Below are 144,179 nucleotides of genomic sequence, written 5' to 3'. Positions count from 1 at the left end.
GAACTTTTTTGTGGAGCCTCTATGCACCGCTATACGTTTTTTGTACAGCAAGGTACTAATAAACCCTCTTAATCCAATCAATGAATAGAGGTGGCAATGGTGCTAGCCATCTGCACGACACCTCTTGCCTTGCCCTAAGTAGCGTTTCAGTGAGAAAGGTACGAAGCAGAGAGACTATATCATCGTCCTGTATCACACCTAGAACACTTAAAATCGGGTCACTGACTGTTGGACACCCCATCTTGTCATGCAGAAATTTGGCTATCTGGTGCCAGTATCCCGATACAACAGGACAGTCCCATATAAGGTGCATAAATGTGGGAGCAGGGAGTTTACACTTAAGACACTCATTCACAGCTGTGGATTTGCATTTAGTTAGTTGGGCCAGGGTAAGATATGCCTGGTGTAGTATGTATAGCTGTGTAATCTTTTCTCAAGCACAGGGAGATACTTTCTTAACTACCTCCATTGTATCCTCGCAGTCCTCATCACCAATATGTAGTCCGGCTGTTTCCCATTTACTGCGTGAAGACAGGGTGACATCAAGAGCTTTATGCTGTAATTATGTTTTGTAAGCTTCCCCTATGTCATAGGGCCTATGAGATGTCAAACTGGGCCTTCTTGCATCAGAGTTAATATTGGGGAGTTGTGTGTCTGGATAGGTAGCTGAGTAAATTGTCTGCTAAAGGCATGTTTGACTTGCAGGTACCGAAAACTAGATGTAGGTGATATATTATGTTTAGACGCTAATTCTTGGAAGCTGATTAACTGACCAGATGCAACTATGTGACACATGAATACTACTCCTTTACTATTAATAAAGAAATGGGGGTCAGGAATAGTCTTGAATTCTGAGAGATGGCTGTGTCACAGGAGCCCTAGTGGCTGACCGCACTTAGCCTTCTAAACGGTGCCAGCGCACAGATCGTGCGAACTCTGGTCGCAGTCAATGCGCAGGAACCGTTAAGAATTAGCCGCAGACAACTCAGAAGGGAGCCTGTGAGACACGGGTAATTACAACTTCACCCACTGGTTCAGGGTACTGCCACCACCGCGGTTACCATGGGACCGTGGAGCCCATTAACTGACTGACTAATCCTGCGAATAAAACGGTTAAACACACGTTATTCTGTCTAGCCAACAACAAACAAACAGTAGCGTATCTTCAGAGACCCGGGATCAGTTCTGTGTGTGCTGATAAGCAGGGTGGCAGACAGTGAATGACTTGGAGAAAGTCGTTTATTCACGCAATATAAATAATTAATATATACAGACAATTATTAAAATCAACAATTATTAAAACAGTAATAGCCAGTATAAAAAATAAAAGAAGGGAGAAAAATACTTAGTTCCTGGAAAGATGTCCTTTTTGTGGGAAAACAGAGTTCTGGGTTTCAATTTGAGTTCAGAGTTCAGACCAGGTGGATGCCAGCATATCCTCAAGCTGGCATCTGATGAGCTCAAGATGTTTCAGTGTGGAGGACACTGAGTTTGGGTCCTCTGCCATTCTTATGCCCCTGCTTCAGTAGGAGGGAGTGAGGGCGGGGAGCCATACACCCCCTTAGAAGATGAGATGAGCCCTCCCCTTATCCTGGGGCTAGAAATCATATCTACCCATATATGGGCTCTATCTCACAGAACCGTACAGGTCAGGGCAGATTTATTAACATTTTCAGGTCTGTCTTGATTTACCCAGCGCCCTGATACCAGACATGAGGGGTGGGACCCCTGTGGTATCATCAGGCACTTTCAAACTGCCTAACTGGCAGTCCTTACCTCAGAATGTTCTGAAACTTCCTCAGAACCAGCACCGGGGCTCATGCTACACATCCCCCACGTTTGGCGAAGCTGCCATCTCAGGAACCCCAGAAATATGACAGATCTGGGAAGTTATGGATTTGCTATGAGACTCAGGTTATTCCCAGGCAAAGGCTCTTTGAAGTTTGGAGCAGCCAGCGAGGTGTCGCCTCCCCTGCTGGGAATGAGCCAGTGGGTCTGGCTTTTAGCCCAACTAGATTGCTTCTGCCATGGCGCTTGTCACCTTATACCTGATGGATGGGCCATCAGCACAGCTTGAAGCCAGGGGCTCTCTGGGCCCAGGCTCATTAGCATATCAAAAGAGCCATCCAGCCTTTAGGATGGTGCTCTCTTTGCTAAGAAAAGGACTTCAGCTGTCCCTACACACTCAACCCAGACTGTACCGATTTGAAGCGCAATCGATGCAGGGAATCGAGTGCGATTGCTTTTTCTTCACGGGCGGTTCCAGGACGCGCCTGCGGCCCCGCAACCGTCCGTGACAGCCCTCCCTGGGGAGAAGGCAGATAGACATTCATCAGCAAGATGTGTGTCGTTGCCGCTAACCTGCGAGATCTGATCTAGTTCCCCGTTGGCGTTCTGGGGTCGGCTGCCCGCTGCGTGTCGGCCAACCTGGCTGACGGGTCTCGGGTTGCCGGTGCGGCGGGAAAACCTATTGGAGCCTGTGGCTCGGTTCCCCTGGACCGGGCGCGGTCTGCTACCGTCAGGGTTGACCCGACATGGACCATTCTGGACAGGGCGTTTGCGCCACTGCAGTCGGACGTGGTGTCTGCCGGGACTGCTGACAACGGGCAGTGGGTTGGTTAGGTCAACAGCCAGCCCACGCGGGGTTCCCCTGCTAAGTGGCTGTGGACCTAAGGGAACCCCGCGGGAATCCCTGGACCTTCCCAGCTCCTGACAGACGGCACATGCCCTGCAGTAGTTTGCTACATCCCTGTTCATCCGGGGCCAATAAAACTGTTTCCGAATACCGGCAAGTGTCTTGCGGACCCCTGAGTGCCCTGTCAGAGGAGTACCATGTGCGGATTTCAGCACATGTCCCCTGAACGCACTCGGGACCACAAGCCATTTGGTATTCGCGTGGGATCTACCTGTAGGGGGCTGTACAGACTCACTGTACAGTCTCCCACCTTCCCAGTACACCTTGAAAGCGGCCCCGTCTGCGAGGGGCTCAGCGGCTTGCTGCCTGAGCACTTCCAGGCTTGGGTCACGTTGTAGTGCGGCTGAGAATACGGCGCTGTCAGTTTCAGCCAACTGGCTCATGTCACACAAGGCCAGCGGCTGAAAGGTCTCATCCCTGCGGTCAGAGGAGGGGGAGGAGGCTGGAACCCCCTCCACCTGTTCTGAGCACGGGTTCTGAGCAGTGCAGCTGCGCGGTACTGCTACCACAGGTACACTGTCAGAATGGCACAGACGGACATTACTCAGATCATCATTGCATGCAGTAATGACATTGACAGGTATAGACATTTTTTCATTACAGACAGGTTGTACAGTAAACTCAGGTACAGTTACAGCATCATCACAACAGACAGTCTGTACATCAAACTCAGGTGCCTTTGAAGCAGGCACTATTGAACCTGGTACCCTTGAACTGGGCACATTCAACCCACCTCCCCCTGGTGCTCCCCCAAGTGTATAAAGTACCTGGTGGTGGGTGGAGAGTCCGTCTCCTTCCGTGAGCGACAAGGCGGTCGTGGCAGGTTCATAGTAGGACACAAGCTTGCCCAAATCAGTCCCCAGCAACACAGGGACTGGGAGATCCTTCATAACCCCAACAACCCTTTCTTGGATTCCTCCCACTCCCCAATCCAGCTTCACTGTCGCGTGGGCTATGTGAAAAAGGGTGCCCTCTACTCCAGTAAGGGCAAGGGATCGGCTGGAGCTGATGCTCTCCTTTGGCACAAGATGTGAGTGAACTAACGTGATGTCAGCTCCGGTGTCTCGAAATCCGGTGACAACTTTGCCGTTCACTCTAACAAGTTGCTGCTGGTCAGTTCGGTCGCGGATTTCCTGTCCGCGTGCAAACAGGACAAAATCTGATGATCCAGGCTGTGGTTCGCTGGCGGGTTGCCTCTGCTGTGGGTGAGGTGCAGGTGATGCAGATGATCCAGGTGCTGGTGGTGTCTGTCTCCGCTCTGGACAGTCGAATTTCATGTGTCCGGGCTGGCGGCAGTAGTGACAGGTGACCTCTCCAGGCGCTGCAGGCCTGGGTGCAGCAGCTGCGCTGGGTGGCCTCTGTGGCGGACGGCTCACAGGGGCAGGAGGGTCTGCCGAGGTATTGGGCTGACCTCCTCTCCAGCTGGATGGGACAGTTCTGCGGGTATCAGCCACCCGGGTAGTTGCAAAAGTCTCAGCAAGGTCTGCAGCGACCGTGGCTGAAGCCGGCCTGCGTTCTAACACAAACTGTCGTACATCAGCAGGGCAAATGTTCAGAAATTGTTCCAGGACTATCAAGTCCTCCAGGACATCATAAGACCCTTTGGTGAGGCCTAGTGTCCACTGGCGGAGTGTGGTGAGCAAGCTGCTGGCCACATCTCGGTACGAATCAGAAGGCTTTTTCTGCCAGGCCCTGAACTTTTTCCGATAGGCTTCTGGCGTCAGCTGGTACTTAGTAATGATAGCGTCTTTTATAGCAGCATAATCATTATCCTTCTCCGCAGGCAATTCTGCGAAGGCATCAAGCGCTTTGTAGCGCAGCAAAGGTGTCAGATGTCTGGCCCACTGGTCTTGGGACAGACGATACTGACGGCATGCTTTTTCAAAAGACCGCAAAAACAAGTCAATGTCTGTGTCTTTTTCAATATTAGCAAATTTAAATTTTGCACTTACGGGTGGTGCAGCTCCTTCAGCAGGGAGGCTGGGCGGTGAACTCCGGCTGGCCTGTTGAACCTTTGCCATGTTGAGCTCATGCTGTCGTCTCTCCCGCGCCTCTGCAGATTGGCGCTCCCGTTCTCGCTCAGCGGCATCCCTCTCTGCGTGGCGTTCAGCAGCAGCAGCAGCAGCAGCTTGCCGCTCCCGTTCCTCCCGCATTTGGCGCTCTGTCCGCGCTTCTGCAGATTGGCGCTCCTCACGCATGTACTGCAGGTACTTGTCCAGGTCAGTGTCCATCAGCTTTTGTAATGCCTGCTGCATTAGCGGATCAGTACAAACGGACAGTCCAGTACTGGCCGGTTCCAGGCGAGTACTTTCAGAAACTCGGGGATTGGGGTCCACACTGACATTCTCCTGCGTAACTGTTGATGCAGGGCCCTCAGGATGCACAACCTCTGTACGGTCAGGAGTCTCAGTCTCTGGTTCCCCTTGCCTTGAGTCAGATGGGTCAGCGTCTACCTCAGCAGACACATCCAGCTCCTGCAGTTGCTGGGTATCCCATTGAAACAATTCCGTTACCAGGTCCCCTTGTTTCTTGCGGCCGACATCAATGCCTCTCTCTTGACAAAGATTTTGCAGGTCCGCCAGGCACATTTTCTTGTAGTTCCCGGACATTTCCACGCCAAATAAAATAAAACTTTTGTGGAGGGGTACTGGCTACACAGTCTCTCTGTATATATAAAAAATATATTGCCTTCCAGCTACACCAACGAATTAGTTCGTTTCTCGATAGCGCTAGCGCTATCGCAGATACTTTCAGCACAACACAGGTCCCAACCGCTGCCTAACACTGTCACAGGAGCCCTAGTGGCTGACCGCACTTAGCCTTCTAAACGGTGCCAGCGCACAGATCGTGCGAACTCTGGTCGCAGTCAATGCGCAGGAACCGTTAAGAATTAGCCGCAGACAACTCAGAAGGGAGCCTGTGAGACACGGGTAATTACAACTTCACCCACTGGTTCAGGGTACTGCCACCACCGCGGTTACTATGGGACCGTGGAGCCCATTAACTGACTGACTAATCCTGCGAATAAAACGGTTAAACACACGTTATTCTGTCTAGCCAACAACAAACAAACAGTAGCGTATCTTCAGAGACCCGGGATCAGTTCTGTGTGTGCTGATAAGCAGGGTAGCAGACAGTGAATGACTTGGAGAAAGTCGTTTATTCACGCAATATAAATAATTAATATATACAGACAATTATTAAAATCAACAATTATTAAAACAGTAATAGCCAGTATAAAAAATAAAAGAAGGGAGAAAAATACTTAGTTCCTGGAAAGATGTCCTTTTTGTGGGAAAACAGAGTTCTGGGTTTCAATTTGAGTTCAGAGTTCAGACCAGGTGGATGCCAGCATATCCTCAAGCTGGCATCTGATGAGCTCAAGATGTTTCAGTGTGGAGGACACTGAGTTTGGGTCCTCTGCCATTCTTATGCCCCTGCTTCAGTAGGAGGGAGTGAGGGCGGGGAGCCATACACCCCCTTACATAGGCGGACTGGCCTGGGGGGACAGGGGGCGATTGCCCCCCGGGCCGCCTCCTGCACCTTTCATCAGGGCCGCTAGGATGTTTTCCTACACTTTTTCATAGAAGCCTCTCTCTCCTCCGGCCCAATGCAGTGCGTGTTGGTGAATCTCGAGGTGCTGCTAGGCAACAGAGGTCCTGCCCCCTGCCTGTAGTAGCAGCCAGCCAGTGAAGAGAGAGCAGAGGTGGCTCTCTAGCGCGTCATTTGAAGTGGCCAGGCTACCGGAGGATTTCAGTGCTGCCTGGTGAAATGAACGCAGAAGTTTCAATCCCAGATTCCCAGCGTCCTGCCCCTTGAAGCTGGAAGAGACAGGGCACAGATCACTGCAGCCAGACATCAGCGGCTGACCAGACAATGTTCTTTGTAAGCGGACACCTCTCCTCTTCATTTGTTTACTTTGTTTTGAACTGGCCAGCTCTGTGTACATGTAACCCTTTCACTGCTGCCTGCTAGTTGTAGCTTTTTGCAGCACTGGCTCTTTGGATGCATATTTATATATTCTTCTAGTTTGACTGCACACTGATATACTGTACTATATCACTAACACTTACTACTTTACTTAAAGGACTTCCGATGCACAATAAAAAAAAAATCTCTTTTTTAAATCACACTTCTCCTGGCCACAAGCAGCAGTCGCAGTCCCTTGCCGCAGCCCTGGTCCTCTTCAGTGTCCCTGCTGGCCGTCCGCAATGATGTCTACCTGCTGGTAGGGTCGGCTCTTCTGCGCCTGAGTCCGCGTCATCTGGCGCATACTGCTCCTGAGCATTAGTTTTGCACACGCCCAGTATGCGCCAGATGTATACGTGCAGGCACAGAAGACCAGACCACCTGGCGGGTAGCCATCATTGTGGACGGCCAGCAGGGACATTGAAGAGGACCAGGGCTGCGGCAAGGAACTGTGACTGCTGCTCGGGGCCAAAAGAAGCCCTAGGTGATTAAAAAATAGATTTTTTTACTTTGCATTGGAAGTCCTTTAAAAGAAACCTTAAAGTGTACCTGAGTTGTGTACTGGTGTATTTATACTTACCTGGGGCATCCTCCAGCCCCATGAGGTGCTCCCTCGCTGGCCGCTTTGTTGTCTTGTAATATTACACAACCCCCTCCTGGTAATCTAGCCAGTCATGCACTTCTGCACATGCCTGTTTCCCCACCATTCCCTCTCCCTGCTGTCCTTCTTGTTCCTCTCTGATATCCATTCAGCAGCTGTTCCCTCTGAAAGTTGCATGTGCCTCCTGAATTGTGCTCCCACAGCCGGGAGCATTCTGCGTTTGCGAAGTTGCTAAAAATTGGTACTGCGCACGCTGCAAACATTTCCAACTATGGAAGTGTGATCAGGGAGGCGTGTGGCCATGCCTGGTTCCTCACCCTCTGCAGGGGCATTAGGCTGAGCTGTCCCTGTGCTCCACAGCCCCCCTTAAGAGTAGTACTCACATGTCCTCGATACAATGGCAAATCTCTCTGCTCTCCTCAAGCTGAGAGTAACTATGGTGACTTTCCTGTCACTTAGCCTCCAGGTACCATGGTTACTCCCTGCACGGCCGGTTCCATGATAAGCATTCTCCTATCTTCCTCACTGGTACCCCCTACTGCTGGATTATATTGGTCACATCATTACGCGACACCGGCATTAGGAGGGAGCAGGCAGAGGAGGACGCTTATCATGCAGGCACCCAGGAGTAGGTGAGTAGACTGCTGCTCTTCCCGCTGCGGGGAGTGGGGAACCAAAGGAGCCACAGTGGGGGGAACACAGGAGCCATGGGGGTGGGGCACAGGGGGAACAAGAGTGACACAGGGAAAAAAAGGAACAAGAGACATGAGGTGACACAGAGGGAGACAAAAGAGACAGAGGGGGACAAAAAAGGCACAGGGGGAATAGGTGACATAGAGGGGGACAGAAGAGGCACAGAAATGAGTGTTCTGATAGATTTAGATTAAGAACACACCTACATTCCCTATTTCCTTCATTAACCAAGGACTACCTGTATTTCACAAGCCACTTTATTAGGTACAGTATGTCTTGCTAGTACTGAATATATTCTTTTTTTTGCCATCAGAAATGCCTTAATTTTAATTCTTTATGGCATTCCTCTGAGATTTTTGGTCCATACTGACATGTCATGCAGTTGACTCCACCCACAGCATGACATGGTCACGCCCATTTTTGTCATCTGTCGTTACCCCCCCCCCCTTCAAGGGCCTCTGGGTTGCATTTTCCCCCCAGGCCAAAAGGTCCCAGTCCTCCCCTGCCCCCTTAGAAGATGAGATGAGCCCTCCCCTTATCCTGGGGCTAGAAATCATATCTACCCATATATGGGCTCTATCTCACAGAACCGTACAGGTCAGGGCAGATTTATTAACATTTTCAGGTCTGTCTTGATTTACCCAGCGCCCTGATACCAGACATGAGGGGTGGGACCCCTGTGGTATCATCAGGCACTTTCAAACTGCCTAACTGGCAGTCCTTACCTCAGAATGTTCTGAAACTTCCTCAGAACCAGCACCGGGGCTCATGCTACACATCCCCCACGTTTGGCGAAGCTGCCATCTCAGGAACCCCAGAAATATGACAGATCTGGGAAGTTATGGATTTGCTATGAGACTCAGGTTATTCCCAGGCAAAGGCTCTTTGAAGTTTGGAGCAGCCAGCGAGGTGTCGCCTCCCCTGCTGGGAATGAGCCAGTGGGTCTGGCTTTTAGCCCAACTAGATTGCTTCTGCCATGGCGCTTGTCACCTTATACCTGATGGATGGGCCATCAGCACAGCTTGAAGCCAGGGGCTCTCTGGGCCCAGGCTCATTAGCATATCAAAAGAGCCATCCAGCCTTTAGGATGGTGCTCTCTTTGCTAAGAAAAGGACTTCAGCTGTCCCTACACACTCAACCCAGACTGTACCGATTTGAAGCGCAATCGATGCAGGGAATCGAGTGCGATTGCTTTTTCTTCACGGGCGGTTCCAGGACGCGCCTGCGGCCCCGCAACCGTCCGTGACAGGCTGAAACGAGTTTAAATCGAGTGACCAATGTTCATGTCAAATATGTACGGCATATGATCCAAGTTCAAACACCAAAACTGCATTTCACATTCATTATAAGGAGTGTTCTTGTTTATTAAAAACTGATAAGGCGGGTGCCAAAATCAGTAACAAACATAGTATTTAAGAGTCTTCACTTTAAAGCTAACCCCAACATCCCCAAACATGCATTGGAAGTCATGAGTCTTGGGAAAGGGACCTCCCATCCCCTCTTTCCCATTCTCTTCTCCCCTTTACCTTTCCCCTTCTCCCCCCCCCCCTTTCTGACACCCTTAAATTGGCCCTAAACCGTGATGGACATATAACTATGGTAGGGATTAGATTGTGAGCCCCTCTGAGGGACAGTTAAGTGACATGACTAATGTGTTCTGTAATGCATTGCAGAACATGTCAGCGTTATAAAAATAATCATAATAACAATAATTTATACTATAACTTTTATATGATTATTTGTAGTTATCTTTGCATTTGAAGGACCCACCTGTTTGGTACTTGTACAAGCTGTTCATTTTCCTATTTAGTTTTTGAAACTTGTTATTTAATACAGCTTTTAATTTTGCACTGTCTAACATAAGTGGAACGTCTCCAAAATTCCTTTTTTTAAATTCCCATTTCTCAAGGCTCACATTTTCTAATAGATGTTAGCCTTGAATGACTGTGCTGACTTAGGCATAGACAGGAAATTGGCTGATATAACTGACTTAGGCCTGGAACTCAATAAAAAGCGCAAATCGCTATAGCAATCACTAGCGATTTGTGATAGTGTTTTGCAAGCGATTTAGGGAGTGTTTTCCCTGCTCCTATACAATTCATTAGAATGAAAATGCTCCCAAAATGCTGCATGTCCTGCGATTGCAATTTCCTTAATCGCTCTAGTGGAATCTGTCCCATCCATTCACATTGGCAGAGCGTTTAGGGAAATCGCTACTGATTGAAAGTTCTCCCAAAAAATATGCTCTAGTGGGTTCCAGGCCTTAGGATGCGTTCACACATAAGAGGTGCCCATTTCCGATCAAGTTCTGTACGTATGTGATGTGTTCACACTTGAGAGGTGTACATTTCCAGTCCAGTCAGGTAAAACTGATAGAAAACTGATGCAAAACTGACAGGACAGTACTGAACCAGACTGGAAATGTGCAGATTTATGTGTGAACCAAGCAGGATTACGATGAAAAACTTTTTTTGTTTTTCATTTTTCCCACTGGCTTATGGTTTGACAAACTTCAATTCCATTGCAGCACCTAGACATATTTGCATTCATTATTACTGTTGTCATTGTTTTCAATATATCATGATCTGATCTGACTGTCTGGACAACTGTACATTGTCAACTTTGCTAAATATTTAGCCACCTAATTTGAAAAATGACTGTGACAACACATGTTTGCGATTCGCTCCAAACCAGGCCAAATATTTGTAATTCCTGTGCCAGTGCTCCAGGGGAAAATATCAACAACAACATTAAATTATTATGTTCTCACCATGTTTGTTTCCTGAGAAATCCCTTGGTGCAGCTGTTTCCCATTTCCTATGTGAAATTCCCATCCTAACCAATCCATACACTCAATGAATACTGCAGACTAGAGTATGTTTTATTTATAGTTACCAATGAATGCCACAATAACAAACTAAATGATTGAAATGGATTTATGTAATAGGGGTATGACCAAAATCATAACTGGTCTGCATATCAATTGCATGTGTTTTTATGCGCATTTGCTATAAGAATGTCATGATGCATCATAAAATGATCTTCCAAGATACTGTATATCAATTATTATACTTATTTTTATACTGTATATCTTTTCCCTTGCATTTAATTTTCTTGGAATGATCTGTCCTGCTTGGCTACAGATTGTGGATCTGATATACAAAGCGCACTCTGATTCATAAACTGTCAAAACACATAACCTTAAAGCAAACCTAATCTGAAAATAAACTAGTAAAATAATTATTGACAATATCAAACAGAGGATACGGGATATCAACCCACTAGGCTCGTCTGACCTATATAAAATTATGGACCATCAAAAAGCAGCATATGGGGAGCGTAAAGCTGGTATAAAAATATGAACTTTAATAAGGTAATTCACACATGACAAATGGCCATCTAAAGGACAACAGACATTACATACAGTATACCCTCCCCTAAAAACACTGAGGGACCAGCTAAGATCTAGGGCAACAACGTCCTAATTGGAGTGCACTCCTGTTGAAAGAATGTATGCATACTTAATTCTTTAGGCCCAGAGAAAGCACAAAACTGTCCCAAGTTAATTCAGAAGAGGTCTCATGTAGTACAAAAGCATCATCCCGTGTGTATAGAACCACAATACACGCCTCTGCATCAAAGTGCATACACCCTCATTACAGACACTTGATATGTGTCAAACCTCTACCACTGTATTGCTAACGCATGAATCTAGTATCACTCACATGACCGGTCTCAGCCATGGATCTATCAGTAAGCGGATTCACTCTGCTGCATAGCACTGGTTGACCATGTGTCCATACTTACGCAACTACTGGAAGCCGATATGAGATACATCTGCAGGCCGGAGCCGCCAGTTAGAAGCGGCGCAGAGTGAATCCGCTTACTGATAGATCCATGGCTGAGAACGGTCACATGAGTGATACTAGATGCATGTGTTAGCAATGGCCACTGATCGGGAATCAGGCACTGTGATTGGTTCGAGGAAGCCTTGCTTCCCTTCCCCAATCGCCAATACAGAAATGCCGCTGAATCCGAGCGCATGCTCCACCACTTACACATTGGACGCAGATAATTACGCATCCAGTTAGACTTGAGCGGCGCCTATCTGGACTAGTATACTTGTCCAGATAGGCTGAAGAGGTTAAAGCTCATTGTACAGTAAATCAACAATGTTACAATCATTGCATCTGACAAGCAGCATTAAAAATTGAGATAAGTCAACCCATGATGGGGCTACTTGCAATACCCCCTCCCCCTAAATGTATGGATTTTTGGGGTAAACCTGCACAGCAAAGTCAAGCTGCCCTAGGGTTTCAGAAATAATTCTTCATATGCTTCTATGTACATTGTTTGGTTTTACTGACCTGGAAGCACACATCTTAAACAATTGATTTGTATCTTTTTTGATAGCATATTATAGTTCCTTTGCCACTAAGCCTATCCCTTGGAGTGACATTCACTCCTCTAGAGCTCGCTTCCTCTGTATACAGAAGGGAGGATGTGGAAGGAGGAGTAATAGCAACATTGCCCTGGTATTTGAGAAAGTCACTCTGCTGCTCACTTGATAAAGCTCTTTGTCATGTTATGAATCCCAGCTGCCTGCTCTGCTGACAACTGGCTGCTGTTCAAAAGTCAAGATAGGAAAAAATGTTTCACACTTTGGCTGGCAACAAGCTTCTGCTGGGCAGGGGAGGACTGGGACCTTTTGGCCTGGGGGGAAAACAAAACCTAGTGGCCCTTTTACGCTATCCCCAGCCCAAATGCATACCCCGGTCCAAATAAATATCTATTTTGTTTGCAAATGTATGTAGTGTACATTTTAATGTTACATTAACTACATTAACTAGCTCCTGCAAAAAGGATGTTTGAAAACTATTTTGAAGGAGGAAGGATGGGAATACAAAACACCCGTGGGTGCTGTGGCAAAGGGGGGGGGGGGGTAGCTGCCAATGAGTGGTTCAGGAAGCATGGATTCATCCTGGCTACTGGTAGTGGTGTGATGGAGTGGTGGATATATTCTTACCACAGTCTAGGCTCCTTAGTACCACCTGGCCAATGTTTAAATGCCACAGCCTACCTAAATGTTGTTGCTGACCATGCCCATCCCTTCATGACCAAAGTGTACCTGATTCCTCCTCAGTCAAGCCAGCACCATCTGTAGTATTTAAAGCTCTTTATTTCTTTGAAAAAAGCATGACAAGCTTTTCACAGCTTGGGTGCTTTCTTTACACTGATTGATGTCAAAGTGTACCTGATGGCTTCTGAAGGCTACCAGCAGGATAATGCACCATGTCACAAAGCTCAGATCATCTAAAACTGGTTTCTTGGACATAATGAGTTGAGTGTACTTCTTTGGCCTCCATAGTCATAAGCCAATAAAGGAGTTTTGGAATGTGGTGCAACGGGAGATACACATCCCGAATGTGCAGCAACTGGGCGATGTTATCATGTCAATATAGACCAAAATCTCTGAGGAATGCCATGAAGACTTAAGGTAGTCTGGAGGCAAAAGTGGGTCCAATTCGGTACTAGCAAAATGTATAACTATGAGATACATCAATTTCTTCTATTATTGTGTTTCTTTTGGGTCATGTATTAGACTTCCATTCAGTGACTATTTGATTATGAGCCCCTCAATGGCAAATGCAGAAACAATTACTCCAAAATATCAAATGCAACAGTCATCCTCACTTACATAAAAGAATAATAAATACAGAAATGCAACAAGCATTACCCCACATAAGAAATGCTAACTTTTGCAACATATGAAAGCAGCAGTCATTAATCCACATATAAAAGCAGCAGTCATTACCCCACATATGAAAGCAGCAGTCATTACCCCATGTATGAAACAGCAGTCATTACTCCACATATGAAAGAACAGTGCACTCACTGTAGTGCACAAAAGCAATAACAATCCTCTTAGATTTAAAGACAGAAAAAAAGAGACGATTTAAAACATGCCACTGCCACACCTCCAGCCACGTCCCAAATAAGTGTGTGGCCCGCAAAGCCATGTTGAAAAAGAGATTGTGGTCATAAAAGGTTTTGAGCAATGCTCATGAGAGGAATAACATGTACATAAATCTATCAGCAGTGGCCCCCCTCTCCCTGAACAGAAAATAAGGCCCTAAATACAATATAAACAGACAGATGCAATGTAACAAAAAATAAATCTACTCTACAGTAAACAGTTCTTACGTAATATTCAAGAAAAAATATCTCCTACACCATAATTATGTAGCATGTTCCCTCAACAACAAAAATATTTTTTTTTTCTGCAGTGTGGGCATCAGACAACTTAACTTGCAGCATTCCTCCCAACAATATAATTAGGAAGCACTAGGTATTAAACAATATGTACCTAGATAGAAAGTGAAAAATAAAGCATAATTAGGCAGCACGTTCCCCAAACATAATTGCGGGCATTTCAAGTCAATGAGCAGGGATTCTCCCAAACTTGCTTGGCAGGGCTGGATTTACCATAAGGCACTGTAGGCATGTGCCCTGAGCGCCTCCCTCCCTGTGCAGAGTCTGAGAGGTTCCTCACCCTGCTCTCTGCATTCCATTGATGAATTCTCCCTTTAGTCAGTGGCACCACTAGCTCCTCTTGCTACCTAATGCTAATGGACACCTCTAGCTACTTAATATTGAGGGTACCTCTAGCTACCTAATACTAAGGGGAACCGGTAGCTACCTATGATGGACAAGGGAACCAAGGGAGAAGTGACAACTGGGACAGCTAGCGCACTTGTGGTGCAGTTTGGTGGAGGTTTGGAGGGTTTATGGAGGGTGAAGTCTAGGGTGTCAGGACATCCGTGCCTATAAGCTCTTGTGATGTAAATCTGGGCCTGTTGCTTGGTCACTTGCCCAGGCTGCCCGAATGATACCTCTGGCCCTGGTGTTAGGTGTAGCAGTGGGAAAGTTAGTGTTAGAAGAAGCGGTAGTGAGTAGCAGCAGTACAAGAGTCAGTGTTAGAAATAATGGCAGCGAGTAGTGGTAGTAGGAGGGTTACTGTTAGGTGTAGCAGCAGTGAGACTAGGTGCAGCGGCAGTGAGGCTGGTATTAGGTGTAGCAGCTGAGAGGTTAGTGGTAGGTGTAGCGGCGGTAAGGTTGGTGTTAAGTGTGGCGGTGGTGAGTTTTGGTGACAGAGGTTAGTGCTAGGTGAGGCGGCAGTGAAGTTAGAGTTTTGTGCGGCGGCAGTGAGGTTTATGTTAGGTGCAGCATCAGCGAGGTGTGTTGGCAGTGAGGTTAGCATTGGGTGCAGCGGCAGTTAGGTTGGTTTTAGGTATGGTGCCACGAAGTGTGGTGGCAGTGAAGTTAGTACTAGGTGAGGTGGCCGTGAGGTTAGTGCTAGGTGCGTCAATGGTGAGGTTAGCGCTATGTGAGGTGGCAGTGATATAAGCGCTAGGTGCTGCAGCAGTGAGGTTGGTGTTAGGTGCGGTGCCATTGAGGTGTGGCAGCAGTGAGATAAGTGCTGGGTAAGGCGGCAGTGAAGTTACTGCTAGGTGCAGAAGCGGTGAGGTTAGTGGAAGGTGTGGCAGCAGTGAGGTTATTGTTAGGTGCGGTGGCAGCGAGGTGTGTAACGGCAGTGAGGTTAGCGCTAGGTGAGGCGGCAGTGAGGTTAACCTTAGGTGTGGCAGCAGTGAAGTTGGGTTAGGTGCGCTGTTGGTGAGGTTAGCGTTAGGTGCTGCAGTGAGATTAGCATTATATGCGGCAGCGAGATTATCGTTCGGTTCGGGGAGGTTAAGTGTGGCGGTGAGATTAACGATGAGATTAGTGTTCGGTGAAAATTTGAAATTACCAATAGGTGCGGAGGTAAAATCACCATTAGGTGCGGAGGTAAAATTACCATTAGGTGCTGTAGCGGTGAGGTTAGCATGAGGTGTGGCAGTAAGGTTAGAGTTAGGTGTGGTGGTGGTGAGGTTAGCATATGGTGCAGCGGTGAGGTTAGCGTCAGGTGCAGTGGTGAGGTTAGCGTCAGGTGCAGCGGTGAGGTTAGCATCAGGTGTGGCAGTAAGATTAAAATTAGGTGCGGTGGTGGTGATGTTAGCGTCAGGTGCAGCGGTGAGGTTAGCGTCAGGTGCAGCGGTGAGGTTAGCGTCAGGTGCAGCGGTGAGGTTAGCGTCAGGTGCAGCGGTGGGGTTAGCGTCAGGTGCAGTGGTGAGGTAAGCGTCAGGTGCAGCGGTGAGGTTAGCGTCAGGTATAGCGGTGAGGTAAGCGCCAGGTGCAGCGGTGAGGTTAGCGTCAGGTGCAGTGGTGGGGTTAGCGTCAGGTGCTGCGGTGAGGTTAGCGTCAGGTGCAGCAGTGAGGTTAGCGTCAGGTGCTGCGGTGGGGTTAGCGTCAGGTGCAGCGGTGAGGTTAGCGTCAGGTGCAGCGGTGAGGTAAGCGTCAGGTGCAGCGGTGAGGTTAGCGTCAGGTGCTGCGGTGAGGTTAGCGTCAGGTATAGCGGTGAGGTAAGCGCCAGGTGCAGCGGTAAGGTTAGCGTCAGGTGCTGCGGTGAGGTTAGCGTCAGGTGCAGCGGTGAGGTTAGCCTTAGCGTCAGGTGCTGCGGTGAGGTTAGCGTCAGGTGCAGCGGTGAGGTTAGCGTCAGGTGCAGCGGTGGGGTTAGCGTCAGGTGCAGCGGTGAGGTTAGCGTCAGGTGCTGCGGTGAGGTTAGCGTCAGGTGCAGCGGTGAGGTTAGCGTCAGGTGCAGCGGTGAGGTTAGCGTCAGGTGCAGCGGTGGGGTTAGCGTCAGGTGCAGCGGTGGGGTTAGCGTCAGGTGCAGCGGTGAGGTTAGCGTCAGGTGCAGCGGTGAGGTTAGCGTCAGGTGCAGCGGTGAGGTTAGCGTCAGGTGCAGCGGTGAGGTTAGCGTCAGGTGCAGCGGTGGGGTTAGCGTCAGGTGCAGCGGTGGGGTTAGCGTCAGGTGCAGCGGTGGGGTTAGCGTCAGGTGCAGCGGTGAGGTTAGCGTCAGGTGCAGCGGTGAGGTTAGCGTCAGGTGCAGCGGTGAGGTTAGCGTCAGGTGCAGCGGTGAGGTTAGCGTCAGGTGCAGCGGTGGGGTTAGCGTCAGGTGCAGCGGTGGGGTTAGCGTCAGGTGCAGCGGTGGGGTTAGCGTCAGGTGCAGCGGTGGGGTTAGCGTCAGGTGCAGCGGTGAGGTTAGCGTCAGGTGCTGCGGTGAGGTTAGCGTCAGGTGCAGCGGTGAGGTTAGCGTCAGGTGCAGCGGTGAGGTTAGCGTCAGGTGCAGCAAGGGGTTAGCGTCAGGTGCAGCGGTGAGGTTAGCGTCAGGTGCAGCGGTGAGGTTAGCGTCAGGTGCAGCGGTGAGGTTAGCGTCAGGTGCAGCGGTGGGGTTAGCGTCAGGTGCAGCGGTGAGGTAAGCGTCAGGTGCAGCGGTGAGGTTAGCGTCAGGTGCTGCGGTGAGGTTAGCGTCAGGTGCAGCGGTGAGGTAAGCGTCAGGTGCAGCGGTGAGGTTAGCGTCAGGTGCAGCGGTGAGGTTAGCGTCAGGTGCTGCGGTGAGGTTAGCGTCAGGTGCTGCGGTGGGGTTAGCGTCAGGTGCGGCGGTGGGGTTAGCGTCAGGTGCGGCGGTGAGGTTAGCGTCAGGTGCGGCGGTGGGGTTAGCGTCAGGTGCGGCGGTGAGGTTAGCGTCAGGTGCGGCGGTGGGGTTAGCGTCAGGTGCGGCGGTGGGGTTAGCGTCAGGTGCGGCGGTGAGGTTAGCGCTAGGTGTGGCGGTAAGATTAGCGATAGATGCGATGGTGGTGAGGTTAGCTTTAGGTGTGGTGGCAGGTAGCAGTGAAGTTAGCCCCCCAGTATAGGCAGCCATAGAACTTGATATAGGAAGACAGGGAAATCCCACGGCATAAGTACCAAAGAGCCCCCCACAGTAAGCCAGGGAGCCTCCTGCCAGTTTATGCAGTGATAAAGAAGGAGACAGGAGCCAGGGAGCCCCCCAATGCAGTTTGTAGGGGAGAGGAGGGTGATAAAGCTCACTCACCATTCCAGACTTCTGCATTTGCAGGAAAGAATTCCAAAGTTTGGGGGTGGAGCTTCGCGGCAATTTGGGGGCGGAGCTTCACGGCAATTTGGGGGCGGAGCTTTACCGTGATTTTGGCGGTGGTTCCTGGGTTCCCTGCAATTCCCCCAGCACAGTGTGCATCTTCGCACTGGGGGTGGAGTTTAGAAGCCAGTGAAGCTAGCTAATCACCAAACTCAGGGCAGGCTGGGGGAGGAGCAGGAGCTCTCTCACCCGATGCCCTGGACTGTAGCCCGACATGAATGAAGAGCTACTGCTGGGGGCGGGGCTTTAGATCGAGCGGCCACAGCATTGCAGAAGTAAATTATGACAGCACAAACAGTGCTGCGCAGCCGGCCCTGGATGCCTGAGGAGGTGGCGGCCCGGGGGGAATCCGCCCCCCGTCCTCCCGGGCCAGTCCGCCTGTGAAATACTGAAGCAGCTTGCCTCGAGACAGTAAATAATTTTAACCCAAGCACAGTCTAAATTTTGGATTTGTGAAATCAGAAAATGAAAATACAGCATTGCCCTAATTTTTTAAACAAGCAGTTTTACACATATCATGACTTCAATCGCTAGCCCAACAACAACAAAAAAGTATGACTCCTTATTAAAGTGTGCCTAAGGCGACATGTGACATGGTGAAATAAACATGTGTATGTACAGCGCAAAACATTACTTGTTTTATTTTGTTGCATGAAAGAATTAAGGTTTAAGCATGGAAGTTACAGCTTCTGTCTTGATAGCTTTTTGAGGAATAAAGTAAACATCACTGTACGCAAATTACAGCCATATAACATTTCCTGGCAGAATACAACTTCTGAGAGCAGCGTGAGATAGAAAAAGGTCAATAGTTCATGTATTTTCATTTAGGGACACTTAATAGGCAGCCACTGAGCAGAGACTACAAAACATCCAATCTTCTTTGTAAATGTTTAAATATAAAATGAAACCATGGAATACCTTAAAAATGTCATTTTCAGGAGTAGGAGGATACATACAATTGTTTATTTCATCAGTTTATTTTCACATCGGGTACCCTTTTAGGTTTATATAATTTATTTACACTTAGTGATCGCTGTACAGGAACACCATTACACATACCTAAGCCCTGTACACACCTTAGATGATTCTTGGCTGAGGCAGCCATTTGTGGCTGTCTATGCCAAGATTAGAATGTGTGTACAGCTCTTAGCTTGCAATAAAGGTGTGCTTCCATCACATGGCTTTAATGTCACCTTCTGTAAAAAGAGAAGTCATAGTGACCCCATTATAACAAGTACTGCCAAACTGTGCCCATCCCACAACAAGTGCAGCCAGCATCTACCCCTATAGCAATTGCCCCTATTTTGTTCTCTTGTTTATAAAATATCCTCATTATATCCTCCTATATTACAGTTGACTTCTTTATGTCTCCCACAAAGTAGAAGAGGCTTCCATTCTGTCCTCGTGGATGTTTCAGCCTTCTAGAGAGAGAGGCCTGGTGCACACCAGAGAAGTTTTTTCTGAGCGGTTTGAGTTTTTGAAACCTCCTGTTAATGTTATCCTATGTGTCTATGAACACTGGAGCAATGAGGTTTTGTAAAAAAAAACCCATAGCATTACATTGGGAAGAGCTTTTGAAATCTCTAGCATTTGGGGAGCTTTTCTGGTGTGTCTCAGCCCAGAGAGACACAAGGGGAGACAAGGAGTCTCTATGGTGTAGTAATATTAAATCCTACCTAATAAAAGGCAAGTGTCGCTGCGTCCCTCCGTGTGTCAGTGATTTTTAGCACTGCGCATGTGCAGGGACAGACGCAGAGACACTGCAGAGAGGCGGGGGAAGACGGGGCCAGAAGGGGCCAGCGTGTGTGTGCGTGGCATGCGTGTGGGCGGCGGGCGTGCGCGTTACATGCAAAGTAATGACAGACCTAGCCCGTTTTTAAACAGGCTAACGTCACTAGTTAGTAATAATTGAGGAGTGAGAAAGTACTGTAACAAGGGTACTCACAACAAGGGTACTTGTAAAATTAGCAACCTTTTGAAAGCGCCTTCGGGGTAGTCCCATACCCGCTCAGATATAGGCTATTCAGTGGTGGTGGTCGCACTGCCAAAGTGATTTATTGCACCAAAAGGATACAAGTAAACTTGTAATTAAAAAAAACAAACAAAGCAAAAGTTAGATACTTACCTAGAGTAATCCGGAGCTTCTCATGTCCCCCTCGAGACAACCAATCCAGCACTGGGACTCTCTGGAAGTCTGGGGCCACGCTCCTGTTCGTGAACGAGCTTTGCCACACTGGGCAGGTATAGGACGTTTTGCACCTGCTCAGCAGCCTGGAGTCTATTGGGCTTGGTCGAAAAATCGGAGACAATAAACTCCGTGCAGCCACGCTCATTCATTAACAGGAGTGCGGCACATGCACACTCTTCGACAAGCCCTTGCTGAAAAGGTGAGGACTGAGGAGTGTCCCAATGCTGGATTGGTGAAGGCAAGGGGGGGGGGGGGCAAGGCTCTGGATTATCCAGAGCCACTGAGGTAGTAGTGGAGCCACTGAGGTGAGTACCCATCTGGAACACTTTCTTTTCTTTAGGTACACTTTAAAAACAGCCTAGTTCACACTTGGAAAGCAAATAGCCATCGCAACCGTGATCGCAATTTTGTGCCACAATTTTGATGCAATTTGCATTGTGATTCCTGTTCCACAGAACAAGAATCACATCACAATCGCCCCCAAATGCTTGTGCCAGTGGCAGGGCTCTGCCTCTGTCACAGGAGGCAAGGGTTTGAATTGGATATTACTATTGAATCCATGGTGGCCTGGAGGGGGAATAGTAATTAACACCGCAGGGAAATTTGCTATAGCAGGGTTAGACGGTTTTTGGCTTCAGCCTGCACTCAAATTTCCTGGCACCCTTCTTTGCATTTATGCGTGGGTTCATACCTGCCAAAAGCAACACAATTGGTTAAAAGCAGACACAGGTAACCAAGTCTCAAAGATGGATGTGGGGAGCAAAAGACAAGCTTCACTTGTTCTATCTCACAGAATGGCTACTATAGCACAAACTACTGATCAACTTAACAGAAGGGTGTATGGCAGCTTTTACTACATTGGTAGCCCTAGACTAGGCAAAGGAACTCATTGACAATGACACAGAAGAATATTTTTTTAGAGCCACATTAATCCATGCAATGCACTGATGAGGATCAACCAGTCTGAAACAGTCTGTATGCAATTTGGATTATTGTGGCTCTGTACCATTAGCAAGCTGACACATCATTGCATTCCAGCACATCTAGAGGTGTGTTTAGCTTACAGGGACAACAAAGGATGATTTGCATATTTAGCAGTGATGCATCGTGGGAGATATCATATGCTCACTCCAACCTGAATTATCGCAAATACCTTCTGCTTTAAAAGGCAAACTTTTGCATTAAATTTGTAAGTAAGGAAAAAATTATTACCATCTGATTGCCCATCTCTCTATTAAGAACTTGTTTTTCATGTATTTGACTGATCAGTTTATGCATCTATTTACTTTTACCAGGAACCATTTTTTACCTTACTTAACTCCAAGCGCTTAGGCCCCGTTCACACTTGCGTTTTGGCATGCAAACGGACCGGGTCCGGATCCGGATCGGATCCGGTCCATTTGCATCAGGCATGCATCAGGCTGCCATCCGGATCCGTGGGGTTAAAAATAAACAAAATTACCATAAAATTGTTGGGGTCTGCAAAAGGTGCACCTGGTGCACCTGTAGAATCAGGTCCTCCGCTGTAGGCCTCACCTCCACCTCCGACATACTGCCAAACAGCTCCAGTACGTGTGTCACTGCTGCTCCACTCCAGATATGCTGTGTCCCCATCCGAAATGGCCGCTATAAATACGCATAGGAAGTGGGGTAGAACGTCCGGTGTTTGTCTCCAGTGTGTTCTGTGCTTTTCGTTCCCCATTGGTTTCTATATCCGGATGGTGCAGTCAGGATCCGGTCCGGGTGCGTGGGCTGGATGATCCGGACCCAAAAAATAACGCATGTTGGAAAAGCCTCCGGAGTCCGGATCCAATCCGGCTCCGTTCTATACGCATGTGAACGTCCGCATAGACTTTGCATTGCTATGCGGAACGTACGTTCTGTTTGTACAGTATATGGTCCGGATCCGATCAGGCGGATCCGGACAGGGAACGCTAATGTGAACCAGGCCCAAATCCTGTGTGATTTTTATTAAAGAGATGCAAGTTCTTGTGCATAGAAAAGAAATAAATAAGACTAAGGGCCTGTTTACATGACCTGCAGATTCACGGTGTTTCCCTGCATGCAAGCTGCATGGGGAAGCGCTGCCTATCTGTAGCATGGCTTGCTGTCCAGATTGCACTTCAGCCTGGTACACACTTACAATTATCACTAGCAAAAACTGACCAATTTTACCACCTTCATGTAGTATGAGGGTTTACCTACACAGTATTCAATATCTGTTGTTCCTCATACATCATGGAGGTGGTAAAATTGGTCAGTGATTGGCCAATCATAATTGAATGTGTGCACCAGGCTTTACTCTAGATTTCTGTATGGGTTTAAATGGAAAACCTACATGTGGAGCTGTCATCCATTAAAGAGAACCCGAGGTGGGATTTTATTATGCTAGTGGGGCACAGAGGCTGGTTGTGCACACTAACACCAGCCTCTGTTGCCCCATGGTGTGCCTCAAAGACCCCCTTGCGTGCCGCTATACCCCCGCAGTGCTGGCGACAATGTTTACCTAAGCTCTGTCTGTCAGCGCCGCTCCCCCGCTACCTCCGTATCGGCGCTACCCGCCGCGTCACTTCCCTCCAATCAGCGGGAGGGAAGGGACACAGGCGGGTAGCACCGATACGGAGGAGGCGGGGGAGAGGCGCTGACAGACAGAGCTTAGGTAAACATTGTCGCCAGCACTGCGAGGGTATAGCGGCGCGCAGGGGGGTCTTTGAGGCACACCATGGGGCAACAGAGGCTGGTGTTAGTGTGCACAACCAGCCTCTGTGCCCCACTAGCATAATAAAATCCCACCTCGGGTTCTCTTTAAAGAGATGGGAATGATAACTTCAGCTGCCATATGTGTATGCATAGTAGCAGAAAGGTATTAGGCAGCACCCAACCATCCAAGAGCGATGTGTTATGGTCGTTGTCCCTTTGTCCCAGGAACAGCAGTAAAGATTCAAAGAGAAGAAACCCAGCACCATCTTCAATAATTCAAGCTCTTTTATTAAGGCATCAGGATACAGAAAATAGGGCAAATAGCGACGACATTTCCAGAGAAGCTCCTCTCTTTATCAAATCAGCACTGGTAGTTCGTAGTGGTAGCTCCACAAAGGAGTCAATCCAAAATGACCAGGGCGCACTGCTGCCGAGCAATCCCTTTAAAATCACAAAATCACTCCCGCTTGCAGAGAGGACCTGATGGGAAACGGCACCTACTCAGATGCTCCAATCCCCATTAAGTAGTGGCCAAAACGCCGACCAATGGCGATAGAGGGACAGCCCAATGTAAAAAACGTCAGATGCATGACATACGCGTAAATATGCCAAGAAATACGCATGCGGCAAAATAGTATGCGTAAACGCATACAAATGTATGGGTAAAGAACCCAGAAGCGCCAGTCGTTGCCTATCAGGCGTATCGATAGACACACCAATCCGATAGCACCAAACAAGACATAACTCAAAACATGGGCTGATCCCCCTCGGCATACATCTTAGGCAGAGTACAACACAATGGCTATTTTAAGTGGACCTAAATTCAGAACTTCCTCTCTGCTCTAAAATATAAGCAACATCATAATAACCTTTAAAGATAAACATTTCTTTACAACTTAGCTGTATAGAACCCCAACAGCTATCCTGCAGTGTTTACTTCCTAGTATCCTGTGAGCACAGAAAGGGTTAACCTCCTGTATTTACATATTAGCCCAGAACCTCGGCACAGTTCAGACACTGCTGACAACCATGATTTACACTTGCTGATAACTTGCAGATATGGGAGAATTAGACAGACTGTAAACACACATAATGAATTTCTCGGTGTTTTCCTTGTTTGCTGTGCAAGGGTTTAGGTCCGCTTAACTACTTTAGGACCGCAGTGATTGAAATCTATGCCCTGTTCAGGGGTAAACCCAGGATTTTCAAGAGGGGGATTCCTGAAAGGTCTCCCCCAGCCACACACAGTACAGTATGATAATATGGTAAGACATCATGCTGGGTACACATAATGCAATATCCCGTCTGACTGACAGGATCTAACAATTATTTCCTAAATGTCCGATTTGCTCCAGATCGACAACGGGATCGATCAGGAGTAGTTTGGATTCAGATAATAATGAGTACAGCCGACATTGCTAATGAAGGGGAAAGTGAAGCATTCACACAGCAGGGCACAGGGCTGTGTTCATACCTGACTCTGTTAAGTTACCCAGAGCTGCTCCAACCACTGTACATACACTGCTGCTCCATCCAAAGTCAAGTGGCCCTGGTCTGAGGGAGGATTCTGGGCAGCTGTAATCCTCCCCCTGCGTTTGCCTATGCTGTTTTGGTGGTTACCTGGCTGGCAGGGCGTTTTCGTTGCTCCCGTCGATCTCGCCGCTGAATTCCCGCTGTGTCCTGTCGCAAGTCACTTGCTCTTCCTGTCTCTATTACTTCAGAGCCCTGTGAGGGGGTCAGGAGCTGATTTCATTGGCTCCTGGCCCTGTCTTTCAATGTAAGCAACTCCCATTGGCTTCCATTGAAACATAGGGTCAGGACCAAAGAAAGCGGCTCCTAACCGGCTCACAGGAACTCTGCCGTCATAGAGAAGGCAGAGTGGGTGGCCCAGGTTCCCTACGTGCAGCGGTGATGGCGGTTGCGGCGGGTATGTGCAGCGATTCATCGTTATCTGTTGGGATTCCCCCGTGTCTGTACCAGTGGTCTCTGGTCCTTAAGGGGGCAGAGTCCGCTGGTACTTAAGTGGTTAAAGTATGTTTAGCTTTACATAAAGCAAATAAGTAAGTGACATGAAATACTTTGTGTACTTTGTAAAGTGTTGCAGAAGATGTTAGCACAATAAAAATGAATAATTAATAATAAATAAGTTCAAGTTATAGAATACAGTGTGTTCGATGGCTGTCAAAGCTAAAAATACTGAATGCTGTAAATAAAAAATAAAAAAACTTAAAACAAAACAAAAGGACTTGTGACTTTTGCTAATGAATATTGATTCACAACTTTTACATTATCATTAACAACTTTCATATTACATTAGCAGCTAATAAATGAAAAGAGATACCTTCCCTAAGTAAGTCTTTTTACAGAAAATGATGCATGCATTGAATCCGATATTTAATTGCAGGAAGGCAATTTGTACTCCTGTTGTATCTTATTTAATTAAACACATGGGCCTCAATTCACTAAGCTTTATCAAACACTTTATCAAACATTTGATAATTTACCTCATGAGTAAAATCTAATTTTGAATTCGCTAAGGTGTTATAGGTTTATTGAACATTATATCCATAAAACATTTGATAAATCTATAACACCTTAGTGAATTCAAAATTAGATTTTACTCATGAGGTAAATTATCAAACGTTTGATAAAGTGTTCGATAAAGCTTAGTGAATTGAGGCCCATGTATTGTAGTGATATAAAAGTGGCATTGCCTTTTATTGTGTGCACATTATGCATGTGTTGGCTCCGCTTTCCTTGCCAATATTAGTTTGTATGGAGGATTATGGCTTAATAAGGCTTGTTGTGAGAGACAGCCTGGTTCACACATAAATCTGAACATTTCCGGTCCGGTCCAGTACTGTCCTGTCCTGTCATTTATGTATTAGTTTTACCTGATTGAACCGGAAATGTACATCTTTTATGTGTGAACACAGCCATAGAAACACGTACAAAACTGATACAAAACTGACAGGACTGGACACCTTTTTATTTGTGAACCAAGCCGAAGTCACACTGAAAAAAAAGGTACATTGTTTTTCTAGGTCCCACTGTCAAAAAGGGGATTAACATGGACTGCACTTACAAGTTGCCACACATTTCTTTAATAGCAGGGATGAGTGAATTTGCTGAAAACAGATTTACGAAACTTTTTGCAAAACTTCCACATGTTCTCAAAGCTTTCAAAGCTTTGTGGATCTGTAAGCGAATATGTAACCATCTTTTTTCCACAAAACTACGTATGCATGACGCAGGAGAGGGAAAAAGGCACAATGTCAGTGTAATGAATAGCGGAGATGCCGCCACGCGGTCTGGCGGCGGGGCGGCTGTCTCCGCGTTCAGACCGGCGGTTTCCGCACAGCACCATGCGTCTGGTTTGCCTGGGCCTTCTAGTGCACACAGATGGAGAGCTACGCGCGCGCGCTAGAAGGCAGGACATTTATGCCAGCAGGAGAAGTATCAGCTGATACCAGCAGAACTCCTGATTGGCTGAGTGGCTGGGGGCGGCGCTGAGGAGCGCTGGAGTATATATACATCTTGCCTGTCAGTTGCTGGTTGTCTGCCGTTGCGAATACTTACGTGTGAGCACTCAGACCTCAGTCAGATCCCACAGTGTGTTTGAACCAGGTGGACTTGGGAATTCACACTTAGCCAAATTACGCTCTTGTTATTACTGTGTTATACTTTAGACCAGTTCCAGGGTGTTGAGACCAAGGACCTCACACCCAAGCTTAGGATGACTATGTCATTGCTGTGTTATACCCTAAACCAGTTCCAGGGTGTTGAGACCAAGGACCTCACACCCAAGCATAAGATACTGTGTTATTCCTTAGACTAGTTCCAGAGTGTCGAGACCAAGGACCTCACACCCCAGACTAGGATTGTGCTTTATATCTGTTATGACCATTTGCTCTGTCAACCTCTCTCTTGCTTTCTGATTCGGTACCTCTGCCTATCTGTCTACCAGTTGCCAAACCTTGCCTGTACCCGGTTACCGAATCAGCCTTCTGTCTTTGTACCTTATCTGCTCGTGTGTTGCTGACCTGGCTTGCCCGACCCTCCTGGCTGTCACTTCCTCAGAGTGTTCAGTCTGTCTGTACTACCCGTGACACTATTCCACCAAGTGTCGGTTAGCTGCAAGGACTCTTGCTCCTCAGAGAGTCCTACCTGCAGTGCAGCCAGTGGCCTCTACACCATAGGAGACCCCTGGCTGCAGTACAGTCTGATTACCAGTTTACCAGGGAATCACTGGCTGCCAGATTATCTCTATCCCCTCTATTAGGAGATAGTCCCTGCATAGCCGAGGGCCACCTGCTCCTCAGGTGGTCTCTGGCCAAAGTAATCTGTGTCTCCCGCCTCTCGGGAGATAGCCTACAGTTGCACCAAACACTTACACTTCATTAGGTGTCCAGAGGTTAGTCATACTTGTATTATTGGTGATTCTGCAGATCATCCATAATCAGGTATACATCTGTATTGTTAATGATTCTGCAGATCATCAATAAACAGATTCTCTCTGTGTGCTGACACCAATCGATACAGAACAGCAGACCTGAAAGACAAAATGGATGCACTCAACAGCCGTCTTGATGGACTAACCACCTCGGTGGAGACTTTCATCAGGGTGTTGGACGGCCAACAGACCCAGATTACTGCTTTGTCTGGGTCCATACAAGTCCTTCAAATGGCTGTGAATGCAGTGCGATCTCCTCCAGTTACAGACTTGCATATGTCTGTACCCGAAAGGTTTTCTGGTCATAGATCTGACTTTCAGAATTTTAGAAATCGAGTATTGTCTTATTTTGAGTTAAGACCCAATTTATCGGGAACTGAGGCACAGAGAATTACGTTTATTAAGACCCTTTTGTCAGGGGACTCACAAACATTAGCATATAGCCTCCAGGCAGGGTATGAGGCTTTGTCATCAGTTGAGGAATTTTTTAAGGCTATGGCCATAATTTACGATGATCCGGACATTGCTTCTACCGCTGAGCGGAAGCTTAAAACTTTACGTCAGGGTAAGGATCCGGTAGAAGTCTACGCAGCTGAGTTGAGGAAGTGGGTTGGGTCAGCTAGGTGGGGGACATTTGCTTTGTTAGACTGTTTCCTATCAGGATTATCAGATGCAGTTTCTGATCTGATGCTGGGACACCCTGAACCAAAATCAATTGATGAGGCAATCTCTTTAGCAGTACGGGTTGATCGCCGCTTGCGCTATCAGAAACAAACCCGGGGTAGAAATACTGTAAGATATGTCTCCTACGCCTCTCCTCCACCTGTTTCACCTCCATCAGAGCCAATGCAAATTGGACAATCAAAATTGACACGGGTGGAAAAGAATTGCAGGAAAACAGAACAACTCTGTTTGTACTGTGCAGAGGAGGGTCATAAGGTACAGAATTGTCCTAAAAAGTCGGGAAACGCTGCCGCCTAGGTGTAGTCAGAGGTAATACCCTAGGCGCGCAGTTATTACCTCTAAACAATAATCGTCTGCTCCTTCCCTGTTCTGTCACATGGGAGGGTCAGACTGTTCCTACTGAAGCTTTTCTAGACTCTGGTTCAGCGGCTAACTTTATAGATTACGAGTTTACAAACAATTTGGGGATTCCCCTACTCCCGTTAGACCAACAACTTTTGGTCACTGCGGTAGATGACTCTCCTCTGCAAAGTAGACACCCCCTTTCTCGGACCCCTGAGTTGATGTTCAGTGTTGGGGTGCTACACAAAGAGAGTCTGCAGTTTCTGGTCCTGCGTATGGCCACCTCCACCATTATTCTTGGCATGCCATGGTTACAACTTCACTCCCCTCAGATTGACTGGGCTTCAGGTCAGCTAACGAGCTGGTCTACCCATTGTCATCATCACTGTTTAGCGAAAGTAACCGTAGGAAACACCAAGATTCAGGTTAAAGGTGTGCCAACTCAGTACGCAGAGTTTGCTGACGTATTCTGTCCCAAATCAGCAGATATACATCCCCCTCACCGTACCTTCGACTGTCCCATCGATTTAAGATCTGGTTGTAATCCTCCTAGAGGCCACCTCTATAATCTATCTGGCCCTGAGAAACTGGCAATGCAGGAATATATCAAAGAGAACTTGGCCAAGGGTTTCATCCGCCCCTCTCATTCACCAGCAGGGGCAGGATTCTTTTTTGTAAAAAAAAAGATGGAGGCCTTCGTCCCTGCATTGATTATCGAGGCTTGAACAAGATTACAGTGAAAAATCGTTACCCATTACCCTTGATTGATGATTTATTCACTCAGGTTACCAACGCCAAGATTTTCTCTAAACTAGATTTGAGAGGCGCATACAACCTAGTTCGACTTAGGGATGGTGACGAATGGAAGACGGCCTTCAACACACCTGATGGGCACTACGAGTATCTGGTGATGCCCTTCGGGTTATGTAACGCCGTCTTCCAGGAGTTGATTAATGAGGTGTTCAGAGAGGTGTTGGGGAAGTTCGTCTTAGTATATCTGGACGATATACTGATCTTCTCGTCCAATCTCTTGGAACATCCAAAACATGTTAAGTTTGTATTAGGGAAGTTAAGACAGAATCTGCTTTACGCTAAATTAGAAACATGTCTCTTCGAAGTCACCTCCGTTACCTTCCTGGGGTACATTATCTCTACGTCTGGCCTCTTCATGGATCCTAGGAAAGTCTCTGCTGTTTTGGAGTGGCCTCAGCCTGTGGGATTGAAGGCACTCCAAAGATTTTTGGGCTTTGCCAACTATTACAGGAGATTTATAAAGGGATACTCCTCAGTGGTCTCGCCTCTCACCAGTCTCACCAAGAAGGGTGCTGATACTTACCACTGGTCAGCAGAGGCACATTCTGCTTTCTCTACACTGAAAAAACTGTTCTGTTCTGCACCCATCTTAAGACATGTGGATGTCACCTTCCCCTTTATCGTGGAGGTTGATGCCTCAGAGGTTGGGGTGGGGGCTGTATTGTCTCAGCGCTCGGGTTTGCAGGGAAAACTCCACCCATGCGCCTACTTCTCTTGTAGATTTTCACCCGCAGAGAAAAACTACGATATAGGCAACCGGGAGCTTTTAGCTATTAAATTAGCTTTTGAAGAGTGGCGACATTGGCTAGAAGGTGCAGAACATACTATCACAGTTTATACAGATCATAAAAATCTGGAGTACATAGAGGGCGCCAAGAGACTTAGCCCTCATCAGGCCCGGTGGTCTTTGTTCTTTTCAAGATTCAGATTTGTAATAACGTATACCCCTGGAAGTAAAAACATCAAGGCCGACGCCTTGTCCAGGTGTTTCGAACCCGAGACAGTACAGCCTTCAGCCCCTGAGACCATTCTTCCTCAGAGGGTAGTCCTGGCAGCCACTGAGACCTGGAAGGATTGGACAGTCAGTCTGAGTCCCAACCAACAGGATGTTCCAGAGGGGAAGCCCGAGGGGGTGATGTTTGTACCACTGCCTTTTCGTCTGCAACTCCTACATCTGTTTCATTCCCACAAAAATGCTGGACATCCCGGGGCCACCAGAACTCAGGATTTACTGGCCAGATGTGCTTGGTGGCCTACGTTAGCAACAGATTGTAAGGAGTTTGTGAGGGAATGTGCAGTGTGTGCCAGAAATAAGCCTTCTCGCCAGGCACCTTTGGGTACTTTACAATCCTTACCAGTGCCAAGTGAACCATGGACTCATCTGTCCATGGATTTTGTAGGAGAACTCCCCAGGTCTGAGGGCAAGACAGTCATTTGGGTGGTAGTAGACAGATTCAGTAAGATGGCTCATTTTGTTCCATTAAAAGGACTCCCCTCGGCCCAGGAATTGGCTGATCTCTTCATCCAGCACGTTTTCCGGTTACATGGTATTCCGGAAAATGTAGTGTCAGATCGGGGAGTCCAATTTGTATCAAAGTTTTGGAAAGCTTTCTGCCATCAGCTGGATATGGACCTTGCATTCTCATCAAGCTACCACCCACAGACCAATGGCCAGACCGAGAGAGTTAACCAGTCCCTGGAGCAATTTCTCAGATGTTATGTCGCAGATGTTCAGTCCGATTGGGTAAAATTTTTGCCATTTGCGGAATTTGCGCACAACAACCTGAAAAGTTCCTCTTCTGGATTTTCCCCATTCCAGGTAGTGTCGGGAAGATCACCCAAGTTTGCCCCGTTACCTGTGGCGTCTACACCATTCCCAGCCTTGGAGGATTGGCAGAGGGATTTGAGGCAGGTTTGGGGAATGGTTAAGAGGAACTTGGGGAAAGCTTTCCAGACTCAGAAAAAACAGGCAGACAAAAGGCGGTCTGTAGAATGGAAGTTTTCTCTGGGAGACATGGTATGGGTATCCACTCGGCATTTGGCCCTGAAGCAACTGTCACCCAAACTGGGTCCTAGATTCATAGGACCATTCCCAGTGACCAGAAAGATTAATAATGTCACTTATGCGATTGATCTCCCAGCCAGCATGAGAGGTGTGAAATCATTCCATGTGTCTCAGTTGAAGCCGGCAGTGCGCGTGGATTCCTCTCCCCCCCCCCCCCCTCCCCGTGTTGGTTGATGATCAACCTGAATATGAGATTGAAAAGATTCTGGACTCTCGCTTAGTGCAAAAATCTGTGCAGTATCTGGTCCACTGGAAAGGATATGGTGTGGAGGAAAGAACTTGGGTGCCAGATTGTTGCATGCATGCGGAAGAATTAAAGAAAGAATTTCATGACTCACATCCTGGGAAGCCGGGTGGGAAGTGTCCGGAGTCCATTCCTCAGGGGGGGGGGGGGGGGGGTACTGTAATGAATAGCGGAGATGCCGCCGCGCGGTCTGGCGGCGGGGCGGCTGTCTCCGCGTTCAGACCAGCGGTTTCCGCACAGCAGCATGCGTCTGGTTTGCCTTGGCCTTCTAGTGCACACAGATGGAGAGCTACGCGCGTGCGCGCTAGAAGGCAGGACATTTATGCCAGCAGGAGAGGTATCAGCTGATCAGGACGATCAGCTGATTCCAGCGGAACTCCTGATTGGCTGAGTGGCTGGGGGCGGCACTGAGGAGCGCTGGAGTATATATACATCTTGCCTGTCAGTTGCAGGTTGTCTGCCGTTGCGAATACTTACGTGTGAGCACTCAGACCTCAGTCAGACCACACAGTGTGTTTGAACAAGGTGGACCTGGGAATTCACACTTAGCCAGATTACGCTCTTGTTATTACTGTGTTATACTTTAGACCAGTTCCAGGGTGTTGAGACCAAGGACCTCACACCCAAGCTTAGGACTACTGTGTCATTGCTGTGTTATACTTTAGACCAGTCCCAGGGTGTTGAGACCAAGGACCTCACACCCAAGCTTAGGATTACTGTGTCATTGCTGTGTTATACCCTAAACCAGTTCCAGGGTGTTGAGACCAAGGACCTCACACCCAAGCATAAGATACTGTGTTATTCCTTAGACTAGTTCCAGAGTGTCGAGACCAAGGACCTCACACCCCAGACTAGGATTGTGCTTTATATCTGTTATGACCATTTGCTCTGTCGACCTCTCTCTTGCTTTCTGATTCGGTACCTCTGCCTATCTGTCTACCAGTTGCCAAACCTTGCCTGTACCCGGTTACCGAATCATCCTTCTGTCTTTGTACCTTATCTGCTCGTGTGTTGCCGACCTGGCTTGCCCGACCCTCCTGGCTGTCACTTCCTCAGAGTGTTCAGTCTGTCTGTACTACCCGTGACACTATTCCACCAAGTGTCGGTTAGCTGCAAGGACTCTTGCTCCTCAGAGAGTCCTACCTGCAGTGCAGCCAGTGGCCTCTACCCCATAGGAGACCCCTGGCTGCAGTACAGTCTGATTACCAGTTTACCAGGGAATCACTGGCTGCCAGATTATCTCTATCCCCTCTATTAGGAAATAGTCCCTGCATAGCCGAGTGCCACCTGCTCCTCAGGTGGTCTCTGGCCAAAGTAATCTGTGTCTCCTGCCTCTCAGGAGATAGCCTACAGTTGCACCAACACTTACACTTCATTAGGTGTCCAGAGGTTAGTCATACTTGTATTATTGGTGATTCTGCAGATCATCCATAATCAGGTATATATCTGTATTGTTGATGATTCTGCAGATCATTAATAATCAGATTATCTCTCTGTGATGACACCAATCGTTACAGTCAGCCTTTACAATAACAGGAACATACAGTTATGTTCAATTATGTACAATATTAACCTGTATAAGCAGGGCGGGATTTGTACCTTTTGCCACCCAAGGCCCACTATAACCACCCGCCCCCTGACCAACATCATAGGTAGACAGGTTTAATTCCCCTCATCATAGGTATCCTGGTTTAATAACCCCCCTCCAGCATAGGTAGCCAGGTTTAATACCCCCATTGCCGCCTCCACCACAGGAGCTATGATTAAGGAGCCACTTTTGCTCCGATAAGCGTGAGCTTTTATCTGTACGCTGTGATGCTGTGATTTTATAAAGATTTTTCTATTTTTCATCATACAACATTGGTGCAGCGGGATTTCCTTTGTGCATTGCTGATTTTGGTCAAGACTCCTTGCTCCCTTTGTGAGTGTAGCAGCCTTTCTTTGGAATTAATAGCCAGGTTTAATACCGCCACCCCCCTTCAGCATAGGTAGCCAGGTTTAACTCTCCCTTCCCCCCTCCAGCATAGGTAGCCAGGCTTGCCCCCACTTCTCCACTCCAGCATACTGTAAGTAGCCAGGTTTACCCCACCTTCCCCTCTCCAGCATATGTAACCAGGTGTGCCCACCTTCCCCCCTCCGGTATATGTAACCAGGTTTGCCCCCTTCCATCCCCTCCAGCATAGGTAGCCAGGTTTACCCCCCCCCCCATCCGCCTCCAGCATAGGTAGTCAGGTTTACTCCCCCTCTTCAGCATAGGTAGACAGGTTTGCCCCCCTTCCCCCCTCCAGCTTAGGTAGCCAGGTTTAATTTAACACCACCCCCCATCAGCAGTGACTCACTCACCCCTATGTTGCCGGTCCACCCATCTGCCCGCATCCACGGACAAGGTGATCCTGCAGTGTGTCTCTTGTCTCTGCTGTCCCGGTGGCATGTCCAGAGAGAGACTTCAGATCAGCAGGTTTTGAGGCTCAAAGTACTGTTCTAGAGTCAGTGGTGCATGGTGACATCGCTGTACAGGAAGTGACATCACTACTGACTTCCTGTACAACAATGTCATCGTCCACCGCCGACTATATCACTTTGGGTCCTGGTACCTCTTGATCTGAGGTCTCTCTCTCTTTACATGCTACCGGGAAAAACAGCAAGCGGGTTGGGAGTGGCTAACAGCAGGGAGCTGCATCTCATCCACGATACCTCTTTCATCACAGTGGTGACTGAGCGAGTAATCCCCAATGATGACGCCATATAATTCAAATGCAGGAAGTGAGCAGCAGCGATGTCACTTCCTGTATATGGCGCCAGCATTGGGGATCAATCGCTCGCTCTCTCACCTCTGTGATGAGAGAGGCTGAGCTGATGAGATGCAGCTCTGTGTACCCTCTGTGTCTGCCCTGGGCAGCGCAGCCAGTCAGGGGAACTTAGTACGGAGGAGGTCTGTATTTTACATTGTGCCAGAGGGCGGGCAGGAGCGAGCAAGGAGACACAAACAGCTGATGTGCCAGTTGCAATGGCGCCCCCAGCCATCTTTGTGTCCTAGGCCATGGCCTTTTTGGCCTGCCCACAAATCTGGCCATGTGTATGATAACAGTTATAATGCACAATCGGGTAGAAATGTGCACCTCAGAAATATGTACTAACGTGCACAATATTAAACTTTATCAAACAGGAAAAGGTGTCCGCACACTGGCCTATCAAGAGTGTACTAGGGCTAGAAACATATGTACACGCAGGTAAGAACAGAAAGCTCAAGAAACAGCACCACTCAATTAATTAATTGCTAATGCAATACCTTATGAAAACACAATACAATTAAAACACATACAAAAACTATAGGACCCAGAGTCTTCCCTCTCCTTAGGTAAGTTTCTTTGTTTTCTTTTAACAACAGTTCTCATCGATTTTAATTGCTAAATTAACAGTAATATACCCTCATGACATACATATTAAAAAGTCCATAAGGTAACTATTTATGATTTATGGTGTCATTTCTTTTTTTTTTTTACAAGTGTATTATTTTGGTAACTATAGGGTACGGGTGTAAGGTATTAAAATGTAGTAAAAAATTATGTATTTCTATATATAAAGTGTATGAATGTGTATGTTTGGGTGCATTTTACTTTTTGGCCACAAACAGTACTCAGTAGTTAGTGTATCTGTTTATGTTTGTTTTATGGATAAAATGCCGGCGTCAGCGTGATTCCAGCTTTTCATACATCGCGGGCACTGTGATTGGGTTTGGGAACAAGCTGTTCCAATTCCCCAAACACTCAATGGCGGGATTGCGGCGGAAACGAACAACAGCGGCTCAGCGATCAGGAGCATCCAGGTAAACAAAGCGGGTATGTGTAATTACACCCCTGGTCGGGAAGCGTTGTGCAGGGTGGTGTAAATACATGTACGTGCAGTCGTGTAGAGGTTAAAGTGCCAGAATCTAATCAGCTAATTAATCCAAAACACCTGCAAAGGGTTCCTATTTCATATATTAGTTTCACCTTTTAAAGAGAAACTCCGACCAAGAATTGAACTTTATCCCAATCAGTAGCTGATACCACCTTTTACATGAGAAATCTATTCCTTTTCACAAACAGACCATCAGGGGGTACTGTATGACTGATATTGTGGTGAAACTCTGAGGACCGTGGTACTCCTGGCAGTTTCCTGTCTGAGAACCTTGCTGCATTGTGGGAAATAGCTGTTTACAGCTGTTTCCAACTGCCAAAAAAAGCATGCAGCAGCTACATCACCTGCCAACAGTAAAATGGCACCATGTAATAAATGTCAGAATGTAAATCAGGGATTTAAAGTATTTTACAATGGGCAAACACTGACTAAATCATGTATACATAATTATTGTAAAAATGAAGCGCTTTTGTTTAATACATTATTTTCACTGGAGTTCCTCTTTAAGTTGAATTATTGAAATAAATGTACTTTTGCAAGGTATTCTAATTTTTCATGTTTCACCTGTATCGCCACATTCACAGTGACCGCTGTGTTCCCTGGGACAGCAGGACCACAACGCAACAGATCGGGAAAGCAGCACTGTACAATACCTGTGCGTTGTGTCACATACAGTGAAGCATACAGTCTATGAAAATCATGCTTCACTCTAAGAGTTACGAGGTCAAGTGCAGCATTTTGACATATCATGCAGCCCTTTTTTGCACCGCAACTCACCCGCTGCACCGTGAATGTCGCATAGGTGGTGCATTACAGTGCGAAAAGTCATGTTACAGAGCTGCCGTTTGCCCGTTGCATCACCAACGTTGCCTTAGTCTAAGGCTCAACACACACCATACAATCTTGGTTGTTCAATCTTACCACTTTCATGTAGTATAAGAGCTTATCCAGTCAATCATTCAAGGTATTTTCAATCTGTTGGCCCTTATACTACATAGATTTCATTTGGTAAATCTGTACAACCAAGATTGTATGGTGTGTGTTGAGCTTAAGTGTCCATCCTTACAGGTTTTGCCACCATTAAACAACAATGGTAGAGTAGCTAGGCAGTATTATTGTACTTTCTATTTATCTGTAGGTGCAATATGGTGGACGCTTTTATTTTTAGTTTGGTTCCTCTTTCGTATGTGATTTCCCATGGAGAGAGGCAGCACTGCTATTCTGCAGCTCCTGAATGTGAATTTGCCGTTGCTGCAGCAACAAGAGGAGAGAGGAGGAAAGGATGGTTCCCAACTCCCTCCTCGCAGCTCATTGTCAAGTCAGGCATCCTCTGCTCACTACCAAAGCGACGTCAGCAGCACACCGAGAGAAAGCTAGCAGTCCGCACGCTGCTATTGGCTCCCTGCAGCTGTCTGTCAATAGGGGGGCGGGGAAATGGTTCTGAATCTGTTCTGCTGCTTCCCTAAGCTTCATTAGCGCTGCAGAGACTGTCACTAAGTAACTCTTTACATACCATTGTCTGGCTGGACGGGGACACGGTACACCGACTGATAGAATGGTGAGTGTTCCATGACCTGATTTCTGTCTGTGAGCATTCCATGGCACACTGCAGCCTGGATCTCTGGAACAGCATTTCTAGGAGGCATCCATGCACTAGAATTAACATTAGCGCTGCTCCTATCCTGCTTGCGTGAAAAAGATGTATGTAACATTACACAGCCACACACTTGCCTGTCAGTGATGGTAGTGCCTAGCAAGTATAGATGTACATGATATAAAAGAAATCCTGATTTTGTGACAGTCTTTGATGGTGCCCAGTTGATTTTCTCTACAGTCACACAACATTTTTACCCTTTGCTTCTATAGTTTAGGATCTCATCATTTTGCTGCATTTTATCTTATTTTCTAGTATTTTCTGTCTTGTACAACAGATCTACAGCATTGCGCAACACCATTTTTCTGATAGACATTTTCAGTATTGAATAATGTTCGGCTATAATAAGTCCTTTACAAATCATTTGTGAAAAATAACCGGTCTGCATCCTCAAAATAGTTTCTGTCAGCTCTGTGCAGGGCGATTGTCAGCGATGAGGGAGGCCCTGTACTGTAACGCATCACTTTGTTTTCTCTGCTTATGTAAACAGAATAAAACATTATGCGTTACATATTACTGCGTATGAAGAAGGAGTAGGTAGATAGTACTGGCACAGTGGCGTACCAATAGGGGGTGCAGAGGTTGCTATGCAGCGGAGGGCCTTGGGCCATAGCGGCCTATTAGGGATGCTGTCTATTGGTATAGGTACTGCTTACCGGTGCTGGTAATAATCTCTTCTATAGATGCTTTGAATACCAGTAATCATTAACAAACTGATCCTTAGCCCCTTCTTGTACCTCTGTGGTTACACTGTGGTTGTCCTTGGCAGGTTTTGGTGTGTGGTATCAATTGTTTTGTTTAGAGTGCTGGGGGGGGGGGGGGGGGCAATTGAAAGCTGCACTGGGGCCCATAGCTTCTTAGCTTCACCACTGTCCTGGCATATGGTATACATGCATGGTATATTCAGACAGTTCTGATTACAATAAAAATATTACAGTCGACATGATGATAAAGCCACCATTCCACAATCTTGTTTGATACTACTTGTATATTTATGTAAAATGGTGTTCCAAAATAGCCGTATACCAAATGTCCCTTCACCAAATGTGTTTTGTGCAAGTGTAGGAAAGGCAAAATGGATGGGTGACAGCTTTGTCACAGAATATCCTGTTGCAGAGGCATGACAAAGTTAGGCCATTTGCGTAGTAAAAATAGTTGCTATTATTCAGATCCAAATAGAATTCATCTTCGTAGTGCTTTCCAGCTCTGGCCTCCCGTTGGAATCTTCTGTCTGTGTCCCTTGCTTTTCGCGTGATAGCAGGATAACTAAGTGGCTTAGTTAAGTGAATCTGTTAGGCTAAGGCAAGGAACACGCTTGCTAGTTTTCGTGCTCGTTTTCTGCACAAAAAACTGAAAACTAATGTAAATCAATGGGCTAGTTCACACTTAATGCATTTTTCGTGCACAGAAAAAATCTAATACAGGATAATTCTGCACATTTGTCAGTTTTCTCTATCCATTACATTAGCTGCTGTGAAAAAAACGTGCGCGTTTTTCTGCATACAAACACACATGGTGTGCAGAAAAACGCAAGCAGAAGAGTGCATCCCCAACCTAAGGTCACAGTGGGGCGTTGCAGTGCGACGTAACGGAGGCAGCACGGTGGCATAGTGGTTAGCGCTCTTGCCTTGCAACGCTGGGTTCCCGGTTCAAATCCCAGCAAGGTCAACATCTGCAAGGAGTTTGTATGTTCTCCCCGTGTCTGCGTGGGTTTCCTCTGGGCACTCCAGTTTCCTCCCACATTCCAAAAAAAAACATACAGATAAGTCAACTGGCTTCCCCCTAAATTGCCCCTAGGCTATAATACATGCACTACACGATACATGCATAGACATATGACTATGGTAGGGACTAGATTGTGAGCCCCTCTGAGGGACAGTTAGTGACAAGACAATATACTCTGTACAGCGCTGCGTAATATGTCGGCGCTATATAAATACTTAAATAAATAAATATTAACACAGTATGCCGCACTACAATAGTAAGTCGATGTGAAATTCAGAGAGCATCCAGTGCGACTGACTACAGTATTCCTACACAGTAGATGCAGTGCGTTACTGACAATGTACGCGTTAACAGTGGCAGAGAAGCATACTTTTCATTGACTGCCCTGCTTATCCTATGCTTATCATATGGCCTGAACAGGGCCAGTGCTGCCATTCAGGCAAAGAGGGCATTTGCCTCAAGGCCCTGACCACTGCAGGTACCCCACCAACTTGCGCCAACTGGTCTCCCTGCCCTGCCTCGGGGGGGCCCTGCACATGTAGCTTCATATTATTCACTCACCCGTCCCGGGACTGTGACGTCTGTGCTGTCTTCAGCCCCGCTGTCTGCCTCTTCTCTATGACCCGGAGCTTGATATTTTCACATAACATGTGCTGTATGGAGCAGTGCAGGCAAACCGGCTGGGGGGGGGGGGGGGGGGGGGTAGGTGCCTCCAGCTTAAGTTTGCCCCAGGGCCCTTAAACCAGCCCTGGGCTTAAAGTGCCCATTAACATTACAATATTTTCCCCTGACGTGATCATTCGGTCACATTTGCGGGACCATAAATAATCGGAAGACAATTATCGATTGTTCCCAAAAAACGGGTGGATTAGGGCACTTTCTCTCTTTAGATACAATCATGAGATCCAACATTCTGATCAACAAAAGACTCTCATCTTCCCATTTAACGGTACAGGACACACAGAACTGTATAGAAGGCAACGAAGATGGTCAATAAGATGAGAATAATTCTAGCTTGCATTCAAATTTAATGAAAATTAAATGTGACTCAATATTGGGCCTATTAAAAACAGCTGCACTTGACTTGCATGCAAGATGGAATTATAAGCTTCTCGTTGACTATATCTTGCAGGCAACATCGGAGCCTAGAATTTTGTGAGATTTGTTTGTGAAAAGTAGACCTCCATACGGAGTCTTTAAAACCCGGTTAGCAGTCCACAACACTTAGGCCTCTTTTCCATGGACAGTTGAACTGTGTGCTCAGCAAGCAGCTACAAGTCAGCAGCAGGGCTGGATTTGTACTCTTTACCGCCCTAGGCCACTGTCACCAGCTGCCCCTTTCAGTATAGGTAGCCAGATAACCCCTCCCCTTCCCTCCAGTATAGGTAGCCAGATGACCCCTCCCTCCTTCCCTCCAGTATATGTAGCCTGATGACCCCTCCCCGTATAGGCAGCCAGATGACTCCTCCCTCCTTCCCTCCAGTATAGGTAGCCTGATGACCCCCCCTCCCGTATAGGTAGCAAGATGACTCCTCCCCCCTTTCCCTCCAGTATAGGTAGCCAGATGACCCCTGCGTATAGGTAGCTAGATGACTCCTCCCTCCTTACCCTCCAGTATAGGTAGCCAGATGACACCTCCCCCTTTTCCTCCAGTATAGGTAGCCAGATGACTCCCCTAATGCCTCCTTCCCCCCCCCCCCCCTTAGGGGTAGCCATCTCGCCTTCGCACCATAGCAGCCATCTGTGTCACTCATTTCTCCACTCATCTCCAGTGCAGAAGCTTCCTCTTCCTTTCCATTTCCAATGTTGCCCAAGTCCATAGCCGCCGATCACAATGCAAACATGCACAGAGAGCAAGGTGGCTGCTGCACAGAGAGCTAGCAGCAGAGTACAGAGGTCAGGTGCTCGCCTGATCTCCCTGCATTGCAGCATTTGCGAGCTTGCAAATGATGCACCAGTTTATACTGCTGCTTTAGTGCCCTTCCTCCTGTGGTGCCCTAGGCCATGGCCTAGGGGGCCTAAATCCAGCCCTGGGCAGCAGTGAGCAGTTACCAGGCAGCAGCAAGCATTTGTCAGGCAGTAGCAGGCAGTTGTGAGAGTTTGAGAGGCATTTCACTGCCTATCAACTGTCCATGGAAAAGAGGCCTAAGGCCTCTGTTAACTGCTCACTGCTGCCTGGTAACTGCTTGCTGAGCACACAGTTCAATTGTCCGTGGAAAAGAGGCCTTAGGGCCCTTTCACATGAGCAGTTGATAGGCAGTGAAAAGCCTGTCAAACTCTCACAGCTGCTTTGCTGTCGCCTGGTAACTGCTTGCTGCTGCCTGGTAATTGGTCACTGCTGCTTGGCAACTGCTTGCTGAGCACATAGTTCAACTGCCCATGTGAAAGGGCCCTTAAAGAGAAACTCCGACCAAGAATTGAACTTTATCCCAATCAGTAGCTGATACCCCCTTTTATATGAGACATCTATTCCTTTTCACAAACAGAGCATCAGGAGGTGCTGTATGACTGATATTGTGGTGGAACCTCGCCCACAAGAAACAAGAAAAGTATGTACTCTTGGCAGTTTCCTGTCTGTGAACCTTGCTGCATTGTGGGAAATAGCTGTTTACAGCTGTTTCTAACTGCCAAAAACCGTGCAGCAGCTACATCACCTGCCAACAGTGAAATGTTCACTGGAGTTCCTCTTTAAAGGACCACTATCGCGAAAAAAAAGTAGGCAGTTAAAATCTGACAGAACCAACAGGGCCAGTCTATCTCCTCATGGAGGATTTTCATGGTTTTCATGGTTTTCAACAGCATTTCCTGAACAGCAGTTTAACTGCTAAAATAGTAAGATACCAGCCAGCCTCCCTACTCACTGGCACACTATTTTGTCAGGAAATAGTGGTATAAAACTCTAACATAACATTCAATAAAAATGTGCTTTCCTACTATTTATTACCCCTGCAGTTATATTTGCTTTTGTGCACAAGCAATATTACCTGTTTACAAATTACAAGGTCCCAAAGTACAGTTTATCTGCTCGGAAAGCTGCCATTGCATTTTATTAATATATTTTAATATATAAATATAGCACCTATCTAATGATAATTTCTCATATGTCTCTATGTCTCTGTTTGTCAGCGCTGAGCAGTTCCGTTTCTGCACGTGGCTGGCTGTAACTAATTGTATCAACTGATGAATGTAAACAAAAGATAATGTTATCACCTCTTCAAATGTGTATCACAAGCTGAAAGGGCTTTCCACTGCAAAACAAAGTGCTGTGTTTAACTGTTTGGATGCTATTCTGCTACGATTCTTTTCTGGTACTGTAGTAGGTTTGAAGCTGTAAGTAATGTTTTAGAGCAAAGGAGAAATGCTGAGTTTCAGACCACTTTAAAGCAAAACCTCCGGTGTACATCACATGTTCACTGGGTCCTCTTCTACTATAAAGTTATACTGTAATTACCTGCCGGGACGTTTTCTTGTGAATCAGTTCCAGGGCTCTGTGTCTGCCGGCTTCAGACATGTTTTCTCTATCTCGAGTAGAGAAAACACTATGGTGTTTTTCAGCATGGTGGGGGCTACACGTCTGAATCCCGGCGGTTATGAAGCTGCAGGACTGATTCACAAGAAGAAGACCCTGCAGGTAATTATAACTTTCTAGGACAAGAGGACCCAGAGAACATGTGATGTACACCGGAGGTCCGATTTAAAGGATACCCGAGCTAAATGGAAGTGGTGATATTGAGTCCATACATGAGTGGGCACGTGTGCTGAGCCTTATCCATGTTTCTGATCACTCTCAAGAGGCGCAGTTTCTTTCCAGTGGCAGCCTTGACTTTAGTAAAAAGCCAGCATTTGACCCGGAGGTATTAGCTTTGTGCATGTGCAGTATGTCGGTTACAACCTCTATGTTCAATCTTACCTTTCTCCTCTGGGTCAAAGGTTGGGGACTTACTAAAGCCACAGCTGCCAGAAAGAAATGGACCCTCTTGGGAGTGATCATAGACATGGGTAAAGCTCAACGGACATGTCCACACCTATATATGGCCTCAATTTCACTACTACTGTTCAATTTGGGTATCCTTTAACTGAACAGTGTACTGGTTTAACCCTTTATCAGCCAATTTATTTAGAGGCTTGCAAGTGCTCCAGTCCAATTTATTTTAGCACATTTTTTTTATTTCTTACTTATAGTTATATTTCATTGCTTCTAATTAGTACTGCTATAATGTGTATTTATGGCCACTTGTCACTAGGGGGCAGTGTGAGACACTAGTAGAGGACTTCTGCTTTCAGTTTCTATATTTTCTGCTAGCAGAGAGAGATCAAAGCATTCCACGAATTTACAGCACAGCTGAGATCAAATGCAGTGCATGTATCTCAAACAAGATAACGCTATTGAAGCTGCTAATGGGTTAAGGCACTACCTTTGATTCAGGGGACCTGGTTGCAGCTTTCAAGAACTTGGAGTTTGGCAGGAGAAAAGTGATATACAAATGTTAACATTAATTAATTGTTAAATACTAATAACGCCCACTCACTTAGCATCTACCACAATCAAATCGGTTAATTTCTGGATGGACTAACTTTTTACTTATGTTTTATTCATTATTGCCGTTGTTGTTACTTTATTTGCACATACAATATATCTGTTTCTTTCTTTATAGTATGGGTTTGTCAATCATGCCTTGGAACTCTTGGTAATAAGAAACTATGGCATAGAAGTATGGGAAGACATCAAGTAAGTCACTGGTTTAATTCATGTATTTGAAAAATATTTACTACTGTAGAGGTATACTCTAATATAGGTAATCAGTGGTAGTCCCCCCAGTATAGCTGGGGGGACTATATTCAGAACTGTCCTTCAGTATAGGTGTTCAGTAATAGTCCCCACAGAATAGGTATCCAAAAGTGCCCCCCTCCCTCCCAGTATTGGTAGACAGGTGTCTCCAGTATAGGTAATCAACTGAAGTCCCCCCCCCCCAGTATAGCTAACCAGAGGTGTCCCCCAGTGTAGGTGTTCAGTAAAAATCCCCAAAGAAGAAGTAGCCAGAGGTGCCCCCCACTTATACTGGACCTTTCTTCAGTATAGGTAATCAGTGGGAGCCCTACCAGTGTAGCTAACCATAGGTGTCTCCATTATAGATAGTCAGTGGTAGTCCCCCAGAGGTGGCCCCAGTATAGGTGATAAGGGGTAGTCCCCCCAGTATAGGTAGCCAGAGGTGTTCCCAGTATAGGTAATGAGGTGTAGTCCCTCCAGTATAGGTAGCCTGGGGTTTTCCCTCAGTATAGGTAGGCAGGGGGAGACTCCTAGTACAGGTTGCCGGAGGTGTCTCCCCAGTATAGGTAGTCAGTTATAGTTCCCACCCAGTATAGATAGCCAGAGGTATTTGTACCCGCTATTTTGCTGCGTAATAATGGAATTACGCTGGCATACGTGCAAGGGGAATGGAGCTACAGAGCGTGAGCTGGCGTTGGCTCTGACCCCGCTACTGATGGCAGGTCACCTCCTCACTTTAATGCGAGGAGATATAGACCCACCAGATCACCGTCGTCAATCCTTTTCCCCCCCCCACGTCCCCCCAGCACATCAGAAAAAATTAAGTATTTGTGGGGAACGTGGGTGAATGGTAAAATGGATTGGAAAGGGTTAAGTCCTCTGAGCCACATGCTCATCTTATAACAATGTGCCGTAGAATTGAGGATTGATGTAGGTATATAAGGCTTGATTCACAAAGCCGTGCTAACTGTTAGCACACTGGAGAAAAGCCCATTATCACGCCTAAACTCAGTTTAGGCGTGATAAAATAAACTCGCACGCAAAGTTTTGCGCAAGTTTACGAGCGCAATGCCATTAAACCCTATACGACGTTTTTCCTTCAAAGCGGTGCTAACCTACTTAGTGCAATGCTTATCACGCCCAAAAGTCTTTAGGCGTGCTAACTAGGTTAGCACCGCTTTGTGAATCAAGCCCATAGTGTAGTACACTCCGTGATCTCACATACCGTATATATCTTTCCTTATCCTGCTGGTTAAGCTGTACAGAAGGATATATACAGTGGTATCTATGTTGCAGTTCAGGTGGTCTGGTATATTGCTCTGAAGTTTATGAGATGAATGTCAATAATTGTCTCTGCAAAAAAGAATGTTAATGCACCGCACTTGAGCATTTTATCCACTGTAGGAAGCTTCATTTAAATCCCACATGACAGTCACTGCATTGTATAAGTAAAAGCTCTTAAAATCTACATGACTAAAGTGGAAAATTCTCCGATATACTGCTTAGTGGTCGTAAAACAGCTTACAGAGCTTTCCTTTTGTGTCATCATTTTATAAATGGCAGTTGAATCGTTTCTGTTTATCTGTGTGTCATTTTCCACAGGGAATCTTTAAAGTAATCTCGCTTCTTTCTTCAAGTGTGCGTATGGTCCATAGCTTTTGAGCTTGTAAGGAAAATACTCAATACTACCCACTATTTTTTTTAGTTGTCAGAATCATTAGATGTTGCTTCTTTACAACCATGGTAACAAAGCAGTGCTTGGTGTACAGAATGAACCTGAACCTCCATGTTGCAGTAAAAATGGCCATATACTGGCAGATGTTACATCTACATTTAGAAACTGAGAAGACTCTCTTCCATGCTGCTAGCCATCATCCACCATCTTTAATAAGCAGAATACCATTAAAAAATGTAAAAATTGTTCTGTTTCAAAATATGTATTTAAAGTTTTCCAGAATTTTCATCACATACAAAAAACACTGCATATCACAGAGATGAGACATATGAGCTGTAGCAATATGCACAAATCTACATATATAATCCTACACAGCTCCATATCTAGCACATGGTCTCAACTGAAAACAACCTGAGTAGGTCAGAGGAGAAGAATGAAAGTCTGCTGGGCAAAAATGCACAGCAACTAAGAGAAAGGAGAAAAGAAAAAGAGAGGAAAAAAGGGGAAAGAAAGGAGAAGATAAAAGAATAAAGAGAGGACCAGAAGGATCCAAGCACAACTAGGGTCTGCCTTCAAAGGAACCATTCTTGGCACACTAGGGGATACCCACAAATACACGCCAGGGATCCCAGATTTTATAAAATTTGTCAGCTCTGTCTTCTAAAATGCCAGCCATTCACTCATGTACCATAAACTCTGTCACTCTGCTCTTCATCTCTTGAAAAGAGACAAATAGGGTATGCCATGCTCACGCTATAGTCTGTTTCGCTGCAACAAATATAAAGTATGCTAACGTCCAAAGGTGGCTGTTAAGGGGTTTCAGTTTAAAGTGTAACATGGCTGACCAGGGGTCTTTTGTAACAGATTTGTTAAACAATGACTGAAACAGTTGAAATATTCTGGATCAAACATGACCATCAAGTGTACAATATATCCACCTTTAAAGAGAACCCGAGGTGTGTTTAAAGAATGTTATCTGCATACAGAGGCTGGATCTGCCTATACAGCCCATCCTCTGTTGCTATCCCAAACCCCACTAAGGTCCCCCTGCACTCTGCAATCCCTCATAAATCACAGCCATGCTGTGAGGCTGTGTTTGCATCTGTAGTGTCAGTCTCAGCTGCTCCCCTGCCTCCTGCATAGCTCCGGTCCCTGCCCCTGTCCCTTCCCTCCAATCAGCAGGGAGGGAAGGGATGCAGGCGGGGACCGGAGTTCTGCAGGAGGCGGGGAGAACAGCAGACTGACACTATAGAGATAAACACAGCCAGCTCTGACAAGCTGTTTGTCAGCAGCGTGGCTGTGATTTATGAGGGATTGCAGAGTGCAGGGGGACCTTAGGGGGGTTTGGGATAGCAACAGAGGCTGGGCTGTATAGGCAGATCCATCCTCTGTATGCAGATAATATTCTTCAAACCCACCTCGGGTTCTCTTTAAGGAAACATGAAGCAAAAGGAAGAAAATTAGCGTTATTTACCTGGGGCTTCGTCCAGCCCCTGGCAGCCTACATGTCCCTCGCCACAGCTCCGGTGGCCCCCGGTCCCCTCTGCTGCGAATGCCGACCTTGCCATACTGGCTGCCAGGAGCTGCAGGAAGCCCCGGGTAAGTAAAGCTCATTTTATTCCTTTTGCTTGATGTTTCTTTTAACACCACAGCCCCTAATACAAAGGCCTGTGTTTGTACCCGAAAGAGGTGATAACCTAGATGCCACCCAGTCCTAGCGAAGGGATACTTTAAAAGCTGACTCTAAAACGTTTGACTGGTACCAAGCCTAGTTGTTATCACTACAACAGCATTGCTGTCAGGCATTTTGCAGTGATGATTGTCACAGATTTCACAGTGTTAAAAATGGGTGGGTTCTTTTCCTTATGCATATTTGTCCATGTGGACTTGGTGTATTTACCTAAATTCCACTAACTCCATTTGGACTGATGAAGCCACTGAATTAGAGACAGGCTTTCAAACTCTTCTCCATTCTGTGAGAAAAAAAATAGATTGCCTATCCATCTCCATTGAAGAGAATTACCTCACTTCCTGTTAGTAAAGAAAGTGGGGGACCCCCCCCCCACCACCACCTAAAAAAAGGGTTTGAACACTTTCCCGTAGTGTTCAAAGCTAATATACTATTCTTGCCTGGAATTAGGCTTTCATTTTCAGCTGGTTAAAAATTAAGCATGCCTGTTATTTATACTTAAATCACTAAACAAGGAATACAATTTTCATATTAACCACTTTACCCCCGCCCGTACGAATTTCTCCGTCCCCTTTTCCATCCTTTCACCCCCAGGGACGGAGAAATCCGTACTTTCCGCACTCCCGCCGCTGCCCGCACTCCTGCTTGCTCTAGCGCGCACTCCCGCGGGTAAACACGCCGCCCACCGCTCGCCCGGAGATCAATGAACGGGAAAATCCATTCCCGTTCGTTGATCTAAGCCCCGCAATGATCCGCTGTTTTGCCGATAAGCAGCGCGATCATTGTGGAAAAAAAAAACGCACCCAGCCTCCAAGAGGTCGCATTAAACAAAAAGTTACTGTTGCCATCTTGTGGCCAAATAGTAAAGCTACACCCTAAAGCATTTTTCACATACAAATTCATTACTTATACACACAAAATTAACTCATTACCTCCCACACTCCCCATTTTTTTTTTTTGTAATAAAAAAAAAAATAAAAAATTTACAATTAAAAAAAATACATAAATAGTTACCTTAGGGACTGAACTTTTTACATTTTTATGTCAGGAGGGTACAACACTGTTACTTTATAAACTATGGGCTTGTAATTAGGGATGGACGCAAAACTGAAAAAAATGCACCTTTATTTCCAAATAAAATATTGGCACCAAACATTGTGATAGGGACATAATTTAAACGGTTTTATAACCGGGACAAATTGGCAAATACATTTCATGGGTTTTAATTACAGTAGCATGCATTATTTTAAAAACTATAATGGCCGAAAACTGAAAAATAATGAATTTTTTCCCACATTTTTTCCTATTTTCCCATTAAAACATATTTAGAATAAAATAATTCTTGGCATAATGTCCCACCTAAAGAAAGCCTAATTGGTGGCGGAAAAACAAGATATAGTTCATTTAATTGTGATAAGTAATGATAAAGTTATAGACGAATGAATGGAAGGAGCGCTGAAAGGTGAAAATTGCTCTGGTGCTCGAGGGGTAAAACCCCTCAGTGGTGAAGTGGTTAACAAGAAGACGATATGAGTTTGATTGCACTTCCACTATTTCATCAAGGTTTCTGCAGGTGGCAAGCACTGCATCTCAATGTTCTCGGTATTTACGTGCCTGCATTAAATTCCTGAATTTAAATTCCTTCAATTTAAAGTATTGCAAGTACAGTAAAAGTGTACCTGGGATGGATTAAACCTGGGTACCTGGGGCTTTCTCCAGCCCCCTTCAGGCCATGGGCACCCTCGCCGTCTCCCAGGGCCACCCAGATTGTGCGTCCCGGTACATTAGCTCAGCCATGCTTCGTCACCCATGCATGGCTTGCGCGAACAAAAGCCTGTTGTGTGGGATGGACAGTGGTAGAGTTTCAATATGATGCTCAAACATCCTTCGAGAGGCATTGCAACTGCATTTGTAGGTGATCATAAATCAACATTTCAGAGGAAGGCTTACATCGGGTTAGCAGCTGTGAATGGATTCATTTATTGGACAAAAACGATGATGCATTTCACAGGCCTTACTCGACTTCTTTAGGTCATTATAACAGTGTCTTTTCAGAGAAACACTCTGGGCTAGTAGCGCATGTGTCCAATAAATATATTTTAAAAATTCCATTCCTCACTCAAGGTAAGACCACTTATTGGGGCCGATTCACAAAGCCTTTCTGTTGAATTATCTCACCTTACTTACTTATTAACTCACAATTTATCTCTCCTTAAATTACTTAACTCATGATTTATCTCTAGTGTTTATAAGATCAAAAGTCTGAACACCATTGAAGTCACTTTATTCAGGTTGGCTGTTTGGGAGTTAGAAAGTCGCATGGTCAAATTGTACCTGAGCATTATCTCACATCTGCACAACTTAGCAATCCTTACCAGTCAAAATAGCTTGTGGAGCTCCAAACAAATTTACATTTTTATTTGGGATATTTACTATTCCTACGATTAAAAATTATCCCTATTTTGGCACTGTACTTTCCCTTTAAGGTGGACCTGCACTCTTGCACAGGACAGAAGGAAAACAGAGACATGCACCCTAGATGTATTAAGAGAGTTTAGCCTGTCTAATTCCCCGTCATCTGTTATCAATCACCAGTGTAATTTGATCTCTCAGCTGTGTCAGCTCAATAAATCTCCTCTGCTAGGCAGGGCAGCTAATTTATTGAGGCCATTCTCCTCCAGCTCCTGCGATGTGCGGTTCCCAAGTTTGAAAATTGGATGAGTGGTTATACCTGGCTTCATGTTGTCCAGATGTTTATTAAGAACATGTGTTAACTACCGTATATACTCGCATATAAGCCGACCCGCATATAAGCCGACCCCCCAACTTTTACCTAAAAAAACAGGGAAAAATGATTGACCCCTATATAAGCCGGGGGTAGGAAATGCTGGATTGGTGCAGGCCGCGTGATCCCCCCAGTGTGTCCCAGTATAGCTAGTATAGTGCCCAGTATGGGTAGGTAGTGCCTCAGTATAGCTAGTATAGTGCCCAGTATGGGTAGGTAGTGCCCCAGTATAGCTAGTAAAGTGCCCAGTATAGCTAGTATAGTGCCCAGTATAGCTAGTATAGTGCCCAGTATAGCCAGTATAGTGCCCAGTATAGCTAGTAGACTGCCCAGTATAGCCAGTAAAGTGCCCAGTATAGCAAGTATAGTGCCCAGTTTAGCCAGTATAGTGCCCAGTTTAGCCAGTATAGTGCCCAGTTTAGCCAGTATAATGCCCAGTATAGCCAGTAAAGTGTCCAGTATAGCAAGTATAGTGCCCAGTTTAGCCAGTATAGTGCCCAGTTTAGCCAGTATAATGCCCAGTATAGCCAGTAAAGTGTCCAGTATAGCAAGTATAGTGCCCAGTTTAGCCAGTATAGTGCCCAGTTTAGCCAGTATAGTGCCTAGTATAGCTAGTAAACTGCCCAGTATAGCCAGTAAAGTGTCCAGTATAGCAAGTATAGTGCCCAGTTTAGCCAGTATAGTGCCAAGTTTAGCCAGTATAATGCCCAGTATAGCTAGTAAACTGCCCAGTATAGCCAGTAAAGTGTCCAGTATAGCAAGTATAGTGCCCAGTTTAGCCAGTATAGTGCCCAGTTTAGCCAGTATAATGCCCAGTATAGCTAGTAAACTTCCCAGTATAGCCAGTAAAGTGTCCAGTTTAGCCAGATCCCCCGTCCGCCCGCCGCCCGCAGCTCCCTTCGCGGCCGCCGCTGCTATTACCTCTTCAGCCGGCGGCCGCTTCCTCTACTGCGGGTGCCCCTCTCGCTCTGCTCGCCGTGTATCACAGCAGCGCGCCCGGCGCTGCTGCTGTGACGAGGCAGGAGAGAGCGGTTCCCCTGGTAACGGCGACGCCGTTACCAGGGGAACCGCTCTCTCCTGCCTCGTCACAGCAGCAGCGCCGGGCGCGCTGCTGTGATACACGGCGAGCAGAGCGAGAGGGGCACCCGCAGTAGAGGAAGCGGCCGCCGGCTGAAGAGGTAATAGCAGCGGCGGCCGCGGAGGGTGGGAGCGAGCGGGAGGGAGGGAGCGGGCGGTCGGGGGGCGCCGCGGACCACCACCACCACAATAGAGACTCGCATACAAGCCGACCCCCCAACTTTTGACCCCCTTTTTGGGGGTCAAAAATTCGACTTGTATGCGAGTATATACGGTATACAGATTTGTCTCTATTTGTGGAGGCCTGATGAAGGGTCTATCCCGAAACAAGTCGACGTTGTCGCCTCAATGTGTACAACTGCACTAATCTTGATGTTAACAACTGATGCATTTTTGACATTCTTTGCTATGTAAAATGTTTCCTGACGGATATTTTTTATAAACATTTTTGCACAAGTGTTGTCTTCAATAAAAATCTTTTGTATTTTTGCATATAAATTCTTCAAGTTTCTTCAGTTTTTTGCTATATATATCCTTTTACTAGTATACAACTAATTTGTTAACACAGGATGTTTACAATAGGTCTGCTTCCATAAAAGTAAGACACACTGCAGCTTCATTGCAGGATTTTTATCAGCTGTAACTAAGAAATGTTTGACTTCAAAGGTTATTATGCTGATGCGTATCTTTTACAGCAGAGAGGAAGTTCTTAGTTCAGGTCCGCTTTAATGCTAGCTATATTTAACTTTAAAGGACTTACGAGGCGAATTTTAGAAAAAATGTTAGTTACCTTATTGCAATATCAGACCTCAGGGCAGACGATCAGTGCTTCCCCTGTCAGTATCAAGGGCTCTATTATCTAAATCCAGGGTTCATTACAGGCCCCGACCCTCTGCAGGGTCGCCTGAACTGAAGAGATATGAATTGCCGCTTTAAACAGCAATGTGAGTTATACTCGTGGCCGCCACATAGCGGCTCCCTCCCCCGCTGTGAGCCGCTGCTAGGAGGGAGCCGCTGCTAGGAGGGAGCCGCTGCTATAGTAGGCAGCCCTGCCGGTATCATTTATTCACACGCCGCGGCCTCCCTTCCCCCACCCGCCGAGCAGCCAGCACATCTACCCCCTTTTGCGGAGGAATTCTGGACGCCGTCACTGAAGAAGAGCCGCTGGCTCATATTGAGCAGAGACTCACTGAGGAACCGCTGGTGAGCCGGCTCACGTACGAGCGGAGTGCGAATAACAAAGAACCGCTGGTGAATCAGAATCTGATTCTGATTCACCAGCGGTTCTTTGTTATTCGCACTCCGCTCGTACGTGAGCCGGCTCACCAGCGGTTCCTCAGTGAGTCTCTGCTCAATATGAGCCAGCGGCTCTTCTTCAGTGACGGCGTCCAGAATTCCTCCGCAAAAGGGGGTAGATGTGCTGGCTGCTCGGCGGGTGGGGGAAGGGAGGCCGCGGCGTGTGAATAAATGATACCGGCAGGGCTGCCTACTATAGCAGCGGCTCCCTCCTAGCAGCGGCTCCCTCCTAGCAGCGGCTCACAGCTGGGGAAGGAGCCGCTATGTGGCGGCCACGAGTATAACTCACATTGCTGTTTAAAGCGGCAATTCATATCTCTTCAGTTCAGGCGACCCTGCAGAGGGTCGGGGCCTGTAATGAACCCTGGATTTAGATAACAGAGCCCTTGATACTGACAGGGGAAGCACTGATCGTCTGCCCTGAGGTCTGATATTGCAATAAGGTAACTAACATTTTTTCTAAAATTCGCCTCGTAAGTCCTTTAAGGGCCTTTCATGTAGGCAATTACATTATCATTATTATTGATTTATAAAGCGTCAACATATTCTGTGGTGCTGTACAAAGTAAAAAACAAACATAGGGTACACAGGCCTGGGCCAGGGTGAGGCATGTTCCTCAGGCAGGGGAAGTGGGGGGGGGGGGCGGCACCCGCCAGCCCATGGGTGAAAGGGGCCGCTGAGCTGGAGGGGGTAACAGCCAGGAAGGGGAAGCAGCGGCGGGCACAGCGATGGGGAGGGGGTCAGATCCCCCCTCCCTCACCTGGGGCTCCACCGACCGCGCTTCCCCACCAACTACTTTGTCTGCATTTAAGTAACTAGCGCAGCGAGAGGGCCGGGGAAGCGATTACTCACCTTCCTTCTTCCGCTCCAGTGTGGCCAGTGGGTGGCATTGCAGGAAGTGACAAGAGCGGTGGAACGCAATGCTGGAACAGAAGAAGGGTTCCCCGGCCCGCTTGCTGCGCTAATGACTTAAATGCAGGAAAAACAGCTGCAGGGGAAGCGCGGTCGGGGGAGCACCATGTGAAGGAGGGGTTTCCGTCCCCCCTCCCCACCGATGTGCCCGCCGCTGCTCCCCCTTCCTGGTTGTTACCCCCTCCAGGTTACCTGTACTGGGGGCACTGTTACTATCTATGGGGTGGGGGGGAGGGGCGGCATCCTCACAAGTTTGCCTCGGGCTGCAAAAAGTCTAGAACCAGCCCTGGGGGTACATAATAAAACAGACAAATGGTATACACCAATATACAAAATACAGAATTGGTAATTACAGTGACAAGAGTAACATGATGAATAAAACGTATCATGAATTCCAGGACACAAAAGGGTGAGAGAACCCCATGAAAATACATGAATGAATGTAAGGCTACATAAACTGCTAAAGAATACACTGGTACTAAATTAACTGATAGAAATCTTTAAAATGTTTCTGGTAAAGAACTGGAAAATGTTTAGACGTCACTTAGGTAACTGATGAGGATACTAATAATTCAAAACATCATAAATTATAAAACTCCAGTGTCTCCAAGTATAAAAATAGACAAAGGAAAAATATCTGTGAAATATTCACACACAACTCTCTAAATAATTAACTAAGTTGACTGCTTTGATTTATGCAAGCTGAAGCATGCCAGAAAAACGTGTTTAGTCTCTAAAAGTGTCAAACCATATATAGTACAAAAATGTGGTTTTGTTCAAGTGCTGCCTAACTATACAGTAGTAAGCACTTACTAGAAACCTTAAATAAACCTTTTACTTGATACCATCCCTGCCATTATTTACATACCTAAATAACATCATTGTAACCACTCTGCATCTAGACCTTGTTGTTTCCTCCATATGGACCAGAGCGGTTTTGATGTTTTAGCTATGTACCTATTTAATCAGCAGTAACATTATACTAATATATATATATATATATATATATATATATATATATATATATATATATATATATATATATATATACTGTATATATGTGTGTGTGTGTGTATACAGTAGGTATATATATATATATATATATATATACTTTTTTTATTTACTATTTATATAACGCTAACATCTTCCGTAGCACTGTACATAGTACAAAACAAATAGTGGGTAACATAGATGCATGGGAAGTTCAAAACGCTTTACAGTCAGGTCATCCAGCAATGCAAGTACAAAAACATACCTGTAGTTGATGTGCAGTTTGAGACATTACCAATAGGAGGAGGTCCCTGCCCTTGTGAGCTTACAATACCAGATGTTGGCATAGTTTCTTAGTTTTTTTTCAAGAAAAAGTATACTTTTATTGGGTGGTACTTTTTCCCCAAGAATATGGTTCTTTTGAAAAAACACAAAGAAACTGGCAATGTTAAGGATCATAGTGCAGCTATTGAAAGACACATCAAGCTTATTATTATCTGAAGATGTCCAGTAGTGCCATCAGCTCCAAATGTCAGAAACCAGTGGAACCCAGATACATTCACCTACTGTCCGGAGAAGTCTGACCAGAAGTGGTCTTCATGGAAGAGTTGCAGCCAAAAAGCCATACCTCCGACGTGGAGAAAGGTCCAAGCAACTCAAGTATGCATGAAAACAGAGACTGAGGTGCAGAAAAATGGCAATGTACAAACGTACAGCCAAAGTCATTAAGAAAAGATCTTTAGGGAAGAGAAGAAGTAGTCCTGGAAGTAATGGTATGGCCTCTAGAGAGTCTTGATCTCAACATCATTTAGTGTGTCTGGGATTACATTAACCACCCTGGCGTTCTGATTAAATCGCCAGGGTGGCTGCGGGAGGGTTTTTTTTTAAATAAAAAAAAAACTATTTCATGCAGCCAACTGAAAGTTGGCTGCATGAATGCCCACTAGAGGGCGCTCCGGAGGCGATCTTCCGATCGCCTCCGGCGCCCAGAATAAACAAGGAAGGCCGCAATGAGCGGCCTTCCTTGTTTTGCTTATATCGTCGCCATAGCGACGAGCGGAGTGACGTCATCGACGTCAGCCGACGTCGTGACGTCAGCCGCCTCCGATCCAGCCCTTAGCGCTGGCCGGAACTTTTTGTTCCGGCTGCGCAGGGCTCAGGCGGCTAGGGGGGCCCTCTTTCGCCGCTGCTCGCGGCGAATCGCCGCAGAGCGGCGGCGATCAGGCAGCACACGCGGCTGGCAAAGTGCCGGCTGCGTGTGCTGCTTTTTATTTCATCAAAATCGGCCCAGCAGGGCCTGAGCGGCAGCCGCTGGCGGTGTTGGACGAGCTGAGCTCGTCCAGACCGCTCAGCTGGTTAAGAGACAGAAGAATGTGAGAAAGCCTACATCCACAGATCTGTGGTTAATTCTCCAAGATGATTGGAACAACCTACCAACCAAGTTCCTTCAAAAACTGATGTTGTTTTGAAGGCAATGTAACCTAGATTCATGTACTTTTATGTTATCTACATTATTTGGATCCAACCATAATCTGTTATAATTATGGCCACCCACCTGGGGCCCCTTGATTTATTCTACAGATCCAGATAGATGCGCTATAAAACTCAGTTGTGGTACAACTCGGAATCACTGTGCCTGCAGCCCACCTCCACTCCCATGAATATGGCACAGTGATTTTGGTTTGTACCATAACTGAGTAGTATTGCACATCTGACTGGATATGAATGCAAACCGTGGTTTGCATTGGATGGCGCCCGCTCTCTGTTTTGTTGCATAGCATATTTTCCCTTTCTTTAACTACTCAGCTAGAACACACCGATCTGGACATACAAAGACTATACATGGTTAGATCATTCACAATCTTTCTCATATTCCTTTATTATATGTTAGTGTCACACTAGCCACCCTTTGCCTTGTGATTTCACAGACTCCAGAAGTTGATATATTTAAAAATATGTGAATATTTGGCAGACTCTTCTATAACTTGTCATATCATCATTAAATGAATGTTTATTTTAGGAATTTGAGTGGGAAAAAAAAACCACAGAAGAAGCTGGAAACAAGAAAACTGATAAGCCTGCTTTTTGTAGGGTCAAGTGCTGACAGCACATTAAGTTGTAAACATCTCCTTGTGACATATATGTATGCACAGTTTTATATGTAAAACCTCAAACTACCGTATATTCCGGCGTATAAGACGACTGGGCGTATAAGACGACCCCCAACTTTTTCAGTTAAAATATAGAGTTTGGGATATACTCATTGTATAAGATTACCCCTCTTCCAACGTACACCAAATAAAAAAAAAAAAATCATATACTGGTGCTGTACTGTATGTGGTACCCAGTATATAACAGTATATAGTCAATTGACTGGTTGGATTGGTCAACTCTTCCTGCTTATCAGAGCGGTATGGAAGAATACATCACGCTGTGCCTATAAAATACGCCTCTTTCACCCTTCTGGCCCACCCTTGTGTCCTAATTACCTCCCTCTCAGATCTTGCACATGTGCGCCTGCGCCGCTTCACTACAGTCCTCAGCAGTGAGATCTGAGAGACGGTAACAAGATAGGGCATATCACCCGGTATTAATGATACCCGGTGTATAAGACGACCCCCAACTTTTCAGAAGATTTTCAAGGGTTAAAAAGTAGTCTTATACGCAGGAATATACAGTATATCCTTGATACAGAAATGCGGTTTTCTTCCTGTGGATAACGGCTTCTCTTCGAGGTCATATATATTACTTTGATCACCATTCAAATAAACAAATGTTATGTGCCATACAATTCTATACCTTATCCCAATTCCTCATTTACTCTACAGACGTACCAGCATAGTGTTTTCTTTTAAAAGAAGTGCATACATTTAACAAAAATGAATGTTCTTAAAATATTGTTATACTTGTTGCACGGCACAATGCCACATGTCCCACATATATCATCTATGCATATTTCCGTATACATCATATGAAAGATCCCTTCTGAAACTTCTGTTCTTCTTAAATGGGGTTGAAATTCATATTCTAGACCAAAATGGGCTGAATTGGAAAAGAGGCTTTATCTGTATAAAAAATAAGCTACTGAATATTGGAGACCAGTGGTGCTTGGAGCCAATGACCTCATGGACTCTGTGACAATAGTACCCTCTGTATCCCCAAGCACAAGGCTAAAAAAACAAAATGCATGTCTTAAAATTGCTTTGGGCTGTTTCACATCAAAAAGCGCTTTGCGATTAGTGGTTTTGGATCGACGTCATAATGATTTTCACAGCACTTTTGCTTTTTTATACTTTTTACAAACTCAACCGTCACTGAAAAAAAAATGATACTTGCAGTGCTTTTGTGATGAAAAAAAAAAATCTTTCCAGTTTGAAATAGCCAATTTAATTACCTTAACCAGGCGCTTTTCAAAGCACTAGTGATTGGAAAATCACTGAAAAACTTGGTTTTCATTTTTAATTTTAGAACCATTTGTATGTACTGTAGCACAATAAAGGTAAAAGCTACACCACAGAGGTGTTTTACTAAGTGAGTTGTGCCGTGTAGAGCATTGGAGTTTCCCTGTCTTCACTTCAAATTTCCCTATGGGCTAATGGATATTTTAGGTGATTCATGGCAGTTTGCCGCCCAGTCACTTTGGCGAAAAGTGACCCGAATGACGCCTCACCCTGCTACTGCTGAAATTTGGTGCGGTGTTAATTACTATTGCCACTCTGCGTCGTAGCAACTCGGAGGGAGAAGCACTTTGGGGTCCGGCAATCCCCAGAACCCCAAATTACTGCTGCGCAGGTCACACACTATATCATTGTAGTTATAGTGGCATCCAATTTAGGCGCTACACGGCGCGTGCTCTGCGCCAAAAAGTCCTTCCTCGATTTTAAGGGACAGAGCGTAACATTCTTTACTCTATGATGATAGTTATTGGCAGATCCCAAGTGTTATGTCTGACTTTTCTGGAGATATGCACAGATTGCTTTTATTTATAAAAGTGGTTTTCAGTTTAACTGATCAGGACTTTTATAAGCGCACACCAGTTTACAGTAATTATTTTGGCCAATAAGTTGAGAGCAGTGTTTTTTTCCCCCCAAATTTCCACATTCATAAGTAATACTTGTCAGTGGTTTGTGTGCTTATACTACTGAGGGCTAGTGCACACCAAAAATCGCTAGCGTAATCGCAAGTGCTTAGCGTTTTTTGAAGCGATTTTTAAAAGCGATTCCAGGCATGTGCCTAGTGATTTTCTATTTATGCCTAGCGATTTTTTGGAGAGATTTGTGTAGTGATTTTATCCTTCTTCTACACTTTGACCTGGAAGGGATCAGCTTTTGTAAAAAAACGCTATGAAAATCGCTCTTTTCCTCTTTTCCTATACTTAACATTGAGGCATAATCACCTCAAAAATGCAGCAGGACCCGCATTTGCTCTAAGAAGAGCTCTCGGTGTGCACCAGCCCTAAAAGAAGTAATGTGAATGCCTGGTGAATGAAGCTGTGGCTTGCCTCTGTGTTATTATAATTGCGGTAGGCGATCAGAACATTGATTGACACCCTATAAAATCAGATCTCTATAAACATCCGATAGAACAAACTAAAAAACTGATTAACCAAATGGTGATATATTATCAGATCACCTTTTCTTTACAAATAGGTTATTCGCTGTTTACTGGGAATCCCTCCAAACTCCACGCCTTATTTTTTATGAGGTCTTTCTGTACTATATTTTATTACAAGCTTTTCTCAGGAATACAGAATTGGAGATGCTTTGCATGCTTCAGTTAATTCATCACAGCCAGTTTTATCCAAAACAGCCAGGAAAACAATTATTAAACTAATAAGTTTTTTTTATTAGATTCTTTTGTTATAGAAGAACTGTATTTTACATAGTTACATAGTTACATAGTTATTTTGGTTGAAAAAAGACATACGTCCATCGAGTTCAACCAGTATAAAGTACAACACCAGCCTGCTCCCTCACATATCCCTGTTGATCCAGAGGAAGGCGAAAAAACCCTTACAAGGCATGGTCCAATTAGCCCCTAAAGGGAAAAATTCCTTCCCGACTCCAGATGGCAATCAGATAAAATCCCTGGATCAACATCATTAGGCATTACCTAGCAATTGTAGCCATGGATGTCTTTCAATGCAAGAAAAGCATCTAAGCCCCCTTTAAATGCAGGTATAGAGTTTGCCATAACGACTTCCTGTGGCAATGCATTCCACATCTTAATCACTCTAACTGTAAAGAACCCTTTCCTAAATAAATGGCTAAAACGTTTTTCCTCCATGCGCAGATCATGTCCTCTAGTCCTTTGAGAAGCTCATCCGCCAAGGTATTATATTGCCCTCTGATGTATTTATACATGTTAATTAGATCCCCTCTAAGGCGTCTTTTCTCTAGACTAAATAAACCCAGTTTATCTAACCTTTCTCGATAAGTGAGACCTTCCATCCCACGCATCAATTTTGTTGCTCGTCTCTGCACCTGCTCTAAAACTGCAATATCTTTTTTGTAATGTGGTGCCCAGAACTGAATTCCATATTCCAGATGTGGCCTTACTAGAGAGTTAAAAAGGGGCAATATTATGCTAGCATCTCGAGTTTTTATTTCCCTTTTAATGCATCCCAAAATTTTGTTAGCTTTAGCTGCAGCTGCCTGGCATTGAGTACGATTATTTAACTTGTTGTCAATGAGTACTCCTAAGTCCTTCTCCAAGTTTGATGTCCCCAACTGTATCCCATTTATTTTGTATGGTGCTAGACCATTAGGACGTCCAAAATGCATGACCTTACATTTGTCAACATTGAATTTCATCTGCCATGTATGTGCCCATATAGCCATCCTATCCAGATCCTGTTGCAATATGACACTATCTTCCTGAGAGTTGATGATTCTGCACAATTTTGTATCATCTGCAAAAATAGCAACATTGCTCACTACTGCATCTACTAGGTCATTAATAAATAAATTGAAGAGCACTGGACCCAGAACAGACCCCTGTGGGACCCCACTGCTAACAGTCTCCCATTTTGAGTACGATCCATTGACCACAACTCTTTGTTTTCTGTCCATTAGCCAGTTCCCTATCCATGAACACAGACTCTTCCCCAGTCCTTGCATCCTCAACTTTTGCACCAGACTTCTGTGGGGAACAGTGTCGAAGGCCTTTGCAAAGTCCAAGTATATCACATCTACAGCATTCCCAATATCCATATTAGCATTCACTACCTCATAAAAGCTGAGCATGTTAGTCAAACAGGACCTGTCTTTAGTAAACCCATGTTGATGCTGAGAAATAAGATTATTTTCTACTATGAAGTCATGTATAGTATCTCTTAGTAACCCCTCAAATAGTTTGCATACAACTGATGTTAAACTTACAGGTCTATAATTTCCTGGATCAGATTTTTTGCCCTTCTTAAATAATGGGAAAACGTGGGCTGTACGCCAAACCACTGGGACTCTGCCAGTTGCAAGAGAGTCACAAAAGATAAGATAAAGGGGTTTATCTATAACTGAACTTAATTCCCTTAGGACCCGAGGATGCATGCCATCCGGGCCAGGTGCCTTGTCTATTTTTAATTTATTTAGTCTTGCCTTCACTTCTTCCTGCGTTAAGTATTTAATATTACAGTTAGACGATTGAGACTCTTCCGCCTCTATAGTTTGCAACAGTGCTGTTTCTTTTGTGAAGACAGAAGCAAAGAAAGCATTTAATAACTCTGCCTTACCTTGGTCATCCACCATTGAGTTCCCATCCTCATCCTTTAGGAGTCCTATAAAGTCAACCTTTCTTTTTTTAGAGTTAATGTACTTGTAAAACTTTTTTGGGTTAGATTTGATATCCTTAGCGATTTGTTTTTCAGCTTCAATCTTTGCCTGCCTAATTTCTTTTTTACAATTTTTATTGCACTCCTTATAATTGCTTAGTGCAGCCTCGGTCCCCTCCTGTTTTAAGACCTTATAGGCATTCTTTTTCCTCTTCATTTTATCTTTAACCTTTCTATTCATCCATAGAGGCCTTTTTTTATTCCTAGACATTTTGTTTCAATATGGGATATACATACTACAGTATTGATTATTGATTGAGTATAAGTTTAAAAGCTTGACATTTCCCTTCAGTGTCTTCCCCTTGTAGTACATTATCCCAGTTCACCAAACTTAGTGCCTGCCTAATTTGAGTGAACTTTGCTTTTCTAAAATTCATAGTTTTAGTGGTCCCGCTGCCCCGTGGCCTATCAGTCACCAGATCAAACGTTATCATGTTGTGATCACTATTTCCCAAATGTTCTTGAACCTGCACATTTGATACATTATCTGGTCTATTAGAAATGATCAGATCCAGTAACGCATTCCCCCTAGTTGGTTCAGTTACCATTTGAGTCAAGTAATTGTCCTGTAGTGCTGCCAGAAATCTGCTGCTTTTACCAGAATGGGTTGCCTCAATACTCCAGTCAATGTCTGGAAAGTTGAAGTCGCCCATAATTATGACCTCATTTTTACCTGCAGCTTTTTCAATCTGCTGTAGTAATCGCAGTTCTGCAGCTTCATTAATAAGAGGTGGCCTGTAGCATACCCCAATAAGCAATTGGCAACGTTTATTTCCACCATGAATATTTACCCAAACGGACTCCACATCTTCGCAATCTTCCTCCATCTTATCGTTGAGGACAGCTGTAAGAGAATTCTTAACAAAGAGACAAACCCCTCCACCTTTTTTCCCAATTCTATCCCTCCTAAACACATTGTATCCTTTTAAATTAGCTATCCAGTCATGGCTTTCATCCATCTATGTCTCGGTTATTCCCACAATGTCATAGCCTTTGTCATTCAGAATGAACTCTAGTTCGTCTATTTTATTTGCAAGGCTCCGAGCATTGGTTACCATGCACTTTATATTTTTACCACCACATTTACCAATTTTGTTTACATGAAATGGGCTACTTGAATTTTTACCAACCTCCTTAATCTTTACACTGTCCCCACCCCCCTCTCCACCCTCCATAATGATAGGTTCCCACTGTCTTTTTACCTCATCTTGTCTACGTATTGAGACTTTATCCTCCCGCCTCCCCCCAGATCCTAGTTTAAAATCTCCTCCAACCGTTTAGCCATCTTCTCCCCCAATGCAGCTGCACCCTTCCCCATTAAGGTGCAGCCCATCCCTGCTGTAGAACCTGTAGCCGACTGCAAAGTCTGCCCAGTTCTCCAGGAACCCAAACCCTTCCTTCCTACACCAATTTCTCAGCCACTTATTTAACTCCCTAAGCTCCCTCTGTCTCTCAGATGTGGCACTGGCAGTATTTCAGAAAACACCACCTTGGAGGTCCTTGCTTTAAGTTTATCTCCAAGTACCTGAAAATCATTTTTGAGGACCTTCCATCTCCCACTAACTTTGTCATTGGTGCCAATGTGTACCATGACAGCCGGGTCTTCCCCAGCCCCACCCAGTAATCTGTCAATTCTTTCCGCTACATGCCGAACCCGAGCACCCGGGAGGCAACAGACTGTACGGCATTCGCGGTTTCTTCGACAGATTACCCTATCTGTGCGCCTACTAATTGAATCCCCTACCACCAGTACCTGTCTAGCCTTAGTTGCACTCCTATTCCCTTTCTCGTTACAGCAGTCTGCCCCTTGGTTGCTAAGGAGCACATCCTGCTGCAGCATTGCTACTCCTGAATCATCCTCCCCAATATTACGCAAACAAGCATACTTATTAGTGAGGGACAACTCGGGACTAGCCTCCCTGCCACTTTTTCCCCTACCCCTATTTTAAACAATGTAATGAATACAATTGCCCATTTCTTTTACAATATACATTTGTAAAGGATTTAGTCAATGTTTGCCCATTGTATTATCTTTCCTCATCCTGATTCACATTCTGAAATTTACCACAGGTGCCGACATCTTTGGTCCTGTCAGGTGATTTGTGCGGAATGTTTGGTTACTGAGAGTTCCAAAGCAAGTGCAACATATACCTGGTCTGAATTCCACATAGCTAAACAGCCTAGTCTAAACCTCACTGGGAGGGAGGGGCAACATTTAGTATTCAGCAATATATAGCTACAGGAACTGAAAATAACTGTAAAAGTGGGTATCCTGAACAATTTACTGCATTCAACTGCATGTCACTACAGTGCCTCTTTAACTTTTCCATTATATTTTTAGGAGAGAAGCACAGCTTGATGAAGAAGGACAATTCTTAGTCAGGATTATTTACGATGATGCTAAAACATATGATCTTGTATCGGCGGCAAGCAAAGTGCTCAGTAAGTAAAAAAGTGTACTCTTGTGAAACTTTGATAACTGTTTCAGGAAGTTAGAAAGGAAGAGCATGTTATCTGCTTGATGGTGTAAGTCTATTTTCATTGTGTGTCTTTAACAAAGTTTAAACTTATTTTAGGCGTGTTATTTATATTTCTAATTTCTTTCCATGTAGGAAGCCTTTACACTGGAGAAAAATGTATGAAACTGTAGAGTCAGAGTCTAGTATGTATTTCATAAAGCAATTATGCCAATCAGATCAAATTGCAAGTTAGTAATACAATCTAAAAAGTTACTGTAGGATTAAAAAAATGAATTACAATATACAAATGAAGCGATACCTCTCTGCAGTTTTGTTTCATAATAAGGAAACATTATAGAAATTGTTTTAACATATTTAACTAAACTATAAAATGGCACATGTGACAATGGCATGAATCATTTTTCACATAAGGAAAAGAAAAATAATTAGAGACTATAGAGCCAAAATTAGACATTAGATGAATTCCCTTCCGGTGAAAAGTTATAAAGACCTGATGGGTCTTTATCTTTCAAGTCTCCCCCCGATCCCTGGAAGCGATGACTTCTAGCACATAGCCACGCTCCCTTAAAGTTGAGTGCTGTGGCTCTTCCGTGGCCCTCTGTATCTCCCGTACAAAGAGTGCCATGGCACTTGTCTACAAGGAAGCAGGGCTACACCATGAAAGCAGGCGCTTCCAGCGGCCATGGGGTGATTTGAAAGATAAATACCCAGCAAGTTATTATAATTTTTTACCTAAAGGTGATCCATCCAATTTCTAATTTTATAAAAACTATACAAACAAACAGCACTCTCAAGAGACAAGAACTAAATCACTTAAACAATGCTGCTGGAGTCTGCTAGCCCTTTTTATATTTGTTGGATTAGTTTGAAAAGCAGCGCAATAGATGGTAAAAGCACCATGTGCTTGACCACTTGGGTGTTCCCACTACTATAACAATTGAAGGCTTACCATCTAATCTTCTTTTCTTTGTCAAGCTTTGTCGACCCAGGGAGGAATGGGCTGCCCCTGATGTAATGAATACAAGTTATGCACGCCCCCTCCAGGCTCTGTGTGCTTTGTTTACTCCTCTTAGTTTGAGGCTGAGGGGGAAGGGAGCTGCCTGTGACATACTGAGAAACTGTGAGAATCCCAGACTGGAGTGCAGATAATTCACTATGTAATATATATATATATATACATATATATATATATATATATATATATATATATATATATATACAAAAATCACTTCCTGGTTGGCGGACCTGCCTTTTGTTTGTAAACACTAAAACTGGCGATTAAAAGCCAGGATCGCGGCGGGGATCGGTGGAAATGGCAAAGAGGGATCCAGGAGATTATGGTGACTCGATTGGTATGTTTTTTATTGTGCAAATGGGACAGTACAAATTCTCTTTAAGGGCTCTTAAAATCAAGTACAGTATTATAAACAGTAGTTTTAATTACAATATTCCATAAATAATCCAATGTAACAAATACATTAAAAAGAATTATATGCAAGTCGTGCACACTGGATTGGTGGCAGACTCTACTGAGCATACCCAATAAGATGCGGCCATAATAGAAAACTATAAACAGCAGCATGAAGCTACCTGAAGTAAAATAAACAAATAAGATACACAATTTTATATATAAACCTAATCCTAAATAGTCCTTTTCTGGGAGTCCATAGTCTTATTTTATATTTTCAGGATAATTCAGACGACAGTTCGGCCAAGTGCTATACAGATGTGTCGCTAGCCTGCAGACTAGCAATGTGCACTGTTGCTCGGGAACAAGGAGGAGGGTTGATGTGTGTCAATGATGGAGCAGTAGAAGCAGCTACGAATGGCCAAGAAGTTGTGTATGAGGCATTAGCCATAGACAGATTTACACCTGCATTTACCTGCATTTAGTTATTATTCAGAGTTAGATATAGTCTGACTGCAGAGAAACTGATTCTTAACGCAGACGAAGGTTTATTTCATCATGTCACGTGTCACATCAAGTAGCTTTAACCTTTTAGCAGCCAATTTATTTTGCAGCTTGCAAGTGCTCCAGGCCAATTTATTTTAACATATTTTTTATATTTCCTTGCTTCTAATTAGTATTGCTGTAATGTGTATTTATGGCCACTTGTCACTAGGGGGCAGGGTGATAATAGAGGACTTCTGCTTTCAGTTTCTATATTTTCTGCTAGCAGAGAGAGAGAGAGAGAGGCATTGGCAGTGTTGGACATACCTTCCACACGAACCCAACACTGTCTGGCCTCTATCGCCGTCTGCCTTGTGCACGGCATACTTCCTGGTTCCTGTATGTCATGAGAGTGCAGGAGAAGACGTGGATAGAGGGGCATCGCTGGACTTGTGCTGGAAGGTACATCCAGCACTTCCGCAGCTTGGGGAACAGAGGGGGCACAGAGAGAGACCCAGAGTGGGTACAGAGAGAGACATAGAGCGGGCACATAGAGAGACCCAGAGCGGGCACAGAGAGAGACAGAGAGGGGACACAGACACAGGGGGCACAAAGAGACACAAAGGGGACACAGAGAGAGACACAGAGGGTGCACAAAGAGAGACAGAAGACCGAGAGATACAGAGGGGGAACAAAGCTTGATTTGAAGGAAGTCAGGAATCGAATCGAAAACGTTATTTTGGACACAAACAGCTCAATTCAATTATTTCCTTAAATCGTTCAGGCTTAATTCAGAAATGCTTATGGGGACCATCTATGGCCCTCTTTTTATGTTGGCCATGCGTTTTAGGTGTAATATAACAATCTCAAGTTACTGTATTAAAGAAACAATCTAAATGTGTATGTGAATGCTCTTTTTATGTGTGATGGGGCACATTTCTAAGTGCAAAAACTGAGGACTCTGTAACTCTTCTTTTTGCTGGAAAGTTAAAATAAAGAATTAAGAAAAAAGAGTGGAGGGTATATTGTGTTCCTCATCCTATATTGTGTAGCTGACAAAAATGCTGAATCCTGCGCTGCCTAAACACTTAAGATGTGTGGTGAATGCTTCCAGGTGCAGCTCCAGGTACTGGGTGGCGCCAGTGGTCTGTGCAAAAGTGAGAAGAAATAGGAGCGCCTCCCTGGTGCATTAACTTTTTAATCACAGTGGTTGCACATACAAATTACACTTACAGTGTTCAGAAGATTAGTGCGCACTTCAAAGCCTGCCGGCAACTCCTCTCCTGACTCCCGCGCTTGGCTAGAGCGACGGGAACGGTGGTACAGCGTGGAGCGGAGTCTGGTGGGAGGGGCATCATCGCGGCGGAGCCGTCTGATGTCACTACGCGTTTTGCCGTTAACCATGCCTTCATCAGGTGACGCATCGGCAATGATGGCTGCTATTTATGTCTCCCAGGATGGGAGGAGGAAGAGCGTGAAAAGTTGGTCACTCCCCTTCATTAAAAAGCCTATCTCGGCTGGATGCAAATGTATTAGTGCACATAACTGGAAACTTAAAAGAATAAAAATGATCTTAAAAAATTGTCTTAGAGAATTATAAAAAGGTTTGTAAAAAATGTATAAAAGAGTGTCTAAAAATATATATCCAAAAAAAGGAGTAAATCTGTCCATTAGAACAGCACAGGTATATGCTTCAGTCACAACTATTGTGACTGGGGTCAAAAGCTACCCATTGACCATGTTCTGACATGGTCCTTACGTCTGAGGTTGCCCACTGTAAAGAAAAAGGGGGTGTAGCCGCAGCTGTCCGGGGTGGCTTGGTCAGAAGCTAACCCACGGATCTGCAGGGGACCCGTATAAAGTAGTTACGGTGGTGTCTATGGTGAGCTACGTGCGACTAAACGGTTGCATCGCATCAGGAGAGGAGTTGCCAGCAGGCTTTGAAGTGCGTACTGATCTTCTGAACACTGTAAGTGTAATTTGTATGTGCAACCACTGTGATTAAAAAGTTAATGCACCAGAGAGGCGCTCCTGTTTCTTCTCACTATATTGTGTAGCTCTTGTCTATTTGGAACTCTGATTAATTTTCATTTTCCCCTAAATGATAATTTCTGATCGATCGCAATGATCGAATTGAAGATCTTTGATAAATTGGATTGTTGGGATTGCAATGTTAATGGGCTATCTTACTTATAAAAATAATATTTAACATATCCCTATAGGAAGAAATCTATAAATGCGATGTCAGGAGAATTAGGTGTTTGTAAACTTTGTGGACACTCTGTACTTCTAAAAGCAATTCAACGGCACAATGAGTTCTGAAAATGCAATGTTAACACCTGTTTCTTTGCACCGTTTGCCTTCAGCTTCTGTGGTATTTATATAGGTGTAAGGCTTTGTGCACATTAGAGGCGTTTTTTGAAAAATTTAAGTGCAGGCGGTTTTTCTAAAATGCACAGAAAGCGGTTACACCATGTTGTGCTATGGTGTAGTTCAGACTAAAGCGTTCCATGCGCTGTCAGTTTTCAAAAGCGGTGCTTGAGCCATTTTAGGGCGTTTTTGCTTTAATGGGAGGTATAGGAAAAACGCTCACAAAACCGCTTTGTGGAGCGATTGCGTTCACGTTTTTGAGAATAAATACATTGTATTTTCTCTTTTCCGGATCAGAGTTCACTTCCTGACTTGGGAAAAATGTATTGGAAACCGCTAACCCTTCAAAAAAACGCCCACCCAAACGCCGGGAATCGGAAAGAAAAAACGCCTCAAAATAAGGCCACCGGGGACGGAGCCGAACGCAATCTGAACAAGGCCTAAAAGCTGGAAAAATATAGTATTTTGAGTAGGAAAACCACCTGCTTATGCTAAACATAAAATATTTTCCACCTTTATATTCGTGGCTATAAAAAGCATTCATATTTGAGGCGTAGGACACATACATACAGTACATACCCTATGAAATGGTGAGGAGATTATGCTTATTTAGTATGTAGATATCTTACAGCTACACTTAGGCAAGGTTCACACGTATTAACTACTTAAGGACCGCCTCACGCCAATGGGTGTGAACGCGGCGGCAGCCATAGGACGGCCTAAAGCCAATTGGCGTCAAGTCCTGGGGCTGCAGTTTCCCAGGGAACGGCCGCGCGCATGCGCGATCGTTCCCTGCCCGTTCACGGAGCGAATAGCCCACTAGCCGCCGATCGCGGCTAGCAGGCTGCTTGTAAACGTAAGGGGAAAGAAATCCCCTTTGTTTACAAGCGTACAGCGCTGCGGTCTCCAGCAGCACTGTACGAGATCGGCGATCCCCGGCCTCTGATTGGCCGGGAAGCGCCGTCCTCTCATAGGCTGATGCCTATGAGAGGCGGAACAGGACGGATCGCCGTCCTGTTCCAAATCAAGCACCGGAGGGGAGGAGGGAAGGGGAGGGAGGAAGGGAGATAGAGCCTCATAGAGGCCGAAGGAAAAAAAAACAAACAAAGTGCTGCAGCGATCGGACCCCTCCGGCGGCATGTCCCCTTAGGGACAAAAAAAAGGAGGTGAGTCCGATCGCTGGGCTCCCAAGCTGGGCTGTGCAGGAGGCTGAAAAGCATGCACAGCCCAGTACAGTAGAAAATGGCCTGGTCTTTAGGGGGGGTTAGCGCTGTGGTCATCAAGTGGTTAAAATGTACAAATGTCGGTGGAGAATGACAGTTCTGCAAAAAAATTAGGAAATTTCATTGGCGTTTTTACATACACATAAAAAAAAAGCCTTACTTCTTGCACCAGAAATTCAAACATTGCATACGAATTCCCACTGATTTTCATTAATTGTGGTAAAACAAAAGCGTGCAAAAAATACCATTTGAATGTGAGTTTGAATGCGGAAAAATGTATGCATAAGACTTTCTGTTTTTTGCTATGATTAATGTGAACCCTGCTTTGTACTGTATATCTGGACATCTTGTCTTGTTCACAGTGTGCCCAGACATTATGGTGCCTGGAGAAGGTGACGCACTCCCGCTATACTTTATACTCATGAAGGAGAATTCCAAGTACTGTCATCCAATTGAGCATTCAGTATGAAAACATTTCTAATTTATATCTATTAAAAATATTTGCCCTTGAAACATTATCAACTGCACAAGTTTTAAGCGCTGTTTTTACAGGAGCTAAGGAGAGAAACAGATTACAGCTTTAAAATTTGTATTACATTCAAACACAGTGAAATTCCTGGCTGAGCCAGTTAACATAGCAGGGGTGTCAAAAACCCTCTGAAAGTCCATTTCATAATGCACAGTGTTTTGAACTGCAGACATGTTGTTTCCAGAAATACTGTATGTCAAAACATAATATATTCAAGGGGAAAATGATGCAAAAATTAATTACAATACTGTAACTAATATAGCTTGAGGGATACTTTAATGCCTTCTGGTAACCTCATTAACCACTTGAGGACTGAGGTGTTAAACCCCCCTAATGACCAGGCCATTTTTTACCAAATGGGCCACTGCAGCTTTAAGGCCTCGCTGCAGAGCCATACAACTCAACACACAAGTGATTCCCCCTCCACCTTTTCTCCCCACCAACAGAGTTCTCTTTACTTATTTTTAAATGTATTTTCCCTCCCACCCTCCCTCCCCCCGTCAGCCTATCACCGCTGATCGCTCCCCAGTATATCGCTGCCTTAGATCGCAGTGCTGTACATAGTTATTAGATGGCAGTTTCGTCATCTAACAGTCTCAGAGCGGTGAAGGCAGAAGGAAGCCATCCACGCCAATCGGTGTGGAGTGGTCATGGGGCTGCCACCGCGATCACGCCAACTGGCGTGGAGCGGGTGGCAGGTAGTTAATAATGAACCACAGCTGGACCTTCTTATTAATTAACCCTTTATCAAAAGTAAATGTAATTCACAAACACACGTCTCAGGCCATGTCACACCCCGAGAGCGTTTTGCGGGTTTTGTTTAACCTCTTGAGGACTGCAGTGCTAAACCCCCCTAGTGACCAGGCCATTTTAAGCAAAATGTGCCACTGCAGCTTTAAGGCTAAGCTGCAGATCTGCACAACACAGCACACACGTGATTTCCCCCCCCTTTTCTCCCCACCAACAGAGCTCTCTGTTGGTGGGGTCTGATCGCCCCCAGATTGTTTTTTTTTTTGTTTACAAATATTTTTGTTTCTTTTTTTATTAAAAAAAGCGTGTTCTTTTAAATCTATTCCCTCCCTCCCTCCCTCCTTCCCCACAGCCAGCCAATTGTGGCGATCGGCTGTCATAGGCTTCTGCCTATGAGAGCCGATCGCTCTCCAGTGTCCCAGGGGGACAGCCGTGTCACATGGCTGTCCCCAGTACAGCGCTGCTGCCGATCGCAGCGCTGTACGGGTAAATAGACGGCGATCACGCCGTCTATCAGTCTCCCGAGCGGCAATAGCCGCTCGGAGACTGAAGAGGGGGCGGAGCTCCGCCCTCCGAGAATGAGATGCGCGCGTAGCGTGCGCGCGATCTCATTCAAAACAGAGCCCCAGGACTTTACGCCAATTGGCGTTAGGCGGTCCTGGGGCTGCCGCCGCGGCCACGCCTGCCGGCGTGACGCGGTCGGCAAGAGGTTAAAAAAACCTCTTCCATTGACTTGCTTTAATATTGCGGTAAAATCGCAGCAAAGTAGCCATGATCACGATTTTTTGAAAAATCGTCATCGCTGCAATTTTAACCAGATAAATAAAGGCGATATTCCCCAGGAATTCTACTGAGCCGCTCCACCAGGTGTCCAGGGTGGTGGCTGCTACAAAAGAATGTGAACAATGCAGCAAACGCAGCCAAAATGATCTTACCTCAGTCTATTAATATGGATTGACTATTTTTGGTACCGTGCCATCACTTTGTTTACCAGTCTTTTGCCTTGGAGCCAAATCCACTGACATTGGGTAAGGAGATAGATGGAGAGGAAGCAAGGCTGGGTTTTTCTTTTGGGGCCTGTAATTTTTACAAAGCGCCCAATAACGTCAGACCAGTTAAGTTTATAATACAAGCCTTAAAATATTTCTGTTCTTTTCATCCCTTTTATCAGCCTATCCTGATTATGCAGAGTTCAGTTAAAGTATAAAGTGAGGTTACAATCAGTCTGTGGTTTCCTGGTGTTCCTATGTCATTTACTGTCCCCTCAGATGCTTCCTTCCTCTGCAGCACTATTATTGAAGTACTGTTTGCTATGGTGCTGCTTGGAATGACCAGTTACTGGAAAGGGAGCTAAAACCTTTCTATCTGCACTCCTTCCTGCAGTTAGTCCCATAGGAAGCAGTCACTGGCCAAATAGGAAGGTGAGAAGGGGAGAGCATCACATGTGCTCTCACCACTGACATAGCTGTGGACACTTCATTTGATTCTCAGTTCTGGTCATCAGGTTTCTACCAAGTATGTTGTGTATTTTGCTTGGATTGGATTGTTCCGATGATGTGACAGAGAAGTATAGAGGAAAAAAACTTTCCGGGCAATAAAAATATTAATAAATACAGACAAAAAGAACATGACATGTTCAACTTTCAATGACACAGAAGCTAATATGTCAACCTAGTATTAAAGGAGTAGCAGTAGAGTATTGTAAAGGGTTAGCCATCAGTGAAAGCAAGAAGTTTTGAATCAGGATGATACCATTTATTGGCTAACTTAAAAGTGTATATAAACGAGTAAGCTTTCGGCCCTTGGGCCTTTGTCAGACGAGGCCCAAGGGCCGAAAGCTTACTCGTTTATATATACTTTTAAGTTAACCAGTAAATGGTATCATCCTGATTCAAAACTTCCTTTTAGTATTAAAAGCCTTCACATAATTTGTGTTTTGTACCCTATTTTTCCACTACCACTTGCTTCTTAACAATTCAGCTTATGCAAGAGTACATTGAGAACAGAAATGTCCTTCTGTATTATGTAGGGTGATATTTTTTGTCTATAGCTTAGCTTAATGAAGATAATTTGAGAGGGACAAGGAGGGGCCATGTACAGTAGACAAGAAGGGACTATGCACAGTAAACAAAGAGGGGCCACTTTCAGTAAACAAGGAGGGGCCATGTACAGTAGACAAGGAGGGGTCACATACAGTAAACAAGAAGGGGCAACGTACAGTAGACAAAGAGGGGCCACATTCAGTAAAAAAAGGAGGAGCCATGTACACTAGACAAAGTGGGGCCATGTACAATAGACACAAAGTCAGGCTTTGACCACTTAACAGTCATTGGATCATTTAAATGCATAATGCAGTTAACGTGGTCATGCTAATTACAGACTTAGTGATGATGCCTCCTTAAAAACCTTGAAATAAAGCATAAACTTATAAGTAAGCCCAGCTTCGCAATCCTCACCCTATAAGTTTGGTACTGTGTCCTAATGAGACCAAATCTGCAGTTATGAAATATCTATGCTATGCTTGGGGAAGGCAGATACTTCAGATACTGTGAGTGACCAGGTTCATCCTCTAAATACTATTCTGATAAGAGAGTTCCAGCAATTTTCTATCCTCACTGTTCATGTCACCAGAACTCTCTGCTGACTGCCAGACTGCTAAGTAAGCTCATAACTGTGCTGGCCATCACCTGTAAGTGTTTCTCCCCCAGCTGCCTGAGCTTTTTGCTGTTATCTCAATATCTTTACTCATCTTCTTCCTTGACCCTCTTATTGTATTAATAACATGTTTAACCTCTTTAGCGTTTTTATAATAGCCATTTGAGGCTGTGGCTGGCAGCAAGATATAAAGCTGATCTGATGGCCATAAAGAGTGAACCGCTCATCCAGCAGTGGAAGGCAATGCGATACGGATAGACAGGCGAATGATCATTTCTGTGTTTACCAGTGTAACTGGGCCACTAGCCGAAAGCTGCAATGGACATATGCAGTGAGGAGGCTGCTCAGAGGCAGGTCAGCACAGAGTTTAGGGAGTGGCCACCACTTTTAGGAAGAAGGAGGCGGGGCAGGAAGTCTTCTGTGTTGCTTCTCTGCTAAGTCCTGCCACTTCTGAAAGGAGGACAACATTACACAAAGACACTCTAGGTAGCAAGCCTGTGACTAAAAACACCATAGGATTGTTTTGACTAGCGTGGAAAAATTGGGAGTACTTTTTGAAATGAATTTTCAAATAATGGAAACTAAAATATTTTTTCTATGCACTTTAATTTTACATTTCAACACATCTGCAGACTTATGATTTTTCAAGTAGCAGCAATTTAAATGATTATGGAAATAAAGCAGATTCTATCTTCACCTGCTTGATATAAAGACCTCCAGAGATTGTGTAAAATAAAAAAGATGATTTTCTGATAGACAAAGTACTGATTTTTCTGACACAGAAATATAACATTAAAGCATTCTCAAGCCAACATCACTATTCCCTCATCTACTTAACCCTTTGTGACCCTGTCATGGAAATGTATTGTTATATTTATAATTACTTGGCTTATAATGCAAATGATGATGAGCATTGTGCAGATACTGAACGCCAGTCAACTATGCTCACCATACGTGAATGGAAATCATTTGATGGGTCAGCTACCATTGGTTTCTACCATGGCTTCCTCCTGCCTGCATATTAATTCCAGTGCTTCATCATGAATGTTACATATAAGGCAAATACAGAAAAACTCGAGTAACGTTTACTAACCAATCAGGGTACATCTTACAACTATTTATGTGGTTTGATTTGATGTCAATATTTGATTGGTTGCTGCAGATCACTACAACCTGCATACTGCCAGGGTACTCTATTTAGAAGCTGGGCAGGGGTGAGGTCACTGACACAGCACAGTCTGGGGCCCGATCAGTGGCACTGCCACATTTGCCCCAACTTTGATAGTAAATACTCTCCTCACGTCTCTGCTGCCGCCTCCCAGCTGTACTGGCATTGTATACATTGCAGACCTGCAGATCATCAGCGCGGCGTGTATGTAACAACTCCCCTGATTCCAGCGCGGGAGCCTCTCTGGCTGCTCTGCTCTCCTGCAGCCCTCCAATCCTCCTGCTCTGTATCTCTCTGTCTCGGTCTTCCTGTATGTCACATGGTGAGTTCACCCGACATACAGGAAGACCAGCCGAGGCAGAGAGATGCACTGCAGAAAGATCATCAGAGGGCTTCAGGAGAGCAGAGAACAGGCTCCCCATGCTGGAATCAGAGGGATTCCAGGTGCTGATGATTTGCAGGTCTGCTGTGTCATATTGTAGCTATTAAGCTCCGCCCCACACGGTCAGTAGGCCCCACCCATCTGGTTCAAGCCATGCCCCTTTGGTGACCTATTAGGCTCCGCCTCCAGTGGAAGGAAGGAAGGCTCCTGTTGTCCCAAACTCTGAGGCAGCTAACCCCACACTGACAGCAAAGAATTGTAAGTGCTGCCAGCTGTGACCCCCTGCTGCCTTGGCTTCTGTGTCCCTCACTTCTGTGGACCACACTAGGAGCATAACAGAAGGCCTATGCTGTAATCAATGTTTGTTGCCCCTTCCCACTGTTACCGGCCGCCTCCTCCCACTGTCATCGCTACTTGTCGCCCCTTGCCGCTGTTGTCACTACTTGTCGCCCCTTTCTGCTGTCACCCCAATCTACCTATTCCTACCTGCCGCTACTACAATCTACTTATCCCTACCTGCTGCTACTACAATCTATGTATCCCTACCTGCCAAGCACTACAATCTACCTCTTACTACCTGGCTGCTGGCCACTACAATCTGCTTATCACTACCTGCTGGCTATTACAGTCTACCTATCACTACCTACTGGCCACTACAATCTGCCTATCACTACCTGCCTGCCACTAGAATACGTTTTTCACCCCCATAGGGTGACATGGAGACGTGGGGGTAGCTGAAGGGTCAGCCGAAACAACAAGAAAAATAGGGCTATAAAGCCGGCATTTGCGCAAATGGTGAACTACAATCGCTGCTGCCGTCTCCGCCCGGCAAGGGTCCATGTGAACTGGACCTTAGGGCCACTTTGCCTATTTTTGGAGGTTGCTCGGCACTGCCTTAAGCTGCATACCCACCTAAGGATTTTCCTGACGACTGGTGAATTTTAAACAATGTCGCAAGGTGGGTATACGATTGCGAACGTCGCTTAGCATTGCACCGATGATGACGAACTGACACGGTGGATCGGATCTTTGAGATCCCTGATGACACTGTGCAAAGCACCACGATCGGGGAAGTCTCGCTCGCGCCACCATATTCGTTACGTGACCTTGTGCTTTAACCTGCCGACAGAAAGAGGCGTTGCTAGCGACCGTCGTCGAGAGGACGTCACTGCACTGGTCCTGTCCATCGGTGAGTACGCAGCTCTAGAGTTACACTGCTACATTACGGTTAGCTCCACCCACATCATGGCCACACCAATTTTTCCACTATGTTGTGCTTAGCGGCCCGCACTGCCTGTACCCAAAAGTGTGATGAATTGCTTTTCAAAGTAGTCTGAAAGTCAGCATTTCTACTTTGCTCTAAAAGATTCCTCACAGCTTGAAAGCGACTATCCCAGAATTTTTTTTTTAGCAGAACATTACTGAAATGGTTAAACAAAGCATTTTGTCTTGCTATTCAGCTTCAAATCCGCATCCAAACTGGAGATAACACTACCTTTGTTTACATTCCAATGCTGATACAATGTTTGCAATTCTTTCTGTTTTAAGAAAGCAAACTTTTGTTTTCCATAGCATTTTAGTAAGGGGGCTTTTAGGTCCATTGTAGCCCCTCACACACTCCAGTGAGTTCTGGTTAACCATGAGCTTGCTGGTTAGTCTGTACCAATTTGTGTAAACACGATGTAAGAGCTCTCTGTGTGTGCCTGAAGCACAGAGATCTTCACACAGTTTAGAATAGCTCATTAGAAGATGTTAATATATAATAAAAATCAGTTTGAATAAAATGCAATGATAGCTTTTAGGGCACAGTAAACTACACTTTGGAAACTTGTAATTTGTAAGCAGACAACATTACTTATGCACAAAAGTAAATATGATAACTGTATGAGTACAGGTAGTCCTCGGTTAACGAACGAGATAGGGATTGTAGGTTCGTTCTTAACCTGAATCTATTCTTAAGTTGGAACAGTGTGCCATCTCTGTCCCCTGTACCTCCTCTGTGCTTCCAGTGTTCCCCTCTGTGTCACCTCTGCCCTTTGTACCTGTTTATACACGTTTAAAAGCCATTTTTTCTTTTATTTTTTTGAAAATCGATTTTCTCAAAAACTATAAGTCCAATTTGAATTTTTTTTGCTTGTTCCCATGGAAACAGAGAATCCATGCCGTTCGTATCGGCGGGTCATTCGTAAGTCGGGCATTCGTAAGTCGGGGACTACCTCTAATAAAAAGTAGCAAAACACATTTTTATTGAATGTTATGTCGGAGTTTTTAGACCAGTTTAAGTTATGAAGGAAATTTCTGATATAATCTCAGGGTTGGTTTTCAAGAAATGCCGTTCCGATGTCTATTTTTATCAAGTCAACAAATCCTGCCTCTTTGAAAATGGATGATCTTACATTTCTTACATGGTTGCTTATGATTTTTACAGTTATAAACTAAGTTAAAAAAGTCTTAAGTATAAACACAGGAAAGACTGGAAAGTTTTAGAAAAAGTACAAACATAGGCTACTAAATTAGTCAGAGGGAAGTAAGATCTCACTTAAAAACAAAGTTGGACAAACAGCTTAGGTCGTCTTCACACAAGAGTTCTTCTGGTGTTCACCTCAACATCTTTGTCACATAAATAAACTGGTGCAAAATGTGGTGTCCATCTAGCAAATATTTTTAAACTCCTAGCAGATGATTAATGTAATCACATGTTAGAAGGAGTATGTTAAGAACTGACTTGATCTCAGGCTAGATCTTACAGCAGGAAATAGTTATGTCAGATTCTCGATATTCGTTTCAATGGGACTTGGATGCTTTCCAGCTATAAATTCTATGTATAGGATAGTGATACTTAGACTCAGCTGGGTGAAAATGTTACCCTTGTGGCCTTTTACTTTGACTAGATCAAGGTTCAAGAAGAACTTGATGAATGTCTATTTACAACCTAAACAACTATGACATTTTGTAATACTTCACCATTATGCTCAGAAAATCTATGCTTGTTTAAAACAATGAATTTGGGAGTAATTTCTGAAAGATACCGTATTTTAATTAAGCGTATTAAACCCTAGATAACATTTTCAAAAATCTTTTCAGCTGACGTTGTTGGAGCAGGTTACTGCAAAGTTGAGGTTCTAGAAATAAAATTAAAATCCCATTTCAGGAGAGATGATTTTTGTGCTTACAGTTTTAATAACATTGGCTACAGCGCTGTACTAACAGTCCTGTGTTGTGCTTGACTTCAGATATATTCTTTGTTATGGCAACGGGGAATGTTCCATCATCTGTTAACCTTGTCTCCATGTCACTTTGTAACACATTCTTACTTTGTACGACCTGTGGTGTTTTTCTTTCTGGTTCATTCTACATTGTTGTAGTTGTGTGAATTAATAACTCCCTTGGCTTATTTTTAGATCTACCTGTCTTTTCGCTAACCACATTAAATTCTGTATTGTTCTGTATAAAACTAATTGGATAAAGTCCAATCTCTTGCTAACTGTGTGTTTTTTGTTTTTTCCTCCCCGAAATATCCTACAGATCTCAACGCTGGGGATATTCTCCAAATGTTTGGAAATATGTTTTTTGTTTTTTGCCAAGAATCTGGCTATGACACAATCCTTCGTGTCCTTGGATCCAATGTCAGAGAATTTCTGCAGGTCAGAAAACAATTCCTGTTTAGTTAATTGCTTGTTACCACTGCCAGCAAAAAAAAAAATCAACAAGAGTCCCCCGTGAAAAGTTTTACATTACATCAGAAAACTTAGAGATGACATTGATAACATTGGCTAGAATAGGAAGTGAGTAGCCAAGCTATCCCATTTCGTAAACATTATGAAAATCGATAGCAATTATGAAGAAACAAAATGACGGCCACAGTGAATCTATGCTGCTAAGAAGTCTCTTGTGGGCTTTTAAGGTTTGTATTGTGAACCAAAAGAAATCAATTAGGCTTAAATGTGAGTGTAAGTGATTTATGAAGTAGGTTAGCCTTTTAAATGTAACTGTGGGAAGAATTGTTTATGGAGTGAGGTTTAATGGCATAAACACTTGACCAGAATCAAGCAGTAGTGTTTCTCAAAGTGGACCCAGGGGTATACTGAGAGGTTATGAAAGCTGCCACTACTTGTTAAAATGTGAATAAACTGCCTGTTATGCTGATCTTCTGGTATTTGTTATTCCAGAGTCACACACCTGTAACCAGCATCTAGATTTGTAAGAAGGTGGGTGTAGCCCACCTGATCTGTAAACTCATCCTGGGTCAGTGACTCCAAATATAGTAATGCCCCAATCTAGGCACAGCTATTTTCCTAGATCTGTTTATTTTATTTATAAGCTCTATTATTAGCTATGGTCAAAGAGATCACTTGGAATATAACTGACCAGAAGCCAGCACCCCGCCCACTGAGCCACAGAATCTTCTAAAGGGTGATTCAGTCTTTGCTTCCTCCTTGCAATGACAGTACAAAGGAGGCATAGAACAGCCTAAATTATATAAGATGAATGTTTCAGGGAGTGACACTCAAATCTACTGTGGATGCAAACATCAATCAACATGAAGCAACTCCAGGACTCAACCTAAAGGTGACCACACATGATGCAATAAAAACATTTGATTTTACTGTTTTTCAATAAAAGGGATCGGTTGTAAAGAAAGTTTTATTATTTTTTTAAGCAAGAGATGCGATCAAATTTCCTATGTATTATAATTCTACAGGGAGTGTCAAAAAATTCTGATCAGTATTTCAGAAAATTGAAATGTCAATATTTTTTCGATCATTTTTTAAATAATTGGTGGAAAATCAAACAAACATGTGATACATCGCTCAGAGGCTTCAAACGTTACCACCAACCAGATAAATCAATCGTAGTGTGAGCCACCAATAAAACATTTTTTTAATGCTTGATTGAAGATTCACAGTACGATTCATTTATCTGGTTGGTGGTAACTTTTGAAGCCTTTGAGCGATGTATCACATGTGTTTGATTTTGCACCAATTATTAAAAAAATGATCGAAAAAATATTGACATTTCAATTTTATTGTATTGTACAATTCAATTGTATGGTGTGTGGCCACCTTTATACTTACAGAAAATGCCTTTTATTAAATAGTTGGAACCATAGTGCAGTGCACACATGAGTTTTCTGGCAATCAATCCTTTCCCTTCCCCTTAAACTGCACCATCTCATGGTCTTGAGCCATAATTTTCCATTTATGTTTGCACTATGTATTTATGCATGACTGCTATATCAGTTGTTTGTCACATTATGTAATGTATATGAACTGGTTGGCACTTTTTGTACTATGACCTCAATTCACTAAGATCATGCTGGAAATAATAAAGCAAGAGAAAACTCACCACCGTGCATTGATCTTGCTTAATTAAGGTGTAGAAATAGGTTTTCAAAGTGAAAGAGTTATCCTATCAGTTCAGTCCTTAAGTTACCTCCTCTGTAGTTATTTTCACATGCAGTTAATTAACACCTTGTCTTTAACTGTAGGATTTTGTAGTTATTTTAAGGGTCGAATAGTTAACTTTATAGATCTTATCTTAACTTAAGGCGCGTACACACGCCGTACTTTTTCAAACAACGGGTCCGTCAGACCCTCCCGCGGGGCTGTCGTTCTGCTGACAGTAGTACGTGAGCACATGCTGTCGGCAGACTGATAAGACTGTTTTTGACTGATCCGTCGAGCCGGATCAGTCATCCGAATGGCCAATACACAGAACAGCAGCTTGGCTGTAAATCCCAGGGTGAAAGAGCCCAGTAAATAAACTGTAGAGAAGCCAATATATAACAGAATACTGCCTTGAATGCTGTGTACAGCCACCATCCGGTCTTGACGCATGCCATGAAAATAACTTGCTTCTTTTGAGACCACGTCCGAACACCTCCCCTCAATGTGCCATCAGCAGATCCCTACTCTCCTTCCTAGGCCCACTTTGCCTGTTTGAACAGAAGTCAGGAAGAGGAAACCTGTGATTCTGACTAGATGCAGGAGGAAGACCTATAACATCTCTAGCCATTAAAACACCTAAGCTGAAGTATGGGCCCCTTTATCAGAGAATGTTAGGTAGTAGGTGGGGCCCCCTTACAGCTCTGACCCCCTTGCATTTTGCAGGGGCTGCTTCCCTGCAATTACGCCCCTGCATGTCAGAATTTTTCCCTTCTTTGCTGGCAAACACAAATGTGTCGTTTTTTTTTTCTCTTTTCATCTCTTTAGATGTACAGCTAGATATGTTATAAAATATTAACGCTGTCAAATTATATAAATGTATATTATTATAACTAGTAAAAAAGCCCGCCCATTAAAAAACGAACGCTAGGTCACAGCCACTACCCCCCCCCCCCCCCCCACTACTCTTTCCTCACTACTGTCTGAAGTATATGCACACAGGGAGCTGCTTGCTTGGCAGTTGTAAAAAGCTGTTATTTCCCACAATGCAATGAGAACCTATGTAAACCACACACAGCAAACTGTCAGACCCGGCCCTGTGACCTAACTCTCCTGGCTGCGCACATGCTCAGTACAAAAAAGCCAGGGACACACATCCATTCAGTTGATATGTTTTATTGTATAGGACTAGTAGACCCATGCCTGTTTAAAAACAGGCTTTAGGTCTTTTTTGTACTGCCGCCGCGCGCACCTGCTCGCCCGCCAGCCCACCTTGCTCGCCCACCTCGCTTGCCCACCTTGCTCCCTGGTCCCGTCCAGCTGTTTATACTGTGCAAATGTGCAGTAGCAAATAACAGGGACAGCTGGACGCAGCAGCACAGGGAGATTATTATAGAGAATGATTATGAATCAAGTTAGCACGTTACCTGAGTGCTATTTTTACAATAAATTAATGTTAGCATAGGAACTGTATTTAAAGAGGAACTCCAGTGAAAATAATGTAATAAAAAAAGTGCTTCATTTTTACAATAATTATGTATACATGATTTAGTCAGTGTTTGCCCATTGTAAAATCTTTTAAATCCCTGATTTACATTCTGACATTTATTACATGGTGACATTTTTACTGTTGGCAGGTGATGTAGCTGCTACATGCTTTTTTGGCAGTTGGAAACAGCTGTAAACAGCTATTTTCCACAATGCAGCAAGGTTCACAGACAGGAAACTGCCAAGAGTACTTACTTTTCTTGTTTCTTGTGGGAGGGGTTTCACCACAATATCAGCCATACAGCGCCCCCTGATGGTCTGTTTGTGAAAAGGAATATATTTCTCATGTAAAAGGGGGTATCAGCTACTGATTGGGATAAAGTTCAATTCTTGGTCGGAGTCTCTCTTTAAAGGGTGTAGCTGATATACAGTTTGTTTCCCTCCTCTCCCCCCGCCCCCCAACCCTCCTTGAAATTAATTATTACTTGCTGCACATTTTTACAATCATGCTTTGTGCAACTTCAATTTAAAGGACAACAATCGCAAAAAGTGTTATTCTTCTTTAATATTGTATACTGTTTTCATCACTGTCACAATCGGAGAGGAAACTGGACTGTGACATTAGCAGTTGGGGTGACTTCAACTGATTATACAACTTTTTTTTACACCTGAAAGCAACAGAGCCATTTGTAAAAATGTGTAATAACAACAGGAAGTTTTAAATCAAGATGATACCATTTATTGGGTAGCTTGAAGAGAAAGAGAGTACACTTTCAGCCAATAAGCCTTCTTAGTCTGAAGAAGGCTTATTGGCTGAAAGCTTACTCTTTTTTTTTCTTTTCAATTAGCCAGTAAATTTTATCAGCCTGATTCAGAACTTTTTGCTTGAACTGACAGCTAACACGGTAGAATACTCTACTGCTAATAACAACAGTATATATGCAGCAAATCCACATCTACGTAAATGGCTTTACTGTGAAGTACAGTGCTGTACAGTAAAGAATGGAGACACCGAGAGCCCAATATAGTGTAGTATGTACTGGTAAGTGGTTATGAAAGGTAAGTATGTATTTATACTCACTAACATGGGTTACCATCCAGGTAACCACTGTATAGGCAGGTGAGGAGATTTGACCTGTCCCCACTCAGGATTAAGAAGTCGCTCTCTGTAGATAGGAAAAAGGGGCAACACCCCTCCACCAAGGGTGGACTCAGGAACTGTATACGCAGACAGAGGTGCCAAAAGGATAAAATATTCTAAAACGTTTAAAATCAGAGGAGGCAGAGGTGGACTTACCTCCTCCAAGCAGACACACACGAGTATTGTGTATATTCAAAAGTAACAACAAATTATTTACATACTCCAGAAAGTGCAAGTGCAACGCGTTTCGTGGGCATATCCCTCTTTATCAGGCAATAGAGATGGAGTATAAAACTCAGATAGGTCTGGAGCAAAGCTCAGCGCCTCTGTGTACTTTACAGTAAAGGTTTGTAAGCCTCATACACACGTCGATAATGACTTCCTCAGATGACAATCAGGTGTGTTTATGGCAGCCGGTGACCCTACACCCCCAACCCATCACTTGGTAACATAGATTACTTCACAATACCAATAAGCAGGAAGAAGCAGTTATTGTATAGTGAAAGTGCTGGCAATTCTATAATTTAAGATTTTTGAGAAATTCCCTTCAAGCAGTTTTCTTTGTTGAATCAATTTGTCACTAACATTCTCTTTTGTTTCCAGAACCTAGATGCCCTGCACGATCACTTGGGTACCATCTACCCGGGTATGCGCGCCCCATCGTTTAGATGCACAGATGCTGAGAAAGGGAAAGGACTTATTTTGCACTATTATTCAGAAAGAGAAGGGCTGCAAGATATTGTCATTGGGATTATTAAAACCGTGGCACAGCAGATCCATGGAACTGAAATAGATATGAAGGTAAGTCCTCACAAGTTTATGTACATATAATTTGTCCTCTATAATAAAACCCCTTTGTCTCTGCGTCCCATCCGTGCACTTCCTGTGTGTGTGTGTGTCCCGTGTTTTGCGCTACTGCGCATGTGCAGGAAGGGACGAAGAGACTGAGGAGAGCTGAGGGAGGACGGTGCCAAAAGGGGCGTGCGGCGGGCACGCGCACGCATGCATGGTGACTGCGGCGGTGGCGGCGGTCACAGGAGGATGAGAGGGAGGGGAGGAGAGGGAGGCGAGGTTTAAACACAGAGCTAGAGCTCGTTTTTAAACAAGCTTAGGTCAACTAGTAGTTTATAATTTACTATAATTTATCATTCATAAAGCAAGAGTTTTTCTTATTTTTTAATACAGTGGAGAAGGAGTAGAACATATGTCTGGTTTGATTTCTGCCTATATCCTTATGATTAATTCTCATTTTTTATCTGATTGATTATGGTCGTTTTTGCCCATTGTAAAAACGTTCCTTACCTTGATTTTCATTCTTCAGCTTATCTCAGGTGCTGGCGTATTTACTTGTCTGTTTTTGTGAAATGCTCAGAAACAACACTGGTCTCCCATTGTGCTCTGGGGCAGAAGGCTGTGGGGCTTCATAGCCTGGGCTAAACATCACTGGGAGAGTGGGATATATGCCAATATACAGCAATAGTTAGACATAGGAAGGGTTTATGATGCTGAAACCAGGACAAATGACATACAATTTGGAATTCTGAATGTTTTACATTCTACTACATGTCATTACAGTTATTATTATATAATCTGCGTATAAGCCGCAGTACACACTTTTCCCTCAAAAACCAGGAAAAGTGATTGACTTGTGTATAAGTCCCCTCCCCTGTATACCCCCCTCCAAAGAAGCCAGATGTGTCCCAGTACAGTCAGCTGGCAAAAGCAGAATCACTAGTGCAAGACCCTTAAGCTCCTCTGCCAGTAACAAAACGTGCTCCACCATCTGTTCTGCTCCACCAACTCGCATATAAGCTAACAGGTAACTTTTCAGTGCATTTTTTGTGCTGAAAAAAATAGGCTTATACACGAGTATATAAGGTATTCTTATTTAGTGATATAGAGCCAACATCTTCCGTAGCACTGTACAGTACATAGTACAAATCAGAAAACAGATACAGTATGGATGCGACTGTCTTCGGTAACACGAGTATATCCAAAGGGAACATGAGTATTTCCGAAGGGAACATGACTATTTCCGAAGACTACCAAAATGCTAGCAGATCGAAGGACTTAAACTATGGACTTCACTCCATGTGCATCATTTTTTTAATATTCTTTATTTAACTAAAACAACAAGCTGACAATTATTTAGCCATCTAAGATCTGTTTCTGTTTTATCATAATTAACAAAACATACTGTAGAAAAATACACCAACATGACAGACATGATTTGATAATGGAGTAGATATAATGTTATATCACACCTAAGCAAGCCTAAGAACAATAATGTAATTGAACTGCATCTACACAATATTATGTATACCGGTAGTCAAAGTCATGGCAATAAACTGTTGAATATAATAAGTGTATACTGTATAAATGTTTTATACTAAATCATTCATGAGATCAAGCCTCAAGTAATCTGTGCACTGAAGTGCATCCAGCCAGCCCATATGTCCTTAAATTTCTGTCCTCACACACAGTCTCTTTTACATGGAAGTCTCCTGAAATCATCTATCTGCCAATTTATTAAACCAGGCCATAAGTGATGGAAGGAAATGGCTCTCTCTAATATTTTACATGCATTCAACAAACTCCTTAGTCCATGTGCATAATTTAATCCCCTACAGAAACATAATTTAATGTGTTAATTACCAGCATAATACTGTGAGGAATTAGGGGTTTCATTGTGATACTGGGGAATCCAATATGTTGATCTGATCTGAGAGGTGGGGGACAACCCGGGAACTGTCCCAAGGCTCATACTGGCCTGTGTGGTCAGTGGATGCGGTGAGTGGCACACAAAGGGCACTGGTGGTGGTCTATCCTTGTGTTATGAAGCAATACATCTGCTGTAGCTCTAAATAGGATTTGAAGTGGCCTGGAAGTCATTGTGGACTTTTTAAGGGACATAAAAGGACCTAATTACTGTGTCTGCATATATATTTTGAATTTCAACCATAATTGTGATTGCAAATGTGTCTTTACACCGTGAGCGCCACCTCTTGGATTAAACATAAGGCTCTGTGGCAACAGCGGCGCACACCCAACATTTACAGAAAGGACTTAGCATAGCTCCTTCCACATTCCATTCAATCTGAGTTTCCTTTAAAAACACCCCTAAGAACTGCAATTCACCTGGTATTGGTATTTGGTATTTTGAAGTGTAAGAGGAGGCGAACAGGTGTTCTAAGGCTGTGTTATTACTGTGAGCGCTACCTCTTGTGGATAAACAGAGCCTTATGTATTTAAAGCAAACCTACAGTGGATGTGAGTTGAAAAAAAAAACAATGTATGCAACAGTAGTAAATATGGCACCCGTTAAAGAGACACTGAAGAAAAAAAAATTATGATATTATGATTTGTATGTGTAGTACAGCTAAGAAATAAAACATTAAGATCAGATACATCAGTCTAATTGTTTCCAGTACAGGAGGAGTTAAGAAACTCCAGTTGTTATCTCTATGCAAACAAGCCATTAACTCTCCGACCAGGGGCCATATCCTATTCAAGGTGATAAGTAGCTTGCAAATGCGAGCTACTTATCACCTTGCCATCGTGCGAGGATTACCGGCAAATCCTATTGCCCATATCCTTCGCGCGATGGCCGACCGTTAAGGAGCATTACTCAGGCGAAAGCCTGAGTGATGCTCCCTATTACCGGGCAATGGGGAGTGAGGTTTACGCTGTGGTGCTGTCCATCAGCACCACGGCCTCACTCCCCACACATGCGCACTCGCCTGCCGAACATCGCCGACATCTTCCGCCGCAGCATCTGGGGGTCTCCTTTAATAAGGAGACCCCCAGAGCTCCCCGTCGGGTCACCGCACACTGTAGAAGCCCCCCATGTAGCTGCGCCTGCTCCCCTGCATACATACCGCCGTGTGAGCCATTTTATTGGTTCAGACAGCGGACCAATGGGGAGCCCAGGCTGCAGATTCAAAGATGCTTGCCCGGGCTCCTTTTATGCGCACAGTAATTACAGTGTTAGATACACTGTAATTACACGACGGATTTTGCGGCGAGAGGCGTCGGGTGATCTGCGGCGGTATGTATGCAGGGGAGCAGGCGCAGCTACATGGGGGGCTTCTACAGTGTTCGGTGACCCGACGAGGAGCTCTGGGGGTCTCCTTATTAAAGGAGACCCCCAGATGCTGCGGCGGCGACGTGCGTTAGCCAGTTTAGACCTGCTTTTTGCAGGTCTAAGCTAACGCTCATGTCTGCCGGGAAGTATCGCTTCCCGGAGGCATGATAAGGGTATTTGGATAACGTGTTAAGAACTCGCTGGGCGATTATATCGCCCAAGCGAGTTCTTTTCCACCTGGGGGGGTCTAAAGTTTTATAAGATTAGGCGATGCTCCCATCGCCTAAGTTAAGAACTCGCCAGTGCTTAGCACTGGCGAGTTCATCAATAGAATATGGCCCCAAGTCTTAGTCGTGGAGAGGGCTGTTATCTGACTTTTATTATCTCAACTGTAAGTAAACTGTTTACTTTTTCTCTGCTAGAGGAGAGGTCATTACTTCACAGACTGCTCTGAAAGACTCATTTTGAGTGCTGAGTGTTGTGTAATCTGCACATATTAGAGAATGATGCAATGTTAGAAAAAACACTATATACCTGAAAATAAAAGTATGAGAATATTTTCTTTGCTGCTAATCTTCTAGTAAAAAAAAATTATGATATTATGATTTGTATGTGTAGTACAGCTAAGAAATAAAACATTACGATCAGATACATCAGTCTAATATTTTCCAGTACAGGAAGAGTTGAGAAACTCCAGTTGTTATCTCTATGCAAACAAGCCATTAAGCTCTCCGACTAAGTTAGTCGTGGAGAGGGCTGTTATCTGACTTTTATTATTTCAACTGTAAGTGAACTGTTTACTTTTTCTCTGCTAGAGGAGAGGTCATTACTTCACAGACTGCTCTGAAAGAATCATTTTGAATGCTGAGTGTTGTGTAATCTGCACATATTATAGAATAATGCAATGTTAGAAAAAACACTATATACCTGAAAATAAAAGTATTAGAATATTTTCTTTGCTGCTAATCTTCTAGAAATTATTCATAGTACACAACCAATTCATTATATCATATTTATTTTTTCGCTTCAGTGTCTCTTTAAACAAGGTAGTTCAATGTAGTAGTATTATATCAGCATGAATGGTAGGGGAGTCGGCCTATCCATGGGCTGATATAACGTGGTTGAGCTGTGATGGAGCATGCTGCTGAAGGTATAGCTGTCCTCACTTGGACTTGTATCCTCTAGAGTCCCGTGCAGCTTCTGAACTCACCGCTAAAGCTTCAGACTTACTGCAGACATGCTCCACCACGCTCTCTGCACCTGTCAGCAGCATGTTCCCACACGTACTCTGCATGGGGATGCGACAGCAGCACATGGAAGGGGGTTTCTGCCAATCAGCGGGTCATAGCTTTTGACCTATTTTTAGGCTGAAAGTTTGTGGTGTGTGATTGTGTGTGATGAGTGTGTGTGTGTGTGTGTTGGGGGTCATTGCATGCGCTTATCCACACACATATGAGTCAGTTATTTATGCTATTCTAATGGCAGCTATTCATAAATCAAATCTGCTATTTCTGATCCCAACATTATATACCTACACATTTCCAAAAGGTTACTGAAATAAGCTGCATGCCTTATAGTACCACCTCATTTAGGTCTTCTAAGAGCCACATTTGTAACCAGAATTATTGACCTTTGGCTGTAGCACCATATTCTGTTGCAGAATGGTAGAGATTACATATTTTAGATTTGATAACATTTCTTGATTTTAGATGTTGCACTTTGGCTTGAGCTGACATATTACGCATCTGCTTGTTTGCTGTTAATTAAATATATCTGATGGAGTGCCACCACTTCCACATTAGGAAGCTCTTCATAAACTCTGCAATTTACACCGTGACTGGAAAAATAATTTAGCCTCATCAGTCATTCTAGCTTACCATCAGCCACACTTATTAGAGAATTACTATTTCCGTCTGTTTCACCATTAATCAAATATATTAACTTGGTGGGAGCTAGAAAATAATCAATTAAGCTTAAGTGAAAATGTTGTGGATAGAACATATTGCACTGTGCTGATTAACACATTGCAATAATGTTTTCTCGGCTGATAAATGTTGCTGTTTTAGTAAACTTTATTTAGCTAACCTATATATCTTGAGATTATGTAATAATAAATGCCCAAGGAAGAATAGGACACCCACTCATATGACCAGTCAAGATAAGCCTTCTGTCTCTAATCTGTGGTGTATGCAGCTTGTAGTATGCGTGATCTAGCTGGCAGCTTATAGCATTTGTATTTGTTGTGGTCTTCTAAAACCTAAGCCTGGCACATAGCTTATATGTTTATGTTTGTCCCATGAAACAACTGATTGTGATTGTTTTGGTTAAAACCCCAAAGTATGTACAGGTTTTTTCCACCAACGTTGGTAGCCTCCTCTACTGTGATCTACCCAGCCGGAATAGCCTTTATTGTTGTGATCAAAGTGGGGTGTTTTCCACCCTCTTCCCTCTCCGCTTCGTAGAACAGAACAGTCTGTTATACAGAAGCTAAGCAGCATTTCTGTACAATGATCATTACTAACATGTCACCAGAAATGGTCAGGAACAATTGTTGCAAGTGACATTTGTCCTATGTGTGTTGGTATCTTCATTCCCAATGTTTGAAATGAATTGTGAAAGGTTGATTCACTGACATGGAACACAGTAACTATTTGGTTAGACCTCTCACTTTTCTTCTGTAGGGCCCCAGGCTCAGGTCCTGGCAAGGCCATTAATGTTGGATGTCTGTATGTTGCCTCTGTCCTTCCTTGAGTTTGTTTCAGATACTCCAGCTATCTCTCAAAATCCATGTTAGCATATTAAAATCGGATTCCCGGCAGCAGATAACTCCCTATATCAATAACATAAAGAGCCTATTCAGTCTGAAATGATATTTCGATTGAATGGTCGTATTATCTTGTCATATAAAAGTTATAATTACCTACCCCCTCCCGGAACTGCATGGCCGCCAGCTTCCATCATGTAGCCCTGCCCCCTGTGGAAAAAGCGCCATGCTGTTTTGTGTCTCAAGTAGAGAAAATAACATGGCATTTTTCAGCAGGGGGTGGGGCTACACTGCAGAACAGAGCAGGGAGGTAATTATTACTTTTGTGTGACAAGAGTCATTCAAGGTGTCACAGACTGAAAAGGGTCTTTAAGCTTTAAAATCTCAATTATTGCCTGAATTCATATGAAATGTTGCCCACATGATTCTTAGCTGCTGAGCCTTAAAGGACCACTACAGCAGAACTTTTACGTTATGCCAACCCGCAACATCAGCAAAATAAAGTGCATCAAAAACAAAATATACCTTGTGTCAGATATTGTAAATGAAGAAATACTACTTATCAATATCTGACAGCTCCTTATCCATCAGTAGGGATGCTGACGAGGACAAATACCCCCTCTTCAATTGGTCTCCTCTACTTTTTGTAAAAGTCATTAGTTCTACACACAGTGCTGCTAACAGTACTAATGTCACACAAATAACTATAGAAGTATCAAAATGTCCTCCTTTCTTCTTTGAGGTTTTTTTTTTTCAACAAAACAGGTTTGATTCTTGTGGCAGGCACAGATCACCAGGGTTGTGAAGTCGGTACAAAAATCCTCCGACTCCTCAACTCCTACTCTTCTAATTTAGATGTAACAATCATGTTGATTGAAAGTATGTAGACTAAAAGGCATTTCATCACTGTCAAAGTTTAGGAATTTTAAAGCCATATTAAGATGGCATCTGCTTTTAGGAACAAAAAGCTCCTGGCCAGGAAGATAACACTCTACCCTGTGAGCCATCCTGGCCTGTCAATGCCAACATGAATGCATTCCATTTTACCTTTTAAGCTTTAGCTTACCTCAGTTTTTATGTACACCAGGGATGCAATTAACTAAATTTAGAATATAGCTGTAGAGTAGTTGTTAAATAGAAATTAAAACTAGTCATCCTTTGGTAAGAGTACATATGCAGACAGGAACAAAGAACAAGGCAATCTAACTGTGAGTACATCTAAGAGTGATGTGCAGGTACTCCACAGGAGAATGAGGGGATTCTTCCTCTATCTCACATTCTTCATGCACAATCTGAACCATGCTTACGGGTGATAGACATCACCTCTGCGTTCAATCTGCCGAACATTGTCAGTGGATTCACAACAGTTCTGTGCGGAGTGCATATGTGAACTACAGTACTACAGTATAACTTTCTTTGTAGTGACCAACCCCAACATATCAAATTAATATATTTCATGAGCAAAGGGAGTGCAAAAATGTGCATACAAAATTTACACATCTGATTTAAAAATACGGTGACTACTTTACTGCAGCAGCACAAGTAACTTAGAAGAAACAGGGAAGAATTGGCAGAGCTCCTAAACCAGGCAGCATCTGAAATGATTACTAACAGAGGTGTACACCCTAGAGGCAAATACACACCTTGTACTCAAAACAGATGCTAAACTATGCACTAAATGCCTCTGTTGGAAGCTATTTTAGATGCGGCCTGGTTTAGGAGCACTGCCAATTCTTCTGTTGTCTAAAATAATGTGTTAACCATTTTATGGCCAGCGCCCCCAGGCTCACACTGTTTGGTAGATACAGGTTAGGGTCCCTTCCATGAAGGATGACCTCATCGTGGTGGAAGGGTCTAGTATGGAACAATCTGCATGTAAACTGTTTTTGAAAGCTAACATCCTCCATTATGTTAATTGTGGTGCATCTATTTTGAATGCAAGTTGTGTATATTGCCTTCAGTGTTGATCGGATACCTCATTATCCTATTCGAGTTTGGTCGAATTCGGATATTAAACTATCCGAATTCACTCGAAGTTCGATATTCGAGTTAATCGAATATCCGATTCGAACTCGGATATCCGACGTCACTATCCGAGTCTGTATTCGAGTAAAATATTCGAGCTGGCCTTAAATAGCTTTTAAAACTTGTATTGGAGGTCAATGATGCATGAAACCACCTTTTTTATGAAGAAAAACATCAAGTGATTATGTGGTGATGTAGTAGTTATAAAAAAGGTATAAAAAAAAAGTAAATTAACTTCATGAAAAGTGTTTGCATGAGAAGGTGTGTCCAAAATGGTTGTAAGTGGGAAGTCTTCATTTATGTCATCGTCTTCTTCTTCTTCTTCTTTTTCTATATCTTCTTCTTCTATATCTTCTTCTTCTGACGTACATAAATCGCAGCCATGGCCGTTAGCAACGTCTGAATCTCACGAAATGCCTCATGCAGGTAGAAGACATATTGTTAGACTTGGACTCCAAAGATGGGTTCCCTACATCTCTGCAAACCAGAGTTAGAGGGGTCCAAAATTGGTAAAATCCCCCATAGGCTTTCATTGGGCCTCCTATTTACAGTTCCAAAATCTCACACCAATTCAAAGGGCAATGGCTCAGCAGTGGCACATTTTCTAGCATTGTAGGAACTGTTAGGGGAATCATAACTGGTGAGTTTCGGGCGCCTAGGCCGAAGAGGTCATAGCCTAGGGTCACAAAAACCTGTTTATTTTGGCAATTTCAATGGTGGCGATTCTGACGTACATAAATCGCAGCCATGGCCGTTAGCAACGTCTGAATCTCACAAAATGTCTCATGCAGGTAGAAGACATATTGTTAGACTTGGACTCCAAAGATGGGTTCCATACATCTCTGCAAACCAGAGTAACAGGGGTGCAAAAGTAGTAAAATCCCCCATAGGCTTTCATTGGCTCCCTATTTCACTTTCCAAAATCTCACATCTTTTCAAAGGGCAATGGCTCAGCAGTGGCAAATTTTGTAGCATTGTAGGAACTGTTAGGGGGATCATAACTGGTGAGTTTCGGGCCCCTAGGCCGAAGCGGTCATAGCCTAGAGTCACAAAAACCTGTTTATTTGGGCAATTTCAATGGTGGTGATTCTGACGTACATAAATCGCAGCCATGGCCGTTAGCAACGTCTGAATCTCACGAAATGTCTCATGCTGGTAGAAGACATATTGTTAGACTTGGACTCCAAAGATGGGTTCCATACATCTCTGCAAACCAGAGTTACAGGGGTGCAAAAGTAGTAAAATCTTCCATAGGCTTTCATTGGCTCCCTATTTCACTTTCCAAAATCTCACATCTTTTCAAAGGGCAATGGCTCAGCAGTGGCAAATTTTCTAGCATTGTAGGGACCCTTAGGGGGATCATGACTGGTGAGTTTCGGGCCCCTAGGCCGAAGAGGTCATAGCCTAGGGTCACAAAAACCTGTTTATTTGGGCAATTTCAATGGTGGCGATTCTGACGTACATAAATCGCAGCCATGGCCGTTAGCAACGTCTGAATCTCACGAAATGTCTCATGCTGGTAGAAGACATATTGTTAGATTCGGACTCCAAAGATAGGTTCCATACATCTCTGCAAACCAGAGTTATAGGGGTGCATAAGTAGTAAAATCCCCCATAGGCTTTTATTGGCTCCCTATTTCACTTTCCAAAATCTCACATCTTTTCAAAGGGCAATTGCTCAGCAGTGGCAAATTTTCTAGCATTGTAGGAACTGTTAGGGGGATCATAACTGGTGAGTTTCGGGCCCCTAGGCCGAAGCGGTCATAGCCTAGGGTCACAAAAACCTGTTTATTTGGGCAATTTCAATGGTGGCGATTCTGACGTACATAAATCGCAGCCTTGGCCGTTAGCAACGTCTGAATCTCACGAAATGTCTCATGCAGGTAGAAGACATATTGTTAGACTTGGACTCCAAAGATGGGTTCCCTACATCTCTGCAAACCAGAGTTAGAGGGGTCCAAAATTGGTAAATTCCCCCATAGGCTTTCATTGGGCCTCCTATTTACAGTTCCAAAATCTCACACCATTTCAAAGGGCAATGGCTCAGCAGTGGCAAATTTTCTAGCATTGTAGGGACCTTTAGGGGGATTATGACTGGTGAGTTTCGGGCCCCTAGGCCGAAGCGGTCATAGCCTAGGGTCACAAAAACCAATTTATTTTGGGCAATTTCAATGATGGCGATTCTGACGTACATAAATCGCAGCCATGCAGGTAGAAGACATATTGTTAGACTTGGACTCCAAAGATGGGTTCCCTAAATCTCTGCAAACCAGAGTTACAGGGGTGCAAAAGTAGTAAAATCCCCCATTGGCTTTTATTGGCTCCCTATTTCACTATCCAAAATCTCACATTTTTTCAAAGGGCGATGGCTCAGCAGTTGCACATTTTCTACCATTGTAGGGACTCTTAGGGGGATCATGACTGGTGAGTTTTGCCACCGCTGAGCCATTGCCCTTTGAAATGTTGTGAGATTTTGGAACCTGAAATAGGAGACCCAATGAAAGCCTATGGGGGATTTTACCATTTTGCACCCCTGTCGGCCGCTAGCCAATCGGAAGAGGCAGAGAGGAGAGGGGCGGCATTGCGGGAATGGAGGACGCCACAACGTCATAGCTGGGGGCGATGCTGGGCACAATGCGTCAGCACACGCTGCCCGCCGCCCCCTTTGCTCGCCGGAGTCTTCTTCTATGCCGCGCATCTGCACTGACTCTAGCCAGCACGGCCGAAGGAGGAGAGACCAGGAGGAGCCCCAGACACCGCCGCTGGAACTGGAGGGAGGTGAGTGGCACCTACACCTAACTACTCTATACCTGGCTAACTATACTGAAGGTCCCTACACCTAACTACACTATACCTGGCTAACTATACTGAAGCCACCTACACCTAACGACTCTATACCTGGCTAACTATACTGAAGGCACCCACACCTGACTACACTATACCTGGCTAACTATACTGAAGGCACCCACACCTAACTACACTATACCTGGCTAACTATACTGAAGGCCCCTATACCTATCTACCTATACTGAAGGCACGTATACCTAGATACCTAAATGTTGGTAGATCTCCTGGGCTTGGCAAATTTTAAAGTAGCTCGCAAGCCGAAAAAGTGTTGGCACCCCTGCCCTGGGCTATGACCTCTTTGGCCTAGGGGCCCGAAGCTCACCAGTCATGATCCCCCTAAGAGTCCCTACAATGCTAGAAAATTTGCCACTGCTGAGCCATAGCCAGAATTCAGCACTTTTGCACCCCTATAATTCTGGTTGGTTATCATCATCACCCGCCGACTTTAGCAGTTAATAGCAAAGGCCCCTTACATCCTAGCAACACCAAATTTGCAGGATATGTTAAAAAGATAGCAGGAAACAATATTTAATGGACTTCCTAGGCCACAAATGTGAAAAAAGTTAAATACCTTTTTCATAATCCAGATCCATGGAGGACGCCATCCGCGCCCTCCCGTTCATTCCCCCATGGCTCCCGCAGTAATACCGGCCCCGGTCGGGCCCCGACCCCTCCAAATGGGTCGGGTTCTCATTCCCTCCTCAATATGGCCGCCACAGATTGCCACTGCTGTGCAGTCTGCATAGGCGCAATTGCGGCTGCGCAGCTCCAGGCCCTCCTCCCGCCGCGTCATCAATATGCGTGCATACACCGGACGCATCGGGAGGAAGTGCTAGAGCTGTGCAGCCGCAATCGCGTCTATGCGGACTGCGCAGCCGCGGCAATCAGTGGCGGCCATATTGAGGGGGAATGAGTTGAGAACCCGACCCGTTCAGAGGGGTCGGGACTCGACCAGGGCCATTATTAGTGCTGGAGCCATGGCGGAATTAACGGGAGGGTGCAGATGGCATCCTCAATGGATATGGATTATGAAAAGGTATTTAACTTTTTTTCACATTTGTGGCCTCGGAAGTCCTTTAAAAAATGTTTTTATTTTTTTATTTGCTGTGTGTGGGAAATCTAAAAAAAAAATGGCGTGGGGTCCCCCCCCCGCGCCTCTGTAACCCCTTGTCCCTCATGCAGGCTGGGATAGCCAGAATGCGGAGCCCTGGCCGACTGGGGCTTCGCACCCTGAGCTATACCAGCCCGCATGGTCCATGGTATGGGGGGCTCCGGGGGGGAGGGGCGGCCAAGCCTTCCCCCTCCCCCCCCCGGAGCCCTTGTCCAATCCATGGACAAGGGGCTCTTCCTTACCTCCGGTGCCCCAGGAGGAGGTGGGGGCGACGGCTCCCTGGGGGGGGGTTCATGGTGGTATCTGGGAGTCCCCTTTAAAAAGGGGACCCCAGATGCCCACCCCCCTCCCAGGAGAAATGAGTACAGGGGTACAAAGTACCCCTTACCCATTTCCACAAAGGGTTAAATGACATAAAAACACAACCACGAGAAAAGTATTTTATTATTCTAAATTAACCATAAATACTTACCTGTACCTTTAAAAAAGTTTTCCTACGCCAATATCCACGATAAATGATCCAATGAACTGTATCCTCTTATGTTGCGATCTTCAATTAAGTTGATTGAAGATCTCCGATGCCTCCCACATAGCAGAGAATGCGTCCTTTTGGACGCATAGCTGCCGGCTCCTGCTGTCTCTCCCCACCTCCTCACCTGTCACTCTCACCTAGCCTGGCACCCATGGGTGCGCTGGGTGCCAGGCTAGGTGAGGGTGACAGGTGCAGGCAGGTGGGGAGAGACAGCAGCGAGCCGGCAGCTTCACGTCCTGCTCAGGACGCATTCTCTGCTATACTAACGGTTCTTGAATCATCCGGTTCTTTTTAATGAATCGATTCTTTTTTTATAAATCGGCTCATTTTACTTTGAAACATTAACCACTTGAGGACCTAGGGCTTTCTACCCCTTAAGGACCGGCCACTTTTTTTCCATTCAGACCACTGCAGCTTTCACGGTTTATTGCTCGCTCATACAACCTACCACCTAAATGAATTTTGGCTCCTTTTCTTGTCACTAATAAAGCTTTCTTTTGGTGCTATTTGATTGCTCCTGCGATTTTTACTTTTTATTATATTCATCAAAAAAGACATGAATTTTGGCAAAAAAATGATTTTTTTAACTTTCTGTGCTGACATTTTTCAAATAAAGTAAAATTTCTGTATACATGCAGCGCGAAAAATGTGGACAAACATGTTTTTGATAAAAAAAAACCCCATTCAGTGTATATTTATTGGTTTGGGTAAAAGTTATAGCGTTTACAAACTATGGTGCAAAAAGTGAATTTTCTCATTTTCAAGCATCTATGACTTTTCTGACCCCCTGTCATGTTTCACGAGGGGCTAGAATTCCAGGATAGTATAAATACCCCCCAAATTACCCCATTTTGGAAAGAAGACATCCCAAAGTATTCACTGAGAGGCATAGTGAGTTCATAGAAGATATTATTTTTTGTGACAAGTAAGCGGAAAATGACACTTTGTGAGAAAAAAAAAAAAAAAAGTTTTCATTTCTTCTAACTTGCGACAAAAAAAAAAAATGAAATCTGCCACGGACTCACCATGCCCCTCTCTGAATACCTTGAAGGGTCTACTTTCCAAAATGGGGTCATTTGTGGGGTGTGTTCACTGTCCTGACATTTTAGGGGGTGCTAAATTGTAAGCACCCCTGTAAAGCCTAAAGGTGCTCATTGGACTTTGGACCCCTTAGCGCAGTTAGGCTGCAAAAAAGTGCCACACATGTGGTATTGCCGTACTCAGGAGAAGTAGTATAATGTGTTTTGGGGTGTATTTTTACACATACCCATGCTGGGTGGGAGAAATATCTCTGTAAATGACAATTTGTTAATTTTTTTTACACACAATTGTCCATTTACAGAGATCTTTCTCCCACTCAGCATGGGTATGTGTAAAAATACACCACAAAACACATTATACTACTTCTCCTGAGTACGGCGATACCACACGTGTGGCACTTTTTTGCACCCTAACTGCGCTAAAGGGCCAAAAGTCCAATGAGTACCTTTAGGATTTCACAGGTCATTTTGAGAAATTTCGTTTCAAGACTACTCCTCACGGTTTAGGGCCCCTAAAATGCCAGGGCAGTATAGGAACCCCACAAATGACCCCATTTTAGAAAGAAGACACCCCAAGGTATTCCGTTAGGAGTATGGCGAGTTCATAGAAGATTTTATTTTTTGTCAAAAGTTAGCAGAAAATGACATTTTGTGAAAAAACACAATTAAAATCAATTTCTGCTAACTTGTGACAAAAAATAAAATCTTCTATGAACTCGCCATACTACTAACGGAATACCTTGGGGTGTCTTCTTTCTAAAATGTGGTCATTTGTGGGGTTCCTATACTGCCCTGGCATTTTAGGGGCCCTAAACCGTGAGGAGTAGTCTTGACACGAAATTTCTCAAAATGACCTGTGAAATCCTAAAGGTACTCATTGGACTTTGGGCCCTTTAGCGCAGTTAGGGTGCAAAAAAGTGCCACACATGTGGTATCGCCATACTCGGGAGAAGTAGTACAATGTGTTTTGGGGTGTATTTTTACACATACCCATGCTGGGGGGGAGAAATACCTCTGTAAATGGACAATTGTGTGTAAAAAAATCAAAAGATTGTCATTTACAGAAGTATTTCTCCCACCCAGCATGGGTATGTGTAAAAATACACCCCAAAACACATTATACTACTTCTCCCGAGTACGGCGATACCACATGTGTGGCACTTTTTTGCACCCTAACTGCACTAAGGGGTCCAAAGTCCAATGAGTACCTTTAGGATTTCACAGGTCATTTTTGTTTCAAGACTACTCCTCACGGTTTAGGGCCCCTAAAATGCCAGGGCAGTATAGGAACCCCACTAATGACCCCATTTTAGAAAGAAGACACCCCAAGGTATTCCGTTAGGAGTATGGTGAGTTCATAGAAGTTTTTATTTTTTTGTCACAAGTTAGCGGAAATTGATTTTAATTGTTTTTTTTCACAAAGTGTCATTTTCCGCTAACTTGTGACAAAAAATAAAATCTTCTATGAACTCACCATACTCCGTACGGAATACCTTTGGGTGTCTTCTTTCTAGAATGGGGTCATTTGTGGGGTTCCTATACTGCCCTGGCATTTTAGGGGCCCTAAACCGTGAGGAGTAGTCTTGAAACCAAATGTCGCAAAATGACCTGCGAAATCCTAAAGGTACTCATTGGACTTTGGGCCCCTTAGCGTACTTAGGGTGTAAAAAAAAGTGCCACACATGTGGTACCGCCGTACTCAGGAGAAGTAGTATAATGCGTTTTGGGGTGTATTTTTACACATACCCATGCTAAGTGGGAGAAATATCTCTGTAAATGACAATTGTTTGATTTTTTTACACACAATTGTCCATTTACATAGAAATTTCTCCCACCCAGCATGGGTATGTGTAAAAATACACCCCAAAACACATTATACTACTTTTCCTGAGTACGGTGGTACCACATGTGTGACACTTTTTTGCAGCCTAGGTGCGCTAAGGGGCCCAACGTCCTATTCACAGGTCATTTTGAGGCATTTGTTTTCTAGACTACTCCTCGCGGTTTAGGGCCCCTAAAATGCAAGGGCAGTATAGGAACCCCACAAGTGACCCCATTTTAGAAAGAAGACACCCCAAGGTATTCCGTTAGGTGTATGGCGAGTTCATAGAAGATTTTATTTTTTGTCACAAGTTAGTGAAAAATGACACTTTGTGAAAAAAACCCAATAAAAATCAATTTCCGCTAACTTTTGACAAAAAATAAAATCTTCTATGAACTCGTCATACACCTAACAGAATACCTTGGGGTGTCTTTTTTTCTAAAATGGGGTCACTTGTGGGGTTCCTATACCGCCCTGGCATTTTACAGGCCCAAAACCGTGAGTAGTCTGGAAACCAAATGTCTCAAAATGACTGTTCAGGGGTATAAGCATCTGCAAATTTTGATGACAGGTGGTCTATGAGGGGGCAAATTTTGTGGAACCGGTCATAAGCAGGGTGGCCTTTTAGATGACAGGTTGTATTGGGCCTGATCTGATGGATAGGAGTGCTAGGGGGGTGACAGGAGGTGATTGATGGATGTCTCAGGGGGTGGTTAGAGGGGAAAATAGATGCAATCAATGCACTGGGGAGGTGATCGGAAGGGGGTCTGAGGGGGATCTGAGGGTTTGGCCGAGTGATCAGGAGCCCACACGGGGCAAATTGGGGCCTGATCTGATGGGTAGGTGTGCTAGGGGGTGACAGGGGGTAATTGATGGGTGTCTCAAGGTGTGATTAGAGGGGGGAATAGATGCAAGCAATGCACTGGCGAGGTGATCAGGGCTGGGGTCTGGGGGCATTCTGAGGGTGTGGGCGGGTGATTGAGTGCCCTAGGGGCAGATAGGGGTCTAATCTGATAGGTAGCAGTGACAGGGGGTGATTGATGGGTAATTAGTGAGTGTTTAGGGTAGAGAACAGATGTAAACACTGCACTTGGGAGGTGATCGGACGTCGGATCTGCGGGCGATCTATTGGTGTGGGTGGGTGATCAGATTGCCCGCAAGGGGCAGGTTAGGGGCTGATTGATGGTTGGCAGTGACAGCGGGTGATTGATGGGCGGAAGTGACAGGGGGTGATTGATGGGTGGCAGTGACAGGGGGTGATTGATGGGTGATTGATAGGTGATTGACAGGTAATCAGTGGGTTATTACAGGGGAGAACAGATGTAAATATTGCACTGGCGAATTGATAAGGGGGGGTCTGAGGGCAATCTGAGCGTGTAGGCGGGCGATTGGGTGCCCGCAAGGGGCAGATTAGGGTCTGATCTGATGGGTAACAGTGACAGGTGGTGATAGGGGGTGATTGATGGGTGATTGATGGGTAATTAGTGGGTGTTTAGAGGAGAGAATAGATGGAAACACTGCGCTTGGGTGGTGATCTGATGTCGGATCTGCGGGCGATCTATTGGTGTGGGTGGGTGATCAGTTTGCCCGCAAGGGGCAGGTTAGGGGCTGATTGTTGGGTGGCAGTGACAGGGGGTGATTGATGGGTGATAGGTGATTGGCAGGTGATTGACAGGTGATCAGTGGGTTATTACAGGGAAGGCCAGATGTAATTAATGCACTGGCGAATTTGTAAGGGGGGGGGTCTGAGGGCAATCTGAGCGTGTGGGCGGGTGATTGGGTGCCCGCAAGGGGCAGATTAAGGTCTGATCTGATAGGTAACAGTGACGGTTGGTGATAGGGGGTGATTGATGGGTGATTGATGGGTAATTAGTGGGTGTTTAGAGAAGATAACAGATGTAAACAATACATTTGGGAGGTAATCTGACGGCGGGTTTGCGGGCGATCTAATGGTGTGGGTGGGTGATCAGATTGCCCGCAAGGGGCAGGTTAGGGGCTGATTGTTGGGTGGCAGTGACAGGGGGTGATTGATGGGTGATAGGTGATTGGCAGGTGATTGACAGGTGATCAGTGGGTTATTACAGGGAAGAACAGATGTAATTAATGCACTGGTGAATTGATAAGGGGGGGTCAGAGGGCAATCTGAGCATGTGGGCGGGTGATTGGGTGCCCGCAAGGGGCAGATTAGGGTCTGATCTGATAGGTAAAAGTGACAGGTGGTGATAGGGGGTGATTGATGGGTGATTGATGGGTAATTAGTGGGTGTTTAGAGGAGAGAATAGATGTAAACAATGGATTTGGGAGGTGATCTGATGTCGGATCTGCGGGCGATCTATTGGTGTCGGGGGGTGATCAGATTGCCCGCAAGGGGCAGGTTAGGGGCTGATTGATGGGTGGCAGTGACAGGGGGTGATTGACGGGTGATTGACAGGTGATGGACAGGTGATTGACAGGTGATCAGGGGGGATAGATGCATACAGTACATGGGGGGGGATCGGGGGGGGGGGGGTCTGGGAAAAATCTGAGGGGTGGGGGGTGATCAGGAGGGAGCGGGGGGCAGGGGGGGGATAAAAAAAATAGCGTTGACAGATAGTGACAGGGAGTGATTGATGGGTGATTGGGGGGGTGATTGGGTGCAAACAGGGGTCTGGGGGGTGGGCAGGGGGGGGGTCTGATGGGTGCTGTGGGCGATCTGGGGCAGGGGGGGGGGAAATCAGTGTGCTTGGTGCAGACTAGGGTGGCTGCAGCCTGCCCTGGTGGACCCTCGGACATTGGGACCACCAGGGCAGGAGGCAGCCTGTATAATACACTTTGTAAACATTACAAAGTGTATTATACACTTTGTATGCGGCGATCGTCGGGTTAACATCCCGCCGGCGCTTCCGTATGGCCGGCGGGATGTTGCGGCGGGTGAGCGGCGCCAGGCGGAGGCGGAGGATCGCGTCACGGATGACGCGAACGCTCCGCCCATGCCCCTACAAGGACCGCCGCCATTTGTCTATACGGCGGTCCTTGCGGCGTCCACTTCCCGGCCGCCTCTGTGCGTTAGGCGGTCGGGAAGTGGTTAAAATTGATTTTCTCAAAAAGTATAAGGTCTTTTTGAAAAAAAAAATGTTCCTCTTGTTCCCACTATTCCACTTAACATTCCCAACAATTTTGGTGTTTCTACTATGTAAGGGGACTTTGCTATTAACCATTAAAGTCGGCGGCCATTAAAGTCTATGGGCGAACCGAACTTTGAGTTCCCGGTTCTCTGCGAACGCGAACCACCAAAGTTCGTCTGGAACCGTTCGCTGGCGAACCGTTCGCTACATCTCTACCAGTGACAGTCTCCCTCCCTAGTCCCTAATCACACAAACTAAACTGCCTAAAATACAATCTATCTACAATACAAAGCAATACAGGTGCATATCAAGTGTTGGAGTGTAAAAACGCTTGGTGTATTGAACAATAAATGCACTACTTGCACAGACAAAAAGCACTGGAGCAGTCTCTCAGTACAGTCAGTCAGTAAGTCACAAGCAGGACGAGTGAGGCAACATGGCGCCTGCTATTTATAGAAGGGGGCTTGGCCAGGCTCCCCCTCTGTGATTGGCTACAGTCAGAGGGCTGGGAGCCCTCTGATTCGCTTGTGAGGACTCGAGGTGACGTCTGACGTGACGCTATCCGAGCGGATGACGCTATCCGAGCTCGGATAGCTAGGATATCTCCGGATAGCTGATTGCTATCCGAGTGCGCTCGGATAGCACAGCCCGGATAGCTAATACTATTCGAGCTCGGTATTCGAGCTCGAATAGTGAAAAAAGAGCTAGGATATCCGAGTATCTCGGATATCCTAGCTCGGATGAGCATCACTGATTGCCTTTAATTAGGCACTGCACATCTATGCTGCTAGTCATTCATATGCAGCCTGTCTTGGGAAGTGCTGCCACCTCTCCTTGCAGAACAAGTAACTTGTTTTTGATTGGCTTATTTCATTTTTGTGGACTAAGCAGTGCTATTACTGTATATATAAGTTATTTTGATGACTATTATCTGAGGAATAGAAAATGTTATCATATTTCTTCTTTTAATTACAGTTTAAATGTATGGGCTGGGGAGTTGGTGCATTTTTTCCCGACTCCGACTCCAGGTACCCAAAATTTGCTCCGACTCCTTGACTCCAACTCCACAGCCCTGCAGATCACAGATGATTAAGCGTTGCTGGCCAAGTGAGTTTAAAAGCACTTTTTTATAATGAGAAAAATATGGAACTCCGCAGCCTGCTTGAAACCTAAAGTGACTTATAAAAGAAAGATATTTGCAGATCCTCCTACAGCCCATATTTCCAGTGCAGGGTCCCTCTATACCTATTGGAGGAAAGCGAACAGAATATATAAGTGCATCTAGACTAGGCTTCTGCAAGTTGATGCATGCCCGGTGGAAAAAAGCACTTGTGCATGGAGAAAAAAAGCTGTGCACAAGTGGCTTTGTACTACTGGGAATCCTCTGGCAGTGGAGCCAGACGATGAACTCTGCACTGCAATGGTGAGCTCTATCAGGATCATCCAGAGGCTTCCAACTACTGAGGTAAGTATGTCACTTTTCCCACCTCTCCACTTTAGGTTAAAACCGCCAGGGAGTAGCGCAGCACTATTTTAAAATTTTTAATTTTCTTTTTAAATCAGTCTAGCGCCAGCTACATGACCCACCCTCTTCGATCGCCTCTGGCGATCAAGCCCGTCCGGAAATCCCGTTCTGAACGGGATTTCTATTAGGGCTTCCTCCGTCGCCATGGCGACGAGGTGGGATGACGTCACCGACGTCGTGACGTCAAAGGGAGTCCCGATCCACCCCTCAGCGCTGCCTGGCACTGATTGGCAAGGCTACGCATGGGGGTCTGGGGAGGAGGGGCGGCATTGCGCAGCGGGTAGCGGCGAATCGGCGCGGAGTGGCTAGCTGCGTGTAATAAAAAAAAGAATTGTGCAAATCGGCCCAGAAGGGCCTGAAAAATCCTCCTGCGCGGCATAGCGCGAGCTGAGCTCGGGCTTACCGCCAGGAGGGTTAAATGATTATACAAGTTCTGTACAGGCTATAGTAAGGATGGAATGTGACACCACTCTCTATGCTTCTAACTTGAGATGGTCAAGGAAATGCAAATACTTCCGGTCGCATGCAAACTTATATATAGCTTAGAATTGCGACTAATTCAATTTCTGTTGTTTTTGACTGGTCCATTTCAAAGCTGCATGCAGTTTGCATGAAATTTGCATACAAGCTGCAGTGTTCTCCCCAAGCTCTTTTAGCCGGGTGGTCCACCCAGCTGATTTTGGTGTGCACCCGGCTGTCATCTGCTTGCTGCCTCCTCTTCCTCCTATGCTGTTAGCAGATTTGCGCCGACCCTGCATTCCCCCATCATGCCCCACCCGGCTACTTTTTCATGCCACCCAGCTGGAAAAAAAATTCTGGGGAGAACATTGAAGTTGGAATTATTTGCATCTCCTTTGCCGTCTCTACTTATAGCACCATAACAAATAGATAACATATGCTGTTGTGTTTATGTTGTCAAGGTTATTCAACAAAGGAATGAAGAATGTGACCACACCCAGTTCCTGATAGAAGAGAAGGACTCCAAGGAGGAAGATTTCTATGAGGATCTGGACAGATTTGAAGAAAATGGGACCCAGGAATCCCGTATTAGTCCCTATACATTCTGCAAGGCCTTCCCCTTCCATATAATGTTTGACAGAGACTTGGTTGTTACACAGTGTGGAAATGCCATCTACAGGGTCCTGCCACAGGTAACTAGGCGTATATCAGATGGTATATCTACTGTAGATTTTGAACAGCAATGAGCATACGCCTTTAAAGTGGGCCTGTACTCAGAACTTGCTGTCTGCTCTAAAAGATAGGCAACAGCATAATAACCTTTACAGAAAAACATTTCTTTGTTGCAGCTTACAGAACTCCTGTAATAAATCTGCAGTTTGACTACTTCCTGCATTCATGAAAGCAAGACAAAAGGTTAACATCCCGTGTTTACAAATTAGCTGAGGCTGATGTGACTGCTGAATGTCTGTGCTAACCTAGCTGAGAGATCAAATTGCAATTGTGATTACTTACAGCTGAGGGGGAATTAGACAGGCTCTTCACTCAAACATAGTGGATTAATCTGTGTTTTCTTTGTGTCCTGTGCATGAGTTCAGGTCCATTTTAAGAAGCTTGGCATAAGAGTTCTATACTCTATATACACTAGTCATATAAATATGCATCATATCCACAGTTAAAGTGAACCAGAGACAAAGCACCCTCATGTATTTTACCATACATATCAGTGGGAACATTAGAGAAAACACCTACCCTGCTCTCTGTTTCATTCTTCACTGCACAGCTTATTACCAGCCCTGATAAAATCCCCGACTGAGTATTCAGTCTGGCTTTGCTCAGGAATCATCATAGCTGAGTCTGTGTTTTCTGGTGTCTTTTAAAGACCAAGCCTGCCCCCTTGTGGCTCTGCTCAGGAATCATTATAGCTGATCATTATAGCAAAGCCAGACTGAATGCTCAGTCGAGGATTTTATCAGGGCTGATTAGAAGCAAGCTGTGCAGTGCAAAATGAAACAGAGAGCAGGGTAGGTGTTTTCTCTAATGTTCCCACTGATATATATGGTAAAATACATGAGGGTGCTTCGTCTATGGTTCACTTTAATGCTGTGTTTGTGACAAGGAGAACTGTAACAGAGGGACCAGTTAGGTCGGGGGAACAGAGTGATGGGGATTGACTGAGGGAACAAATGTGATGGCTGGACTGGCAAAAACAACCATGTGGTAAAGGTCACACTGGAAAGAGAGTAAAGTCCTCAGTTTTTAGTTTAGTCAACACTATTTACCGTACTTTTCGCCGTATAAGACGCACTTTTTCTCCCCAAAAAATGGGGAGAAAAAGTCCCTGCGTCTTATACGGCAAAGGCAGGGAATCCCCGACTTACGAACACCCGCCGATACGAACCGCGACCCGCCGTCGGGGATTCCCTGCCTGTGCGTCCTGCTGTGGCCTCTCCTCCCCCTCCTTGCTTGCCACCCTCCTCGTGTCCCCAACGTGTGCGCTCGGGCCCCCCTAATTGAGAAGCGGCAGCTGCTTACCTCCTCCATCTTGCCCGCGGCGATTGAAGACATCCGGCTCCTGTGGGCGGCTTCCTCTAGTGCCGGCTTGTAATGACGCGTCATCGATGACGCGTCATTGCAAGCCCGGCACTAGAGGAAGCCGCCCGACAGAAGCCGGATATCTTCAATCGCCGCGGGCAAGATGGAGGAGGTAAGCAGCTGCCGCTTCTCAATTAGAGAGGGACCCGGCGAGAACACACAGACAGGACACGAGGAGAGGGGCAAGCAGGGGGGACCCGGCGATCACACACGGGGGCAGAAACACGGGGGGCAGACACACATGAGGGCCAGAAACCTGGGGGCAGACACATGGGGGCCAGAAACCTGGGGGCAGACACCTGGGGGCAGACACATGGGGGACAGAAACATGGGGGCAGACACATGGGGGCCAGAAACCTGGGGGCAGACACATGGGGGCCAGACACATGGGGGCAGACAGCTGGGGACAGAAACCTGGGGGCAGACACATGGGGGCAGACACATGGGGACAGAAACCTGGGGGCAGACACCTGGGGGCAGACACATGGGGACAGAAACCTGGGGGCAGACACATGGGGACAGAAACCTGGGGGCAGACACATGGGGTCAGACAGCTGGGGGCAGACACATGGGGGACAGAAACCTGGGGGCAGACACATGGGGGACAGAAACCTGGTGGCAGACACATGGGGGGCAGACACCTGGGGGCAGACAGCAGGCACATGGGGGCAGACAGCAGGCACATGGGGGCAGACAGCAGGCACATGGGGGCAGGCACATGGGGGCAGGCAGCAGGCACATGGGGGCAGGCAGCAGGCACATGGGGCAGGACACTGGGGGCAGACAGCAGGACACAGGAGGACACCATTTGTGGGAATTCATGTACAAGACGCTCCTGAAATATGGACGCACCAGGTTTAGTTTATATCTTTTTTTCCCTGGATTTTGCCCTCTAAACCTGGGTGCGTCTTATATTCCGGAGCGTCTTATATTCCGGAGCGTCTTATACGGCGCGAAATACGGTACTTGTTTTTTTTAGAACATATATGTTAGTAAGTAGCAATGTCACTAAACAACGTTAGTAACAGCAGTGTTATGCATATGCAAGAAGTTTATTGCTGCTACATATCTCTGTGTGTGACGCCACATATAGTCTGTAAGTTTTCCTCACCATTTGGCTAGCTGTAATAGCTTGCACCAAGACCTAGTTTATTATTGGAGAAATGCCCATTACAATTATTTTCCAAGGCTACCTGGAGAATAAGGACCGTTAAGGACCACAATATGTACTAAGCATTTTTCTTGTATCATCCTATATATAGTTTGTAAATTCCAGCTCTTTTAGTATGAGACAGTAAACAGTGACATGCTACCATTTTTAAGCACTATTGTTTCCAGTGGTTTTATTACCAGTGGCGTAGCTGAGGAGTTGTGGACCCCAATACAAGTTTTACATCGGGCCCCCCCAAGCACTCTATATATGACAATTGATACGGTGCACCAAAACCTGCTAATGGCAACTACAGTGTCAGAGGTGCAAGAAGGGGACGGGGAACATTTTTTGAATGATTACCACTATTCAAAGTATCTGTAGAAGTGATATTTATAAGCACAGGACCAATAGAGAGCTAATACTGTGGGTGTGTGTGGGGGGGGGGGGGAAGCCCTCTGGCCCAAAGGCCCCGGTGCAGTCACAACCTCTGCAACCCCTATTGCTACGCCTATGACCAAATATATATCTCTAAGGATGTCCATAAATTACTTTTTTCTTGCAATGCTAATCTAACGTCATCATCTTTTGGCAAGTGATTCTTGAATTTGTGCAATAAAACTCAAATCACATAAGGCAGTGATGAAGCCTACTAGAGCACAGCCTACTAGAGCAGAATGAAAAGTTGTAAATACTTGTCATTACCTGCACAAAGTTAACGTGTCGTCCTGTGCTTGTGTGGGTTTCTTTTGGGTGCCCCAGTTTCCGCCTCCAAAAAGTAAACGGTAAGTTAATTGAGTCCTCAAAATTGGCCCTACCTTGTGGTGACTGGACATTGGTTTGTGACAACTAGTAGTGTGCTCTGTAAAGTGAAGCGTTAAATGAGTCAGTGCTGCATAAATGCATAATAATAATAACAAAATTCACTCTACTTATACATACAAATCCTGTGGTTCTGGTTATTGGTCACTGATGCCCCTTTTCAGTTTATCAGCTGTGGGCATTTAACAGACTATTAAAAGTAATCTTTCCTTGTGGTCAGACTTCTATTACCTCCTGGTGATTCATAAACGTTTATTTGTAATTAGTATTTTCAAGCCGGCAAAGGTAATCCTTGAGCTCTGTATGTCTGCCTGACAGATATGCTGCAGTTACATTAAACAGCCCTCTCTTAGGTCACTCTGTGACTCATCCGGCCTTTTATGATGACAAGAATGTGGAATTCTAGTCCAGTCATTACTCAGTTTAAAATATGTGATTTCCATTTCTATGAGAACAGAATACTGGGGCTCATCCTTGCATTGGAAGAACGATATTGTACTAGTATTCTTCTTCTTCAGAATCCGTTGCTTCAGAATATGCTGCCAGTTTACAATTTTATCCAAACATGCGAAATAAAAAAAAGGTTTTGTCCAGCAAGCTAGGGCTATGGCAGGAAGAAAGCAAGAGCTGGCATTTTAGGAGAATGGCAGTTGTGCTTTCAGGTATATAACTGCAGGTAGTGGACTGGTAAAGGGTTAAAGAAGTTTACATGTAATTAAGGCGTTGGGAAATTTTGGCTCAGGATGAAGCCGAAACATGGCTCACGTTTTTTCTGCAAAAATCATGGCGGTGTTAATCACTATCCCCCCCAGGCCGGGACTGTAGGGTAAGACGTAATTCGACTGCCAATGCCAGGGGCGTAACTAGAAGTCCCCGGGCCCCCCTGCAAGAATTTGAGCACCCCACACCCTGGGGCCCGCTTATGGCCGTTTTAGGGAGGCTGGAGGGGTCGCAGCATGAGGGGAGAGCTTGGTAGCACGTCGGTGGGGAGGGGAGACGATCCCCCTCCCTCACCTCATGCTCTCCCCTCTGCGCTCCCCTCCTGCATCTATGTAAGTATTAGCAGCAGCGGCAGCAGCAGCAGCTATAATTACCTCCATTCACCACCGGAGGTCGCCGATCTGCAAGGGCTTCACATTACATTTTAACAGTAAGTAATGTGAAGCCCTTGCAGATCAGCAACCTCCGTGGTGAATGGAGGTAATTATAGCTGCCGCTGCTGCTGCCACTTAGATAGATGCAGAGGGGAGAGCCCAAGGTGAGGGGGGGGGACCGGTCCCCCCTCCCCACCGATGTGCTACCAAGCTCTCCCCTCATGCTGTGACCCCTCCAGTCCCCCCAAAACGACCATGAGCGGGCCCCAGGGGGGCCACGGGCCCCCCCCCGCGGGGGCAGGGGCTGCTTCCCCTATTGTTACGCCAGTGGCCAATGCTGTGATAGCAGTTATCACGTTTAGTGAATCAAGCCCATAATGTTATATGTGGTGCAACAACTCCAATTTCCTGTAGTGAAAGCGGTGGACAGGGATGTCTGATCAGTTGCTTGGAGTGAATACACCTACAACGTTTGACTTATTTAGTAAAATCTTTTTTACAATTGTGCGCAGTCAAAAGTGGTTCATATATATATATGATATATATATAAATATAATATAAGTTATTTATTTGAAGAAAAGTATAACAAAACATCATGGTACATATATACAGAATTCGATATTTGGATTATTAGTTACATTTATACCAACGCTCTATACCATAAGTATACTCAAAAGCTTGAAACAGCGGGAGTGCCCATTTTTAAGGCGCTTTCAAGGAGCACAAGTACTTTTAAGGTTTCTGTAGAGAGATATACCATCATAATATAAGCATTTAATCTGATTTTCCTTTGTCCATATTTTTACAGCTCCAGCCTGGGAATTGTAACCTCCTGTCAGTGTTCACTTTGGTGCGACCTCATATTGACATTAGCTTTCATGGAATTCTGTCTCACATCAACACTGTGTTTGTCCTGCGGAGTAAGGTAATTGATTTTTAATAAAGCTACAGGAAGACACACAGTAAAAGAGATAAGCCTTTAGCTGATAAAGAGTATAAAAAGAGCCCTGGGAGATCTGGCATTTAGGGCGGCAAGGCTGCAGCAGATGTAAACTTTATTTTGTTGAAACTGTCATAGCAAGCTGACAGGAAGGACAAAGTGTGTGTAACCTTGTTTGTATCTTTCCCTCATCAGAGCTAGAGATAAACACACCATACCTTCCAACCTCTTCAGTATAAAGGAAGAATGTTGACCTCCAAGGCTTCTGCCCTCCCTCTGACCCACAGTTCTGACACATAAGCGGATGATTAGACACAAACAAACATTTTATTTAGCAGGTTCTATTTATGTGTATAATGCAAAGGTGCGCACACACCTATGACAAATGTCGCCAGTCAGGGATTGGGACCCAATCCCCGTTCTTGGGCAGCATCGCTGGGCCAGGCTGTACAGATGCAAAGACAGCTGATGACGCGTTCTGTTGCTATGCGGGGGGCAGAGGGACGATGGAGCTTTGCATGCGTGATGCAACTGGGGGGGGGGGAGGGTGTAAAATAAGGGCGAGAATCTTACGTTGCTCCACCTGGCAGATCACTTGCAGGGATGCACTCAGGGGCTACTGTATACACGATAACCATGTAAGTGTACATAGCTTAAAGTATACATGTGCTGGTCTTACCAATCTAGCAACAAACATTAAAGTGTAAATGAGATGGTACATGATGCAGTGTTTATACTTACCTGGAGCTTCCCCCAGCCACATGTGGCTCCCTTGCTGTCCTCCCCAGCTGCTCCATTGTCCCGTGGTCACCTCCAGTCACGGCCAGTCATACTCTTCTGAGCATGCCCAGCTCGGCAGGAATGCAGCAGTCCCAGCTGAGGGACTGATCACGTATAGGTGGATTACCTGTACTTATCAAATGACTTGCCACAGAGCAGGATTGTCCACCAGGCAACCTAGGCAGGTGCTTGGGGCCTAGTGGGTGTCAAGGGGCCCACCTGCCACTATCTTTGACCTCTCTTCACCTCAGCTTACCAAAAGGAGCACAAGGGTGGCCCACATCTACTACCTGGCCTATGGCCCCAATGCATCTCAATGTATTTCTGACTTGCCATCTCATCAACCTTATTAGCACTGGAGACATAATGCTATGTGAAAGGCAAAACACTTCCTAGAACAGAGAATAGTGTCCTTTTGAAGCTACCCAATGTTTCTTTGGATTTACTATGGCCTCAATAAGTAAGAAGCATAAACGTACTGTATAATGCAGTATGTACAACAGATATTATTGTGGGAACATGCCAAGGCCTGTGTGAATGGCAGTGTAGTGTTTCTCATATCCAGAGTGCAGCATTCAGCAATCCTTACATATATGAAAGTCAAACACAGTCCGTCTGAATTGGGTTCCACTATATTTTCAGTATATTTCCTATTAAGGCTATGTTTATCTACAGTGCAAGCCTCAAGCAGAAAATAAATGGAAAATGCAATTTTAAAATATACAGTGAGATTTTATTTTTAATACATAGGATCATAGCAACCTGTTATGCCAAGTAAAGGCTGCAGAGGAATGTTTATACTCTGCAGAGTGCCAAGACGGCCTAATGAAGTGTCCCTTCCTTTTATTGTGATGGCCGAGGGCTTCATTGTTGGCTTTCCTTTAATATCAAGGAAAATATGTAAACTCAATTTAGTCATTTAAATAACTTGGCCTGCGGATCTTACATTACATGTCACACGCAACACGGGAGGTTTTGTCCTTAGAAAAGCAGTCTGTCAAAGAACTGATAGGTTGTTTGGGTTTCATTGCATTCCTGGTGTGTGTGAGCATTCTGGGCTTCTTATACCACAAAGCGTCAAATACAATTTTAAATATACAATTATTAAAAAAAACCTATGAAAATAATGCAGACTGAAGTGTAGATATTACAAACAGCGTTACCAAGGATTGAACTTCATTCCACTCAGAGGCTGATACCCCCTTTCCCACCAGAAATATTTACCTTTTCTCTAATAGATCATCAGGGGGCCTGTGTGGCTTATATTGTGGTGAAACCCCTCCCACAGTGTGATGTCAGGACCAGGGTCTTGACAGTTTGCTGTCTGTGAACCTCGTTGCATTGTGGGAAATAATGTTTTTTTCCAACTGCCAAGCAAGCAATACCTCCCTCTGTGCAGAACTCTCAATAACGAACCTTCCATACAGATCATCTGGTAGAACTAAAGATGATGTGATAAGTTCAGAATGTAAATCTGGGAGAGGAACGATTTTACAATGGGCAAATGCTGGTTAAATCATTTATAAGTGAATATTGTAAAAAAAATAGTGGAAGCCGGTTATTCCAGTAAAATACTCAGCTTCCATGCATATGGCTTCAAAGCATCTATGGCTTCAACGCACACTATGGCTTCAAAGCATCAAGCATTACCACATTCCGTAATGCTGAAAACAGCTGATTTTACAGCACTTAGGAAAATGTCAATTTATCAAGGCTGTTACCACATGAAAAGCTGAAATTATCAAGCAGTGAGGTAAATTACCGACTCGTGTACATACCTCAACAAATGTCAGTAAATGTCAATTCATAAGGATTACAGCATACGGTAAATCACAGTTCCATTACTGGCAGTTCTCCTCTGTCGGAATCAGTGCTGGACTCACAGAACTCACAGAAGTAGAGACGATCACCTACGACTGACCGGAGCAGAAACCAATAGAAACAGCCCCTGTCTCCTGCAAGTCCCGATGATGCATTTTGATAGGACCCGCAGGCTTCTCCGGCGGGTCTAGCTTTTCTATCCCCCAGGCAGCGAGCAGAGAGATAAAGTAACAAAAGAGGCTTCCCCTGTCTCCCTTTGGCAGTTTAACCTCTTAGGTTCCTGTTTGAAGATGCGGAGGAGCTAGTGGGGAAATCACCTAAGCAGGGCATGTGTACTGTCTCCTGGAAGTTCATCTAAGCTGTGGCAATTAAATAAAATGTTAAAGGCTAATGGACAGTTTCAAAGAGAGCAGAGGCAGTATAACAAAAAGTATAACAAAACATGTACTTACTATTGCAAAGCTGTCTCTGCACACTCTCTTCTGCTGTTACCTACAATAGGCTTCGGTAAATTACTGAACTTGTACCGCACCTGTGAAAATATTGATGAATTAGCACATTAAAGAGAATCTGTATTGTTAAAATCGCACAAAAGTAAACATACCAGTGCGTTAGGGGACATCTCCTATTACCCTCTGTCACAATTTCGCTGCTCCCCGCCGCATTAAAAGTGGTTAAAAACCGTTTCAAAAAGTTTGTTTATAAACAAACAAAATGGCCACCAAAACAGGAAGTAGGTTGATGTACAGTATGTCCACACATAGAAAATACATCCATACACAAGCAGGCTGTATACAGCCTTCCTTTTTAATCTCAAGAGATCACTTGTGTGTTTCTTTCCCCCTGCAGCTATCTTCCACTGAAGTGTCAGGCTGTTTCTTCCTGCAGAGTGCAGACAGCTGTGCCTGTATGTAATTCCTCAGTATGTGAAAGCCCAGCCAGCTCAGAGGAGGATTTATCCAGCTTGTAAAAGATAATAGAGCAGAGAGAAGCTGCACTAATCTAAATAACACACAGGCAGTGTGCAGAGAGGGGCCAAGAGGGGGGAGATGCATCACAGAACCACGACACTGAAGAACTTGGCAGCCTTCCAGACACAGGCCGACAAGTCTGACAGGAGAGAGATAAGTTGATGTATTACAGAGATGGTGATAGTAGAACGTGCTGCAGTAAGCCAGAGGACATTAGAATAGATTTTGGAACTTGTAGGATGGAAGAAAACCGGATGAAATTTTTGTTACGGAGTCTCTTTAAAGTCTAAAATACCGAATGCAGTATTTTCCCTACTTGTTTTTTTTTTTATCGAACAGCCTTTAATGATTTGATGCCTATGTTTTTTTTTAGGGACATTACACCATAAGCTCTTTCACAGTAGGTACTAGTGTGAATTCTGTGTGCCATTTAGAATAAGAATTGTCATGGATAGCTGTTAGTTAGAGCATGGGATAAATGTCTTACATAAGGCATCTTATTTATTACAACATGTACAAAGGTGAAAAGTTGAGGTACAGTGGAGTAAAGTGAAGCTATATTCACTTTAAACAGGCATGAAGAATCCATGTTGAATAGAAATAGCATATACCCTACTGTCTTGCATTTAGCCCTGACTCTGAATGCCTGTGTATTAGAGAGGCTAGTGAGATGCATAGTAGTTTGCACATACATGCAGTGTAATTTATATGCAGCTTGACATTTGGCTAATCAAATGCACTTCCTGTAGGTTCTTATTGGACCAATCCCAAGATGCATAAAGTTTGCATGCACACTGGGTAAACTAGCATCTCACTGACCATCGGTAGTGTATACTGCCAGTGCACTGTCCTCAGGGTTCAGGAATCCCTGCACACAGTATCAGCTCAGGATCTCCTGATAGGCAGGGTATGGCTTGTGAATGAACTGTGTGTAACTGTCAGGGCCGGCCCCAGACTTTTTGCCGCCTGAGGCAAAATTAGAAAAAATCGCCGCCCCCCCAGCCGTGGGTGGGGGGGGGGGGGGCGCCGAGCTGGAGGGGTAGCAGGCAGAAAGGAGGTATTGGCCTAGTGGTGGAGAGGGGGGGTCGGACCCCCCCTCCCTCGCCTGGGTCCCACGATCTGCGCTGCTCCTCCAGTGTTAAACCAGTGTGCATATCATTAAGAGGCAACGGGCAGGGGAATCACTCACCTCTTCCGCGTTCCATCGTGCGTTCCACTGACGTCACTTCCTGCAAGGCCGTCCACTTACAATACAGTGGGCGGCGTTGCCGGAAGTGACGTCAGTGGAGCACACGATGGAATGCGGAAGAGGTGAGTGATTCCCCCGCCCGTTGCCTCTGAATGATATGCACGCTGGTTTAACACTGGAGGAGCAGCGCAGATCGGGGGACCCAGGCGAGGGAGGGGGGGTCCGACCCCCCTCCCCACCGCTAGGCCCAATACCCCTTTTCTGCCAGCTACCCCTCCAGCTGGGCGGGCGGCCCCCCCAGATCTGCCGCCTGAGGCAAATGTTTCACCCCGCCTCATGAGCGGGCCGGCCCTGGTAACTGTGTACATAATTACCAACCTAAAATCATTTAATATTTCATTGAAGGAAGGTTTACTTGATGTAGAAAAGTCAGAGACAGAGGATGAATTGACAGTCAATGAAATTAGCTGTCTTCGGCTGAAAGGGCAGATGATCTATTTGCCGGAAGCTGACAGCATTCTCTTTCTTTGCTCTCCAAGGTAAGCAGCCATGCTTTTTTTTTTTTTTTTTTAACTGTCCACACAAACATCAAAAATAATTATATTCAAAACTGTTTTGTTTACTTCCCTGTTGAAGAGACCCTAAATATGCCGTTTATGTAGCAATCATGTCCAGGAACGGAAATACTGGTAGTTTCCGGGTAACAAATGAGATAGGGACTGTAGGTTCATTCTTAGCTTAAATATGTTCTTCAGTCAAAACACTGTGCCATCTCTGTTCCCTGTGTCTCCAGTGTTTTCCTCTGTGTCATCTCTGGCCACCTCTGTTTCTCCTTATGCCCCCCTTGTACCTCCGTAAGTACTCCTTGTGCCTCCTCTGTCCCCCTCCGCCTCTTATGTCCCCCTTGAGCTTCTTATGCCCCATTGTTCCTCCTATATCCCCTTGTGCCTTCTTTTTCCATCTCCTATGTCCCTCAGTGCCTCTTATGTCAACCTTGTGTCTCCTATGTCAACCTTGTGCCTCCTATGTCCCCCTTGTGCCTTCTATGTCCCCCTAGTGAATAATATGTCCCCCTGTGCCTCCTATGTCTCCCTGTGCTCCCCATCCCCATTCCTTTAGTAGAGTATGCGTAGCGGAAGCAACAGTGCTTGTCTTACTTGCTCCTGGGGCGCCTGCAGAGATGAGTGACGTCATCTCACCTTCACTGTTCCCCTAGTGTTGGCTTTTCCTGATTGCATCATTAGGCAGCACAGTAGAAGCCAGCAATAGGGGGACAGTGAAGGTAGGAGGACATTGCTGATCATTGCAGACGCCCCAGGAGCAGGTGAGACAAGTACAGCTGCTAGAGAAATGGGGCCGGGGGAGCACATCACATGGAGTCCCCGGCTGTGCGGCGTCATCGAAACAGATTAGCATGAGTTCGTATCAATGCGTTGTTCATAAGTCGAGGGGAATTATTATTAATTCATGACTATAAAACTTTTTATACATTTTTACACTACTGAGTGATTTTATATATGTTTGCATCCCTGTTTGGAAGATTTCCTCTTACCTCCTGCTCTCAAGGACACCCATGACCAGGACATGAACTACTCAAACTCTTCATAAACAACAGAAGAAACATATAACAAAAATAAGAGAGGTGTTTACCCTTTCCATTCTACTAGATATGGAACTCACACAAAAATAATTTAGGCTTGTGTTCCATTTCAAGAGCTGTTTTTATAGAACCAGAAAAGAATTCCAGCTACATTGTAATCATCATCAACACTTACCTTTTATGTTGACATTTGTACCCATTGGTATTTTTATTCAGCTTCAGGACATTCTACAGAAAGTGTATACACATGAGGCCTTAGGGAATGTATTCAGGATAGTATACACATACTAGAAGTATACTGTTTACATGAGTGGCTGTATATGTGCCACTTTTACCCAACTGTGCACCTTCAGTGATTTATGGAGCTGGAGATATATGAAATAATGATATTTGTAGTGTAATATTTCAACCCGAGCCCATATGTATCCACCCAACTATGTTATATGTTGTAACAGTAATGTAATCAAATGAGTAATGTCATAACAGTGTAGTTTTAAAGTCATAGCAGTTAGTCAGAAGTAGTATATCCAAGCTTGACTGACTGCTGGTTATGTTACCACCAGGGCTGTGTCTGGTTATAAGCTGCCTTCTCTGCTGAGCCTTACAAGTCTTCCCCTGGCTGTGTTCCTGTCCTGCATACTGGGAGAAGGGGGGGGGGGGGAGTTTTGAATGGTAATGGTCATATCAGAAATCAGAAACGTTTATTTCTCCAACGGGGGTTGTACTCTGAATTGTTTTTGGCACATACAGGGTCGGTGATGGTACAGTAAACATACGGATCAGGTACAGTAAATACACATAAGTGGCAAATATACAGCACTTAGGAAGGACCAGAGGGGTAGTCTGAAGTGCTAAGTGAACAGAGCTGCCACGCTATCTTGTGGCCCTCAACTGCTCTGCAGCAATTTCAGATGCCCCACAGTGTGTCCTTGGGAAAGGATAGGAAAGAGAGAGAGAGAGGGGAGAAGGAAAGGGGAAGAGAGAAAAGAAGAAGAGAGAGAAAGAGGGGAGAAAGAGAGAGATGAAGAGAGAGAGTAGGAGAGGGAGAGAGAGAGAGCGAAAGGATAGAAGAGGGAGGGAGAGAGAGGAGAAGAGAAAGAGAGAAGGGAGGAGAGAGAGAAGGAAGTGAAGGGGGGTCAGGTCAGGAGGGCTACAGGATCCTGTAAGAATTAAACCCTTTTACTCCCACTGCAGAAGTTGCTTACAACAGGTTCTGGGGCACCATGAGCTATTTAGGTATTCCATAGTGCTAGTGCAAACCTTATACCATACAGCCATATTAATCCATGCCATGCACTGATAAGGAGCAAACACTCCGTCTGCATGCATATTGGACTGGTGTGGCTCTGTAAAATGTGGAAACTATAGGCTCACTATACACCAGGATATTCAGCAGTGATGCAAATGGATCTTTCTGGCTCACCTAAAGCTGATACTTTCTGTTGTAAGAAGGCAAATGTATATCTCTTTAACTCCATTATACTGCAAGCAAGAAAGAGGCAGCACTCCACTGGCTGCAAAGATGATTTGTACTGTGGAACAGATACATTGCATGTTACAGACCCTCGCGGTCCTTTATCAGGTGTACAACAATGAAGGACCGTGAGGATCCGTAACATGTAGTATATATGATACAGACAGAAAAATAGCATTTGTTAGAACAAGGCTAAGGTAGTCTCCATATACTTTAAAGTACACCTGAAGTGAAAGGGAAATGGCAGATGCCATATTTATTTCTTCTTAAACAATTATTATCATTAATTTATAAAGCGCCAACATATTCCATGATACCAGTTGCCTGACTGTTCTTTTGATCTTCTGCCTCTTAGACCCTGAACAAACATGCAAATCAGATGTTTCTGACTGAAATCTGACTAGATTAGCCACATGCTTGTTTCAGGTGATGCCAAAAAGATCAGCAGGTTGCAGGCAACTGATATTGTTTAAAAGGAAATAAATATGGCAGCCTCCATAACCCTCTCAGTTCAGGTGTACTTTAAGGCGCTACCTGAAGGAGTACAATTAAATCCTGAATGAAGTGATATATTCCCTTCATAAAAGCTTACACATAAGAATTTTATATCAAGGACAGCTTGAAGACAAACATATGCAAATATCTGTTTATAATCTTTTCTCTGATTCAATACACATTTTAACTTAAGTTGTTGTTTGTTTTTATTTATCTATTTTTTTTAGAATTATGCATGTGGAGGTTTCAGCAAAAATGTTTAATTTATAATATTTTCTGTAAGGATTTTGATGATCACTTCCTGGGTACATTGTACATGTATATGTTGATGTATAATTTTTGTCAGCATTATCTTACCTGATTGCACTTTAACAAGTTAATTCTGATATCTTATTTAATTCAAAGGTACTTTATTTTTATTTATTTTTTTTATGAGTGATTGTGAGTCATTGGTGCAATATAGCAGGTACAGGGGAACTGTGAATTTCCTAAATTAAAAATACTGCTGTTTTAAAGGGTATATTTGCATATATTTAATATTTATTTATATACAGCCCCAAATCTTACATATTTTAGACAATATCACATACTGTATCACTGTTGATTTTTTACAGTGTAATGAACTTGGATGACTTGACCAGAAGAGGCCTGTACCTCAGTGACATCCCCCTCCATGATGCCACCCGTGACCTTGTGTTGCTGGGGGAACAGTTCAGAGAGGAATATAAACTGACTCAAGAGCTGGAAATCCTGACTGATAAGCTGCAGCACACCTTAAGAGCTTTAGAAGATGAGAAGAAAAAGACTGACACGTAAGACATTTTTCAGCAGTTTATACTGGTACATCATAGATAATGCTCTCTCACTGTATGGTTCGTTGGCAGAGGACCCATCTTATGTCTCTCTGTTCAGAGCAGCAGTATCTCATTCAAAGCATTAGTAAGGAAGTAAGAGCATCATCTCCAAAGGTGGTAAAACAGGATTTACTTATAACAGCTTCTAACAGAGAATCAGTGTGCAAAATATGCCCTCTTTATCCTGATAGTGGCTGCTTATGGATTTAATACATTATTTTATATGAAGTATGCACAAAAAAATACGTTTAAATACAAAATAAAAAGTGAACAATGTAAAGAATCATGTTAAGTATCATGCATACTTAAAGTGTTATAAAACTCAGCATTTCTTCGTTGCTCTAAAAGATTATGTACAGCATAAAATCTACTACCACAAAAAATTGTAGCAGAACAGCATTCAAACAGTTAAACACAGCAATTTGTTATTCAGTGGAAAGCTCCTTTCTTCAGTGCTTGAATGAGCAGCTTCTGGCCGCATCCAAAGAGGTGATAACATTTTTTTTACATTCTTTTGTCTGCTACATTCCTACCTGTGCTGAAAATGAGCTCTCTCTGCTGTACAAGCAGAGAGCTGAGAAGTGATTGCTAGATGGATTTTAATAAATGAATACAGCAGCTATGCTAGAAAATTTAATGACAGCTTTCAGAGCAGATGAACTGTAATGTTATGTCAGACTTTTATCCCACAGTTTAATATACCGCTAGTGTGCAATTAAATGCTTATAAAAATTGTGTCTGAACCTGTGCTTTAACTGATCTAACTTTTGACACAGAGCAAAGAAAGAAAAAATGAACTGTTATGGTCACTGGCACACGAAATGGCCTTCAAATCCCTTTGAGGCTGGTATAATGGCAGTTATTACTACAGTGATGTCCAGGACTGGATTGGAAGTTAATAAGAAAAAAAAAAGAAAAAAGAAACAACAGTCTACACAGTAAAATGCAGAACTACATATGATCTTGTAAATGATCAAACATTGCTAAGTCTGGTGGTTCCAGATTAATGAAGTACATTTTTAAAAGATAATAAAAAGCATCAATACCATTAAGGAGCACAAGTTCAATATGCAGGGTCAATGGACCACTGTAACGTTTCTGCAGATTAACTATGTAAAACTCCAAATAGTAGAGTAGTGAGTAGTGTCGCTTGCACATTTTTGCTAGTCATTTTCATGTCGAGAATGCTATTTTCACTTATGAAAATATTGTAATAATAATCATAATATATTTTTGTCATATGGTCAATGAATAACAGATACTGTGTAAACCATGAATTTTCCTGGAAAACACTATTTTTCGTTTTTGAATATATCAACTGCGATATGTATGGGTGCATGTGGCTTCTACAGACATTGAAAACAGTTGCCATTCCACTTTCACTTTGGCAGGCACAGGCAGCCAGTCACGGTCTACGTACACAACTTCAGCAAACGCATTAGTGAATTACATTTTTTCAATGAAAAATAGCATGAAAAATGTGACAAAACAGCGGAAAACCACAAAAAAGGCAACAAAAAACCCCCAGGAAAACTGCAAAGTTTATAGAATGATTTTCAATGGCATTTGCACTTGATAGTCAAATACTTCATTATTTTGCAGTGGCTGGATGGTGGTTAAGTGCTCTGCCTCTGACACAAGAGACCTGGGTTCAAATCTCGGCTCTGCCTGTTCAGTAAGCCAGCACCTATTCAATAGGAGACCTTAGGCAAGTCTCCCTAACACGGCTACTGCCTTTAGAGCGCGCCCTAGTGCTGCAGCTCTGGCGCTTTGAGTCCGCCAGGAGAAAAGCGTGATATAAATGTTATTTGTCTTGTCTTATTTTGAGAAAATTACGGTAACACATTTTGCTCATCAAAAGTAGTGAGTACTGAGTGAGTATGTGCAAATGTTCACACTTGCACTAAACAGAGGGCTCTGTGCCAGGTGTAGAACGTTGCCTCACACATTTCTGCTGGGCAGGGCAGAACTACAGAAATCAACCTTCTGTTCAGGGTGGCATTCAGGCATATAAAGGATACCACACGTATTTGAGGGGCTCTAATGCCCCTATCATATTCTAAGGCCAGCCGGAGGACATAGACTTAAGGTGGCCACACAATATATATATTTTTTAATATCTGTTCAATTCAAGAATTGCAATCAATTTTTCTGATTGATTGTAGCATTTCAAAAGTATGACCAATGTACCACACACATGTAAAATGTTTCCCCAATTATGATAAAAATGATTGGAAACTCTGAGAAAATTGCTAGGGTGTGTAAATTAATAAATTGACAATCTAACACACACCATACAATCTTTAGAAAATGTGAAAAAAAAAATCCAGCATTCTGAATCGATAAAAATCAGAAAAAATGGAAATCCGCTATGGTTTTTTAGTCGAATGAAAAAAAAACGGGAGATCCAATCATATTTATCGAATTGTCGTAAAATCGGATCATTTTATTGCATCGTGTGTGGCCACCTTTACCAGCAGGTTTTTTTGAGATTTGGCAGGAAGAAACCGACACCATCACAGAGAAAATATAGTGCTCTGGCTGATATTCTAACCCGAGGTGCTAGTGCTGCAAGATGGGGGTGCTCTCCAATTAGCCACCATGCTGTACCAAATTGCTGTATAATGTTAATTTACTACATACATTTGTATACAAATGTGTAAATCACTTGAATGCATGCCAGTGGCTTACAACATTAGTTTTTAGATATATCTTACTTTCAGCACCTTCCCTAAGACATGTTTCTTGACAATTATAGATTGCTGTATTCTGTTCTTCCACCATCTGTTGCCAATGAACTGAGACATAAGCGCCCTGTTCCAGCCAAAAGATATGACAATGTGACAATTCTGTTCAGCGGTATTGTGGGATTCAATGCTTTCTGCAGCAAACACGCCTCCGGGGAAGGAGCCATGAAGATTGTGAATCTGCTGAATGACGTATATACCAGATTTGACATTTTAACAGACTCTCGCAAGAATCCCTTCGTCTATAAGGTAAATTAAATAGAAAAAAAAACTGGCATAGATGTGTTAATCCCTCCTCCACAAATATGGTGGCTATACAATAGATGATGGCAGCCCAATCGAGCAATACAATAGATTATATTTACTCCACAGTCTAAGACGGGCTACAAAATTGATACGTGGGATGGAAGGTCTCGCTTACCAAGAAAGGTTAGATAAACTGCGTTTATTTAGTCTAGAGAAAAGACGCCTTAGAGGAGATCTAATTAACATGTATAAATACATCAGTGGCAATATAATAGCTTGGCGGATGGGCTTTTTGTCCCTAGGCCTACTCAAAGGACTAGAGGACATGATCTGCGCATGGAGGAAAAACGTTTTAGCCATTTATTTAGGAAAGGGTTCTTTACAGTTAGAGTGATTAAGATGTGGAATGCATTGCCACAGGAAGTCGTTATGGCAAACTCTATACCTGCATTTAAAGGGGGCTTAGATGCTTTCCTTGCGTTGAAAGACATCCATGGCTACAATTACTAGGTTATGCCTAATGATGTTGATCCAGGGATTTTATCTGATTGCCATCTGGAGTCAGGAAGGAATTTTTCCCTTTTGGGGCTAATTGGACCATGCCTTGTGGGGTTTTTTTCGCCTTCCTCTGGGTCAATAGGGGTATGTGGGGGACGGGCTGGAGTTGTACTTTGTACTGGTTGAACTCGATGGACGTATGTCTTTTTTCAACCAAAATAACTATGTAACTATGTCTGTCTAAAGACTGGCATACATTGTTCATTCTTCAGTAGATCAAATAAATGATCTGTATTTACCTGATATTGATTGTCTGTCTCGTATACCACACCACTAGATATTAAGCCTTGTGCACACACCAGAGGGTACTCGGCCAAGGTGCCTGCCTAGTATTTAACGTGTGTACGCCGGCAATGATGTGTCTCCTAGAAATCCGGAGTGCCAGATTTCTGGAAAGGTCACCAAGGTCCGGGCATTGGGTGGCAGCTGCCCAAGGGGCGGTTGTATTTGGAAGAGAGATTGTTGCCTATGGAAGAAGAGGCTGCAAATAGAATAAAGAGGTTGCAAATAAGGAACAACACATGGAAATAAGGAGCTGCTGCCCAAGGGACCTCTATAGAGCTGAAGGAGGCTGCTGTACATGAATGCTAGACATGTAAGAGGGGGCTGCACAAGGAATAGGAGGGGGTGCTGCACATGGAAGAGAAGCTGCAAGAATGTTGGCCTAGTGGTAGAGCATTGATCTCCTTCTTACCCCTCCCTCTTGAAGCTGCTCTGTTTGGCGCACAGCCGTTTCCCCCTCCTCCCCCCTCCATAGCAACACAAAAGGCTCGATTCACAAGGCGGTGCTAACGCAGTTAGAGACTTTAGGCATGATAACCATTGCACCACGCTGGTGAAAAGCCAGTTTAGGCGTGATAAGTTTAGGTGTGATAAGTTTAGGTGTGATAAGTTTAGGCATGATAAGTTTAGATAAGTTTAGATCGCACGCAAAGTCCCGCACGCAAAGCAGCGCCATTAAACTCTATGCGAAGTGCACCAGACTTTGCTAGCGCAAAACTTTTGATCAGCTGTGCACTGCGGTGCTAACCCAGTTGGTGCTTAAACTTATCACACCTAAACTTATCATGCCTAAACTTATCACACCTAAACTTATCACACCTAAACTTATCATGCCTAAACTGAGTTTAGGCGTGATAAAGGGCTTTTCACCATCATGCTAACTGTTAGCACCGCTTTGTGAATCAGGCCCAAAGTGTTACTATCCTGCAGGATAGAAATAGTCTGTACAGCACTCCCAACCCTTTGGGTGACAGTAATTGTACATGTGCATGCATCTCTAGGCAAAATTTCTAGCAGAAGTCTTCTCTAATGTCGATCGTGCTGCCACAAGCTTTGTAGTACATGATTCAGCATAAAGCTATGAGTTTGTCATTTGCATCCCACCTTGCCCAGCATTCCCAATCATTGGTAGATTGATGTATACAAGTGGTTCCAGGGGGGTATATAGCAGCTGCTAATGAAATATGCAAATAAGCCCCAGTTTTCTTAATGTAAAATTCTAAGATATTACTCAACAGTGCTAAGATCAGTGATAGATAAAACTCTATTCGTTACAATTGTAACCTGGTATGCTAACACACATACACTCATCCCTTTTATACTCCCACTGCAGTGAGTTCAACCTAAGAGTTGCAACTAAAGCCTGGGGAAGGCAGGGAAAGTATACATATACTGGTTTGGCAAAGAGATTCAATTTTCCAAATACACAGATGAAGTAAAAAAGTAATATGTCTTGCAATAAAAGGTTGGTTACAACTGTGTGATGCAGCCCATTGAATAACACTATGAACTTCTCTTGTAAGGACAGTTTGATAAAAAGTTTGGATAGCTCTTTCAAATGGTGCAGTAACAAATTGCTTATACAAACACTTCAATCAGCTAAGCCATGTTCACAAACCTGTGGTAGAGATGGGAGTTTACCTGCCGCTTAATCCACAGCATGCACCAGCCAGTTGCTAATCCTGTGGAGATTTTTGAATGCTGACACGCTGGCATCTGTGATCTGGTGTGATTTGCTGATTCCATAGCCCAGTGTTTCCCTGTGCACCACTAGAACTGCATCCAGATAAGACTTTGTGCAGCGACTACAGGATCAGCAGACCACACCAGATCCCAGACACCAGCGAAGTATCGCCATCTCTATCACACGTTTGTGAATATTTCTTACTTTTTCCTGGTTCTCAGCACATTTTTAAGGAATAGGGGATATTTTCCAAAGCATATGTATAGTTTCATTGTTTTCATTTCAAACAACCAGTTGTGCTCTTTTTTTAAGGATACCATAGTGCTAAAAATATGGCAAAAAAGACACCTACTGTGTGTGTGGGGAGTTGTGCAGAGACTTAACTCATCTCCCTTGCCTCACCTCACCTTGTGACCATGCTCACCGCTGACCTCAAGTCCAGTGCGCGCGTGCCCAAGGTACATCTTCCCGGGGGAGTGTGTGCTCACTCCCGAAGGACATACTGTGCATGTGCTGACCAGGACTTCAGAATGGGCCGCTTTGCAGGAAAACGAAGGCTAACACCAGGGCAAGAGAGCTGCGGTTAGCCTCTCACTATTCCCCACACACACAGTAGGCGTCATTTTTGCCATATTTTTAGCACTAAAATATCCTTTAAAGCCGTTACTTTACAAAGCAGTAGAACGTTTATTCGTTTTCTAAATAGCATGACAATTTAGTAAGCTACACATACTGTATCTGGTTCTTTCATTGTTTTTACAATATCTCCACGCATGAGCAAGATTATTACAGTACATGCACTGATGGTTGTTCTACCCATCAAACACCTGTTTAGTCATGGTATTTAAATTAAAAATTGATCTATTAGTTTACAACATTCCTTGTTTTCAGATTGAGAAGATAACTAATGTGCAGCAATGCCCCAAATTCAGTCATTTGTATCCACACGATAAATCAACCACAGAAATCCCTAGAATTCCAAAACAGCCATTCAGCTTTTAAATCAGCACAGAAGTTTTGTTAATTGTAAAAGTGATCTGAATTATAGAATATACCTAAACAGAGCCATTGACTGTCTTTTTCAGGTGGAAACAGTTGGAGACAAATACATGACAGTGAGTGGCCTTCCAGAGCCATGCCTTCATCATGCACGCTCTGTTTGTCACCTTGCTTTGGATATGATGGAAATTGCTGGGCAGGTCCAGGTGGATGGAGAACCTGTACAGGTAAATACTACTTAATTAAAGCATCAGTCCATCATATTCATAGATCATGCATGTTCAAGGGTCCTCATGGGGGGTGATCAAGGTTCTTTAAAAAAAATAATTTTTGCCCACGTGCAAAAATCCCTAGTTGATACATTGTTAGTTCAAGTTTTTCCTTGTTAGGAATGCTACCTTGTGAGGTGTGCTACCTTGTTAGGAATGCTACATTGTTAAGAGGTATGTGCATAGTGTGCGCTGCTAACTTATTTGCGCTCCTTCTAAGTAACAGCCGCTCTACTGAACCCGCCCTGAGCCCCAGGCAGCCTATTGAGCCAAGTGACAGGCAGCCTATTAGGCCAATTAAAGTACGGGAATCATGTCCATTAAAGCCACTGGACCCACCGGGGCTCAGAGCGGGTTCAGTTGAGCGGCCATTACTTAGAAGGAGTGCAAGTAAGTTAGCAGCACACACTACACTGCACTGCTGCACGTAGCGTGCGCATAACTCGGGCTCCTCTCATGCAGCTTAATGAATCAACTTGAATGTTTTTTATTCTTTATCTCTCCTAGATTACCATTGGAATACACACTGGGGAAGTGGTGACGGGTGTTATCGGTCAGAGGATGCCACGCTACTGTCTGTTTGGGAATACTGTTAATTTGACTAGCAGAACAGAGACGACTGGGGAGAAAGGAAAGATCAACGTTTCTGAATATACATACCGGTGAGACAATAAAAAAATCACTAACCATAACACTTATTACACTGGAGATGTAGTCAGACAGCTGATTGAAGAAACCATTTGGGGAAATAATCCAGGGGAAATGTCAAAGGTATAAATATTTAAAAAGCCATAAAAGAGAAATGTTGTTCTTGAAAGCAAACTTCATGGGGTATTCTTTAACCTTCCTGGAGGTAAGCCCAAGCCGAGCTCGGGCTATGCCGCCGGAAGGCACCGCTCAGGCCCCACTGGGCCGATTTGCATAATTTTTTTTTTTTGCTACACAAAAAGCTAGCACTTTGCTAGCTACGTGTGCAATCCGATCGCCGCCGATCCGCCGCTATCCGTCGCGCCGCAGAACCGCCCCCCCCCCCAGACCCTGTGCGCTGCCTGGCCAATCAGTGCCAGGCAGCGCTGTGGGGTAGATCGAAGTCCCCTTTGACGTCACGACGTCGGCGACGGGGGAAGCCCTCCAGGAGATCCCGTTCTTTGAGGCGATCGGAGGGGCTGGGGGGATGCCGCTTGTCTCGCTACATGACCTTGTCTCGCTACATGAATTTTTTTTAAAAAAAAATGGCTTTGCTGACCCTGGCGGAGGGTTAAAGGAATAAATATACAGTGGTGTGAAAAACGATTTGCCCCCTTCCTGATTTCTTATTTTTTTGCATGTTTGTCACACTTAAATGTTTCTGCTCATCAAAAACCGTTAACTATTAGTCAAGGATAACATAATTGAACACAAAATGCAGTTTTAAATGATGGTTTTTATTATTTAGTGAGAAAAAAACTCAAAACCTACATGGCCCTGTGTGAAAAAGTGATTGTCCCCCTTGTTAAAAAATAACTTAACTGTGTCAATTATGTTATCTTTGACTAATAGTTAATGGTTTTTGGTGAGCAGAAACATTTAAGTGTGACAAACATGCAAAAGAATAAGAAATCAGGAAGGGGGCAAATAGTTTTTCACATCACCGTATATATATATTTTTCTGTTTTTTTCTGCAAAACATTTCTATCAAATATCTTTGGGAGCCAATGGTCTTACTAAAGAAGCCAATACACTCTCAGAAACCAGCAAATATAAGAAAGAGAACAGGACTCTTTGGAATTTTCACTCATGTATTCACTAGATTAGCAGCAGAATATACAGACTAGGCTGGCACATTTTAGGCCACAGCTTCCCTTCCTCAAGCACACATGCACACTCTGCTCCTAATCCAGCTAATAAAAAGGATAATCTGGAATGAGTGAGCTATGGCCTCCATCTTTATTGCATGTCCTTCTTCAAAGCTCATTTCCAGGCGTGAATCCAAAAATACCATTTAATGCAACCAGGGTAAACAAATACTACATTTTCATGTGAGATGATGCTTCTGCAGTTACATCTTCTCTCTTTCAATCACATTCCAAGAAGCAGAGGAGTACAGAGGTCAGTTTTTAAGTTCTGTTGGTGAAGCTGCTGCAGCTGAGTAATCTTCACTTTTCAGACTGGAAGAAAGAAGGCACAGTCTGCAGCACTGATAGTCAGTGGTGCAGGAAGTGTCTGGGCATGTGATCAGGGTCTTTAGCAGTCATTTATACAACACCGGCAAGCATGCATGTTTATGTAAATGGAATTTGAAGGCAGGAAGAAAGATAGTAAACATCATTGGTTGTAATGATCATGGATGGATTGATGAATAGAGGACTATTGGGCACTGGATGTATCTGTGCATCTTTGTGTTTTGTGACTTTGAACATTAACCACATTACCCCCCGCGGTACAAATTTCTCTGTCCCTTTTTTCCCCCCTAAAAAACCAAGGGACGGAGAAATCCGTACCTTCCGCGCTACTGCCACTATCCTCGCTCCCGCCGCTCATGCGCGCGCTCCCGCCGCTCGTGCGTGCCGCCGCCCGCTCGCCCGGAGATCAATGAACGGGAAAATCCATTCCCGTTCGTTGATCTAAGCCACCGCAATGATCTGCTGCTTCTTTGAGAAACAGCACGATCATTGTGATTTTTCCCAGCCTCGTAGTGCAAAATGGGGAGTTGGAAAATACAGAAATATCCAGTGCGTAAATCTTTATCTCTCCTCCGCTGTGGCTGGAAAATATAGTGAAGCACATGTAACTAGATACTGTACTAGGCGCTTCAAAGCTGATTTACCGCTGCTTAATAGTAGAGATTAACCAAGTGTAAGACAACAGTGGATTTCAAAAACCTTCCATCCAATAAACTTGTGCTGTGAAATGCCTGAGATTATTAACCTAAATGACCGTTCACATAATATTTGTGCTTTCCAAAGCATGAAAGACATATTATGGGCAGCTAAGGCAGGGCAGCACAGCCAAGAATTACTTGTGTAGAGTTGTGGTCATATAAAACAAACCTGTCAGGGCTTGCAACATTGCTAAACACACAGCTGTTTAGTTCAGGGTGCTGCAAGATGCCTGCAAACACTATTGTTATAGCTTAAAATGTTTCCATTGTTCCTTTACTGAGAAACCGGGAGCTGAACTAAATTGAGGCCTTCATTTATCTGGACTGGATCTCCATTCTATTCCTTTCTGCTATTCACAAAACAACAAGAGCACTGTTGTTGTGAAGTAAAGTGTTCTCACTGGATTTCAGACAGTAGAAGTCCAAGAAGTTAATGCATCTGTAAAAGGGGCGCTATGGCTAAACATTGTAAAATTGAAAATATGTGCAAACATATACAAATAAGAAGTAATTTTTTTTTCCAGAGTAAAATGAGCCATAAATTACTTTTCTCCTATGTTGCTGTCACTTACAGTAGGTAGTAGAAATCTGACAGAAGCGACAGGTTTTGGACTAGTCCAGATGCATTAACTTGCTGCCAATATGTTTCTTAAACATCATCAGGATTTTTTCTGCTAATGGCATATTGCCTTAACACAGCTATAGTGAATCAGGCACTCTGTTTTTTTTAAGGAGTATATGGACTGATCAGTGTGAATGTTCTTCACGGGCGTCCGCACGTCGGGCAAACTGGGGCGCCTGACCCCCCCGGCCGCCCGCCTCCCCCCCGGCCAAATCAGTGGCAGCACCCCTCGGTAAGCCCCCCACCCAACACAGCGCAGTGAAGGGGGAGCAGCAGGCACAGCCGCAGAGAAGGGGGTACGTCTCCTCCCCCTTCCCTCACCTTGGGGCTCCCCTTACTCGCTCCCCCCTCCATAATTGAGTAGCAGGCGGCAGCGGAACACTTCCTTTAAAGATCTGTGTGCAGCTGGTCTGGTCTAGTCAGTGACATCAGACCAGCAACGCACAGATCTCCCTCTCGCGCAGGGAATAGAGGAAGTGTTCCGCTCCACTGCCGCCCGCTGCCAGTCGCTCAATTATGGAGGGGGGAGTGAGGAAGGGTGAGCCCCGAGGTTCCCCCGCCACTGTACCTACCGCACTTGTCACTACCTAAACTGGGGGGCCCTGTCACTACCTAAACTAAGGGGCTCCTGTCACTACCTAAACTGTGGGGTCCCTGTCACTACCTGAACTGTGGGGCTCCTGTCACTACCTGAACTGGGGGGTCCTGTCAGTACCTGAACTGGGGGGCTCTGTCACTACCTGAACTGGGGGGCTCCTGTCACTACCTAAACTGTGGGGTCCCTGTCACTACCTGAACTGGGGGGCTCCTGTCACTGCCTAAACTGTGGGGTCCCTGTCACTACCTGAACTGGGGGTCTCCTGTCACTACCTAAACTGTGGGGTCCCTGTCACTACCTGAACTGGGGGGCTCCTGTCACTACCTAAACTGTGGGGTCCCTGTCACTACCTGAACTGGGGGGCTCCTGTCACTACCTAAACTGTGGAGTCCCTGTCACTACCTGAACTCGGGGTTCCTGTCACTACCTAAACTGTGGAGTCCCTGTCACTACCTAAACTGGGGGCCCTGTCACTACCTAAACTGGGGGGCTCCTGTCACTACCTAAACTGTGTGGTCCCTGTTACTACCTGTACTCGGGGGCTCCTGTCACTAACTAAACTAGGAGGCACCTGTCACTATCTAAACTGGGGGGCTCCTGTCACTACCTGAACTGGGGGGTCCCAGTCACTACCTGAACTGGGGGGCTCCTTTCACTACCTAAACTGTGGGATCCCTGTCACTACCTGAACTGGGGGGCTCTTGTCCTTGACTATATTCCGTATACAGGGAAACAAAAGAAGTGGTAATAATATCCTCTCAGGTGTGCCACAACACCTACATAGACTTAATACTGATAAAAAGGATATATGTAGCAAAAAAACTGAAGAAACTTTAAAAGTTTATACGCAAAAATACAAAAGATTTTTATTGAAGACAACACTTGTGCAAAAATATTTATAAAAAGTATCCGTCAGGGAACATTTTCCATAGCAGAGAATGGCAGAAATACATCAGTTGTTAACATCAAGATTAGTGCAGTTGTGCAAATTGAGGCGACAACGTCGACTTGTTTCGGGATAGACCCTTCATCAGGCCTCCACAAATAGAGACAAATCTGTATAGTTAACACATGTTCTTAATAAACATCTGGACAACATGAAGCCAGGTATAACCACTCATCTAATTTTCAGACACGGGAACCGCACAAGGCGGAGCTGGAGAGGAATGGCTCTTGTCACTACCTGAACTAGGGGGCTTCTGCCAATACCTAAACTGTGGGGGCTCCTGTCACTACCTGAACTGGGGGGCTCCTGTCACTACCTAAACTGTGGGGTCCCTGTCACTACCTGAACTCGGGGGCTCTTGTCATTACCTAAACTGTGGGATCCCTGTCACTACCTGAACTGGGAGGCTCCTGTCACTACCTAAACTGTGGGGTCCCTGTCACTACCTGAACTGGGGGGGCTCCTGTCACAACCTAAACTGTGGGGTTCCTGTCACTACCTGAACTCGGGGGCTACTGTCACTAACTAAACTAGGAGGCACCTGTCACTACCTAAACTGGGGGGCCCTGTCACTACCTAAACTGGGGGGCTCCTGGCGCTACCTAAACTAGGGGGTACCTGTCACTACCTAAACTATCCAGGCCAGCCAGCCCAGCATCACCACCAGCCAACCAGCCCAGAATCACTGCCAAAAAGGCCACAGCATCACCACCAGTCAGGCCAGCATTTACTCCAACCAGCCAGGCCAGCTCAGCATCACCGCCAGCCAGGTCAACCCAGCATCACCGCCGGCCAGGCCAGCCCAGCATCATTGCCAGACAGGACAGCCCAGCATCACAGCCAGCCCAGCCACAGCATCACCGCCAGCCAGGCCACAGCATCACTGCCAGGCCTTTCGGCCCACACATCATCCCCAAGCTAGCCAAAAACAGTATTGCCAGGCCAGCCAAGCACAGCAGCCAGTAGAGGATAATTTAGAAGCCAGGTGAGAGGTGTCTACCATATTAAGGGGGCATTCTGCCTATATATGTGAAATGCTGTGAATTTATGTGCCTCATGACTGATGAATTTGTCTTGTTGGGGGCCTCATGGTTACTGAATTTGTCTTGTTGGGGGCCTCATGATTGCTGAATTTGTCTTGTTGGGGGCCTCATGATTTGTTGGGGGCCTCATGATTGCTGAATTTGTCTTGTTGGGGGCCTCATGATTGCTGGTATTTGTCTTGTTGGGGGCCTCATGATTGCTGAATTTGTCTTGTTGGGGGCCTCATGATTGCTGAATTTGTCTTGTTGGGGGTCACATGATTGCTAACTGCAAGACTATGGGAAAAGATGAACGTTTATTATCATATGAGACAATAGCATTAAACCTACTTTTTTAGCTTTTAAAACAAAAAATAAAACTGGGAGGTTCTGAAAAAATGAATACATTTTTCAGGAGTAGGATGAATGAAATTGTTTATCTTCACAGTTTATTTTCAACTTAGATTTTCCATAATGTTCATGTATGAGTTAAAACTTTTGTATTTAGTTTAAATTGCTGTGTTGGCACTTTGCGATAGATAAGTGACTTTTGGGTTGCAGTTTGGGCACTTGGCCTCCAAAAGGTTCGCCACCATTGTCCTAGCCTAATGTCCCACCATTGCTAAGTTCATGTAAATTTGGCTCCACCTGTGACCCCACCCACATTCTGATCCATAACCACACCCATTTTTCAGCGCGGCGCCCATGTTGGAAAATTTGGAACATTTTCTGCGGACGCCCATGTTGCTCTGTATGAATTTATGGTGTGTTACTGCACATAGCAAATGGAGTGACTTATTGTTATTATATATTCAAAAAGAGTTCTGGCAGTGTCACTCGGCACCCAGTCAGGGGGCAACAAGGGCCTTTTAAAATATCCATACAGCAGACTCTCAACCTGTCTTCACCTTTGGCTGGGGTTCCAGGGAGACATGCTCACGGTTAATGAAACTTGAAGAAACATGTATTTGGTTATACACAAAGACATACAGACCGGGCACTGTCTCTATCACTGGTATTTATTCCCCAAAAGTTGCAGCCAGCAGATCAATGGCACAAATACATGATGGTGTCATATATGTGCACAGGGAGGATAGGTGGGCACAACAGCCGTTTTGCACTGATACATCACTTGGTCACATGCGTGTCCGGTCGTATGGCGGCATGTCTGAGCTTTCCGGATAAACTTCAGTAGCTCCACCCTGCATGCCGCTTATTGACCAGAAACCGGAAGTGCATGTGCATAAACATAGTGGGGTTGAAAGGTTGCCATTGCTGGTGAAAACAGCATGTGTAAACAGCATAGTGTCATCAATAAAGTGAGATCATTCAAAATATAATAAATAAACATGGGCAATACATAAGTGATTGATCAAGTGCATAAAACATTCTGCAGCGATAGGCTGATCCTAAAACAGTGTCTAAAACTTTGGGGTTCCTTCTTTTCGCTCATAAAACGTGTCATCTTTTTTGCAAAAAAAAAAAAACAACCCTTTAAAAATGTTTAAAAACACCTTAGTTTGGGAAAGAAAGAAACTGTATGCAGGGAATGAAATGGATTGTATGCCACATGTTTTGGCCGATATTAGATCATTCTAGCTCCTATTGGATGCATACAAAAGCCATCCTAATCCAAAGGAGGTTGTGGGACATGAGAGTTAGTAAAATTACGCCTCGTTCACGACACAACCGAGAGACAAGGGTTATGTGGGGTACAGAGGAGGGGGGGGGGGGGGGGCTTATTATTACATTGTTTCAGCTTTTGCAGAACTTACATTATGAACTTGCCACATGCTTTAGCAGGAATGGTGATGGGGATAGAGCATGAGCATTTATGCAAACCATAGATATAAAATTTGCAAAATCACACTGCACACAAAGATAGAAGCTTATGTATGAATTATTACTTGTGTAGAAATACAGATCCTACGATAAAACAGGAGACAGACTCAGGAAATGCTTTGCTGTGCTTCCATAAATCAGCAGTATGTAATATAAATATTACTTAGTTATGGGTGCGTTGAAGGCATCATTCAGAGCAGGGGCGTAGCAATAGAGGGTGCAGAGGTAGCGACCACATCTGAGGGCCCTTGGGCGAGAGGGGCCCCGAAGGGCCCTCCCTCAACTACAGTATTACCTCTCTATTGGTCCTGTGCTCATAATAATCACTTCTATAGATGCTTTGAATATTGGTAATCATTAACAAACTGTCCCCCATCCCCTTCTTGCACGTCTGACTCTGTAGTTGCCATTGGCAGGTTTTGGTGCGCAGTATCAATTGTTATGTATAGTGTGCTTGGGGGCCCCAATGTAAAACTTGCATCGGGGCCCACAGCTCCTTAGCTACGCCACTGATTCAGAGGTAGTCAGGTCTCTGGTTGTTGGGGTTCTCAGCAGCTATGGTCATGCATGCAGTCAGCTTCTGATGATGGTGGGCAGGAACTGCATGCATAGTATTCCTTAGCAGATACAAATTAAAGAGGCACTATAATGTCCTATAGCAAAATGCAGTACATTTTTCAGAATACTCACTTTTACAGTAATTTTCGTGGTTTCAGCATCAGAAACACTTCCTATAGCTGTATATTGCTGTATATTGGTATGCAGTTCGCCCTCCCAGTGATGTTTAGCCTAGGCTGTTTTGCTATGCGGAATTCATCTCCCAAAGCATTCTGGGGGACCAGGTATTATTTGTACTTCAGAACTCTTAGCAAACAAACATTCCGTAGAGATCACCAGACATTAAATATGTTGCCACCTGTGATAAATTTCAGAATGTATATCGGGGAGTCTAAAGATTTTACAACTGGCAAAATTTATAATTTAATATTGTGAAAAATGAGCAGTTGTATTCATTATGTTACTTTCACTGCAGATTCTCTTTAACTTTAGGTGTGGGGAGGTGTATCGACCACTTTCTACTTTGGTAGAAGTCAGTATTCTACCCAATTAAAAAAGTAATTCAAATATTTACCTTAATGTGTAAACAAAACTACAAGGTGAATGTCAGCTCATTGATACAAACTTCTGAATATCGTGAACACGGCAGAGACAGTCAGAGACAGAGACAGTCAGTTGCACGACAGTCAGTTGCACAAGTGACCCTGAAAACACAGTGTGGGATGATGAATCTGAGAAGTTTGGTGTTTGAACCCTACTGGCTGCTGTGCATCCAGCTTTGTTTTACTTGTTTTATTTTCTTGATTTTATAGATGTCTCATGAGTCCAGAAAATGCTGATCCTCAGTTCCACTTACAGCACCGAGGTCCAGTGAGCATGAAGGGCAAGACAGATCCAATGCAAGTGTGGTTTTTGTCCAGGAAGAGCAATGATCCAGAGGTATGACTGATACTGATGTAGATGACTGATACTAATGTAGGACTGTCCTTATCTAAACATTTTTTAAATCTTAGTTTTACTGAAATATGAAGTTGTAAATCATTGTCTCTGGGGTGAGTCATTAATCTAAATATTACTATGAGCAATTGTTCATCATCGTCTGTATGAACTATGTTTATATTGAATACAAGAAAAATGTACGGTTATAGTTAAAGAGTCTCTTCAGACACATATACTGTTCATAATGGTAACAGAATTTTATTTTTAGCTTAAAGAGGAACTCCAGTGAAAATAATGTAATAAAAAAGTGCTTAATTTTTACAATAATTATGTACAAATGATTTAGTCAGTGTTTGCCCATTGTAAAATACTTTAAATCCCTGATTTACATTCTGACATTTATTAACCGGTTCGGCACCGCAGTCCGAAAATCTCATGCATCCGAGCAACGTCCACCTGCCATTCATTCGCCTATAACTTTATTGCTACTTATCACAATGAATTGATCTATATCTTGTTTTTTCTGCCACTAATTAGGCTTTCTTTGGGTAGTACATTTTGCTAAGAATTATTTTTTTATAAATCTATTTTAACAGGAAGATTAAGAAAGAAATGAAAAAATTCATTATTTCTCAGTTTTTGGCCATTATAGTTTGAAATTAATATAAGCTACCGTAATTAAAACTCATGTATTTTATTTCCCCATCTGTCCCGGTTATTACACCGTTTAAATATGTCCCTATCACAATTTATGGTGCCGATATTTCATTTAGAAATAATGGTGCATTTTTTCAATTTGCGTCCATCACTATTTATAAGCTTATAATTTTAAACAATATAATAACATATTCTCTTGACATGCATATTTAAAAAGTTCAGACCCTTGGGTAACTATTTATGTTGTTGTTTTTTTTTTTTCTAATTGTATTTTTAATTTTTTTTTTAATAAAAAAAAGTGTATGTGGCTAATTTTTGGTGTGGGAGGGAAACTGCTAATTTTCAATGTAAAATAATATTTTTTTTATTAAAAATGTATGTTGGTGCAGTTTACTATTTGGCCACAAGATGGCCACAGTGAAAAAAGTCCTGGATGCGAACGATCTCGCATCCAGGAACTAAAATTCTGGGGAGAAGTTTCCTGGGGGCAGAAATACCGCGCTCTCTGGAGAGAAAGCGTCGGTATTTCTGCGGGGAAGTTAGATCGCACCAGCCGGCGGCAGCAGCAGTGCCTATCTGGACGAGGAAGCTCGTCCAGATAGGCCGAACTGGTTAAATGGTGACATTTTTACTGTGGGCAGGTGATGTAGCTGCTGCATGCTTTTTTGGCAGTTGGAAACAGCTATTTCCCACAATGCAACAAGGTTCACAGACAGGAAACTGCTACGAGTATGCACTCAGCCATACAGTGCCCCCTGATGGTCTGTTTGTGAAAAGGAATAGATTTCTCATGTAAAAGGGCGTATCAGCTACTGATTGGGATAAAGTTCAATTCTTGGTCGGAGTTTCTCTTTAAAGTCTTAATGCGAATCTCCAGCCTAAATTTAAAATCCGGCAGCCTTTCTGTAAAAGAAAGTTATAGTTACCTGCGCTGCCTTGTCCCTCAAAGCCGTCCCGAAGACCCCAAATCACCCAATTTCCGGTGTGTGGCCCTGACTCCCCAAACTAAAACGTCAAGATGTTTACTGAAGTTTACTACATTAATCTTGGAGTTCTTCTTTGGGTAGGGAGGGGAAGTGGGGCCACGCGCCAGAAGTCGGGTGATCTTCGGGACAGCTTCCAGGTAACTAAAACTTTTTTACAGGAATACTGCCGGATTTTAAATTTAGGCTGGAGATCCGCTTTAAGGTGCCCATACAGAATTTTCCTGTTTATTCGTCCAGAATGATCAAAACAGAGGGGAAATGGTAAAGACTCCTTTCTTTTCGATCAAGAAAAAAATGAAGGATTATTCAGTTTTTTCGATAAAAATCTGATCGGGTGTGTTGTAAAAATCAGATAGAAGTATATAAAAACTGAAATTTCCATTCGATCATTTGTTTGATATTTTTGGAAAAAGCGATCATAAGTGTATGGTATATTGGTTCGATTTTTCTGATTATTCGATTCAGCTGAAAAATTGATCTCTGGTTGAACAAAAAACTAGAAAATTGAATTATGTATGATTAGAAAGATTTATGCATGTTTCTTATTTGCTTTGCCAATGGTTATACTGTCTTAGGGCTGGTGCACACCAAGAGCGCTTCTTAAAATGCTTGCGCTTCAAAAAGCGCTTGGCTAATGTATTTGAATGGTATGGAGCACACCAGAACGATGTGCTTTTTACCCAAACGCAAACGCGAACCTGCAGCATTTTGCTGATTTCTGAAGCGATTCAGTCTCGATGTATAGGAAAGTGGAAGATTGCTTTGAGAAGCGCTACATCAGAGCGATTTTTAAACCGTTTTTGTTACAGAAGCTGTTCAGTTACAACTCTACTGTAACAAAATATAAAAAAAAAACACTACACCAAAACGCTCCAAAAATCGCTAGGCATGCTTAGAAAATCGCTAGCCACATGCCTGGAATCGCCTTACAAATTCACAGCAAAAAGCACTAAGCGTTTGCTTTTATGCTAGCGCATTTTGGTGTGCACTGCTCCTTACTCTGTAGGAAACTGAAATTTGCAATATCTATAGCAGCACAGTAAATAACTATATAGGCAGGACTTGTGTGGTTCTAAGCTCCTCATTTTAATTAGTGCTAAGATAACTGTTTGCATATAGAGATAGCAGTTCAGTGGGGTAAACAGTTTCCGGAACCCATTTCCGCTTGAGGTTTGCAGGTTTGAGAACCCCCAAATGCACAGTATAGGGTTCACTGCTCATCCACTGCACAATGTTTGGGCCATTTCACATCACAGTCCCTGGCTGGCTTGCCTTCATGGACTATTGGGGAACTTCGATTGGCGCAATAGGCTGCCTGTCATGTTTCCCGTCAGGTGACAGGCAGCCTATTGGGCTAATCAAAGTGCGGGGATAATGTCCTTTAAAGTGATTGGACCTGCAGCCGTTCAGGGCAGGACGAGTGGAGCTCTCGTCATTGCCAATTAGCAGGCATAAGTTTGTAGCGCTCGCTATGCTACTCTGATAAGGCACATTAACTCTGATAAGGCACACTAAGCATGCAGTAAGGGGAGCTATAGTGATAGTGAATCAACCCCAAGACGTGGTAACTTATGAGAAAAGTTTATTATATCAGATCCAGAGAAGTTTATTTAGAAAGCATATGAGTTTATGTTTAACTTGCCTATTTTTTTTTTTTAAGGAGTAACAAACTAAAGAAGCAATTTTGGGCATCCACCAAGTGTTGTATACAGAAGAGGACTTCTCTGTCTAAACGTATTATTTTTCCTTACAGTGCACCGATAAATCCACCTGAGGGCTGAATGTGATTTTCATTTTTTCTGGTTGTACAGATTTGTAACCGTGTTGTTATTGTGAATAGTTTATATGTTGTTCTTTGCCCTGGAGGCAGCCTGGTCTTTGTGTGCCAAGTATGTAAAATGTGCTTAATGTTTGAGAAACAGAGAATACTTCACTAACACGTATACGTGACAACTATTTAGCACTGTTCTATTTAATAAAGATATAACTAATATAAACATATAATATAAGTGTTATGGCTCAAGTCTAATATTTACTGGTTAAGGGTTGTGCCTTTGACATGAGAGACCAGGGTTCGAATCCTGGCTGGGGTCAGTACCTATTCAGTAATGAGTGCAAGGCAAGACTCCCTAACACTACAGGGTGGCCTCTTGAGTGGGCCCCAGTGGCTGCAGCTCTCGAGTCCGACAGGAGAAAAGCGCTATACAAATGTATATGGTTATCAGTATTCGGATTATTATATCGGTTTGCATTCACCAATATACAAGTTAGAGACATTAAAAAGTATTTATAGTAACTAGATTATTTTTGTCACTTTTGCCCAACCAAACCCTTTTATAACAAGTTATCCTGCTAATTACTGTTTGCACCTATACTTACCCCTAAAACATATTCTGAAAATCTATAACTATAAATCTAATCTCTGGATTATCACAGTTGTCACTAAAAGGCTGGTGACAGAAACCTATTCTGATGCCGGAGCTCTCACTCCTTCCTATTTGTGCATGAAGAGAATTCTTCCTTGTGACAGTTTCTAAGCAGTTTATTTCTAGGTCCATGGGTAGTCACATCAGGTTCTCTTGATTAATTATTCATATAATTTCTAGCCCAGAGGAATCTCAAAATCTAATGTCCTTGTCACAGTCAAACCTTGTCAAACCTTATAGGAGTTAGGATAGGCATAGTATGGCCAGTCAAAAACTAGCCTACCATTATAACTCGCTTGTGACACAGGTCCCTAGTGTGGCAATACAAAAAAGTGATAATAATCTAGTCACCGAATGTTGAAAAAAATCACAATCAGTAGCTTAAACAGTTCTCGCTTCACTATTACACCAATATTCTTTTTTTGCCACTGCTCTGTAGCACTGGTTCACCATGTCACTGAAAGCTGGTTATTGATAATCAGTAACAGTAATGCTTTCCTACAGTTTCTAGTGACATATAGGACTCCTTGTAGTAGGGTTGTAAGAGGGTGTCTCCTACTAACATGCTTGAAAAGAGACATTTCATGAAGGCAAATCAGTTAATTTGGGCATGGATCACGCCTGATAATTTGGGCGCCACCATAGGGTGCTGTACAAATTGCGGCTATGGTGGCACTGCAGCTGTAATTTGGGCTCAGCTTATTAGCAGCTATACTATAGTGGAACTCCAACTTTTAAATTTAGTGGATGGTGCTGGGAGCGTAATTTGAGCACCTGGCTAATAGCGGCTATGGTGAGTGCCAGAGATATGCCATGCTATATAGTGCTTACAGTGCCAAAGGTTGGTGTTAGGATTAGGTGGGGATGGGGGAGGGTTAGTGGGTGCTGACAATTGGCTATTGAGACTTTGGCTTCTAGTGCTTGAGCGGGGGTGTAAAGGCGCGTACACACGCCGGACCTTTTCAAACTACAGGTCGTGAGTACAGGCTGTCGTCAGACCGATAAGACGAGCGGAGCAGTCAAAATCAGCCTTATCAGTTCGGAGTGTATATGCGCCTTAAGGAGACAGAGATGACATAAGGTGATTATCAGAATTACAGCTGTCAGTTTAGGGAGAATTTACTGTTAGGGAGAGATTGAGTAGTTTGCTTTATTGACTACAGATAGATGGTTAGGATTAGTTCATACTGTTAAAGAGGAGCTGTCAGCCATACTATCTCAGGAAAATATATATATATATATAAGTAGATAAATACTTGCTCTACTTACATAACATATGTATTGTACTGTCCACGTTATGATTCCTGTGAATTTTATAAAGGAAAAGTAGAGAATCCTATTCTACACAGTTTCCATATTTACTGTGGCTATTTTGAAGCCAGTCCTGATGTAATATCCGCCCTTAGTCTCCTCTGCCAGATTTGCCCGCCCTTCACTATAGAAAGTGCATTATTTCAGCATGAGAAATATTGGCCAATCAGAAAGGAACAGAGGTGTGGGAGGGGAACACTGGAGGGAAAGAGGCTTCAGCCAATCAGGCTGCATTAGTTAAGTCTGAGGGGAAGTAGAGGAGCAAAAAAAAGACAACCCAGCATGCCCTGCAACTTCTCTTTTGTGTACCAAATTTTCTGTGTACCAAATAAGAGTCACATAAACTGGGAAATGATCATTTATCAACAAGAAAAGTAATAGTGATTTTAACTTTTTGATTGCCTGATAAAAATAAAGAATTGATTTTTTATTTTATGCCCGACAGTTACTCTTTAAGGAGGAGGTTAGGTTTAGGTCTCAAAAAGAGATTAGCATCAAAGAGTAGATTAAAGATAGTTACATTAAGGGCCCGTTTCCACTAGGGCGAATTCGCATGCGTGGCCTGCATGCGAATTCGCATAGGCAATGAAAGTGGATGGGACTGTTTCCACTTGTCATTGTTTTCGTGCGTTTTTCTGTGCAGGATTTTTCTGCACGGTAGGGCCTGCAGAATTCGCCTGCGTTAGGAATGCAGGCGAATCGCAGCCCACGTATTTAATAGGGAAAACGCACATGCGTTTTTTGCCGCGAATTCGCGTGCGAATTCGCATGAAAAGTAATACAAATTGAGTCAGGCAGTGACATGGTTAAATTCGCATAGACCCTGCCTATGCGAAATCGCATGCGAATTCGCGGCAAAAAACGCACGCGGAATCGCATCCGCATGCGATTTCGCCAGCGGTGGAATCCCAGGGATTCGCACCGCACTAGTGGAAACGAGCCCTAAAAGTTTTGTAGTTCTGGTATCAGCAACAAGTAAACAAATTATGGGGAAGAAACACCAAAACCATTATTAAATACAAAGACACAGCTGAACGTGACACTCACACCCCAATGAAATCTGGAAGGTCAAACATGCCCTGTGTACCATTCCTCTAAGCAGAGCTGGGACAACAGTGATGTCAGCTTCTATATTGGTGCAGTGAAAACCGCCAAATACATCACAATAAAACTGTTTTGCACTTTTAAAAGGGGCTGAATGCTATTCTGTCACATCTATTGTTTGGTATTTACTGTATTTTTTGGACTGTAAGATTCACTTTTTCTCCCCCGGAAGTGGAGAAAAAAAGTCCCTGCGTCTTATAGTCCAAATACAGGGAGTTCCTGACTTGTGAACGCTTGCCAATACGAACCTCCAACACGCTGCAATGTCGGGGACTCCCTGTACTGTTCCCATGCAGAGGAGGACACGGGTAAAACGGGACACAAGGGGGACACAATGGGGCATAGAGGAGGACACAAGGGGGACAGAGGCAGACACATGGGGACAGACAAGGACACAGGGAGACACAAGAGGTACAAGGCGGCATGCGGTACAAAGGGGGCATAATCCACAAGATGCCCCTTCACCATGGATGCACCAGATTTAGTATATATATATTTTTTCCCTGGTTTTGTCCTCTAAACCTAGGTGCGTCTTATGGTCAGGAGCGTCCAAAAAATATGGGTATAGCCTGTGAAGGTGGTCCCTCATATTTGGAAGACACACCCCATTCTAGTCTATTTTGATACTCCTATATCTATGAAGACTTTTGAAGTTTTCCTCTTACTGTAAATAACCCATAGCTTTGAAATTGTCTATACATTTAATGGCAACCATAACACATATATTATATTAAATGCACATATTTCTCTTAAGCTATTTTTATATATTTAATTGTATTTGGAGTCTGTTATATTAATATAGCTTTATCAGTCAATAATATATATTATAGCAATATACCTTATGTATTATGTGTTATATTTGAAGGAGAACTACAATCAAGGAAAAAATATTAAGTATATTTAGGTATATTCAATAAAACAGTGCATGAAGCACATATATAACTAAAAAATGCAGTGCCCATAGCAATCAACGTTATACTCTGCTGACTTCAGTAAGTAGATTTTGATTGGTGTGTGTGACTTACTATATAGTTGGTGGCTAACAGCTAAAGTTCAATCAAGCTTCATTGTGTGTGGCTAAATGAGGTCATGATCCCTCAGGAGTAGTGATGGTCATGTCTAGGAGAACTCATGGAGAAGCAAGTGATTTGTTTGATCAGCTGATAGATTTTCAAAGCTCTGATTTGCTGTCATCACATTCTGCTTTAACACATGATCATGACTAGCATATCAGAGACTTACATATCTACCACCTGACCAAACTGATCACATGCTTCTCCATGAATTCTCCTACACATGATCATCACTACTCAGGAGCTACTATGTTTATGGCTGGCCATAGACAGGAAGATATCTCACTGTCTGAGAACAATGAACTGTGAGACATCTGCCTATTCTTAGTCACATTGCTGGAAAACACTGAGATGTTCCCACACATCTAGCTTAATCTATCAGCCTTGTTCTTATTTTCTCCACAAAAAAAAGCAAACTCTGTAGTTGCCAGACCCTCGGCAGTGCAGATGTATCTGTGTGATGATAATAAACACACCCAACAGTTGTACCCACTCCGTATTGGTGCCAGTTCACAAAGGAGTGACTACTTATGTTCTATGATGATAAGAGACGTAACCCACATCAGCAACGACTTGTAAATATCAAAAGTGTTATTTTTAAATATGTGCCATATAATGAATGCAAACTATTTATATATCCAGTCACATTTGATCCATGGTACAGTAAATTGTGATTTCACCCTTAAGAATTATTAAGTCAGCCTTTGTGTGCCAAATAAAGTGTTTCTTAATATATCTCTTTGTATTGAGCATTTTTTTCTTTTTTATGTATTTTTCATATAAAACAGAAAGGCATTTTCGATAGGCATACACAAGAAAAAAAAAAAAAAAACCAGAGCCAGGTGATAAGCTGTGTACAACTGAAGTTGCAATGCAACAATAATCTCACATCCCTGTAAGATAATACAAACATGAAAATACCTGCGCCCCCCCACCCCTCGCTAGTGCCTACTCCCCTTTGTCCCAGCACCCTCTCTCCCTTATGCCTCCACCCCCCTCCCACCTATCCTTTGCTCTCTCTCTCTCTATCCCATCAGTGCTGGTTCAATTAAATGCAACTTGAAGGGGCACTATGGCGACGAAAATTTTTAAAATTCTAAATATGTGCAAACATATACAAATAAGTTGTTTTTTCCATAGCAAAATGAGCCATAAATTACTTTTTTCTTATGTTGCTGTCACTTACAGTAGGTAGCAGACAGGTTTTGGACTAGTCCATCTCTTCATGGGTGATTCTCAGGAATTTATTTTCAAAAGCACTTAGTGAATGGCAGTTGCTCTGTCCAACTGCCAAAAAACTGTAGCAAGCAGGGAAGCTGGTCAGCATCATTGTTTAAATCCTTTTTAGGGAATATCTTTATAAAGAATAAAAGCCTTGCTGAGAATCCCCTATGAAGAGATGGACTAGTCAAAAACGCTTCTGTCAGATTTCTACTACCTACTGTAAGTGACAGCAACATAGGAGAAAAGTAATTTATTGCTCATTTTACTCAGGAAGAAACGTATTTCTTATTTGTCTATGTTTGCACATATTTTAAATTTTACAATTTTTCGGCATAGTGCCCTTTTAAGGTTTTGGTGGCAGCAGACCTCCATTACCAATCATATGTG

General features: G+C 44.3%; 1 protein-coding gene across 2 annotated transcripts; it reads left to right on the top strand.

The window, feature by feature from the left end:
- The first annotated feature begins 36,817 nt into the window (after positions 1–36,817).
- On the top strand, positions 36,818–143,303 carry GUCY1B1 (guanylate cyclase 1 soluble subunit beta 1). 2 transcript variants are annotated; one of them, XM_068278881.1, is made up of 14 exons: positions 36,818–36,938; positions 43,415–43,488; positions 63,123–63,223; positions 77,755–77,873; positions 82,846–83,043; positions 104,017–104,247; positions 109,524–109,640; positions 114,822–114,955; positions 118,600–118,797; positions 121,598–121,835; positions 125,442–125,582; positions 126,132–126,286; positions 134,885–135,011; positions 138,315–143,303. In XM_068278881.1, exons 1-14 carry the CDS (start codon positions 36,936–36,938, stop codon positions 138,318–138,320), a joined length of 1,842 nt encoding a protein of 613 aa, XP_068134982.1. In that variant the 5' UTR covers positions 36,818–36,935; the 3' UTR covers positions 138,321–143,303. The 2 variants fall into 2 exon arrangements, with proteins under 2 accessions (XP_068134982.1, XP_068134983.1); XM_068278882.1 differs by lacking the exons at positions 36,818–36,938; positions 77,755–77,873.
- Positions 143,304–144,179: the final 876 nt, after the last annotated feature.

This window comes from Hyperolius riggenbachi, chromosome 1 (genome assembly GCF_040937935.1).
Source record: "Hyperolius riggenbachi isolate aHypRig1 chromosome 1, aHypRig1.pri, whole genome shotgun sequence".
NCBI lineage: Eukaryota > Metazoa > Chordata > Amphibia > Anura > Hyperoliidae > Hyperolius > Hyperolius riggenbachi.
The sequence above is the reverse complement of the archived record's forward strand: the minus strand, read 5'-3'. Positions and strand labels throughout refer to the sequence as shown.

Excerpts from the sequence above, each read along its gene's own strand:
- GUCY1B1 (XM_068278881.1), top strand. Across the intron at positions 77,874-82,845 it reads ATGTCAGAGAATTTCTGCAG|AACCTAGATGCCCTGCACGA; the intron begins GTCAGAAAACAA and ends TTTTGTTTCCAG. Across the intron at positions 114,956-118,599 it reads CTCTTTCTTTGCTCTCCAAG|TGTAATGAACTTGGATGACT; the intron begins GTAAGCAGCCAT and ends GATTTTTTACAG.